General features: G+C 45.3%; 3 protein-coding genes across 5 annotated transcripts; 1 reads left to right on the forward strand and 2 right to left on the reverse strand.

The window, feature by feature from the left end:
• Positions 1-19616: 19616 nt before the first annotated feature.
• LOC130480407 (heme-binding protein 1-like) lies at positions 19617-36567 on the reverse strand. Its single transcript, XM_056852912.1, has 6 exons — positions 36542-36567; positions 26114-26277; positions 24403-24488; positions 20503-20644; positions 20160-20343; positions 19617-19826 (listed from the first exon to the last, which is right to left on the reverse strand). The coding sequence occupies exons 2-6, from the start codon at positions 26259-26261 to the stop codon at positions 19652-19654; spliced, it is 735 nt and encodes a 244-aa protein (XP_056708890.1). The 5' UTR covers positions 26262-26277; positions 36542-36567; the 3' UTR covers positions 19617-19651.
• A 2687-nt stretch (positions 36568-39254) lies between these two features.
• On the reverse strand, positions 39255-108183 carry KLC4 (kinesin light chain 4). 3 transcript variants are annotated; one of them, XM_056852382.1, is made up of 16 exons: positions 108164-108183; positions 70556-70826; positions 69138-69368; positions 68747-68825; positions 68300-68525; positions 67912-67999; positions 66523-66624; positions 66075-66248; positions 65844-65943; positions 65434-65486; positions 58465-58532; positions 57817-57925; positions 55831-55956; positions 41501-41625; positions 40864-40921; positions 39255-39953 (listed from the first exon to the last, which is right to left on the reverse strand). In XM_056852382.1, exons 2-16 carry the CDS (start codon positions 70802-70804, stop codon positions 39864-39866), a joined length of 1878 nt encoding a protein of 625 aa, XP_056708360.1. In that variant the 5' UTR covers positions 70805-70826; positions 108164-108183; the 3' UTR covers positions 39255-39863. The 3 variants fall into 3 exon arrangements, with proteins under 3 accessions (XP_056708360.1, XP_056708358.1, XP_056708359.1); XM_056852380.1 differs by having other exon boundaries at positions 55804-55956; XM_056852381.1 differs by lacking the exon at positions 108164-108183 and adding an exon at positions 72006-72017 and having other exon boundaries at positions 55804-55956.
• Positions 108184-116078: 7895 nt separating this feature from the next.
• Positions 116079-121382, forward strand: MRPL2 (mitochondrial ribosomal protein L2). The gene is made up of 7 exons (XM_056852934.1): positions 116079-116158; positions 116843-117008; positions 118936-119077; positions 119251-119366; positions 119842-119952; positions 120669-120742; positions 121121-121382. The coding sequence occupies exons 1-7, from the start codon at positions 116090-116092 to the stop codon at positions 121331-121333; spliced, it is 891 nt and encodes a 296-aa protein (XP_056708912.1). The 5' UTR covers positions 116079-116089; the 3' UTR covers positions 121334-121382.
• Positions 121383-124683: the final 3301 nt, after the last annotated feature.

Consider the following 124683-nt stretch of genomic DNA (forward strand, 5'->3'; position numbering starts at 1 on the left):
ATTAGGAAAAATCTATAAACTTTTTAAAATACGACACAGAAGAAGAACAAGTAAAAACGAATATGATTAAATGGATGCAAAACTTTGGCGAAATGATCAACATGGAATCTTGGGAAAGACTTTGTACCTCTGAATTAAAGTATACTGTGTGTCAAGAAGTTAAAGAAATCTGGTACAAAACATTTTATAGATGGTATCTGACCCCAAATATGCTTTCCCATATGACATCCTCCGGAAAAAAGGGCGTTTGTTGGAAATATCAAAATACAGACGGGTCTTACTTCCATGTTTGGTGGACATGTCCTAAAATTCAACAGTACTGGAAACAGATTCACAGAGAACTTCAGACGATACTGAAAATGAAGATATCACAAGATCCCAAATATTATTTACTTGGTATCGTGCCACCAAACTTGTCTTTGAAATTTCACGATATTTTTAAATATGCCACAACAGCAGCAAGAACGGTCCTGGCTAGGACCTGGAAACAAATGTCTACTCCCGAAATTGAAGAATGGAAAGAAAAGCTTTTAGACTATGCCAGTATGGCAAAAATGACTTTTATTCTAAATCCAAAGATTAATGAATCCATGGAACAATTTAATGAAAAATGGGAGTTATTTTATACTTATATGTCTTCCAGATAAGCAATTGATCAGTTAATATCTTTTTTTAAAATGATATATTGACAAATGAAAGATAATTATTTTCAAAACACCATTTTATTAGATAAATTGTACAGTTTGTTTGATACTTTGTTGTACTCTATGAGCTTATTTTTCAACAGAAACTGTAACGTTTTTATATACTCATGATTTATCTTTTCCCCTTCCTTTTTTTCCTTTTTGTACCCCTTAAAATATAAAAATAAAAATATTTAAAAAAAAGAGAGAGAGAAAAGGGATAGTAAAATACCCACAAGAAGAGGTACACTGCAAAGAGGGAGTAGGACAAATACTGAAATATACAATAACACACACAAGAAACATTACCAGTGCATTCCTAAGGAGAGTTACTCCAGTCTAAGGCCACTGAAATGAATGGTCTTAGATTGAAGTAACTGTCCTTAGGAATGCACTGTAAGTGTAACAACTCTAGGCTTATCAGCTTTAATCAGGTTTTTTTTAAAGCACTGTTTTTAAGTATTAAGTTGTCAAGGAATTCTGTAATCCATCCTATACACTTCTACACCTGGGAAAAAGCAGCAAACATATTAGTTGTTATGAACATAAATACCTGCAAATGCAAACCACAATAACAAATGGCAGACAGTAGTTACCAGACTGCAAAACCAGACAAAAAGAGTACCCAGTAAAAGACTATTAATATGTACCTCTCAATTCCTGAACCCTGACACAACAAAATAGTGGGCACCAGAGAGCCACAATCAAACTTACAAAGTGTACTAACTAATACGTATGAGGGTCATATGCACATTTTGATGGAAATGATTTAGGGTACAACATTATTTTATATCTAGAGCAAATATTGGAAGATGAACTATTTTGTCAACTATGTTGGGCATTAGGGTTGTCTTTTTTAAGGAGATGGTGCAAAGTTTTATAACACTCCCCAAAATACTGATGCTTAAATGATGGTGTGCCCTTAAGGCAGGGGTCCCCAACATGGTATCCGTGGTTGCCATGGCACCCACAGACAACTTTTCTGGTGCCTACCAATTGTTTTTTAGGAAGTGGGCGAGGCCAGCTAAGGCTTTTGCCCAGCAAGGCTTCTGAGTGGCTATTGGAGATTTGATTGGCTGTGCGGATTTTTAAAACATTGTTTTGGAGGAAGCTCCCACCAGAGCATAAGGACTTGAACTGTGTTACTGAAGATAAGCTGTGGCGATCGTTTTGAGGCTGGCTCCGCAGCAACCATTTTGTGGCATCCATTTTGTTGACCGGACATGTCAGAACTCTAAATGTACCCGCAGGCTTTAAAAGACTGCACTAAGAGAAAGGAATTCCACATTGTAGAACACTGCTCTACATAGCATTGATGTTTATGCTTCATGCTCTGATATTATAAAGGCACAAAGCTTTTAATATTTGGTTGGAAAGTTAATAAAAAGCCTTTCACTAGAACCACTCCTTGAATGAAGAATACTGCAGGCCTTTGGACAGGACAAAGGACTTCTAATCACAGATCAAAAATTGTTCATGGCTTCCCCCTCCCAAAAAAAGATTTGCAAACAGTTGTTAAGAAAATGACCCTCCTGCTTCTGCCTCTGTTAATCTTACTGAGGTACTAACGTGAGAAGGCAATGATGCTTTGATCATCCAAGCACACACAGAATGGAATGGAGTAGGAGTATGAGTGTCAAGAGAGGCAGTACCTGGAAAGCATTGCAGAGAAAAAGCAGGCCTCACAAAAAGGCCAGGAGGGAGAGACAGGGAAGCTCAACACAACTGGGAGGAAACTTAAAAGGCAACATAATTGTTAACTGGATTTTTTACTTTTGCAGAGGAAGCTGCAGACCAATAAGGTAAGGAAAAACTAGAATTTTTAAGTTCAAGATACTTGAATTCAATATTAGTGGTTTCCATGTAGAACTGCTCCCCTCCCCAGAATTTTATATCAGGAAATGTGAGGCAGAAAACATGGAATCATGAATAAGGAGGGCTGGTTTTTATACCCCACTTTTCTCTACTATTAAGGAGTCTCAAAGCAGCTCATAATCACCTTACCTTCCCCCCCCCCACACAACAGACATCGGGCACTTTCACACAGCCCAAATAATGCACTTTCAATCCACTCTGAAGGTGGATTTTACTGTGTGAACTGGCAAAACCCACATGCAAAAGATCATTAAGGTGCAGTGAAAGAGGATTGAAAGTGCATTATTTGGGCTGTATGAAAGTGCCCATCTTGCGAGGTTGGTGAGGCTGAGAGCGCTCTTAGAGAACTGACTAGCCTAGGGTCACCCAGCAGGCTTCATGTGGAAAAGTGGGGAATCAAACCTGGTTCTCCAGATTAGAGTCCACAGCTCTTAACCACTATACCACGCTGGTGGAACAAAACTGTGTTAACCCTTTCCCACCAAGGCCATGGAGAAACGTATTCCCTCTGTACTACAAGAAAGCTGGGGGCAGAAGTGGCGACAATGGAGGGGTTAAAGGGGGCAGGGCCAGAATGCGTGGGGGGGGAGTTCTTAGCCAGTGTGTCCTCATTTAATCCCTGCAGGCGAAGGTAGCAGGAGCCGGCTGCAGAATCCGGCCCCGACCATGCGGAGCAGGAGCAACTTCAGCATGCAGCTGGACAGTTACGCCCGGCTGGTGCAACAGACCATCCTGTGCCACCAGGTGGGCGAGTGTGCCACCGGTTGAATGCCTGCCTGCTTGCCTGCGTTGGGGGGTGGTCACCTGGGGCAGCTGCCTGCTTGGGGCTTGGTCAGCTAATTTTTAAGTTGATAATTTTGTATGGCCCGCGAATGATGTTATAAATATCCAAATAGCCCTTGGCGGAAAAAAGGTTCCCCACCCCTGAAGTAGAGTATTTCATTTCTGTTCTGTTGCTCACAGATACATAATACCTAGACCTACCTCACTGTTGATCACAGATACATAATACATAGACTTACCACACTGTGTAGATGACTGTGTAGTCACATCTCCCTTTTTAAACACCACTTTTGAGCAGCATGGAATGCAGCACTGTGTGACACCATGACACCTCTTTACACAAAGGATCACAAGGAAGAGTTTTGTTTTCAAAATGGCATGAACAAAGCAAGTGAGGTCTCAGCTAATTCTCAGTTTATGGCCTTTTCCGCAAATATCTATAGGACTACCCTAACAGAGCCTGTTTCTCACAAGCCTCCGAACACATACATTGTTTAAAGCCACACAGCAGCTTTGATTGCTTATACTAAAGTGCGCATTTCACTTTCATTTTATTTACTTACCTGCCTTTCTCACTAGACTCAACATGAATTCCAATCATCAAGCTGACAAAGCCTTAATCATCATTTTGTAAATGTTCTTGTACAAACCCACCTTCACAGGCTAGTCATTACTACAAAAACATTGTAAACTAAATTATCTGACCTGAGACCACAATTTCCATATTCTGTACAGCATCTAGAATGCTGTTCATGGTAGACTACTGTAAAGGTGAAAATATTCCATTAATTGACTTGCATTGGAGCTCATCTGGAACACAAAGTTATCTCCCAAAAGCATTAGGAGCCAATGTGTTTATAGTATTAATACAAACTGCAATGCAAAACAGTAAACAATGGGGGGGGGGAGACATACCATTTCCTTATGAAGTCTTTTAAAAAAACTTAAGCGTAAGAGAAGCTGCAATTATTTTACATATCAGAACTGAAGTAAGGGGCCTGAAGAATGCTATTTACTACATTACACTGCTCAAATAAGACAGAAGTTATTCCAGATACTTTTAGAATTTTCACCTATACCAACAAAGAAAATGCTACACAAAGAATCCAATATAACACTACTGCCAAGGAGCCTTAGCCAAGCCACCACCCTGCAGATGTTACCTCCGGTGAAAGGGTAGTATAAGGGGTGCTTTTACAACTTAACTGCTACCTTACTTCAAAGGCTTCTGCCATTCCATCCAGCATGCCCACAGCACTGCCCTATAATTTAACTAATCACATCGGCTTCATTTCCATGCATTTCCACCCTTCTTTCATGGGTTATTCTTGTACCTGTGTCTACTTGCCTTTGGCATCTATTTTGAGGAACAACTTAGCATTTTAAGTTTAAGGGCATTCAGGCATATTTCCTACATTTAGTGGACATAATATAAATATGAACACCTAAAGCAGCATCCCAAACAAGCAGACAGCAACCATCAATAATACATATATATTTTTTCAAGTTTCGAACTCTTGAAGGATTAAAGTGCACTCCTTGGGAAGTGATTGCTACAGGCACTATGCATTGTATATGAATGAGAGTAATCAGTTTCCAATGAACTGCTGTTACATTCAGCTGGATGATCTCTTCTGTTGCATGGGGGAGGGGGCAGAATACATCTCTGCTCCAGTTTATCAGGCCATTCCATACAGATGCTAATTGTCACAGCTCCTCTCTCAAACCCTCATGAAGGCCAAGAATTAAAACCATTCCTTCCAAAGATTGAACTATCTAACTCCATTCTTTAAGCACATTAACCACAATTTTCCCACCAAGCTATAGATGATAAATTATTTAGAATCCCATGTAGATATTACAGTGCATTATACAGATTCACCTAAGTTATTTAATGACACAACGTTTAGCTAAATCAAGCACAGTGCTAGTAATACTGCATATATTATCTACTGATAATATACTGACTGCCCCTTCATTTTCTAACATGGTAAAACTATAATTTTTCATATTGCATCCATGCTGTTCCCTAACAGGGCCTACTGAGGTTGTCTGAGCAACTTAGTCTTTCATTACCAGTTATACACTGTGGTAACAGCAATACATTAAACATTATCACTTCTGATGAACTGATTAACCATTTTGCTCTCAGTATTTTAGAGCAAGAGCCAGTGCGGGGTAGGGGTTAAGGTGTCAGATTAGGATCTGGGAAAACCAGATTTGAATCCCCACTCGCGCCATGGAGGCTTGCTGGGTGACCAAGGGCCAGTCACACACATGCAGCCCTGACCCTGGCTAGTAGTTGGATGGGAGACCTCCAAGGAATACCAGGGATTCTACAAGACTAAACTAATCTTGCATGATTAGTTGACCATACATACTCACTCCATTACCTATACTGCTGAGATGCTCAGCTCCCTGACTCCAGAACAAATAACCTGTTTCTGCCCTAAGCAAGCTGTTCTAGGCATCAAAATGGCAACCCTTTTTATTAAAATTCTTGGTAACCTGAAACCAAGGTTTGCTAGGCATCATTAGCACTTAAAACACTTCTGCATACCCTTTATTATGCAGAAATGTTTTTATGCATTGGATACAGGAAAATATTCCAAAGAAACAAAAATGAAAAGATACCATAATCCAACCACAAGATTTCTGAAGGAAAACTGAATTCTATCTCAGTCTCAGAATTTCCTAGCTCTGGTATTGTATACTTGTTAGAAATGAATCTGAAATAAGCCTGAGGAAACTTAGCATTAAACAGTTATAAGATATATTGAGTATTTAGAGAGCAACAATGCAAAAAGTCAATAGCAGAATAAGAGAACAAGGAGGAACAAAATTATTTAGAGCTTGTTAACTTTTCAGTCCAGAAATTATGTAGTGGATACCTTTGCTCTTAAAAAAATTTTTTATCATCAGTCACAGCTGATTTATGGTGGTTTGCCATTGCCTGCCTCCTGGTCACCCTGGTATTCCTGGAGGTCTCCCATCCAAATACTAGCCAGGGTTAGGGCTGCATGTGTGTGACCGGCCCAAGGTCACCCAGCAAGCTTCCATGGTGCAAGTGGGGATTCAAATCTGGTTTTCCCAGATCCTAGTCTGACACCTGGCTCTTGCTCTAAAACACTGAGAGTAAAATGGTTAATCAATTTATCAGAAGTGATAAGGTGTCTTAGACATTGTAGTTTGTAAAAGGAGTTGCATACAGACATCTAGATTTTACAGACATCTAGATTTTTTTCTATGCACAACAGCAACCCTCATGACAACCTGACAGTAAAGCCAGTGTTTTATGTATGTGGCCATTACAGTCACAAAAAAGAGCAGGAGTCCAGTAGCACCTTAAAGACTAAGAAAATTTCTGGCAGACACTATTCTGATTAAAGTGTGAAGCAGCCCTCTCAGTCAGGGTCACCATCCAATGTTAACACTAGATCAATTACAGTTGGGATCTGCATGGCAACTATTTGGACATTACACTGGCAAACTAGTGATGCAGATGGGCAAGCAATTCTCACATTTGCAGTACTAGCATTAGCTAACGTAACACACAAATAGCTTGATGCATTTCTCCCAGTTAAACACAGGAATGGACCAAATTAAAGCCAGCAACCTCTTCACTGCTGAGGAGTAGACAGAGTAGTCACCTTGCATTTAGGCCAAATGTCACCAACTTCAGGGGAACTAGATTTGCTTCACTAGTAGTTTGATCCGAAACATCAATTCATAGTATATTCCCAAACCTCAACATTTCCAGTTGACTTCAACAGATTTGCCCTTAAAAAGATTATTGAAAATAGATTCCTCAGTTTGTGTCATATTCATTGGAATGAAGTTTATCAAAATGTATCCAATATTTTTAAACGTTGGAACAAGACTTCGGAAAAGCGTTGGCAACCTGCAAACAAGGGGGATTAGCAAAAATTAAAGCAATTACCTTTTCTCTCTCTCTCTCTCTGCGAAAAGTCTATAAAGGCGTAAAACAACTATGACTACTGTCTTCATACGAGTGCCCTTCTTTGGGCTGTAATAAAGAGGCTGGCAAAGAAAAAGAGGTCGTTGACAAGGATAGGAATGTCATTCAAGTTTTCATAAAGACGCCACTAGCGTCTACTTTTCAAAAAACGGAAAAAGAAAGGAAGAGGTGCTGGCGTGTATTCCTGCCCTTCCTGCAGCCACACACACCGCCCTCCTTGGAGCAGTTTCAAACCAACACGTTAGAGGCAACCAGAAGAAATGTTGCCTGGCTCCCGCTGTTCAGTCTGAATGGCACCAAGCAATTGCTGGGCTTCTCTCTAGTGTGTCGGAGGGGGGGGGAGGAGGGGGGCAGTCGTTGCTGCGGCGGGCGCAAAACGAAGGGGCGCGGGGATGAGTCTCCTTTTCGCCTGCAGAAAGCCTCGATGGGCGCTGGGCACCAAATGGCTGGCGAGGACGAGCCTCCGCGCTCCCAACAACTCCGGCGAACACAAAGAAGTTGGTGGCGCCTTCGCCGTGCAAACACCACCACCCCCGCGCCGCACTTCTCTCGCTCACGTCCGCCAGCGCAGCCCGCCTCGTCCCCTGCACAAGTTTTGGAGCGCCTCGATACACACAGCGGGCGCGCACGGGGATGGGCGCGCGTTTCTCAGCACGCGCTCGCCCTCCCGGGCCGGGGCGAAAAGCGCAAAGCGGCGGTTGACAACAGTCCGCTCCTGCCTCCAGCAAAACGAGGCGAAAGAGCCCAGCGCGGGACAACGCGAGGGACCCACGGCCTGCGCCTTGCCTCGGCGAGGAAAGCGGGTGAGAGGCCCCCCCCCACCACACACACACACACACACACACACACACGACTCACCAAGAAGCAGCAGGACCCGGACGGCGCGCGCCATCGCCACGGCCATCCCCGCTTGGCTCGCCGTCTTCCCGCAGCGCCCGGCCGCCTCGGCCGCCCGCTCCTCACTCCATGCTCCCGACGCGAAGCTCTCGCTCCACCCGAGGCAGCCCGGCCACCTAACCCGCCCCGCCCCCTCACACACCCGGGACGAGGAGGAGCTTCCGGCCGAGAGGAACCGCCCTTCGATGTGCGAGGCGAGCCGGAACCGCCTCGTCCCCCTACCTATTTCCCCCTCCCACCCACCCACACGCCGGCCCGGCCCCGTTTTCACTCACAGAACTTTTTTGATTTATGCCACCACGGCTGCTCGATTGATACATGCAGCTACATGGAAGACAGTTGAGATACCAGATAAAAAAGATGCTGGAATTGACCGAGATGGCGAAGCTTCCAGCTTTGATAAGTCCGAATGATAATGAACAGTTTTTTTTGGGGGGGGGGAATGGGAGGCTTGGAGAACGTACTGCGAAAATCATTTTTTAACGGGACCATTTCAAGGATACTCATTGATCTAATCCCTTATTCACACTTTGTATTTACGGCAACAACAGATTAATTAAAATATTACAGGGATTAGTTCCGTTAGCAAAAGATTATACAATTTAATTTTAGACGGGAGAGGGGGAAGTCATTGGACTGTTAAAGAGAAAGACAAATAGTATTTCTAATTTTTTATTATTATTATTATTATTATTATTATTATTATATTGTTTTATGGATATATTAAATGAAGAAAAATTAAAAAAAAAAAACCACCGGCCGGCGAGCGACCCCTCCTGGATGAGGTGGGGCTTCCTGAGCGGGAAGCGGCGTTGGCTTTTTACCTCACGGAGCGCAAAAGAGGATCCGGCTGTTTGGTTCCCGCGCTCTGAAGGTTCTTCCTCAAGCCTCCGTTCCCTTCCCCGTGGAGGGATCCCAGTCAGGGTCTCCTCGCAAGGCTGTTTGGTGGAAATCTTGCTTGCAGCCGCCTCAGACTGCTACAGCCAAGTTGTTGTGAGCATGGACGAGCACCCTAGGCTTGCCAGGCCCCTCTTCGCAACCGGCGGGAGGGTTTGGGGGCGGAGCTTAAGGGGGCGGGGTTTGGGGAGGGGCTTCGATGCCATAGAGTCCAATGGTCCAAGCGGCCGTTGAGTCCAGGTGAACTGGACCCTGTCGGCTGGAGACCAGTTGTAATAGCAGGAGATCTCCAGCTAGTACCTGGAGGTTAACAAATTAAACAAATAAAGGCATCACTATGCTTGTACCTAAATGGGTTTGGAAATCAGCACAGTCAAGGTACAAAATTATTATTAGTGATTAGGACAAATTACAACAAGTGCTATACAACAAATACTTATCCTACTACTATAATACATAAGATTCACTTGATGTCAACCATTCAGCTGCACAATTATTCTTTGTGTTATAGATGCAAATATGCAATTTATCTCTATAGTATGGTTGAGAAAGTCCAATTCAAGTAGGATATCCAATGATTGGTATAATCCAAAAAGAATGAGCTGGGGGACGGCCGTTTCAAGATGTTTTCTTCAGCCCCATGTTCAATCCTATATACAAATATACAATGTAAATATTGCTAATAAATTCTATCACCAAAGTATACTATTTACTTAAAATTTCATACTCACAAATCCAATTATAAAATCCAAAGTCTAGTAATTTGTTGTTAATCATTGATAGGATTTATTAGCAATATTTGCATCTATAACACAAAGAATAATTGTACACCTGAATGGTTGACATCAAGTGAATCTTATGTATTATAGTAGTAGGATAAGTATTTGTTGTGTAGCACTTGTTGTAATTTGGCCTAATCACTAATAATAATTTTGTAATTTTGTACCTTGACTGTGCTGAGTACCTGGAGGTTGGCAACCCTAAAGCACCCGGAGAACTGGCTCTTGGCACAGTCTTCTGAATGCCTACAAAACTGGGTTTGCCCGTGCATGCTGCCCGTAGGGGCTGATTCATAGGACTGGCTCACCTAAAAGTAGAAGCCAACCGGCGTAGGCTTCCTATGCAATCATCCTGCATCTATGTGTTCATGTGTGAATAAAAGATGGTTGTGTTTTGTTTTCATCAAATGCCCAATTCCCAACAGACCTATTTACCATTGTTGTATAGCTGCCGAAAGGAGGGTGTGCAATTTGGGGTAAATGTAGAGTGAGAGAGTTGCAAGCTGGATTGCTGGCTGGTGATGTAAATAACTCGACTGCTTCGCAGTGTGTGAAACATAGTCTCAGATAAATTGAAGGCACATACCTACACCAACCTGGTGATGCAAATTGGCCCAAAAGATGAACAAAACTGGAGGTAGTAGGAATAAAGACTCCTTTAAAATGTATCATACAGCCAGTGAACTAGTTGTTTCAGAGTGAACCCCATTCAACCTCTTGCAAACAAATGTTATCAATCTCCAAAGAGAAATTTGAGGGGGGGGGTGCTTGGTTTCACCAAACATCATCCTCTTGATGGGGGAAAGAAATACCTAACCATCCAAAGCAGATCTTTTCAGAATCTAGATTAGGACTATTCAATGGGGTTTACTCCCAGAAAATGTTTTTAAGATTGCACTCTCCGTTTTCCTTTGTTTGTAGGTACCTTGGATATAACATATCTAGTTTTCCCAGGAAAGAGGTTGAGGAGTCACCCCATTGTATTTTTAAAGCAGACTGGCCCAGACCTTGAAAAGAAGTTTTTCTCAAGTTTGTGGGCAGAATTGACTGAAAGTCACTTCCTTGGGGAAGGAAACCATAAACCCTCAGGGAAGTAATAAAGAGGTTTTCATTTCCTGCCAGTCATAAGTACCTCACCAGATGCCTTGAGACCCAACCCAAATCCTGATAGTAGTAGTTTCCCTGTTCCATACTCTTATTTTAACCAACCAGAAGTAAAAGTTGGAAGTACAAAACATGGTAAGGTGGTATCTTCTGTTGTGCAAACCTCTGTTCAGCTTGAGGAAGAGTTTGGGAAAAGTCAAAATATTGCCATAATTAGATTGTTCTTCGTTATTTATTTTTGTTATTTATAGTCTGCCTTTCTCATTGAGACTCAAGGCAGAATACATAGTGTAAGTCAAATACAATCAACAGCATGGGACATCCAATAAAACAGTGGAATGGGATAATCTTTCACATGCCATAGAGAGCTTGATCAGTTATGGTACCTATGGAAGCTCCAGCCACAGAAAACTTGCTAGTCCCTAAGGTGGCACAGTGGGGCCTGTGGGTGGTTTTTTTCCCACTTCTTGCTTATTTTGCCTCATGTATATTCTTTGAGATTGACTATCTATTAGCAATATACACAACGCATGCTAACATTTCACTTGTGGTTATATTAATGCCATACATGCATGGCTGGATTTTAGCCTGTTAGAGACAAGGTATTGCAGTCTCCTACTTCGGGACATTTTACAAGGGGCTGCTAAAACCATTAAAGAAACAAGTCTCCAGGCCCTGAGAAGTTTTCCTCCCTCTGATCACTCACAGAGAAGATCAAAGGGCTATGAGTCCTATTCCATTTCTTGATTGTCTCAAGCTGGGAACAGCAGGGCTAGTGACAACCCTATTTCCTTTACAGGCTAGCAACTAGGGATGAGGCTATAAAGATTATAACCTTTGTTCATGTTCTCACAAAATCCTTACTGTGTAGTGAATGGCCTTTGTTACCCCAGGGAATTCACATGCTGTTGAGGAAAATTGCAGGATGAAGAGTCATTTGCAGCAGGAATTTGTGAACTGTGGCATATTTCTTTTTCTGATATCAAGTACGTATGAACATGCTTTGAGATTGATTGAGGGGGATTTAATTCCCAGTAAAGGAATAAAACTCATGGGTAAAGATTTTAATTCTAACAGGCCTGTCTAGTAGTTGCTGCTGAACATTAAGAAGGAAGTACTACTGTGTATAAAAATACCCACCCTATGTGCACTAATATTTTAAACAGTTTGGTCTAAATCCTTGTGAATTTATTTATTGATTGATTTCATTTATACCCCACCTATGTCCCCAATAGAGCCCCAAAGCAGCTTACATTGTTCTCTCTTCAATTTTATCTTCACAACTGCCCTGCGAGGTAGGTTAAGCTGAATGTATATGACTGGCCCAAGGTCACTCAACAAGCTTCCATGGCAGAGTGGGGATTTGAACCTGTATCTCTCAGATCCTAGCCTGACACTCTAACCACTATGACACATTGATATTATTACTAGCCAAATAAATTGTCAGACACTGTGTGTAATTTTTTAAAATTCTGCCTTTCTCAAGCTTAAGGGTTGCACATTAGAACAGTCATGTTCTTCCAAAACTGGCTAATTTTGTGCCCCCTAAGTCGGCTACGACTTGAAGGCACTTTACACACACAAGGAAGAGAGGGGAAAGCAACTCCAGATTCCCATGGCTAGAAAGACTTCCTCCACACTGTTCATGTTTTCACTCAGAACACAGGTCTGAAATGCTGTGTGTGGGCAGTGGGGGGGGGGGAGATTCACAGAGAAAAAGGCAGTCTTCAAATATAGAATTCCCAGATTGTTAAAGGTTCTGGAGACAAGTACTAGCCATGGTTAACAACTAACTGAAAAAAGTACCATGTCCCTTTAACATGGGCATAATGCTATACTATTTACCCGCATGCCATGAAAAGCTTCAGCTGCCCATTTCCCCACATTAAGCCTCTATGAAAGGGACAGAACATTTTCTTCCAAGCCTCTTGGCAACCCTAGTACCAGCACTTCAATCATCCTTGGATGATCTGTAGTTCTGTCAAGTAGTCCTTGATCTCATGTTATCTTTGCCCTCAGGTATGCTTCCATGTACTGGAATTGTTACTTTAATTCCGTGAGCCAAACAGTGTAATAACCCCCTTTTTGTCTTGTGATACTTTTTCCCCCAGACAGAAACCAGCACTAGATGCTTTTGCGACTTAGTGCTGCTGTGATGTTATCTCATTCTGAAGGGAGAAAATTGCTTAGGTGGAATTAGGGTCAGTGCCTCACAAGTGGAATTCCTGGTCCCTTTGTCTTTCCAGGAGACAGCAGTTTAGAATCTCACACAACTGTGTTGCCAAACCAGGAAATTAGTGATAAAAATCCCTTCACCACCCTCCCACATAATACAGAAAGTTTAGTGTGACTTTAAAGATACACTCCACAAGAGCTTATAAATCTTACAGTGCAATTCTAAGTAGATTTATACCCTTCTGAGTCCACAGAAGTAACTCTGCTTCTGATTGCACTGTTAGATAGGAGACACTGTCTGTTTGTGAACCAAGCTAGCAGGAATGCTACTGGAAGTTCTTCTAGGTGCAGAAAATAAGGCATTTTTATTAGGAACAGGTAAGACACTGAGAAGTTCCAGTGCTGATGGTGAGGAGTGATAGTTATAAATGTTCCATATATCATTTTCTTTTCTGCATGCTATCTATTAGTCATGCTTGGGAAAGCTATAGTGACTGAGGATCAAGTCGCCCATCCCACACCAGATGCCAAGAGGGACTTGGCAACCCTAATATTTATATTGTATATTATTGTATTTTTAAAATGATGTTACCCGTCCTGAGCTGGCTTGCTGGGGAGGGCGAGTTATAAGTCTAATAAATAAATAATATAAGAAAGGAAGGGATTTAGATTTGGCATGTTAATTAGTGGGAGGGGTGCATGAAATAAGAGAGAATAGACAATACAGTAGACCATAGGGGAGAAATATATATCTCTTTGGATGTGCCTAATATACCAATACAGGTGTGAAGAAAGAAGTCTTCATATACCTTGTGACTATAGTTTTTTGGCTTTGGTCCACCCGACCTATATTTTTGTATGTGATGGTGAAATTAGAACTCATTATTCTTTCACATGCTTCCCTCTAGCCTTTGTAATACCAATCCTCAAAACAATTTATGTGGGAAATTTATTTAAGGGCAAAATCAGCGGGCTAACAGAAAGAACAATAAATCCGTGGCTTTGTAGCACAGAAAAAAAGATCTAAAGGGGGGAAATGATAGAGATCTATACAATTATGCATGGTGTAGAAAAAGCAGACAGAATGTTTCTTCCCTATCCCATAATAGTGGAAAGGTAGACTATAAAGATTGTAAAGAAATAAATAAAATTGATGGGCAAGAGAACAAGGACAGACAGTTAAATTAAACCTCTGTGCTCTGATGTAGTTTGCCACTTTAGCACCAGTTACTGGACAGATCATTCTGGGCACCTTCATGCCCTGCTAGTGAGTTTCTTGGAGGTATCTGTTGGTCTCTGTGGGAAACCAGATACTGTATTAGATGGATCCTTGGTCTTATCCAACACTGTAGGGTTGCCAACAAGCCTGGAGAAAAATGTCCTATCTTGTTAATAGAGGTTTAATGTGTGGAGACGAGGAGCTGAAACTTTTTGTTGTATGGAAACACATAACATCACCTGGTAAATATCATCCTATTAAGCCTCTATTAAAGGGTCAGGACATGTTTTTTCTCTCTCCAGACAGTTGGCAACCCTATCCAACAATCATCTTATTTTCTTATGAAGGATGGGTGTAGTGAGTGGATGCAGAGGTGGGAGATAGGCAAGGGATGGCTTTGAGAAAACTTGAGGATAAACCCTAAGGGGAGGGGTTAGATGGTGGGCAAAATGGGTTTCGGGGAGGAGCACGTATGGGTCTAGACCTGAAGGGATGATGTAATACTAATTCAGAATAATCAGTCAAATCTTGGGCTGCAAGTTTTAAGTTCTTTTCATGGCAGCGTGCACCAACATAGCATAAGACTAATGTATTTTTTTTTCAATTCTGCACCTTTCCTTATTATAATTATTTATTGCTTCAGTGTTAGTGAGATCATTTTTGAATTATGATTCTGTCCTCCAAAGTGTTCTCAGTTCCTCCCAGTTTGGCATCATCTGAAGATTTTGAAAGTGTTGTATGGTATTCTCCAATAAATATGTTAAATAGCAAAGCAACCAAGGCAACATCTTGTTATATCAGTCCAGACAAATGTTGAATTGTTAATTACTATTCTTTCACATTTTTCGCCCACAGGTGCCCAGGGAGATATACATTGGGCTTTTCCCATTTTATTCTCACAACTCTGTGAATTAGACTAGGCTGAGAAAAAGCAATGAGCCCACGATCACCTAGTGAACTTTATGTTCCAAATGGGGCACACAAACCTGCAACTTCTAGTCCAAGTCCAACACTGTACATTACACTGGCTCTCTTTAAGTATGTCTCATTATGCACCATCTTATGGAGAATCTATCCCACATTTTCTTTCTTTAGGAATGAGTGATATGTAGTCAAAAGCCTTATTAAATGGTATGTATACTACATCCACTTTCCCACTTATTGATATCAGTTATTAATGAAGGATATTACTTTTATTTGACATAATTTTCTCCACAAGTCCATGTTGATTTTTCTTGATGTATGTTCTTTATGTAAACACACCCTGTCTGTGAAGCCATGCCAGCATCTTTCTGGCTAATTAAAGGAGCCTGATTTGTTCTCTATAGCAAGATTTATCAGTTGCCACTATCAGGTACATTTATTATGTAATTTAAAAGCCGTTTTATGCAGCCACCGAGTTTTGCTGCATTGGAATTGTATGGAATATAACTGCACCATGACTGCTGAAAGGATATCTAAGTCTTTCATTATAAGATCATGCAGAAAGACTGGTGTTTAAAGACCAGATTGTATGATATTTTTTAACCAGTCTAGTTTTACCAGTAATGTTTTCCAGGACACATTATGAAAAATCACATATGGAACAGTAATATAACTAGACAGATGTGGATGCACATGAAGTAACATGTGGAGTTGTATTATACCTGAAACATGTCAGAATGGAGAAAATATTTCAGACTCCTGAAGGAATGTACTTAAGAAACTGACTCAGATACTATGGAAAAAGACACTTCCTGGACTTGTCAAAAGGCCATGATGAATACAAAAAGAAGGGAAATAATCAAAATTCTGAAATATATTCCATGATGCAATTCTGTGTTAAGGCCTCAGAAGGGCAAAATGTTTAAGATGTAATTATGAGTTTGAGGGGGGAAAGTGATTGCATCAGAAAAAGAAGATATATTTTACAGAACATTACAGACTTTCCAGCCGCTGACAAAAATGGCTTGTGGCTTGAATTAAAACAACTATTGTCACACAGTTTTGACATATGTTTAAAACTCTTGTCTTTTGGGGGGAAGTCATGGTAAATGGTTCCTACATTATCAACATCTGAGAGTGATAGGGTTGCCAGGTGTCCGGTGGTGGTGGGCAAACCGCCGGCAATTCACCCCGCTGCCCGCCGACCAGCTGAGGGTCGGGGGGCAAACGTGCACACGCGCATACACAGCGTGGCACCAGAAGTGCCGCCTCGCGAGGGGCCTTATACCACTCAAACTCCCAGTTTGAGTGGTAAAGGGCCGCTTGCGATGCGGCACTTCCGGGTGTAAACGCATTGCAAGGGGCCAGCTATGGAAACCCTAGGTGGGACAGCTAGCTATTGTTGGAAGATGATTTTGAAAACATATAAATATGGGGAACTGAATTGATCTGGGGCATCTTGAGAATGCTCTGTGCCTGTAACCTGCTTACTTTTGGTAATCCATTTTAATAGGATCAAGTAACTGCTCTCCTTCAATTATATATCAATTATGGTTTTACTTTTTTGTTGCTCTATGTTAAAAGTGTAATTATGTTTTAATAAAAAGATAAATGGAGGCAAGATTCTCTAGTAATATTTTTACTTGTGTACTATACCCAGATGAACCAAAAATGTTGAGGTGTACCCCTTGCCAGGAGATTAATGATTTGATATAGGAAAATTAGTTAGACAGCTAGGGCTTCTTAAGTGCACACCTGCGTCTGAATCAGGCCTGACCAGAGTCATCTGGAAAAATGGCCTGGAATAAGGAGAAGAAGATTGTGTCAGACTATGTGAAAATGCTGACTAGATCCAACCCAATGCCCAATGATATCTCACAATCCAGAAATGGAATCCAATTGGAATCTCCAGTGTGCAGGGAATGGAGAGTCATTGCCCAGCACAGTTTTTTGCCTCTCCCATAACAAGCAGAATCCTGTAAAATACAGAGAAATGAAAACACACAGAATCCCAGTTATTTGCCACCTAGAGTCCTTGGATTTGAAAGTGAGGCATTCAGCCACATAAATCTTTAACTCGATTCCCAGCCTTTTAATCTAGGTGACTGCTTCGTCATTTCAGCCAAGTGCCTTGGCTACCTGCCTGCAATTACTTTGTTCTCAAATATCAAGTTGACAAAAGCATTTTGTGCCTTTGTATCACATGCTGCATATTCCCCTGTCATGTTCAGGATAGGCTTGACCATGTTTTTGGCTGCTCACTCGTTTCTAATGTGCTTGCTAAATGTTTGTCTGTTACTCTGCATATGCCTTAGATTAGTCATCATACCAACAAATTCAGTTGCCAGGTAGCATTAAGCAACTGCAGGTTCTGGAGAGATGGCCAGTTACTTTCAAGAAACTGTCTTTTTTCTGTAAGGTGGGTTAAAAATGGATTATTCGCCTGTGAGGGCTTCTCAGAATGCTTTTCTAAAAGTTGAGATCTTGGCTACTTTATTGCAAACCTCAAGAATATGGGCGCAGCCAGTTGCAGTTCTCCAGCTGCCACCTGATTGTTGTCCCTCTGCTTAGGGTAGCCCACCTGGCATTGACAGTCCATGCTTTTCCCCTTGTAACTCCCACTCTGTGGAATGGGCTCCCTAAGAAGGGGAGGGGAGCTTTATCTCAAGAAATATTTTAGGAGGTGCTGCAAAGCCATTCTTATCTGCCTGGTCTTTTAATGGGGTACAGACTGCAGGTATATTCTGGAGGGAGGTAAGAAGAAGAAGAGTTGGTTTTTATATGCTGACTTCCTCTACCGCTTAAGGAACAATCAAACCGGTTTACAATCACCTACCCCTCCCCACAACAGACACCCTGTGAGGTAGGTGGGACTGAGAGAGTTCCAAGAGAGCTGTGACTAGCCCAAGGTCACCCAGTTGGCTTCATGTGTAGGAGTGGGGAAACCAACCTGGTTCACCAGATTAGTGTCTGCCACTAATGGGGAATGGGGAATCAAACCCGGTTCTCCAGATTAAAGTCCACCGCTCCAAACCACTACACCATGCTGAAATTAGGATTTTAATTTCAGTCTGTTTTCAATTTCTGGCCCAAATAGAACCATACTGTCTTCCTAAACTATAATATTCTACTCCCTTATATTTACAGTTTGCTGATTCTGAGCAAGCAGGTGTTGTCTTTGTAATCTGGATAGTTTTTGGATGTCAGCTGAATCCCCAGTCTGTAACTACTAGTGAAAAAGTCACTCCAAAGGTAGCCTGAAGCTATATAAAGACACCCCTAGCCCCTGGAAATAGATATTGCACTAGTCAATAAAATAAATTCAAAGGACTGGATTTTACTTCAGGGCTAGATTTTATTTCATATTTGCTTTGAACTACTAACCTCTCTTGGAAGAGGACAGCAGCATTTATGAGTGTGAAACCAACCAAGCAATGCACAACACGACACAATGGGATATAATGCTATACGGTCTGCTCAGCTCACATCAAGCCCTTAGGCTGGCCTGGAGGTGGGCACATACTCCAGCTGGCTGACAGGCGGAAGGTGGCCAGTGGGTGACGTACAACTCTTTTAATACTCTTGGGAAAGTAGAGCATGTAAGCCATGGGAGAAGAGATTCCATGGTTTTTACTTCTCAGTTCACTGACAGGTCATAACTGTTTGCAAGTATTTCCCACTGGTTTTGGACATCTGTTTAAATTACTCTAGCCAAGGCAGACTAAAGCTATTTCCATCCCAAGCTTCAGCAATGGCTCTTCACTGCTGAGGGAGAATTAACTATGAGCAAGATTTAGCCTTTCTCACACATGGCTAAAAAGGATGCTCTGTGGCATCAGAAGTTAAGTCCTTCTAAAAGTAACTCAGGTCGCAATCTGTTCCTCAACCATTGCCATCTGTCAGCTGCAGTCACAGCTGTAGGCAATCGTGTTCAGACCTGCTCTGCGAATTCACTTCCAGATACCAAACCCTTGTCATGTGAGCTACTCTTCCCAATACACCTTATTTCAACTCTGGCATGGACATATTTGGGGCCCACGCAAGCAGACACTGATTGCCTTTTCCAAAGGCATCTCCATTAATAAAGGCATATTCCACAATGCCCCCTGCAGTAGTGGGGTGGAAATCTTCTCAGGGACATTTGTGCATACTAGTTTTTCCCTTGGAGGGAACATAACTTGTCGCAGCACCCGTGGGGAAAAGGAGCGGTTCATCTATTCTCTAGGATGACCACTAAGTCAGAATGTGCATCGTTCTCCTTCAGGCTAGAACTGCCATCTAAACCGGTTCACATTACGGAGCGGATTACAGTTTTGTCAGGAATTCATGGGAGCCTTCAGTTTGCTCGCCGGATAACCCAGATCTCATTGCGATGGTTAGGAACACCAGGATTCTCATATGAAGCCACCATGTAGGTTTCATGGAGCACATTATCAGTGGAGCCCAGCAATTCCCAGAGAAGACGGATCTCCCGTAGGATCGTTTCTTCTGTAGTGCTCCCATAAAACACCCTTTACACAAGATCAACAACAAAACAATTGTACAAAAAAGATCAAACTTTGGTACGGCAAATTTGCTTTCCTGCCACCCACCCAACAATGCATGGCTTCAAATCTTGAAAACGTTGGGAACTTTTGGCTTACAGATAATCAGCTTTCCACAAGGTGTTTCCCTTCTCCATTATAGGACCTCAGATCATTTTTTTTCTGTGCTAGTGCATTGTTATTTTTTTAATCACCATCTTCCCTGCCACACATTCCTTTTCTCCCAGCCAGGAGGAGAAAGCATTATTCCTTCTCTCTTCTGCCTAGAAGCAGGACTAATGTGCAAGGAGCAGGGCATACCTTGTAATGACCTGAAGTGGTGCTCTCTCTATGACTTGGATTTCAGGGTCCATAGGGAGAGGGGGGTTAGGCTGAAATTCCTCTGGGAGATAATAGCCAGTAATGACATCTTGCAGCAGTTCAGTGCCTTCCTTATTAAGATGGATCTGAGTGACCACAGGCACCGTCATCCCCAAGTGGCGGCCTAGATAAAGACACACGTAGAGAAACACAACAGTGAGAAAGCTGCGGCCTTGAGAGCCTACCACTTGCTTCTCCAGTCCCATTTAATCCGACTGCTGTAGGGGTCTAGGGCTTTGCAGAGTCCCTTCCCATCCCTCCGTTCGCACTCGCTTGCACATACGTAAAGAGTTCTCCTTGCAGATATACCGCATGAGTTTCATGAAACCCAGGGAGACACTCTGTTCATACTTGGGCTCCCCTCTGGTGATGCATGCCCATTTCCTAGATGGATACAGCCGCTCTTCATAGGCTGTCTCCTCACTCTGAAACAAGAAGGAAGAAGAGTTGATAACAGCACTCAAAGGAGCTAGACTGGACATTATGTATTACAAAAAAACCTGACACTAAACAGAGTATTCTGCAAATTTGGAGGACCCCCAGATGTGCAGAAAAGACTGAAATTAAAAAAACAAAAAACATGGGGAGTTTAGTTTCCCCCAAAATAAAAAAAGCCTTGTCTGAGCAAGCAATGCACCTGCCTTCTCCTCCTCCTGTATCAGGTGGCTGCAGGAAGCCTCAGTGGAGGCCAGGAGCCACATAGGGCTTGCCAGCATTGTGAGGGGAAGCCTTGGTGGACTGACATTGAGAGCTGCAGGGCTTGCTGCCATCATTCGCAATGAAGAGGGGATGCCTCAGCAGAGCTTGCTGATGGTGACGGGGGGGATAAACCCTTGCTGACCCCCCACCAAGCAGTCAATGAGGGAGTCGGGGGCACGGGAATCCTCGCTGCACCGCCAACTGAATTGGCAAGTAGGGAGTTGAAGGGCACAGGAGTCCTTGCTGCCGCCACCTCCCCTAATCAGCAAACAGGGAGTGCGGAGGCATGGCAGTCCTTGCCACCCCTCTAACCAAGCTGGCAAGGAGGGAGTTGGGAATATGGTAAGGGGGGAAGATGGGGGACAGGAGCCCTCGCTACTCCCCCCTTCTGAACTGCTCACCCACTGAACTGGCAATTAGAAAATCATGTTGTAATAGTACCTAGTAGGGTTGCCAACCTCCAGGTGGGGCCTGTAGATCCCCCAGCATTTCAACTGATCTGAAGACCACAGAGATCAGTTCTCCTGGAGAAAAGGGCAGCTTTGGAAGGTAGACTCTATATGGCATCACATCCCTGCTGAGTTCCCTCCTCTCTCCAAACCTCACCTTCCCAAGGGTCTACCCCCAAATCTCTAGGAATTTCCCAGTCTGGAGTTGGCAAGCCTAGTAGCTCGGGAAATGTTGACATCAGCTTTAGTAAGTTATAGTGCAATTCAAAGCAGAGTCATGTCCTAAGCCCGCTGACTGGAACACATGAAATTGCCTTATACCGAGTTAGACCTTTGGACTCTCAAGGTCAGTATTGCCTACTCTGACTGTCAGCAGCTTTCCAGGTTCTCAAGAAGAAGAAGTCTTTCATATACACTATTACTGGATCCTGTTGACTGAAGATGGTGGGGATTGAAGCTGGGACCTTTTGCATGCAAAGCAGATGCTCTACCACTGAGTCACTGCCCCTCCCCAAGGGTGTAACTAGTTTTAGGTTTGCACTGTTGATTAGGTTTTTCCCCCTGTAGTTTTATCATAACCAAAGATCAAAATGCTACTGACTGATTGACAAAAAAAAAAGCAAGAAAGCACCTAACTATGCAGCAAAGACTACAGTTAAGCACTTCCATTTAAAAAAGGACTGATTATAACAATATGCATGTAAGTTGAAGGTTAACTTATCTTACTTACTAGACATCTTACATTTACAGACCATAATTATTTCGCCATTGAGGGTTCAGCTGTACATTACATGAAATGCACAAGACCAACAGCCTGTTTTCTTGCTGCAAAGAAGCGCTGGGAAAGGGCCATTTGGAGGGTAAAGGGGAGTTTGCATGTCGTTTGCTACTTACTGTAGTTTGGCACGTTGATATTCTAATCATATATGCACAATAGTTTGCAATATTGTGTTCTGTTTCTAGTTGTTGGAGCAGGGAGCCTCTTAATCACAATTTCCAAGCCCAGGCAGTTAGTTTCTAGTTGTTTAAGGCTGCAATATTATAAATACATGCTTTGGAGCAAGCCCCATTGAAATGGGTAGGGCTTCCTCTGAGCAACTTAGAATCAGACTGTAAGGCTGCAATCCTAGCCATGCTTCTCTGAGAGTGAATGTCATAGAAAAGTCAGTGGGGTGTATGCCCATGCAGGCACGCACAAAAAAACAGCCCAAATCTTATTTCAGCTAACCATGAGGACCGTCCATGTTCTTCTACAAGCTAGGGGATGGTGTATTTTTTAAAGTACCTACCTGTCAGAGGTTCAAGACACAGACCCACCTTCCCAATACCTGAGCAGGTACAGAACCATATACTACTAAAGGTGCTGCTGGACTTGTTTTATTCTACATGAGAGACCAACGTTCACAGATGCAGGCTGCATCCCTCCGATGCATTTCACTGAGAACAAACCTCAACGACAATAGCAGAATTTCCTATGGAGAACTGATGTTACTACTCAAGCGGACAATTACCATTTATGGGGTATAATTGATAACGTTGCCAAGATTCTACCAGGATTCTACATGGAAAACTAGAAGTCAAGGAGAAGGATTCTAGCTTAGCCTTCATTTGGATGTGCCAATTTTCTTTGTGCAAGGAATGTTAATGATAGGACGTTTTGGAGGACACTGATTCATAGGGTCGCCATGAATTGGAGGCGACTTGATAGCACTTAACACACACACAGCTAGGGAGAAGAATTCCTCATCCCTTTTACCTTTTTCTTCTCATCCTTCCTAGCTGCCAGGAAGATACTTGTGTTATGCTCTGGAAACTATTTGCCTTAAGAACCATCGGCACTGTGTTAGGATTCTGGTAAGTAAGATAGCTACTCAGCTTTATTATTTTGTGCATTCTACTGCCATTGAACTGTATGCCTTGTTTTTAATATCTTCTTAACTTCCTTCATTAAAGCGTTATTTTGCTTTTGTGTGTGTGTTACTCAAGGAGTTACTGGTACCAAACCCAGGTGAGCTTGGTTACAGTGCTGTACCACGGCAGGGCCTGCCATGACACATGCCTACTTGACAGTGTTTCTCTCATGCCATTAAAAACCTGCAGAAGAGGATGAGTATGACAAGTGTGATTTTACCCAAGCAAGACTACTTTACTAAAGACACCCAAAGTCATTGCATGCCTTTCCTTCTGGAGCAGAATTCCAGCTGAACCAAAGTCACACTGGCTAGTCTCATGACATCATGCTTGCAATAGTGCTAACAAAAGGCCCATCATTATGACTGGCAGTGGTGAATGGACCAGAAAGAAGCAGTTTACACTGTAGGAAGCTTGGCAGAGGGAGCAATGTGACAGACAAACCTTCCAGTGTCACAACTGGAGTGTAGGTTTTGCCCTTACCACATTGTCCCCAAGTATAACGCTTTGTTTTCCACAAAATAGGAAATTAGAGCCACATTTGGAAGAAGTACAAGGGTGCAATGTTGGTGTGAGGGCTAAATCTGTGCCATTTCTGACGACGGGCCTGAATTTTGTTCCTCCAGAACTGTGTCCCAGATGTAGCTTTTACTTTGTCCCATAGAATGCAGAGGGACAACCAAGCCAGCCTCTATCTGCAAAATGCCCACCCAGGGTTCTCTTTCTTGGTTACACCAGAGCAGCAATCTCTAATGTGGCACCAATTGCACTCACTAATGAGTTTCTAGTACCCACTTGCTTCTCACGTGCTGCTTTTTCAACCTCCTTCCTTATCCCTTTAAAGTTCCCTTCTTCTGTCCTCCATGCACACTGCCTCCTTTCCTACTCTTTCCATTGTCACTTTTTCATACTACTTCTTTCCCATTCACAGTCACAAGATAAGTCAGCAGAAGTTTAATGACAGTAGTACTGGAGGAGTCATGGACTAGAAAAGATAAGGAGCAGGAGCCTATTAGATGCCTTTATCTTCTTTCCACAAAATTTGGGCAGCCAGAGCTGCCTTTAGGAACAGTATACCACCTCACTCAGGAATGGGAAGTGCGCATATATGCAAGTCTGCTCACCTTCTCAAGCTGGGACAAGGTAGTGTAGGGCACAGACTCTTGTGTCTGGTTATGTTGTGTCATTTGTACTATTGGTCCTGCCATGTCTATAAAAACAGTAAATTGGGAGAACCATTAAACCTGAAAGATGCCGCCAAAAATCTCTAGAGACCCATAATCATTTGGAAAGGCCCACATTTTTCCACAAGCCTTTTCAACAAGATGGGCCTAAAGGAACTGAAAATCATTAATTAAACATTTAAGCTGGAATCAGTGTCTCCTGAAATAGTGAGATGAACAGACGGATGGATGGCAGTGCTTTTTCCTTTGTAAATAAGTAAGTGCCGGCACTCATATACAAGGTTGTGCCAATTTCCAAAAATTCTCCCCTCCCTCTAGAGATCCCTGGTGCATGAGGGTCAGGACTTGGGAGAGCTGGTACTCAGTACCACTGAGTACCATAACACAAAAAAAAGCCCTGATGGATGGTCACATATTTTTAAAAGAATTCCTTCACCCCTGGGGGGGGGGGAACAGACCAAATACTTAACAAGTTTCTTCTTTGTCCATCATTGTCTGTGCAACGTTCTTAACGTTATTTTGCTACTGGGCATGATCCTGTAATCAGCAGCCTTATTTTAACTTTACCAGCAAGAATAGTCTTTTTGTAACTTTACCAGCAACAACAAAGAGACAAAAAAGGATTTCTTACCAGCTGTTAATGGTAATAGATAAAGATTACAGGATATCCAACTTCTAACTCTATATTCAATGCACATTTAACCCATACAAGCAATCAATCTAAACATATAATCCTGACTACATTAGTTGAATGCAAGCACAGGATACTACAAGGTAATTTGATTCTAATAACGTAGCTTAGCATTCGTGTGCTAAGACGGCAGTAACTGTGGAAAGCATGAGCATATTTTCTAGCTAGGGTTCCCATCAGGCCTGGAGAAAAATGTCCTGTCCCCTTAACAGAGGCTTAATGGGACGTTACTTATCAAGAGATGTTCTTTACCTCCATAACCTGAAAAGCTTCTGCTGCTCAAAATCACAAAATCACACAAGGTTGGAAAAGACCACAAGGGCCATCCAGTCCAACCCCCTGCCATGCAGGATCCCAAAATCAAAGCGCTCCCAACAGATGGCCATCCAACCTCTGCTTAAAGACCTCCAAAGACGGGGACTCCACCACCCTCCCAGGTAGAGCATTCCACTGTCGAACCGCCCTCACTGTCAGAAAGTTCTTCCTAATGTTTAGGTGGAATCGCTTTTCTCTTAGTTTAAATCCATTACTCCATGTTCTAGTATCTGAAGCAACAGAGGACAAGCTAGTTCCCTCATTAACATGGCATCCCTTCAAATATTTAAACATGGCTATCATGCCACCCCTTAACCTTCTCTTCTCCAGACTAAACAATTCCAGACCTTTGACCATTCTAGTTGCTCTCCTCTGGACCCGCTCCAACTGGTCAACATCCTGCTCATTTCTACACATTAACCCTCTATTTAAGGAAGAACACTTTTCTACAGGCCTGCTGATAACCTTACATAGGCACAGAAGTTGAAGCACTGAAATAAAATATATCTATACTTGAGAGCAGCCTCAAGAGGATGTGAGGAACTGCAGCAAAAAGGAAGAATCCTGTATAAATGTTCCTTTGAGATTTCCATCTTTGAAACACGATGTCATTGGATTCCTTGTGGGTGGGATGCAAATTCTTACCTTGAGGCAGCGTCACTTGGTGAGTGCTAGCTATTGCCTCCCAGTGAGAAAACAGTCTGTTCTGTTGCTCCCTATCCATGGGTTCCTCATCTTCATCAAGGTCCTCATCATCCATTTCATTCAGTTCCTCAAGGGTAATACGTGCCATCTTAACACAGCAACCCCTGAAGAAAATAGAATAAAATATTCTAGATCCTAAGCATATTAATGGCTCTTTTATCGTTACATGTATGGTTGCCAACAGGCCTGGAGAAAAATCTGTTGTCCCTTTAACAGAAGCTTAATGCTTGGAAATGTGCAGCTGAAGATTTTAATGGCATGGAGGTAAATCACACCACTTGGTAAATAATATTCCATCAATCCTCCACCAACGGGACAAGACATTTTCTTTCTCTAGCCATTTGGCAACCCTACTTTCAGCTTGGACTTGGTGTGGCTCTTCTGGGGAGGGATTGGCTCCATCCATCATCAATGTAGCACCAGCAATGTGCAGCATGGGCCAACATCAGAAGGTACTGGTCGTTTTCTTCTGATGCATGAGTGACAGTCCAATCATAGGCAGCGTTGGCTCAGACTAGAGTATCTTTACATAGGACTGCACTGTGATTCTGTTGTTTTGTTCTCAGGTGGAAGATCTATATGTGGAAGACTCCATCTGTTGACATTGAAAACAACTTTGTTAAAATAACTTGAAGTCCTGTGTGTGCCTGTCTTTTAAATATGTAAATAAAACACAAGGTATTTTCTATTGTCCATTTCATCTGATAAATGTTATTCTGCTAAGGAAAAGCAAGAACAGTTTACTGCCCACTATGTTCCCATATTTTACAAGACATAATATATCATCCTGTCCCACCCTTAAGATCAATATGTTTAAGAATCCTGAAACACATGTAGACAACAAAGACCCAGTAAACATTATATCCTTGGACTTTCAAAAGAATTTTGACAGATACCTCACCAGACTCCGGAGTAAGCTCAGCAGTCATGGGTTAAGAGGGTCTTGTTATGGATTCGAAACTGGTTAAACAACAAGAAGCAGAGAGTGGGAATAAAAGGACAGGTTTTGTAATGGGGGGAAGTAGGCAGTGGGATCCTACACAGAGCAGTGTTGGGGCTGGTGCTATATAAATTGATCATAAATTATCTTGAACTGGGAGTGAGTCATGTAGTGACCAGGTTTGCAGATGATACAAAATCATTCAGGATGGTGAAAACCAAGGCCGACTGTGAAAAGTCCCAGGACCACCTCCACAAATTGGGTGACTGGGCAATAATATGGCAAGCTGATGCATACTGGAACAAAAAATCCCAGCTTTAAATATACGCTAATGAGGTCAGAACTTGCGGAGACTGACAGGGAAAGAGACCTCGAGGTTGTACTGGATAACTCAAAGAAAGGGTCCACCCAGTGTGTTGCAGTGGTGAAAAAGTCAAACTCTATGCTGGGGGTTATAAGAAAAGGTACTGAAAACAAAATGGCCAATATTATAATGCCCCTGTATAGGTCCTCACTTGGAACACTGTGCGCAGTTCTGGTCACCATAGCTCAAAAACGTCATCATCGAACTGGAAAAAGAACAGAAAAAGGCAACCAAGATGACTGAGAGGTTGGATCCCCTTTCCTATGAGGAAGGCTGAAGAATCTAGGACTTTTCAGTTTAGAAAAAAGACAACTAAGGGGGGACATGCTAGTTTATAAAACTGTGCACAGGGTAGAAAGATTCTCCCTCTCCCAAAATACTAGACCTTGAGGGCATTCAGTTAATAAAGTTGCTTTATTCAATGAGAGATTAAAACATGGAATTCACTGCTATAGGATGTAGTGACGCCCACAGGCATATAAAGTTTAAAAGGGGATTACACAGATTTGTGATCTATCAGTGGATACTAGCCATGGTGACTAAGGGGAAGCACCACATTCAGATGCAGTAAACCTCTGAATACCAGTGCCAGGTGGCAACATCAGGGGAGGTCTTGGCCTCTGTGCCCTATTGTTGAACCTCCAGAGGAACTGGTTGAACATAAGGACATAAGAAAAGCCCTGCTGGATCAAACCAAGTCCCATCAAGTCCAGCATTCTGTTAACACAGTGGCCAACCAGGTACCTTTAGGAAGTCCACAAACAAGATGACTACAGCAGCATCCTGCCTATGTTTCACAGCACCTAATATAACAGGCATACTCCTCTGATACTGGAGAGAATAGGTATGTATCATGACTAGTATTCATTTTGACCAGTAGCCATGGATAGCCCTAACCGCCACTCCCCACTTAAAGCCTTCCAAATTGGCAACTCCATATCCTGGGCAGGGAGTTCCACAATTTATTTATGCATTGTGTTAAAGAAATACTTCCTTTTATCTGTGACAAAGAATACTGGACTGAATGGACCACTGATCTGATCCAGTAGGGCTCTTCTTATGTTTTTAATCCTGAATTTGTTCCTAATCTTGTTCACTTGCAAGTGTGCTATTGATTTTAGAGGGGAATTGCTTCCAAGTAAACATGAGGACTCCACTGACAGCTAAACCTATTTATGTAAGAATAGTTACATACCTCTATATTAACTGTGTGTCTCTATATGGTTTCTAGCACCTTTGAAACACTTGTGTTTTTTCATCTATACCCTTCTTTCATACCAATCCCATGCAAGCTAACTTTGAATTGTCCCACTAAATTTATTTGGTCTTAACTCTCAAATAAATCTGCATAGGCAGTGTTCCTAACTTCCCTACCATCATTTGTTTACATTGTGTTAAACCTGCCCTGTAAAATATACTGTGTGTGTTAAGTGCTGTCAAATTGCTTCCAACTTATCGTGACCCTATGAATTAATGACCTCCAAAATGTCCTATCAAATGTACTACAAACTGAAAGTGTAAAGGTGCAGTGGCTGCTGGACCACATTAAGTAGCTAGCTCATGTGGGGCCAAATACTGGAATCGCTCCTTTGGAATCTGGCCATAGTATCGTACTGTACTGATTTCATGATGGACTTCAACAGATGAATAGATGCATTTACTATCTGATGATAACTGGCTAGTGACTTCCAAACAGCTTGATTTCAACACTGTGGGGGACTGTACATTTTGGCAGGTTGACTCTGTCCTTTTCCTTTTTTTTTTTTTAAAGTTTTATTTTTAGAAAGTGCAAAAAACAGCAACACACGAACATCAGAAATTAAGGGAAAAAACACTGCATAGATACAAAGACCGAAATAAAAAAAACGATCACAAAAATTACATAGACCAAAGAAAAAGACCATTCTTGAACTTCATTTGCAAATCCCAATGGGAGCAACAATACATTCCACTAATTCTCTGCTCATTAAGACCAAAATATTGGTTTACCTAATTAAATTACTTATATTACAGTCACAGGTTTTTCCGAAATAAAGTAACAAATTACCCCACACCTTATTAAATTCTCCCCCCACCTTATATCCTTGAATTACTCTGGTATTAAAATTAATTTTTTCCAAAATCATGAACATTTTTATTTTCTGTTGCCAGCTGACCAACGTAATATTTTCTGCCATTTTCCAATTCGTGGCGATTACCAATCTAGCTGCTATAATAAAAAAACTTACTAATGTTTTCTGTGTACAATTCCCGTTTTCGTTCAAAAATACTCTGGTTTCTCTTCAGATCGTATAAATCTTTCGCCTGTCCTTTTCCTTTCTTGCTTCTGTCAGCCAGCAATTGTGCAACGTTAAATTAAAAGGAACTGGCCAACAGTTTTAAGAAAGCAAATAGATGCACAGATGAACGTTTTTGTTCAGAAGCAAGGCTAAGAGGTTTTTTTTTTTTAAAGGAAAACATTTTTTTAGTTTCAGCATTCAAATATACATATAAAAACCAATTAAATAAAGTTACAAAGCACAACGTATTATCTTAATTCTACAAATTGTAACTGAATGATTAATCACTTTTAACCACTTGGACTGTAACTCATCAAACTTCTTATTTCTTTGAAAAGATGTACGTTTCATCATAACATAAACTTCTTTTATTTTATTGTACCACTTGCTGACTTTGGGCATCTTTTTTTACTTCCAGTACTGTGCAAATGTGAAACGTGCGGCTGTAATCATATTCAATACTATAGGTTGTAGTTTCTTTGAAATTTCTGGAACATAATTTAGTAACATGCATTCGGAAGTATTTTCTACCACTTTTTCCTAATCAGTATTCAACAAAACAGCTGCTTTCTTCCAATACAGGATCGCTCTTGAGCAGAAGCACCACATGTGGATAAAATCAGCTGATTCTGCACTGCAAAACCAACATAAACCAAAGGAAGAATTATAAATTTTAGCAATTAATTTTGGGGTTAAATACAACTGATGTATAATTTCTAGGGTTGCCAACTTCCAGGTACTGGCAAATAAATAACCAGCCTGCTGTAATGTTAGTTACAAACTTATAAACACAGCAGCATAAGACAACAAAACACATAAATCATACTATGCAAAGAGTATTATTGGACACAATAATGAATTGGATTTAACATGTTTCATTTGAGGCTTTAAAAGTAAGAATTGAGTGAATATCCCTTTAAGTGTCAGGGAGCAGTCTGCTGTGACAGCTGCTGTTGATTTGGATACGCTGTCTTTTAGCATTCAACTACACAGAGTAATTTGAGAGCTTTGAGTTCCCTCTATTACAAGAGCAGACATATTAACTGCCTTGAAGTGAGTATTATTATAACGGTTTTTATAATATTTGAATGCTTATAACATGACTAATCTGCTTATAGAACCACTAAAAAAATTTTTTAGGGTGGTTCTTGTGGAGTAAGCTACCTTCTCAATATTATATTGATAACAATGAACAACTGATTGACAGAATGTATATGTATATTATAGCATATTTTCTGATGAAGACCTCGGGTCGAAACTGGGCGTTAATCCGGACCCCTGTTATACACCTTGGACTGTGAAATTTGTATGACCCCAACTTCATATCAGTGCAATCAACAGGATACAACTCCGTGATGAACTTCAACAACAAGGCACTCAGATGTGGCAACCTTGAAAGGATTACTTATGGACAATGACTCCAAAGACATTGGTTCTAAAAAAGAACGTTTAACTTTTGTATATAGTTCTATTTGTTTAGCTAACAGCACTGTATATATTTATTCACTGTATTTGACTACTGCACATAGAATATAGCACTCTTTGCATAGTATGATTTATGTGTTTTGTTGTCTTATGCTGCTGTGTTTATAAGTTTGTAACTTCCAGGTACTAGCTGGAGATCTCCTGCTATTACAACTGATCTCCAGCTGATACAGATCCATTCACCTGGAGAAAATGGCTGCTTTGGCAATTGAAGTCCCTCCCCTCCCCAAACCCTGCCCTCCTCAGGCTCCACCCCAAAAAGTTCCCACTGGTGGCAAAGAGGGACCTGGCAACCCTAATAATTTCCCATTAAGTTCTTTCTAATTTCAGGAATATGGTAAACATTGATCCTAGCAATAATGCAAACTCTCAGGCCATTTATGCTTTGAAGGATTTGCCGCTCTGCAGGCGCACAGTTTTGTGATCTGAAGAAGTCCAGGAATAGCAGAAGTTAAAGCAATGAAGAAACCCAGCGAAAATGTGAACTGTCTGTGAACTGTCAGAGTCCCTCTCCCCTATATTGACTGCCAAGGGACGCTGACGGCCATCAGGTCACGAGCTGAGGTGGCAGTCGCCCAGCACCCCTTGTCAGCTCCTGGACAAGAGAGAACGCTTATGAGGTAGTGGTGATGGTGGTGGGGAACAGACAGTGGCAGCGGCCATGGGGTGGGAAGTCTCTGGCGGCAAGCCACAGCGGGTTTTTGTTGTTTTACATTGCTGCTTTAACGATATAATGATTAATTTATTGATATGTTAGCATTTTATTGCTAAAATACTATTAAATTAAGAGTTATATCATTAAAACAGCAATGTAAAACAAAGACGATGTGGCTGGCAAGTACCCTCTCCCCTTAGGATTGGGCTGCCCGAAAAAGACTTCCATCTGCTTCACACATTATAAAGCACGCTGTGGGTACAAGAGGCATAACTTGCTATTTCTGTAACATACAAAAGCAGTTAATAATCCTTAATCTAAAATTAAATGCAATTTTCCATGTAGTGGAGAGTTTGTGCATGAGTGCGCATACTTACCCACACACACACACACACGAAATACATGCAGATTTTACTACAGTATCTACAGTGGGTTAATTCCAACCTGTGAGCGGAGCTCGGCTCTCAAATGGAACTTCCCCACCTTCCTGTTCCTGGTACAGCTCCCCAGGTATTAAGGGACCCACAGAAGCAGTGATGGGTATATGTGGGGGACTGTCTACAGAATTACTGAAAATTACCCCTCTTTTTTTCCACCAGTGAAAGTGCCCTTCCATTGGCAGAATATAAAGTTTGTATCTAACTTAGCGACTTCAGAGTCTCTTTTCTGTAAATTTATAAACCACCAACATCTGCACTATTGGGAGTGGGTTAACATTTTACTTGATACTTGTCAGCATTACAGTATTCTGTAATGCATATGTCTACATATGTTGCCTTCTCATTAGTCACACTCTTTTACAAATAGTTTACTACTACACTATGTCAAATCAGTATTTTTAACATCCAGCTCCAGTACAGATCATAAGAACCCTACCCACCTATCCCATCCTTTACCGACTTCGTATTCCCCAATTGTTCCCTTGCCCTGACCCCTTGTTTGTTCCTTTCCCCTTCCCCTTCTTTAAAGCCTCTTTGATTGATTTCCCGTTACTGTACAAGGTTTTAAGGGCGCTATTTGGTATTTTAACAGAAATAAGGGTTTTAAGCATAATTTATATATGTAGCATACAATTTTAAAAATGTTGAAATCTTGTTAGCCACCCTGAGCCTAACCTCAGTCAGGAAAGGGTGGGATAGAAATCCCTAGATGGATGGATAGATAAAAGAACGGATAAAAGAACTTCTCTGTACAAAAGACTTGTTAAACTACTTTCTGTTTCCTGTCTTTTACTGACCTGAGGTCAGGGGAAGAATGATCTGGATTCTTATCTTTTGACAACTTTCTTAAAATCATTATTACTACTACTTTTGTTAAAATTAGGCTCAGTTTGCCTAGACTCATAGGCTTGCCATTTTTTCAGGGCTATCTCTGGAGCATTCAATGTGTAATTTGAACTGCTCAGCTTCCCTCAGTTCTTGGTAGCAAACTGTCCATCCTTTGTGCACCACAGCCCTCTTATAGTGAAGGCTCTGACTTCACACCATAAAGGGAAGGTAGGAGGGAAGGTATGTATGGATATTGTCTGGAAGAAGCCTGACCTAAGTTTGCCTCTAAAAATGAACTTCCAAAGATAATGGATTAATCCTAGTTTACCATCTGACATCCAATCATAATTTTTAAAAATTTAGTTTTTTTAAGCAACCAGTCTAGGGAAGCTAGATTGCTTTTTTCTAGTGCATTTATTTCCCAAAGGTCCAATGGCAAGATTTTTTGACAATTCTCATCCCATGAAAGGCAGCTCCGGTTATCTCTTTAAGCCAGTGTGGAAAGTTGAAGTTGCACTGGGGAGACCTGGGTTAAAATTCTCAGACTGCTATGAATTACATTGGGTGACCTTGGGCTGGTCACTATCTCTCAGCCTAAACCACCTCACAGTGATGTTGTTAGGATGAAGTTTGCTGTGAAGGATAGACTTATAGTCTTGTGTTCCTTGGAGCGAAGGTGGTACGGTATAGCCCAATCTTGTCAGATCGCAGACGTTTAGCCGGGTCGGTTGGATGGGGGATTACTAAGGAAGGCTCTGCAGAGGAAGGCAATTGCTTCCAACTTGCCTTAAAATCCCATTGCTGGGGTCACTACAATTCTGTTGTGACTGATGACACATACCTATGTGTTCCTTAGGGGATATAAATAAATCAATAAATGTAGGCAAGATGGCTTGCAGTGACATGAAGGGAAACAAACTGAGATAACTAGGAGGGGGTATCATACAGGAAATAAGGCTTCCCCCAGGACCCCAGACAGATAATGGCACATTTCCCCAAAATAAGCTGAATTCTTATGGGGAGAGTGGACTATGGAGATGGAAGTCTGTTTTTAGCTGCAGTGTTACAGAAGATAAGGAGTGGCCTTAGGGGCTGGCAGGAAACACACAGGTGGAAGCAGAAGCATAGCCTTCCAAGATGAGAAGGCAAGAGTCCTCCAGCGGCAGTTAAATGTCTCTCTCAAGACTAGGTGATGAGGTGTCAGAGGAGACTAAGGGGAATATGGGGAGATGGAGTGGAGTTACAAGGAAAGCAGGTATCAGGCAGACATTAGTAGAGTTGCCACCCGCCCCCAGCAGCACAATAGGCAGAAATTCAACACATGAAGCTTCCATCATTTTATTTTAAAAGATTTATAGCCCTCTCATAGGCCCAGGGCAGCTAACATTACAACATTTTCAAAAAGTATCTACAGTGCCAGAAAAGAATACCAAAGGATTAAAATTCACTCCACAATAAAAGCAACCAAAAACCTTTACCCCCACACTGCTTCTGCAATTTACAGTTTTGTCATCCAGCAGGCATAACTAAAAGAACATCAGAGTCTCAAAACCTTGTTCAATTTTGTACTTATCATAATTAATATAGGCCCTCTAGAATCGCCAAATTTTGCTAAAGGAACTGCAGTGATCGGGAAAGCAGCACTGTTGAATTTCTTCCTGCCTGGCTAAGAAAAAAATGAGGCAATCACAGGTAGAAATGAGAGGTGGAAGATTCTCATTGACAGGCACTAGGAAGCAGGCAAGATACAGAACCTCAGTGGAATTTCAGTGGCCACCCAGAAGGCCAGTAATTTGGCCCTTTCGGGACAGGACCTAACAGAACAATGCTGTAAACAGCCAGGCACCCTTGTTTCAACGTACTGTTTGGGCAGCAATAAATTCCACAGGCGAAGCCATGCTAGTTTGCTGCAGCCAAAGCAATGGAGTCTTATGGCACCATCAAGAATAACAAATTAATCTGACAAACTTATTTATTTATATTCTGCTCTTCTTCCCAATGTGCTTTTCTTCTCAAAGTGGCTTACAAAAGCATTCTCTCCTCCTCCATTTTATCCTTCTGTCAACAATCTTGAGGTAGAACATAAGAAAGGCCCTGCTGGATCAGACCGAGGTCCATCAAGTCCAGCAATCTGCTGACACACAGTACCTCTAGGAAGCCACAAACAAGACGACTGCAGCAGCAGCATCCTGCCTGTGGTCCACAGCACCTACTATAGTAGGCATGCTCATTCTCTTAGATGAGTTAGAAAAGAGCAAGAGTCCAGTAGCACCTTAAAGACTAACAAAAATATTTTCTGGCAGGGTATGAGCTTTCGTGAGCCACGAAATACCTGAAGAAGTGAGCTGTGGCTCACGAAAGCTCATACCCTGCCAGAAAATATTCTTCACAGTGGGTAGCCGTGTTAGTCTGTTTGCAGTAGTCAAAAAGGGCAAGAGTCCAGTAGCACCTTAAAGACTAACAAAAATATTTTCTGGTAGGGTATGAGCTTTCGTGAGCCACAGCTCACTTCTTCAGAAGAATGCTATTCACATTTACATACTGTTCCTCTACTTAAAGACCAAGGGATTCACATTCTAGCTGTATCTGAAGAAGTGAGCTGTGGCTCACGAAAGCTCATACCCTACTAGAAAATATTTTTGTTAATCTTTAAGGTGCTACTGGAATCTTGCCCTTTTTGACTTCTTCAGAAGAAAATATTCTTGTTAGTCTTTAAGGTGCTACTGGACTCGTGCTCTTTCCTACTACTGCAGACAGACTAACACGGCGACCCACTGTGAATTATCTTAGATGAGGCTAAAAGAATGACTGCCCCAAAATCACGCAGCTCACTTCCATAGCAGAGAGGAATTTGAACCAGGGTCTTCCAGGTCCCAATCCGACCCCTGTACCACGCAGGCCTTGTGACGCGGATAAAGTAGGAAAGGCGAGGGCACAGGAAACCAGTTGTTCTCAAAAGGCTCCTTGTCGTTTCTGCAGCGCTACTAACGTGAGCGAGCACAAGTCTAACCCCGGTCGCCATTCTGTGCGATTCGTTCATCGGCGCTGTGGGATTATAGTCTCAGGCAGGCCGCCGGGAGCCTCACGGAGTTCCTCCGGGCGACCGACCAGCAGGGGCCCACGCCCCCAGGGTCTCGTCTCCCCAGCGGGGAGAGAGAGGGACTGAGGAGAGGCGAACGGCTACCCGGGCGGGAAAGCTGGCCTCAGCCAGCGCCGAAGCCCCGCCTCGACCCCAACCGCCAATCCCTCAACCTAGCGGCTCGGGGGGGAGGGGGAAGAGAAGCGCGCGCAGCTTCGGCTCCGCTATTAAAGAGAGGAGGGGTCGTCGTCCCCCTCCTCTATTGGCAGTGGGTAGAGGGGTGAGGGGGAAGTATTACCTGGCTCGCCTCGCGCGACCCGGAATGGTTCCAGCCCGTGAGGGGCGGGGGGAAGGAGCCGAGAAGCAAACCCGAGTCACGCGCGCGGGGGGGCGGAGCCTGTCTCGATGACGTCGTCCGCCTGGAGCTGGTGAACTTCCTGCAAAAAAATTTTTTTTAAAGAGGGAAGCTCCATTTCGTATTGAATTTTCATTAATTTTTTTGTTGTTGAAGGAGCTCAAGGAAGGGTATCTGGTTCTGCCCCGTTAGTTTGTCCTTAGAACTCCGTGAAGGGAGTTGGGCCGAGGGGGAGTGTTTGAAGTCACTAGGTAGAATTGTCCATATATGCGGAGTAAATTAAAAGCACTGAGATACATTAAAAAAAATCTCTCTCTCTCTCTCTCGCTCTCTCTCTCTCTCTCTCTGTATATATATATATATTCCGGGTTAGATGCTTTCAAATATGCACTGTCTCTTTCCAGAAGAGAGGCTAGATAAGCTAGATGATGTAGGGGAGAGGTCCGCTTCTCTTGTCAAAGTTTCTGTGCTTTTCAAGTGGCTTACAAGCTAGTAGACATTCAATGTGTGACTTGGAAAAGCTTTGCCACTTGAATTTTTATTTGCTGGCTACGTTTTAAAGTCCCTGAAATATAACTTAAGGGCTCTTTGTTGTAGTCATGTTTGAAAACATTGTGGGGGTAAATGAAGAAAACTAGGTTACATAATTAACAAAAAACGGGGCTTTCGGCTATAAACTGGCGGTTTGACAGGTAATTCCACTGGTACAGCCCTTTCTTCCCTCAATTGGAATGGCTGCTGCTGCTGAATTTCTGCATATCCTGAAGCCTTTTGAAAGCTCAAGGGTTGAGCAAAAGTCTGGGTTGACTTCTGGGGCTTCCCTTCCCCTTTCATCCTGTCCACTTATTTAACATCTATATACACCCCCTGCCAAGCTGGTCTAGAGTTTGGGGAGGGGTGGTCATCAGTATGCAGATGACACCCAGCTGTATCTGTTGATGGGAGGGTGGCCAGAGGCCGCCCCAGATGTATTAACCAGATGTTCGGAAGCTGTGGTGAAATAGTTAAAACAGTCGACTGAAATGGAATCCATCGAAGACGGAGGTTCGGTGGCTGAGCCAGGGAGACCTGGGGTTGGGCTATCAGCTCCCAACTCTTGATGGTGTGCAGTTAACACCAGCAACAACTGTTAGTCTGGAGGTGAGTCTGGATGCCTCCCTTTCAATAGAGGCACAGGTCACAAATGCAGCCAGAGTGGCATTTTTTCCATGTTTGCCAGGTTAGGCAACTGGTGCCCTTCCTAGCTCGCCCTGACCTAGCCACAGTGATCCATGCATCCGTCACCTCCAGATTAGACTACTGTAATTCTCTCTATGCAGGGCTACCCTTGAGGCGGCTCCGGAAGCTTCAGCTGGCCCAGAATGTGGCAGCATGGGGATCCCATGGAGAGTGCATATACAACCGGCGCTGCATCAGCTGCACTGGCTCCAGATCAGGTTCAAGGTTCTGGTCTTGACCTTTAACGCCCTAACTGTCTGGGACCATTGTACCTGCAGGACCGTATCTCCTGGTTAAACCCCCCAAAGAGCTTTACGATCGGCTGGAGACAACTTACTGGTGGTCCCTGGCACAAAAAGCATCCAGCTGTCCTCAATCATAGCCCTTCTCAGCCCTGGCCCTGGCCTGGTGGAACTCTCGCAAGTGAGACCCGGGCCCTGAGGGACTTGATGCAGTTCCGCAGGGCCTGTAAGACCAAGATGTTCCACCAGGCCTATGGTTGAGGACAGTAATGGTTTTCCATCTTAGCTGGCCTCCCCCCTCCCCCCTTCTTCCTGTCCCTTCCCTTGCACATATTTATATTTTACTTATTTTATTCCCATTCTTTCCCTTATTGTGGGTATCCTGTTGTTGTCCCTTCCCTTGTTCTTTCCCCTCAGATTGGTTCCTATATTGTTTTAAAGGTGCCTCTGGAATTTTAAACAGATTTGATGAGTTTTAAATTGAAATTGAAGTGTTTGTAAAGCGCTGTTGAAATTGATGTAGGTCACTTTGAGCCTGCCTGGGTCGGGAAAGGGTGGCATGGAAATCGAAGGAATGAATGAATAAATAAAAACCTTTAATGTTCAGATGATAGATTACCCGGTATCCCATTCAACAGGAATATGAACATATTTAATAAGCTCAATTAGAACTACAGACTTGCCTCAGCAGTATGGGTCTTCCTTTACACTGAAGAAGGGTTGGAACATTTCCTTTGTAACCATCTACCCCATCTTTTGTGTAGCTGATACTGTTTTCATGTTCAGTACTGAGATAAATTGTCCCTTCCCTTGTTTCACTGTCACATTTGTTCCACAATCAAGGAATAAATGTGTGGGAGAAGTAATGTTAACAGCAAGGAAATCTCCTGGCAAAGTAATGTCTGTGATATTTTTTATTTGTTAAATTAAAAACAAAAATCATAAGTGAATCATGGATAACACATGGCTAATGGCAGGTCTTCCTGTGGTTATCTCTGTTGCTCTTCACAACAGTTGTTCATGCTAAAGCAGACACAGGCAGTGAAGCCAGTAAGAACGAGGCTTGTAGAATGGAGTGTATACATACTACAGCACCATGGAGCCAATGCCTATATCCTTGTGCCTGGAGTTGTTGTCTTAGTGAGACAATGTAAACTCCTCGAATTATTTAAGTAGGCAGCATTCCCCTGCCCCTCTCTGTCTGCTTCAGAAGTACATTTCCTAGAAGCAAGGATATTCATTTGGGAAGGACCTCACCACACAAGGCTGCAAGAAGATGGGATGATACAGTGCAAAAAATAGGTGTTACCAGGAAATATACAGGTTTGGGAGCAGGCACTGAAGGAGTGAGTAGGCCAGCTTGAGAGCACAATGGGAGAGGAACTCCAATTCGCAGTGCTGTACTGTGGAAAGGGTCTACACTAGGAAAGAGATAAGACTGTACCTCAGCTCAGAGAGCCAGTGCTTCAAGTGAGAGCTACTGGAGCTCATTCTGTGCAATCAATAATATACAACTTGCAAACATGGTGATAAGTGCATTCATCAGAGCTGCAAATCCACAAGTATAGCAGCAGGGAGCTCCTCTTTCTAATCTGGCAGTGGTCCCATATTGATTCATTTCTCCCATTTACAACATACTCTTCTTTTCCACAAATAGTGATATTAGCATAAGAGACAGCAGAGTTCTAATGTGTGAGGAGATTGCAGCTAAAATATCCAAAATGGTGATCAGTTTGAGATGTAGTAGGAGTATGTGAATCAGTCAGCATCTGAGATGGGTTGAAGAGATGGCTGTAGTGGTAAGTTCAGCTGGTGGTAACCAAAGAGCTGTGAGAGGAAAGATCCACGCTGCTTGCACTGAAGCCTCTGCTTTCAGCCCGAAGACCTTGAGTATTCTGAAAAATAAACCCCCTTTCTCATGAACGTCAATCTTCCCCCAAAAATATACTGTCTCCCCCTCCCCAAGAGCTTTTAGGATAAGTAGACAACCCACAATTATGAGTCAGAAGAGGAAAAATTGCCTAGATCTTAATTTTGCGTTTGTAAAGTGCCGTCAAGTCACAACCGAGTTATGGCTGTGGCTTATGGCAACCCCTTACGGGGTCTTCAAGGCAAGAGACTAACAGAGATGGTTTTGCCAATGCCTTCCTCTGAATAGCAACCCTGGTATTCCTTGGTGGCCTCCCATCCAAATACTATCTAGGGCTGACCCTGCTTAGCTTCTGAGATCGGGCTAGCCTGGGCCATCCAGGTCAGGGCAGATCTTCATTTTACCATGGGGAATTTCTCAGGCTAAGGGAAAACTACAAGATGTATCTTTTGCATAGAGACTCAGTCATTTTGTCTCTGTGCTGCAAATACTACAGACACATGCACTTTTCCTGAACAATATACTTTAGTTCCCACAAAAAAAAGTTTCTGCACACCCCTGAACACAGCCATGTTCAGAATAACAAGTTTTAACACCACTATGATCCCTCTAGCACAGTGGGTTGCACATTAAATACGCTACACAACTGTGTGCCTGGAAATCACCAGACAAAATTTTGCGGAAGAACTTCAGAATTTCTGAGCTGGTTAATCGTATGTTTCCTCCAACACTTAATTTTGCACATCTCAGTTGCCCTTCTGTAGTCTTGGTAATACCCCACCAAGAACTTGCATAGTTCTGGTAAGAAATGGGTTTTTATTTTAGCCTGAGCTGATTGAAGCAACTTTTGGCCTCTTCATTTTATTATTCGTTGCCAATATATAGTGAGAGAAAGTAACATGCTATATATGCCAGAAAGCAAGTGGTGCTCTCACCTGGAAGGAATCCTCACTTGACTTATGTAGGTAGTTCAATGAAGCTGCTCTTTTCATGCTAATAAAAGAAAGACAAAGTTGTTTCCACAGCAATAAGTTTTATTCCTACTCCTTAACCTGAGAAGCACACTGGATACAGGAAAGGGGCATAGCTGAGGATCTTCTGGCCACCTCTATTCTAGCATGTACAGCCCACAAAATAAAAGACTCTAAATGAGACAAATATAATTAGAGATCAATGTGTTCTGCAGTTTTTGAGAAGTGAGGGGTGAGAAGAAGTTGGTTTTTATATGCCAACTTTCTCTACCACTTAAGGAAGAATCAAACCGACTTACAATCACCTTCCCTTCCCCTCCCCACAACATACACCCTGTGGGGGAGGTAGGGCTGAGAGAGCTCTAAGAGAGCTGTGACTAGCCCAGGGTCACCCAGCTGGCTCATGTTTAGGAGTGGGGAAACCAACCCGGTTCACCAGATTAGCGTCCGCCACTCATGTGGAGGAGTGGGGAATCAAACACAGTTCTCCAGATTAGAGTCCACCACTACACCACGGTGGGGGAGGCTTACTAATTTGAGAGGTGGCAACTAAGTAGAAGCAACAGGTACAAGGGTATGTAAATCTCAGGAAGTCTCCTACTTTGTGTTCCTTGGCTCCAGAGGGCCATTCCCTTGCAGCTTCTTGACCAGCAATTCACTACTCCTCCTTATCATATCCCGAATCTTTCCTACTGAACCGCTGCGGCGGAGGGCACCAGTACCATCCTGGACAGGAAAACAATAAACAGCAAGTGGTGGTAAATTGAATACTGACTATCCCACAGAACAGAAGAAATCATTGTCTCGGTATTCAACTTCTTAGAACGGGTAGTAAATCTATTTGGGGGGAGGGGAGTCTGGGGACAATACTGCCTGTTTTACAATGAAGTTCCCCTGGTGTAACCATACCCATATCTTCCCCTTTTCTGGGTCTTACTCACGTAACACTTGTTAATACGCTAAGGAATCAGTTGGTAAAGCTTTTTTTGTTGAATGTATCCACTTCACGATGCAAGTGGACTGCTCATCTGAATGTCCCCGCCCCCCAAATAAACATTCTCCATATAAAATATGTGCAGGAGAAGGGATAGGCCAGCTTTCCCCTCACATTTTATCTTTTTATGAATGGGAAGCCTCCTCTGCCCCTCGTGAGAAGAGTATTTTAAAATATTTTCCCAACTGCAAACTGGAGTAGTACAGTCCAGGAAAATTGTTATCTCTTGATTCTATGGAATGTATGACCTGGCCATCATTCACACAAACAGGAACACTATCATAGCAAACAAGTTTAAGTTCTATCTCTCACCATTCTCTCTCCCACAAGCATCTGCTCTAACCAACATGAATTAGAACTATGGTGGGATAGAACAGTCCAGAAGGGCACCTTCATAGAATCATAGAGTTGGAAGGGACCACCAGGGCCATCAAGTCCAACCCCCTGCACAATGCAGGAAATTCACAACTACCTCCCCCCTCCACACCCCTAGTGACCAGAAGATGGCCAAGATGCCCTCCCTCTCATCATCTGCCTAAGGTCACAGAATCAGCATTGCTGACAGATGGCCATCTAACCTCTTTTTAAAAACCTCCAGGGAAGGAGAGCTTACCACCTCCCAAGGAAGCCTGTTCCACTGAGGAACTGCTCTAACTGTTAGAAAATTCTTCCTAATGTCTAGACGGAAACGCTTTTGATTTAATTTCAACCCGTTGGTTCTGGTCCGACCTTCTTGAGCAACAGAAAACAACTCGGCACCCTTCCTCATATAGGAAGTGGAGTGTGGGTCCTGCAATGCCTTGTAAATTTGTAATCCCACATTGTGCACTGCTCACACTCTGCCAGCCTGGGAAGTATGCTGTTCATACTGACATTCAGTTTTGTATTCCTAGTCCTATGGCATTGTTCATCAGATGTTCTATACCATACAATTACATTTTTTTCTTTCTGTATTCTGTACTTTGTCTTGAGTCTGTGAAAAAGGAGGGCTATACATTTATTTATTTAAAAAATTTCTATGCTGCTCTCCCCCCCAATAGGGTCCCCAAAATGGTGAACATTGAAACATCTCAACATTAAAACAGTATTCAGAAGTATATAAAAATAATTCAATAAAACTTCTAAACACACAAACACACATTACATCACAACCAGGGAGGAGGGCCAATAACAGGTACTGAGGGTATGGCAAGCAAAACAAAGTGTTTCACCTGCTAGCAGAAGACAATGATAAAGGGAGGGAGACAAATCTATCTGGGGGGGGGGAGTTACAAAGTTTTGGCACCACGACCGAAAAGGCCCTTTCTCATAATACCTTGCTATGTGCAAAGATACTTGGCTCAGGGTAATCATTTGTATATTTTCAAACTTATCAATGCATATATAAGTAACAAAAATAAACCACGAGTTTGTGCTTTCCCCATGGCCCTCTGTTCCCCCTTTGATAATTTTTGAAGGTTATTTTAAGAAGTCCTCAGACTTCTTAACAGTCCCTGATTTGAATACACTTTTAAAATGCTATTTCTTCATTCTTAATTACCCCTTGGAATGCCTTGAATTTCACACATTCGTGTCCCTTTTTCATTTGCCTGCACCTTGTGGTTGCTTGAGCATATTTGGTGTCTCCAAACTACTGGTGAAAGACTCTCTGATACTTCAAGTAATGTGTCCTTCTAAAGAAATTCAGAACTGTCCTGAATATTAGAGTGAATGTTAGAGGCCAAAGAATAAGCATTAATTTGGAGAAACAGTGAAAATCCTCTGAGGAAATGTTATCTGTGTATAGTGTAAGGTGTATAAATAACAGTTCTGTATGCAAAAGATCTTTAACATTAAGAAATTGTAAAGTCATGAGGAAAATATGATGTGGTTTACTTTCCTCAAAGAAAAGCTACGAAGTATGTAGGCCTCTGGGCAGCGTGCCAATCTGAGGTGCTGACATGGTTACCAAGTAGGATTGCTATCTCTAGGTTGGGAAATACCAGGAGATTTGGGGGTGGAGCCTGAGGAGGGCAGAGTTTGGAGGGGGAGGGACTTCAATGCCATAGAGTCCAATTGCCAAAGTGGCCATTTTCTCCAGGGAAACTGATCTCTGTCGGCTGGAGATCAATTGTAATAGCAGGAGATCTCCAGCCACCACCTGGAGGTTGGCAACTCTATTACCAAGGAAGCAAATTTTGTGGAGTGTTTCTTATTTTATATAGGGCACAAGGATTCAAAATGTTGACTGATCAAGTGTATGATTGGTCAGTGGACAATTTAACCACTTAAGGACCTTTAGCTGAGAACCATTCAGATGACTGATCAGATGAGGGCCCTAGACACAGACAAAGAAAATTAAAGGCCAGCCTCAGCCTAGTCAGAGCCAGCCACTACAGGTGAAAAGTTAATAGTTTCAGACAAATGTGCAGATGAAGAGCTGTTTGAAGCGAGATAACTGTGATCTGGCAGGGTGAGCTAAGAAAAACCTCAGGGGGTCAGCCCATTAAGTGATGCAGGTGCTTTGGTATCCTTAGTCCAGTGTCTTTAATTAGAAGTCCTACCCAGAGGAAAATCACTAGCTTCATATATGTGCCAGTGTCTTCAAAGATACAGAACAAACCAAGGAAAAGGAAATCAAATTCTTTTAGTGGGGAGAACCAGCACAGGAATTGTTATATATTACCTATGCCTAGTACAGACCAAGCAAAACATAGAAATACAAACTGTGCTTTACCTTTTAGAGTAAATGGGGGAAATGACCCCCACGTTGCAGTGTTCTGTAGGTATTGCTTCACTCTTCACTCGTTTTTTAATTGAGGGCATTTGCCCATTATTTTAAAGCCCAGGGATCAAACGACTTCCGTGGCATTAAAACCAAATGCAGGTGACCATTACATACTGACCCTATCCTGACTGCCTTGGATAAGTTAATTCTTGGTAACTAATATTTATGGCAGTGTAGCTTTCTTTATTCCTCGTTGCCTTGCATCTTAGGGGGGAAAGCATGGTGGCAGCATTCATTTTAATACGAGGTATCAACCTTGACTCTCAGGGAAAGATGCAGTCCTTTCCCAAGTTCAAAGCCCCATTCAAAATTCTCCCTCTTTTCAAATGGAGAAGCTAGCCTAACCCTGCTCCAAGCTTGTCCCTGCCTCTTGTTTTCCCAAACTAAAAGCTGTGTTCGAGATGGAAGGTTTGTCTATCATACCCGATCCCATAAGTGCATGCAGGCTAGCTGTAGTTATTCATACCCGAATCATGTATTTGCAAAAACAGCCATTTCTATGTGGCCAAGGTAGGGTTGCCAGGTCCCTTTTTGCCACTGGTGGGAGGTTTTGGGGTGGAGCCTGAGGAGGGCGGGGTTTGGGGAGGGGATAGAATGCCATAGAATCCAATTGCCAAAGCGGCCATTTTCTCCAGGGGAATTGATCTCTATCGGCAGGAGATCTGTTGTAATAGCAGATCTCCAGCTAGTACCTGGAGGTTGGCAACCCTAGGCCAAGGCTCTATAGGTGCATCCAGCAGCAGTAACCTATGCAGCATTACTTGATTCAGCAAGCAACTCCAAGGAGGTTTGGCACTGATATGGAAATAACAACATAATGTGGCCAGACCACGTTACATAAGCAGCTGTAGTTGTAGCCCCATCTACTTGCACTTTTCCTAATACAATGTTAAGAATTAAACCTTTGTAAGAAAATGCCGTCTGCACGTGCTGCAAGTCTGGTGCATGTGTGGCATGGGGAAGAAATATATAAAGATGCTGCAGCCAATTAGATGTATCCAGTGCAGAGTTATCCAGCACAAAATGACTGTTCCTTCTTCTGGAGGCCCCATGATAGGTGGGGGATTTTGAAATATCAACTACTCTCCAGTACTTCAGAATCATAGCTGAGTTTAATTTTCGATAGTTGTGTGGAGGCTCCCTCCCCTCCTTTCAAAATTTTGGTGGTTCTTGGGGACATCAAAATACATGCCAAGACCAACTATTCTGGCCTCCCTAAGGACTTTGTGGCCTCCCATATCTTGCACTGGTATTTTGCAACTACTAATTGTTCCCCCAGCCCTCCCACACATACAACACGATACTGCTTGGATTTCTTTTGTTGTGGTGGTGGTGGTGTGGGTTAATCCTTTAACAACTAGGATTAAGAGCACATCATTATATTACTGTCTTCTGTGTAGCCAGGCGGGCTACAGTTGCAGATTATCTTGGTTTCCTGCAGACTGAACTCTTGCTCTGATGAATTGAGACTACGAAATAATTAAATCATATCTATCTAGACCAACTTCAGCTTGCAGACGCGCAGCTCTATTAGAACGGGCTGTCGGCGTAAACTGGACGCAAATCTTGCAAGAACCCACCTTGTGACCCTCACCCAAACAGATAACACAGAGGGTATGGTCATCAGTCTTGGACATCTTAGAGTCGCATTGGGCACACCTCTTGAAAAGGGTGTTCTGCGCCATTACTGCAACCGCGGTGAAGAAAATTCTTAAGCAAAAAACTCACGGTAAACTGGATTATGAGACGAGCGAAGCGTAGTAGAACCTTCCTTACAGGCGGCAAAGAAAGAATTGAGGAATAGGGGGCGCTGACCTCCGACGTTGCGTCGCTTTGGCAGGAAAGTGCGCGCATGTGTGGAGGACACAGCGCCCCCTATCTAGTGACTAGAAGCTATAGAAATCTTCCGATGGCTGGCCTGCGCGTGCGCAGTCCCAATGTGGGACTGCACAGAAGACCGAAGACGAAGTAGGCATAATGTTTTAAAAAAGGCCATTTATCAGGATTTACAAAGCATCCTTAAAGGCCTCTGGCTAACCAAAAGTCTGGATCTAAATGCAGTACATAAGATCAGCAATACAATTTGTTAAGGTAGTGGCAACTAAGTATGCTCTCTGAATATGCCTGAGATTTTCTCTACCTTTCCAGGAAATTAAAAACTTGTACTCTACATGTACAGTTGTTTGATAGAAAGAAACTTAGCAGGCGGATTGCTACTACACAGCTATCCTAGGAAAATGTTTCCTGTTAAATTTTCCCACCAATATTATCCCTTTGCATATGCTATCTCTTTGGAGTCTATTGATAATATGATCCAGTCTGGCAATCCCTTTGTCAATGTTATTAAGCAATTTTCAAGTATCTCTCAGACATATTCTTGCTTTCCTTGACAGGCAGCATCAGCTTGGCCATTGGAGAAAGCTGAGCAGTGGAGAAAGCTGAGCAGTATTGTATTGATTTACTCTATTTTCCTTTAGTGGCAAGCAGATAGCTAGCAGTGAAAAAGGGAAGAGGTAAACATCATTTTTTGTAGTCCTGGAGCACGTGGTGCCTTTGGTGTATGCGGTAGCCTAGGATTCTGAACATGAAGGGCTAACGTGGCAAACAAGGAGAAAGACAATATAACACAGTGGAGTAGGGAATAGGACTTCAGTTCAGACCACTATCCCAGCCAAATATTCATATTTTTAATCCTATAATGCTCAAAGCAAATTTTTCTTAAAAGGTGTAGTTTTTCAGATCTATTGCATAAGCAACCATTTTGAAAAGCAGGTCCTCTTGCTGCTTCTGTTTCCCCCTTCAATTTGATGGGCGTTAGCGTGTGCATGTATGTGCCACAGGGGACAGCAGCTTCCTTCCGCAGCCAGGCTCTTCCATGCTCTTTCTCACTCTCTCTGCAGCCACACAGAGGCGGTTCATTCATTCTTTACACACAGACCTTCTTTCTGTTCAGAAAAATATATCATGTGCAGTGCTGGGCATCCAGAGTCAGGTTGCCAACTGGCCTACAAAAACTCGCCCTGTCCCTTTAATGGAGGCTTAATGGCCCATTTCCACACATTGTCTCTATTTATTTATTTACTTACGTCTCACTTTTCTCCCAATAGTCTCCCCTTCTCCCTTTTATCCTCACAACAGTCCTGTGAGGTAGATTAGGCTCAGTGTATGTGACTGGCCCAAAGCCATCCAGAAAGCTTCCATGTCAGAGTGAAGATTCAAACCTGCGTCTCCTAGATCTTAGTATGACACACTAACCATGGTGCCATGCTGGGTCTATTAAAGAGACAGGTCATATTCTCAAGGCCTGTTGGCAACACTTATCCAAAGACTGGTCCACAGGAGAAAAAGATACTTATTTTACCCCAAAAAGAAAAAGAGGCACAGGGAAACAGCAATTTAGAGTCTTCTGCCTTTAATTGGAGGTAAATTAGTTCACAACATAAAAGAAAGCACCATGTATCAAAGGCAGAGAGTACATCATACTTTCAAATCCCCCCCTGCCCCAGTGCTATTAAAAGGCCCGTGGATAGCCCAGTGCAAGGCAGAATGGAGAGCTGGGCAGAGAACTGATGGAGGCAGTGAGAGCAACTTTCCAGGACAAACTCCGGAGATTTCTTCACAGCATCCTGGGATTGGCTCTACCTTGCCACTTGTACAGGACAGAACCCACCTCAGAGGACAAACTACTGGATTCTTGGCAACAACATTCCATATTATCTCCCCCTGCCTGCCTCGCAGCCTCAGGCATGCATGAACAGGCCTTCTGCTAAAGCACACAGGCAAAGCAAAAAGGCCCACTACAGCTGCAGTGGGCCCCTGAAAAGGAACCACAATGGGCATTTAAGCCCAGAACCTTCCAACTGTCTCACCTTACACCTTCATTCTGAACATCTCTTCTGATGTTCAGACCAATGGCCCATCTTGACCTGGTACCTTATCTTCAGCACTGAAGAAACAGCACAAGGTAATAATAAGTACTGTTATTCAGTTCTGATTTCCAGCAGTTTATGGCCACCCTACGTGGAAAGGTGCACACATCCTACCTAACACCTACCCCTAACCCTAAGAGATAAACATACCTTATCTTTCCCCCCCAAAAGCCAGCTATACTAACAAAACACCAACACAGTCACAAAAACACACACACACACACAACTGTGCATGTTACAAGAGGTGGAGGGCAGTTTCCTGCTGGCCCAGGAGGAGGAGGGGAAAGTGCCAGGTCACCCCTCAGAAATTTAAGGAGCCTTACATTGACCACCAGGTTCAACAGCAAGCAAAGAACAAGCTATCCCCCCTTTGGAAACCAGATTCACAGTCCAAAAAATCCCAACATCCAGTTTTCTCCAAGCATCACTATATCTACATACTAGCAGACTTCTACCAACACATTCCTAGACTTCTCCAACTTTGTTTTCCTATTCTGCTGATGCAGACGCAAATCCAACAACTCTCTTTTAATTGGCATCTTGATATCTTGTCTCTCTGTGTACAGTTTCTAGCCTACCAAATCCCATTCATGTTCTAACTTTAAATCCCTACCACATAAATATTTCCACCACACCCTGTAAGACCCACCCTGTGCTCTAAATTCCTGAGGGAATACTCTCTCTTCCCCCTTCCTCAGGGCCCTGCTCTCAGCTCAGTGCAAAGCCAAGCCCTCATGCATTCAATGTCATGGCTCCCCCTGTCCCTCACGACACTCGTTTCCCACTATATTCTTACACATCCTAAATCGTTTATTGGCCTACATGAACACGCACTAAGCTGCCTTACACTGTCAAAGGTCACTATTGTCTACTCTGACTGGCAGTAGCTCTCTGGAGTTTCAAGTGGAAGTATTCTGCCTCACCAACAACCTGATCCTTTTCACTGTGAAGATGGTAGGGACCAAACCTAGGACCTTCTGCATGCAAAGCAGGCGCTCTACTGCTGAGCCGCGCTACCCCCACTGAAATTGCCCAGAGGCCCAGCATTGGACACTGGGGCCTTCTACCACTTCTGGTCTGTGTCCTGCACTCTCTTGCACACGACAATCTTAGTCTTCACCCTCCTTGTGTAGCACGTCTGGTTCCAGCTCACTGGCCATGCTCCCAAATAAGCAGCGACTGCACTTGCAACCTTAACTGGTGAAAACACGCCCATGTTCTGTGTGTTCATGTTGGGGCGTTTAGCTGGGTCCTTGCGATCTCCAGTGTTGAGTAACAGCATGATTTAAAAAACGTACATTCGTGACAATAAATTAAGAGATGTAAATATGCAATTGCTTCCTCCCCCACATTTGAGAGACGAGCAGCAGACAAACCGGTGGCTGTTGAGCCACTTCTGCCTCCAATTACCTGTCCTCTTGTGAAAAAGGAACTGCATGACGATAACGTCCCTGTTCACAGCCAAAGAGATATTTTCTTCTGAAATGAAGGTACCCTGAAGTACTACAGGAAGAGCTGGTCCACAGCGGAGTCTCATCAGCAAGGACAGGATATATTGTATGAAAAACGTACCCACCACGACGGTCCCTATAGCCTATCCCCACCTCTCCTGTCTCCCATTCGGTCCCAGAGGTGGATCATGGTCAGCTCAATAAAAGTAAAAGTCCTAGCTGGGAGACTACAGTTCATTCCTGTTGATTCTTCATCGTTTGGCTCAGCAGCACATTCTTCTGTACTCTTTATTGTTCTTACATTCCCCGCTGTGCTCGTCCTGGGGCAACTGAACAGACTCCAGCTACTCAGAACAGAGCTGCTTCCATCTTCATCTGTACAGATCTCAAGGTCAACCACTCTGACAGGTGGCAAACCAGCCTCAAGTAGCAGCCATGGACACGTGAAATACCATTTTGACATCACACAACAGTGGGAAAGATGGAACAGAGCACAGCTCAACCACCCCTCCTGCCCCTTTCCCCACAATCTGAGGCAATGCACAGAACACACACATACCTCTCAGCTCCCCACCCTCTGCCCTCGCAGCAAGGGAAAGAAAAAAGGAACAGGGGAAGGCCAAGGAGGGATAAGAGAACTCAAAAAGAGGCAGCCAATTCCATAATATTAGAAGGCAACAGGGGAAAAGTGAATGTGTTGCACCCAGGATGAGCAGGGCACAGAACGGAAGAGCAAGGACATTATTAGGCAGGAGGAGCCTTTCATTCATTTCCCCCATTTAAGACACCGGAAAGAGAACTGAAGAGGCCAAGAGGAGTCCTGCAGAGGCCTGGCCCTGACACGGATGGGGGAGGGGGGGAAGACAGCTCCATGGAGATTCTTCTTGTTATCTTGAGGACTGATACAGTAGAGGAGCCGTGGGTTGCGAGCTGGACATTCCTTTGCCGGTGCTGCTCTGCTCATCGGTGCTCATTGAGATGGAAGGCTGGGGGGGACTGGAATCCTTTGCTGAGGAGAGCAGGAACAGCGGAAGGAGGGGGGACGGATCAGAGGAAAGAGTCGGAAGGTACTGGCACAAGCATCCTGGTGATTGTGATGAAGTGGGGGAGAGGGGAAGAGGAGGTCTCAGGAGGCATTTAAGCCTAGTGCACAGAGGAGAAAGACACAATTTACAAGGCCGTAGTGAGGATGCGTGATAATCCTGATGCAGTGCAGGGAGAAAGGGAAGTACAGGCAACAGTTCAGGTGTGGAGGACAATCAACTGCAGAGGGGTAGACACACACACACACACATTTGTCTTTTAACATGAGATGGAGCCTTTTTTCAAACCCAATGAGGGGGAACAGGTGGCTGGATAAAGGATGTTTGGAAACATTTGAGGTAGAGGCTTTGCTCAGTCATGCTGGACTACTAGGAATCTTATGACAGTCGTCAGACCCTGGGGTGCTTTGTTTTGCACAAAGGATTGCCCATCTTCCCTGCTTTCACTAAGCTAGCAGTAGAGTGGTCTAGAATCTGACCGTCTCATTCTAAGTAACGCACAGAATGGCTTCTAGACTGCAGCACAGTACAGGTGGCAGAATGAAAAGATGGAAACCTGCCAGGTGGTAAAGTGTACTGCTTCAGACTGCAAGTGGGAGGAAAATGCCATTTCTGAATGCTTCTCTGTGCTGCTCTAAGTTAAAAGAAAGCAAAACACCCTAACACATCAGTAAGAAAAAACTCTAGTCCAATGTGATTTCTGCTCTGTTAGGTTTTCTACTTGCAGGGTGAATTTTACATAGGAGACTACAGAGGGCATAATCAGAGAAACAATATGGGCCTTTCCACTGTTGAGAATGAATCAACACTCTCAGAATATCACTCTTCCTGGAAGTGAAAAACTCAACCTGGGTCAATGCTGCCTAAACAGAAAGTATTAGGAAGTAGGAAATGGGAGAGAAGAATGAACTCCTCCCTCCCTGGCCAAGATATCAATAGATATAGCAAGACCTTGTACAATGAGTGAAGCCACATGACTGCAACAGTAGACAGGAGCACCTCATTGAAATACGAAGCTACCTTAAGGATAGAGGGAGAGCTCTTGGCCATCTAGCCTGGCATTGTCTTGGCTTTCCTAGTCCTGTTGCCTATGATCTTTTTAATTGCAGCTGCCAGGGATTGAACCTGGGACCCTCAGCAGGCGATGCACACTCTCTGTCTCTGAGTTATTAGTTCTTTCTCAAGGGTTACTTGGGTTATTACAAAAAAAAACCTTGCAGGGATATCTTATTTTCATGCTCTCTCTCTCCCCCCACAATGCTCAGATCAAGTCCAGAACAGTTGTGGAAAGAAAAGCTGGGATGATTCTTCAAGAGCTTTATAACTAAAGAAGTGTATAGGTTTCATGGAAGTTCCAAAAAGCGTAGTGCAAAAGGAGCTTCTGAGCTTTACATCGCATTCAAAGCCTAAGGAACGGCCAAGCTGAACTGCAGCATGGCTTCATGTAGTTAAGCCTTGAACATAATTTTGAGGGGGAAAGTGTTGGTGATGGACCAGCCGTAAAATGAGGTTTAAGAGTGCCTGGGAAGAAGATGGAGCCCTGCAAGGTGTCTGGTGGCTGAGTGTAGCTCTTTCCATTTTTCCAGTTTCAAGGAACCCTTTTAATATTGATTGGCCTGCCAATGGATCTCTGCAATGTTCATTGCACAGAATCCTGGAAAGTATTCTAGGGTTACCTTCAGATCATGAAGGGTGCCTGCCAGGACTCATCACTGTTTATTTTTTATTATATATTGTGCACAATTGTATTTAAAAACATAGGGCCTGAAATACAGGCTTCCTGAAAAGCACAAACATAGTTACAAATATTACCAACACAAATTGTGTATGTATGACCACTGAGGAAGGGCTGTAAAAGGCCAAAACAGGTCTGGTCAGATTTTGGTCATTTTATGTACTAACAACAACTATTATCTGTTGGTAATACTTGTAACTATGTTTGTGCTTTTTAGGAAACCTGTATTTTAGGCCCTGTGTTTCTAAATACAATTATGCACAATATATAACAATAACAGATTTATTGGTTGTTATATTAGATAGCGTTTAGCTCAACCCGTTTGGTTTCCCCTGACTTTTAGGTTGAGTTTCTTTGTTCCCCCTTTTCTTAAGTTAAAAAAAAAATATTTCAGGCAATATCTTTCAGAGTTTAGGTCAGCTACAAACTACAGCTCTCTCTTGGAGCAGTTCCTTTCCTTCTAGAGCTTGCCAAAACAGGATAGTACACCCTTCTTTGAGGCCACAAGGCCACGGCACTGCAAGATAGCTATCCAACATGGATACTGGCTTCCATTCAGCAGGAAGCTGTAGCAGACACATGACTGTGGCATCTTTTAATGCTCAACCAGCTGCCCCACAGCCTTGTTCATCTAGAATGCATGCAAACAAAGAAGGAAAGACTCCTGGTACAAGTGTGTAGCAGAAGGATTCCTGAACGCCCAGGAATTGTACTGCAGACACACTGTACAGGAGTAACCCCACTGGCCCCTACATTGGGTCAAAACCCACCTCATAACTGCGGAGAACATGTTCTGTAGACAGCAATACACACGGGGTTACCGCACTTTGTATTCCCAGCAATGTATTAAGAGTTTGAAAATGTTGTAAAAAACATCGCTTTAAAGGGGTTTTTGGATACCACGGTTTATAAATGGTTGGAAGGCGTCTTCACAGCTAAAGGGGCCAAAGTGCAAACAGTATTTCTTATAACATTTTCAAACTCTTAATACATTGCTGGGAATACAAGTGCGGTAACCCCCACAGACAGGGTAGACAGTGAAGTTGAACAGCTCCAGATGAGGAACTAGGTTCTCTCTCTTATCAGCCAGACACTTGCTGAAGACATGTTTAACACTTGAAAGGAAGGGGAAGGGGCATGATTTGAGATTCACCCCTCCACATAACATGAAATGGTTATATTTTTTTGTCACAGGGCAACCTTTGGAAAAATAGTTCTGAAAGTTTTATAGCTGCTGCGTGGGCCTACTAGGCAGTGCCCATGGCACTTCTCTCCCTATAACCCCTTCAGCAGCTTTGTGGCTGCTTTTAAAATGTTGGCGAATGGTTTTTAAGGTGAAGAATGAATATAGATACACACACACACACACGCACAGAGTTTGATTTTTTTTTTAAAGGTGGGCAGTCCATCTGGAGCATGAGGAACTGGGCAGGGTTGATCCAGCAGGCAACTTGCTAGATTGGATGCGTGTAATGCAAACTGCAAAGCTGGCATTTGCACCATGAGTGAAGGAATCACCATGAGATCAGTTAAAAGATTAATGTTTGTCTTCACTTGGAGAGGGAAGTGTCATCCTTTGGGGAAATACAGACTTTAGGAAATATGCCCCTATTTCCTAGGCCTCCAGGGGGTATGCTCTCCTTTGTAGGTTATTTCACTTGCTGCCTGTTAGGTACAATCCACAATCAAGATTGCAAGACCTCCCGTGGTGCTGATTGGCTGTCATGGCAAGTTACTCAGGGTAGATGGGGTGGGGGGATGGAAGTAGCGCATGCAGGCAAGCGAACAGCAGAACTGAGTGTGAAGAATTAATGAGGGATGGAGCAAGGGCATGTTAATACAACCGAGTCATAGGAACATGTGGCTCATATTCTCCCCCACCCCTAATCTAGGACAGATTCCTTGCCGCTAGCTACATCCTATGAATTATCCCAGAGAAACCTACTTATGTTTATGTCTGCCTCATTTATTGCCCTCTTACACTGCCTCTTCAAGCCAAGATGACATGCACCACCACTCTGAGCTAGGAGGCTGACATTGGAAGGCAGAGAGGAAGGGAAAGTTCTTGCATGATGGAGCAAAGCAGGAGACAGTAAAACTCAGAATCCACCTCCAAGAAATCACAAAGACAAATTCAGCAGGCCATCCCGTCAGAGACATGTTCATTACCACATCACTCACTCATTATCCAGCTGCACTGCGGCCAAAAGAAGCAAGTCAATTGCTTTACCAAGGGCTGAAATTTCTTGGGATTGTTCCTGACCACAGAGAAATTTCTCAGGCCCACCTAGCTCAAAGCTCCCATTCTCTGTCCGAGGCAAGGCAATGCTGTACAGAAACCAAACTGAAAAGGAGCAGCCGGGAACTGGCAAAGGGTAAGAGTGTAGGGAGACGTTATTTCTAACCCGTATGTTGCTTCGCCAGCCCACAAATGCAGAGAAAGCTGTACACATATGTTCTTGCCATCCTAAGATACAGTACTCACACATGAACTCCACCGCCTCCAGACACACCCTTCAGGCACCACACACTCACCAACACACACAGACACTCACCAACACACACAGAGCAGAGCAAAAGCACTTCCAGTGCTTCTCACTAGAGCAAGGCTATCTCCTCCTGGAAGGGGAAGCGACATTCTCCGCCCTCCCCTGCAACAGATGAGGGACAGAAGCACTGTGGCGATATTAGTAGAGAAGTCAAAGGTGGCTGGGATTAGTCAAAGGTGTACTTTCTTTTCCAAAGGCAAGAGCTCGGCTGTTCTGAGTGAATGGGGAGAATTAAAGAGCTCCCCTCCCCCTCTTCCTGGATCTGTCTAGCTGGCAATAAGAAGAGTGGTCAGGGAGCATGCAGAGGATGAATGAAGGTGGGCATGCCACGACAGGCCATCAGTCCCCCGAGTCGGCAGGGGGCAGCGTTTGAAACTGCTGCCCTTTGCCTCTCTAGGCTGGATTAGGCGTCTCTTGATGGTGGACTTGTACTTACCCCATTCCATTCCACGCCCATACTCACTTCCTCGCTACCATATGTGGCGCTCTCGTATTTGACGTTGGCTCCCAGGCTGCTCCTCCTCCTCTCAGAGCTGTCACCCTCTTTCAGAATCTCTACCACCTTGGTCTGGTTAATGGGGTCGATTCCCTGCAAGGGGCCAGAAGCAGGAGAGGAAACTGGTAAGGCTCAACTTCAGCTAGGAATGCTCAGATCCTCTCAGAGTTATCTAGAACTGGAATGTAAAGCAACCAGTCTATTTTAGGACCAGCCACCACAGGACACGTATATTCTCCGCACATAGAAAACTGCATCTAGCCAACCCGAAAATTCTACACAAGAAAATGCTATATTCTGTTGCCTGTATAAATTATGCAGATCAAACAAACCTGACGATGCACTCATGTTTTACTTTGGTCATTTATGGGGAAAGACCAAAATAACAGGATGGGATTAAGAAGAAGAAAAAGAGTTGGTTTTTATACCCTGCTTTTCTCTCCCTTTATGGAGTCTCCAAGCGGCTTACAATCACCTTCCCTTCTCCTCCCCACAACCCTGTGAGGTAGGTGGGGCTGAGAGAGCTGTGACTACCCAAGGTCACCCAGCGGGCTTCATGTGTAGGAGTGGGAAAACCAACCTGGTTCACCAGATTAGAGTCCGCTGCTCATGCGGAGGAGTGGGGAATCAAATCCGATTCTCCAGAGCCTGTTGCTCCTAACCCTACACCACGCTAGCACAGGGCCTTAACCTATCCAGGGTAATAAATCTTCCACTTCTTCCTTTCACAGGCTTTAGACATTTCACCAGAAATTGGCCACACAACTTCATAGCCACAAGGACTTTAAAGAAATCTTTACAAAGGAGTGAAACTCAGCATTTTTAGAATGCTAAATTCTGCAGTTAGTGTCAGATCCTGCACTTGTGTAATGCATTTGAAGTGCACACTCAGTCCTGCTGACCTCCTGGCAACACAAGGAAGAGGCACCAACAGAGCAAGAGTACCCCAAAATAAATGCCAGTCTCCTTCCTCTTCCGTCTCTAAGTGGCTCTGATGACAGCTGGCGTTGGTATAGTGTGGACTAGGATTTAGAAGAATAAAACAAAGTCCAGTGGCACCTTAAAGACTAACATTTATTTCAATACGAGTTTTCATGAGTCACAGCTCACTTCTACAGATACCTGAGGAAAAATCATACTGGGAATTCCTATGGTGAAGATTAGGTGGGGGGAGGAGCCAAGGCAGAGAGGCTTGGTGTAAATTTTACCAAATCTTTTAAGTGCAAATTCTCAATGGAAAGGGGAAAGGGAGGAGCACAGGTAGACAGATTAGGTGTGAATCCTGCCATAAATCAAAATTAAAAACCCGCTCTATCATGGGTGCCTGCTGGGTGACACTGGGCCAGTCACTCTCAGCCTACCTTACCTCACAGGCTATGAGGTTAAACATGGAGGAGGGGAGAACAATATTGTAGGTTGCTTTGGGTCCTCTACTGGGGATAAAAGCAAGGTATAAATGTAAAAATAAATATGTAATAAATAAACATGATGAGTGGCCCTACCAAAATCAGGGCATGGATCTCTGCGTGTTGACTGCCCTCCAACTGGCTAGACACAGAGATGTATAACGTTTTGAATCTTGTTTTCTGACTAATCACAGAACTTTTGACCCTTACATCCTCAACATCACTGTGGACATGTCCCATAGGCCATTTCTGCTCAATTTACCAGTGGTTTTTGTAGGCAAACTAGAAAAAAATAGAGGGATCAGCTTTCCAGCAGGAATTGCTCTATTTCTGATCCCAACTTTATGGTTTTTCCCCCTGGGAAAACAATCGATTAGCTCTGGGAGCCTAAACCCTAGCACTGCCTTACAAAAGCTAATAAAATAAAATCTGAATAACTCCAATAAATAAATGTAAGGAACACATACACCACACACCCCTTTTTTTAATCCTCCTCCCCCAGAGTTCCATTCTACCAACAGGTATACCTGTGTGGTGTGGGGCTAACCTGTCTCCGTGACCTCACAGCACACTCCTCCAAAGTTTCTGCAGCTTCCAGTTTGCCTTGACGCCTGTATAATGCGCCCAGGTTCCGCAGGGTGGTGTTCACAGTGGGGCTGATAGATGCAAAACAGAAAGCACAGAACTGAAGTTACTGTATCCTAGCTGTCCTTGCCTACTCTTGCAGTACCCTGAACATTTGAGTCCAGCTGTCTGCAGCTCTTGCATCCAGTGGCATCAGGGCAACTTAGCCCAGCTACTGCTAACATGCAGAAGGAGCCTGGAATGACATAAGACATTCCATGAGGAAGCGGAACTTGCCCTTTGCTACGACAGCCTTGTTCCCTAGTATCTGTCCATAGCTCAATACACACCACACAACAGCTGCAGTGGTGGTGTTAGCAGAAGCAGGAATCAAACTGGACCTTCTGGTGCACTGCTTCCATCTGCTCTCCAATTCTCTTGTCTCTGTTATGCCTTTAACCTTCCACTTTCATCTCCACTCCTCCTTTCTGTTTTGGCCCCAGCCACACATTAGGATCACCTTCAGAAGTTTGTTTCTTTTGTGTTCAAACAAGGGGAAAATGACACAGCTGAAACGGTTTACAGAAGGTATGAAAGAAGGTTGGGAACTCTGGGAAATTCTAGGTCTTACCTGCTAACTTTACAGGCCTTGTACCAGCCACCATACTCTGCGTAAGGGGTGTTGTCTCTGTGCTTGCCCTGCAGAAGAAGAGAAGAGGGAGAAGATTTGTGAGGATAACCAAAGCATCAGCACATTGCAAGTCCACAGTTAGAAAGTGCCTTTCTGCCCAAACACCCGAATGTAATAGAGATGTAGATCTGTTGCCTTGCAGCCACACCGGCCCCTTTTGAAAAAATACATTTCTTAAAATAATTCTATTCCAGTTTTTCAAAATATGCTCAATTACAGTTTATGAAGTAATCAATGTACAAAATACAATAGTAAAGAAAAAAGCAGTAAAATTAACAAAATAGAATACCACAAGCTCTCAGTGAAAACAAGTCAACTAGTTGCAGGAGGGCTAAAGCAGAATGAAACGAAGAAACCAGCCACAAAAAGCTAGAAAATTTAATGGCCTTTGTCTGGTGCTTGAATGTTAGCAACCAAAGTGCTAGGTGGATCTTTCTAGACTGGAACTTCCAGAATCAATCCACAACCACCCCTATCTGTTCTCATCACCCACCTCATCTCCAATGACAAGGAGACCTAAAGAAAGACCCCCAAGTCATTCAGCAGGTTCACATGGGAATAGGGGATCTTTCTGATACCCTGGCCTCAAGCTATTCAAGGTTTTATAAGATAAAATCAAGCCTTTTAATTGAACTCATAAACAAAACCAGAAGCCAATGCAGATCTTCCAACAATCTTCCAAAGACAGCCCCATAAGCAATACATTAGAGGACTGTTAACGTTGACATGACCAGATCATGTTTAACTGTGGCAAGGTCTTTCCTTTCCAAGAAAGGGTGCAACTGGTTCACCATAAAAGTGTTTACAGCCAAAGATAAAGCTGGTTCTAAAAGCATTCCCAATCTGCATATCTGATTCTTCAGGGGGAGTGCAACACTGTCAGCCCTGTTTTATCTCAAATTTGAAAACACAGGCAAAACATGGGGAAATGCAGGGGGAAATGCAGGGGGAGAGCAAGGCGACCCCTGATGGTTGGCAATGGCATGCATAATCAACATAAAGACCCAAAGTCGTCAGTGGGGTGACGGCGAGTGAAACAGACATGTGTAAGAGATAACTGAGGCATGCAGGGCTCTAGAGAGTGCAAAAAAAAATACAGGCTATCGTGCCACCATTGGGCAAAGCCTGGAAATGACTCCCCAGAGAGCAGGAGAGTGGGGTAAAACAAAATGATCCCCAATGAAGATTCCCATCAGCTTGGAACTGACACAGAAAAGGCCTCTTTTCTCACCTGAGGAGGACCTGTAGGGCAGGTTCTACCCCTGCCCTCCCAAACACATCCACACCAATTAATCGTAAGCATAGGACAGGCAAAGGATTCAGGAGAGTGACATACTGATATTGGGCAAATTAATTTGCTCTCAAGGTGATTAAGGAGACAGAGCTGCAAAGATACCAGAAGGTGATGCAACTACCAGCCCCAAGTACATAGTCATCCCATTTGTTTATTACAGGCTTTCAACCCAAGAGCACGGTGACTGCAGAATGGGACCTCTGCTCACATTACCGTTTGGGCTTTTAAAATAAAACTGCAAATTGCAGCATAAATGGATGATTGCCCTGGTTTCAGCATTTTTAAAAAAGGATCATGTCTGTCTGGTTCAGACACAGAAGCTGCTTGTGCCATTGCTGAGATTTTGGAATTCTAGGGCCGGAGGGTGAATGAGACACACACATAAAACACACTTGCAAATGAACTTGGGCAAAAGCATAAACATCCCATGCCTACAAAATGTAGTGCTCGAAGAGGCTGTACAAAAAGCTTCAGTGTTAAATTAGAGATAATTAATGGGGTCTAAAACCCTCAAGGGAAAAACCAATTAGGCTCCTCAGTGTGTTTATGTGCTGAAACAAGACTAGCAACTGAAAGTTATGCTCCAGCATTTTATCCTGTGCGTGCCACCCCATTCCTGAAGCAAATTCCTCTTTGGCAGTAGCTTCCACTTGGAATTGTGCCCAATTGCTGGCAGGTTATTGTTCCCTCAATATTCTCTGGGGCAGCCAGCCAACATACAGGAATCTGATTCAGTCATTAGCTCCCGAGGCTTCAAATAACTTCCTGATTAAAATTCTTTCATAGGTGTTCCTCTGCCAGCCACTTTCCTGACATCCCTGAAATCTGGGGGTTCTAAGTTGGGAGAGACCCAAGGGAAGTACTGAATGAGTGGAAGTATATTAATTCATATACGATACTACCAATGAGGTAGGAGTGACAATCAAACCCCAGGTTGCCATACTGTGCTTGAAGACCAAGGGGATTCTGGGTTGGTAATCCAGAATGGGCTCATTCAGATAGAGTCTGCTTCATTTATAAAGCAGGTTGCTTAGAGTGAAGGTTTTAACCATGCTGTATTTTATCTATATTTCAGTTATTGTCATCTTCCCTGAAGATTATTTATCAGTTATTGTCATCTTCCCTGAAGAGCCCCGTGGCGCAGAGTGGTAAACTGCAGTACTACAGTCCAAGCTCTGCTCACGACCTAACTTTGATCCCAACGGAAGTTGGTTTCAGGTAGCAGGCTCAAGGTTGACTCAGCCTTCCATCCTTCCAAGGTCAGTAAAATGAGTACCCAGCTAGCTGGGGGTAAAGGGAAGATGACTGGGGAAGGCACTGTCAAACCACCCCATGAACAAAGTCTGCCTAGTAAACATCGGGATGTGACATCACCCCATGGGTCAGGAATGACCCGGTGCTTGCACAGGGGACCTTTACCTTTTTACATCTTCCCTGAGACTTCAATTTGGACAAGAAACTCAGTTTCTGCCCAGCATAAAATACTTAGTCCAGTTTTAGTACAACTGCCAAGGATATTCTGCACAATTACAGTAAGAATACAATAACCTAGTGGAACACTAGACTGCCAAGTGCTAGTGCAGCCATACAGTGCCTTCGGGCTTCTTACAGAGCCCATAGCCTTGTCACAAAACTCTACTGGATCTCAAGCGTATGGAATGTATTGCATGTGTACCCTGTCTTTCCTCCCAAGAGATCAAGAAAACACACAGGATTCTTCCTTCCTCCTTTTTCTCACAAATATGAAGCTACCTTACATATGGGCTTGGGGGATATGGGTCTGTTTCCTTATCCAGCTGAAGCACCGCACTTTAAAGGAAGACTATTGTCTTACCCTGTGGCAGATGCCTCGCAAAGGGCCTACAGAGCTGGACTCTCAGCTAAACATAAACCTGCCAGGGTATTTCCCAGCTAAAATGATGAAAAAAGGACTACTGCTCAAGCTGTTCTTCAAACTAAACAGTGTCAGGGTTGACAAGTGTGCAGGGGCTCAGGCTTACTTAGTGCTCCATTCACTGTACAATCCCTTATAAATCAGGAAGGCCTCCAGTAACCGCATGTTCCCAGTCTAGCTGCAAGCTGAGCTCTAGGCAAAATTATTCATAAACTGCAGGCTTAGCCATACTTCCTTGAGAGTAAATGCCTTTAATTTCAGTGGGACTTCTCAAAAGTTCAGGCACAAGCCTGTTTTATGGTATGTCATGCGTTAGAGAGGGTTTTTTGTTTGCATTGTTTCCTACTGCATTGTTAGTGGATGTCTTGTGCTGTCTGACTTTAGTTCTTTTTCTTTATTTTGCCATCCGCCTTGAGTCTCAGTGAAAAAGGCAGGCTGTAAATGAAGTAAATAGGACTAAAACCGAAACCTTCTCTTCTCTTGCCGAACAGTTCTGCTGTGGACTTTGGACTATAATCTTAGACAGCTGACATCTAGATGCTTTTTGGATGATGAACACCATCTTTCAGCCCTGTAAAATTCTGTTCCCATGGATCACTCACCAATTTTGAGCTCCCAGAGTTTCTACTCAGCAGAACCTAACACAGCTATCCAGCTCTCATTCTCCTCCCTTCTGTTTTGATGACAAAGAGGATGTCAGCCATCCTATCCTATTTATTCACCTTCTGCTATCCAGCGTCCACCACAAACCATGAACAGAAGTTACCCAACTCCATTTCCAAGCCCATTCACAGGAAGGTGACCTGATGCCAACTCTCTTTCTGACGCTACGATGTACAAAGAATATGCCAAGAAAACAAAAACAGCTCTCTAGCAAGGTGGGTTTTATGCCTTTTAATAGCACAAGAGAGAAACGAGAAACCAAGAATGTCGGTTGAAGACAACATGGTAAGGAATGGAAGCCTGGCCTCTGGAATCAGAATACATTACAAGTCAGAGAGTAGACAGGAGATGAGTTGCTTATTCCAACAACACATGGACTCACTATTCTCCATTAATTGAAAAAGTCCCTGTTTTTTCAGTCTGGAAAGCTCCGTCTCACTTCTATATTTAAAATGCTGATATAGCTTATCAGTCAAGAACAGGTTCCCCGTTCACATTTTAGTTCAACCCTTAACTCATAGAGTGGCTTTAGCCAAGGTCCTCTTCTTTCAACTGCTTCTCCACCTCTGATAAAGCAATAAAGGGTTGTTGTTATTAATTCCAGCAATGGTATCTGCAACTCTGAGCTCTCAGTCTGCCTGTAGCATTTTTCCCAAGTATTATTTAGCAGGAAGCCTTGCACAATCAAAATGAATGCTTGCAACGGATACTCTAACTGGCTAAAATATTTCCCCACAGCTGCAGAACTTTGAAAGTTCACAGGCGTATGGAGGGACAAAATACAATTTCAGCCTCAAGTGCAGGTTGGATCTTGGTGATGGACTTAAATCTTGAAGTAGCAGAAGTAAAGAGGAGAACTAATGGTAGATGGGGAAGGATTGAAGTCTTATGCTCCACTTTCTTCCGGTCACTCTTCTCATTGTCCATGGGTACAACCCTATTAGATGCAGAGTCACTAGGAAAGACAGGGCAGGCACCATCCAGCAAAGGAAGATACTTCTACTAGTAGACAATTGCAGGAAACTGGTGGGAGCAGGTTGTTGCAGTCTCAAGTTCAGGAACAAAAGCTCTTCCTAGTGGCTTTCTGGATGAAGCTCATTTCCAGAATGCAGGTCAGGCATTATGCAAGATTTAAACGTTAATTAGTATCTGTGAAAGAGATGCAGGGTTCCTTGCAGGGTTCCCCCCCCCTCCCGCAAACAACATGAGAAGAAATGAGGGCAGTGGGGGGGGGAAACTTGGTAAAAACAAAAACATCTGAGATGATCAAGCTGAAGAATGCTGATGCCTTCTAGTGAAACCCCCCCCCCAAAAAATACTACATCTCAGAAGGGAAGGGACCCCACTCACTCCTATAGCACTAGCATAAGTACTCTGGTCTAGGGAACAGCCAATTTCAGCTCAGGGCTCATAGAAACACTCTCATTCAAGCCAGGTGGTAACCAGCTGGCTTCTTGTAGCCCATGGTCCAGGTGGGAACAGAGCAAGAATCAGTGTCCAACAGCTTGGTGGTCACATACAAGGGAGACCTGCTCCCATTTAGTTTTTCTATATAGATGCCAAATTATTTCCTGACTGCAGGGTTGGATTCTTCAGTTCAACAGCTCCAAGGCAGCAGATAGAAACATCCATCTCTGACATGGCTTCCAGAATATGCAGCAAGAGATTCTATGTGCTGCCCTGACAGGCATGAATGAAAGCAGGTTGGCTGGAGGGCCCTACGCATCACCAGCTCCATCTGACACACACTCCTAAGCAATCTGTCCCACAGGAGGCAGTTTAGGAAGCCTGGCCACGATCCAATAAAGAAGGAACTGTCAGTCTGTACTTTTAAGATACAATGTGGTCCATTTTAGATGTCTGGGAAGCTAACAGAGATACTCATCAAACAGGTGTCAGATGTTCGATCAGATTTCTAAATATGGCACTGAGACAGAGAGGGCAAATAGCTTCTGCCAGAGAGAAGCCTTTATATGCCCTATCTGGGAACTGCTCTGCAAGAGAGAGAATCAAGCGAAGTCCATCAGCTCAGCCCAAAATAGCTCAAAAGCACATCAAGTCCCTGCCCTATGTCTTGCATTGTAGGTTTTTGGAAGAGCCAGGGACCATTGCTCACTGTGATAGAAGGGGGAACCCTTCTCCTAATGGTCTTGTGCTTTCTGGAGCTCTAACAGAGATTTTGAACATACCCTGTTCTCCTCCCAGTGTTGTTGTGTGTGTTTTTTGCTGTCAAGTCACATTTGATTTATGGTGACCCTTGGTGGGGTTTTCAAGGCAAGAGGCATTCAGAGGTGGTTTGCCATTGCCTGCCTCTGTATCATGACCCTGGACTTCCTTTGTGGTCCTGCCTCCAAGTACTAACCAGGGCCAACCCTGCTTAGCTTCTGAGATCTGACGAGATCAGGCATGCCTGAGCTAACCAGGTCAGGGCAGTGTAGGGCCCTAATCATTGGCTTTTCTAGAATTGAGAGGCCTGAAACAGAAGAGATGCTCGGGGAAGAGATGATGGTGCAGAAGACTGCGACTTCTTCCCATTCTGCTTAACTAATTTTCCTGATCTGCCGAACAGATTTCCAAATGAGCAAGCAATGAGGCTTGGGATATCTTTTTTTTTTTAAGTCTCCCTGATTCTGGAAGTGGCTGTGGCTCAGAAACCTGCTGCGATTCCTCCATCTTCCACTGTCCAGTACGTCCTAAGGAGCACACTATAAGCAAAGAGAAAACATGCAGGCACTGGAAAAAACACACAAACTCCTTCCAAAGAAAACTACTCCAGAATTTGATTCCTACACCCACCCACCCCAGTGAACAGTGGCTCTCTCCACCCCCTTACAAAATGCTGCTGCATTAAGTATTCAGTGCTCCTCTGCAACTGTCAGCAGATAGAAGCAGTACCCTCAGATGCCCTGCGGCAAAGAAAGGATGCTGCAGTTTCTGGAGCTCTTCCCAGTATCGTATATGTCAACTGTATAAGCTCAAGCACACAGCACATCCTTGCTGTTTGTACAGTAGGAATGCCATGTAAAAGTACCCTTCAGAACCAACTTGTTGTGCTCACCTTGCTCATCTCTTCTCTTTCTTCTGCATGCATCCATATAGGTTTGTGTTCATCTGCAGGCAAAAAAGACCCCAAAAAAAGGGAAAAAAGAAAAATACCAATCATTCCAGAGTAATAATTTATCTGTGCTACATCTGTTTGAGCAGGCCATGAAGAAAGTATGCAGTACTTGTGGTGTGTACAACTTGTGGCTTTTTTCTTGCTTGGACAGGCAGAGAAATCAGACCAAAAGCCACCATGCAACCTGATGGCTTTGTACGCTAATGGCAGGACAGAGGAGCGAGATCCAGTTTTCCATGTGCATCAATTTCAGGGTTCTGAAATCCAGCCTTCCCTCTAGCCAGATGCCTTGTATCCCCCTCCCCCTTTTAAACATACTTCCTCTTTGCCTTTTCTTTTTTTGTACATACCATCTACAGAGCCAAACTCCTTCACATGGGCTCGGGTGAGAATCTCTTTGTAGAGGACCTCTGCATCCTTGTATTTGCCTTGTTTCAGATAGCAGGAGGCCTGGGACAAGGAGTGTGGAAAGAGCATCTTAAAAATGTAGCACTGACTGTGCCTCCACCACCAATCCTGAGACACATTGCTCTTTTCTCAAGATACCTCCACAGGACCCTGCCATCACCGAGTGGACATACCAGGTTGTTCTTCGTTTTGGCAACATTTGGATCATCAGGACCCAGGCGGGACTCGTAGATCTCCAACGCCCGGCGATAGTAATATTCCACCTCTTCATACTTGCCCTGATTCTGGCACAGTAGTGCCAGATTATTCAACTGTTTGGCCACATCTGGGTGATCTTTGCCTAGAACCTAAAACAGCAGCAGAAGACAAAGAAAACCAGCTATAAAGAAAGAGACTACACCCGATTCCTCTTTTACTGGTGGGGACAATGGACTTTAGAATGTCATTAGAACTCAGATATATAAACTCCCCCCCTCTGCATAAATTCTACATCAGCCTCTCCATAGGCATTCCCCTGTATTCTGGAAGTAGGTGACTGGTTAAGATTGACAGTGGTAGGAGGTGCCATAGAGGCCTGCTCCTCAGTGTCCTAGTGTCTGGGCCCTTCCTCCTCCAAGATACCTTTTCACGGATCTCCAGCGCTCGCTTGCATAATGGTTCTGCCTCCTTGTATTTTCCCCTTTTGCCATAGAGAACAGCCAGGTTGTTCAGGGTTGCTGCCACCTGCAGAATACAAGAACTCCGATATTACAGCCAAGAAAGAACAAGGGGGAGCAGAAAAGAAAGCAGGACAGGTGGGCTAGACTGGGTATCTTAACAACATTCACTGAAACCCCACTATGTTACAATCTCTGCTAGAGAAAGCCGCAAAGAGTTTCGGAAGGTAGTTGTGTTGGCCTGCAGTAGAACAGCTAGACTTCTGCCCAGTAGCACCTTAGAGGCCAACTGTCACCTGACAAAGGGAGCTTTGACTCTCAAAAGCTCACACCCCAAAGAATCTGGTTGGTTTCTAAGGTGCTCCTGGACTCAAATCTAGCTGCACCATAGAGTTTGTTTGCTGACACACCAGATCACACTATCAACATCAGCTGTGGAATGTACAGGAAGGCAGTACTAGGTGCATTAGGAACATTTACAAAAGATGACAAGAGTATGGACGTGTGCCCTTTGATTATGCTAGTCTACGAGGTGTTGTGACACAACCACCACCACATCATGCTTGTGCTTCCTTGTAGCCCGGTTGTCCAAGTGACTGCCTGTGAAGGAGGGCGGGAGAGAAATATCCATTTATTCACATTATTCATAGTCTGCCTTTCTCGCCAGGACTCAAGGAAGATTACACAGAACAGGTTAATGCCATCAGCAGGATGGGACAAAGCAATAGGATTTGGCTTGTAGAAATCTGGAACCAACCAGAGATCAGAAGCAATGGTGAATCAAAGTATAAATATTAGCACAACACATTACACAATGCCAATAATTACACAGTAGGAACTTACTTACAGCAACAGATGGTATGAACTATACACAGTGGTATAGTCTACAGTCCCTAACCCTTTAGGGCCCTGTTCCTATTCACTCTGTCATAGGGAGACCTCAGAAAATCTCTTCACTCTTTCTTTCCCTTGTGCATTTCACTTCACGTTTTCCTCTTAGAAGTATCACCTTTTTAATTTGCAGCTGTGCAGCAGGAGAATCTCGAAATGGGAGCCTGTTTATTTCACTGTATCTCCCTCCTTGACTGACAGCTAAGCAGCCAGAGCTGAAACTCCTTCCTGTCCTGACAACTTTACCAACACATATTTCTCCTTTCTGCTGTCTTCTTCCCAGCCACGATTCAACCCATCATTACCCTCAATGGTGCTTCTGTAGGTCAACTGACAGGGTCATGTGGCACTCTTTTAGATCAGTTCACCCCTGGCTGTTGTACTTTGTGACTGTGTAATACGCCAGCTGCCCATGTGACTGCTTTATGATTCCCACCTATTCAGAAGGAGAACAGATACTTACCGCAGGGTGATCCTTGCCAAGCGTCTTCTCCCTAATAGATAGTGCATCATTCAGCAGGTGAGCTGCCTCTTTGTATTTGTTCTGATCCCTGCAGCATAAAATACAACACAGACCATATGCAATAATGGAATGACTACAAGGGACCAAAAAAAGAGAGAACACATGCTGCGCCTCACGTTTTCCTATTCCTCACCACTCTCCTATTCCTCACCACTGAATAAAGTTCAGCACGTTGGGGTCTCTCAGTACAACTCCCTCCCATTCCATTTCCCTACTCAAAACCGGACCTTTATCTTTACACAGTGAGAAAAGCCAAGGCAGCCTGGTTTCAGCACCCTTCATATTAATTACCTGCCACGCCACTAAGCAGCAAGGTCCCTGCTCTCACCTATATACTAAAGCCAGAATGTTCAGCATTGTGGCCACATCAGGGTGGTCGTGGCCCGAAGTCTTCTCCAGATCTTCTAGCGCCTGCTTGCAGAGAGGCACAGCTACCTCATAGCGCCCTTGTGAAGCGTACTGGATCACCAAGTTATGGAGCGTCCGCAGGCGTGCAGGGATCTCATAGCCACCTTGCTGGGCAGCCGCTGCTGCACTGCTGTGCTGATGCGGCACTGCAAAGATACGTCACATCAACAAAGAAAGAAGAGGTAGCCTGCGATTCCACGCTGTGGCTCCTTCATATAGAATGAGCTGGGGGGATTTCTTCTCCCAATTGCAAACCAGCTAGAGCACTTTCTAAAAACGGCGCTCAGCTAATAACGGTGACCCAGGCAGCTTGTGGACCTCTGCCCTCCCCATCACCCAAGTTCCCAAGGAGAGGAATGCAACCTACAGCCTTGGCCATGATCTTCTTCTTCATTTGGAAACAAATCGTCCAGGGAATCCTTTGTGGAGTCGCCTTCCTTCTCCTCCTAACACACAGATGGAAAGACAACCACTACTTAAAATATTTAAAAGGAGAACAAAGTTGTTGGTACTTATTTAGGCAGGGAGAGCTGTGATTCCCCCACCAAGCCCATTCAATGCTCTCCTTAGCCACAAGGTAACTACCAACTCAGCTCTAGAGGCAGGCCACAGCCACTGTAGCTGGAGGGATCTGTACCATCCAGTTCCACATCAGACAAGCTCAAATGGGTGGAGCCCTCTTAGAAAGCTCACTTCCCCTAGTGTTCCTTGAGTGCAGCAAGGCACAGATACAAGCAACCCTGAACCTAGATCCTCACCGAAGGGGACACATCCTCATCATATTTCTTTAGCTGGTTCATGAACTCCAGGTGCTTTTTTTCTTCCTCGAGCTGCGCCACTGTCTGTTCGCTGCGCTGCAGCTTCTGCTGGGTGTTCGCCAGCTCGTCCCGAAGCCACTGGTTCTCCTGGCACAGCCTCCGCACTTGAGCCCGCAGTTTCTGCTTCTCTGACTCCACTGCATTCAGGTGGTTTGACAGGGCCATCATCACCTAACACAAGAGAACCAGTAAGGGCCGGTCACCCTGGTCCAGTCTATGCTTGGTGCCCTCAGATCCGTTTCCTTGCCACTGTGTGCAGGAAGTTTTACCCCGACCAGACTGAAGCCCTCCAATACCAGTTAGGAAATGAGCACAAGGAATTCAGAAGCCTACAGGAAGAGCGGTCATTATGTGAAGTCAGAGCAGACAGCACCTGACCAATTTATCTATTCCAATACCCTGTCTCAAGCTAGAAGATAAAATGCTAGAGTTCAGCAAAGTGGCCCATATCTACCTCGCCAAACCTGAGCTGCAGCATGAATTCACCTCCTTCCTCGCCAAGGGGAAGTAGGGCTGTGGCTCCTGTGATCTCTGAAGGAGAGGGAAGTGGGACAGGGCAGGAGGCACTAAGTTGGAAATCATTTTGTCTTATTGTGGGGCCGCCACATCAGGCAAGATACGAACTGAAAATGTGTCTCATAAATTACAAAGGGCTCTGGATCACCCTGTTACACACAATATCTCCTTTTAGTCATCTCAGTTACTGTGTGACCAGAAAGCTGGGGGTGGGGGGGGAGAAAAAGACAATATTGACCTGGCCTTTTTCTTCACAACCATACCAAACAACATAAAGCTGGAATTAGTTGCCCAGTGGGGTTGTATGCTCACAACTGCGTACACTGTGCTTGAATGCATTAAAATTCTGCACCAGAGTTACTTACCCAATGCATATGGAGAAACTGATTATTCAAATTAAATCTATTTACATAGATTTGTTTAGTCTGCATAATGCATTTCACTGTTGCTAATCATGGGGATGAGCAAGGAGCTAATGCAGGGCTTAAAAGCCCCATCCACTCAAGAGCTCCTCTCTGTTTTTAGAGATTTTATCAGACACTGCACATTTTCAAGCCTGTCCGTGCAGCTATAAGGGCTAGAAACTTGTCTACCAGGAAAAAAAGGGAAAGCAATGATATACTGAGTGCTATCTTCTGTGCAGCACCAAATCTGCAATTTGCTCTGTGCCTGTCAGACTACACAAAGCCTGCCTATACCAAAAGCAAGTGTATCAGATCTGCATGCTGAAACTCCTTTTGAAACTGTCACCAAGGGATACAGTCATCCTAGGCATCCTATTGCTTATCTATGAGAGTTCTATATTTATTAAAAAAGACACACCCCAAAGGACTGCAGCTCACCTGAGCCTCACCAAGCCCCAGCTCAATCATCTCCACTGACTTGCGTAGCAGGTTGGCTTTCTCGTGCACTAGGTTGGCTTCCTCATCCTTCTTCAGACACTTGATGGTTTCCAGCAGGCTGTGCAAGATCGAATTGTGTTCATTCTTCAGGGCCTCTAGCCCCTGCATCACGAGTTTGGTGTTAGAGATTATCTCCTCCTGGCTCAGTTTATCCATCTTCTCCTCCCTGGGGTAGACCATTGTGGACATAGTCTTTCAGCTACACCCTCACCTAAAGCAGGACAGGGAAAGGGCAGAGTTTTACTGGAGAGCACAATTTCACTATTTGCACAGGGAAGATCGCAAGTCGCCACAACTATGGACCATCAGCTTCCGAAGGCGCAGAGGAGATCCTTTACCTCTTCTTCACCCCATTTCCTGAAGAGAGGGAGAAAATTCCCACAGTGCTCCAGGGAAACAGAAAGAGATAATGTGGCACCTAACCCAGCAGCAGCAAAAGCACACATGGGCAAAAGACAGTTAAGTCAAAGCCGCCATTCTCCCACCGCCCCCACGGCCTTGGGAATCAAGAAAGCCGATTTAGCTGTCATTTAAGAGCATGAGAGAAACTGAAGCGGGCGCACCTCCTGCTTGGGAGGTCACAGAGATCCAGCTAGGAATAGAGACACATAATTCCCGTATAGTCACGGAAAGGAAGGATTTATGTTACTTTTTTCTCTCGTCTATTGAAAGTCTCTCTCTAGACTGCTATAATGGAAATGCAACCTTGATGGTCCAATCCTAGGTCCAGCACCACAGGTGAAAACAGGGATACCACTTCTCTAAAACCAAGAGGAGCGTCTGGAACAAAGCCAGACAAATGGAGAAAGGAAGGAGCCAAAGAATTGTTTAGAGCTATCAAGCATGTTCTGTAGCAACATTATCCTAACTTCCAATTCAAGACTCTTAAGACAAGTATCGTGTCCCTTTTTCTGTGCCAGAATTTGCATGTGATATAACACCTGGAATGCACTACATAAATGCTAAGTAATCCTAAACAATGCACATACAGCGAGGATTAGAGCTCGCAAAGCCTGCCAGGCTGGCAAGGGGAGAGAAGAAACCACCACTGTACACAGGAACCTGAAGCAAAAGTGGGAGTGGAGCATGTTACAGCTGGACAGCCAAAAAGAGGAGTGAAAACCTGTCTGCAGAAACGGAAAGAGGGAGAGGGAGCTACAGATTCTGCCACAGACATCTTAATTTAGCAAAACCTTTCTTGATTTCTCATTAAAACCGCAGGATCCAATTTCTGCTGCTTCGCTGCGCTGGCTCAACCTTTTTGAAGAGGCACAGCGGCAATACAGCTAATTTTTTTTTACTACTGCAGGCAGCTCTGCAAAACACTCCCCAAAGCCCCCTAGATCCACGGCTCAACCCACCCCCACAGACTTCAGCAAGAGGCGCTTACCTCATAACAGCAGCCAAAGCCGTCTGCTCAGGGGCACCCAACGCTGCCGCTACAAAAGCAAGCAAGGCAGCCCTTGCTCACGTGATCCCACTGGCAAGAGATCAAGTGATCACACTAGCCAGATGAGAAGGGGATGGAGAAAGGGAAGGAGGAAGCTGTCAGAAGAACTGCCTTTGTTCTCGGATAGTCCCACCTCTGTGTGCTCTGGACTCTTTGCTAGGCAACCGCCGGCCTCCCCGTGTTTACCACGTCCAACAGAAAGTCCCACTCGGAAATCTCCAAACAATGGAAGTCCCCCAGCACTTCAGCTCACTGGCCTCAAGGTGGCATCTCTGCCCCCCTCCCCCCAAGCTCAAGGCAGAGCATTCATTGCTTCAGACAATTAGGGAGCAGGCTGCAGGCAGAAGAACAGAAATTAGGTAGGGTAGCTGCAAGGGGTGGAGGATATCTCCGGTTCCTTTCCGTCTTCTCTTCAAAAGACAGAAGGGAAGAGAGATGATCTGGCTCCATTTGAGGGAGGGAGGAGAGCTTAAGTTATATCAGCAGAATGATCCAGCGGTGCAAGGCGGAATGGATTGTTGCAGAATGGGGGGGGGGCAGAGAGGAAAACTCTACTTGAACTAAGGTGAGGAAACCTTGTAATCAGATCAGCCAAATCTCACTTATATTTTAAGGGGGGGGGAGTTCCTTTATCTCAAAATTTAACCCCCCCCCTATGGCCTTCCTTATTTCAGGGCTCTACAACAGCACTGCAGGAAAGGAGAGTTTAAATATCTAAATCAGTGGTTCCCAAACTGGGCAGTACCTCCCCCTGGGGGGCGATGGGATTACCCAGAGGGGCACTAAGAGGCAAGGGGGCAGCAGGGGGGCACTAGAGGTGGGCCCCTTCAATTGTGTTGTTGGGATAGGGTAGGGGGAGCTGGGGTTGAATTTGTGGAACCAAGGGGGCAGTGGCCCGAAAAGTTTGGGAACCACTGATCTAAGTAAATAAATACAGCCACAGTTATATTAAAGAAGTCAACATGATTTTAACTGGGATGCTGGCAACGTCTTCTTCACTATGTGTAGTGATAAAAAGAGCCTCCTTCCCCTGCACGCTAGTGATAACAATATCTAAATCAAAAATTACATGTGTGTGGTGTTTCTTATTTATGAGCTTCTTTATGAGGGATATTCATGGCTACTAGCAAAAATGGATGGTAGTCATGATGCATACCTATTCTCTCCAGGATCAGATGAGCATGCTGAATATATTAGGTGCTTTGGAACACAGGCAGGACAATGCTGCAGCCGTTGTCTTGTTTGTGGGCTTCCTAGAGGCACCTGGTTAGCCACAGTGTGAACAGACTGCTGGACTTGATGGGCCTCGGTCTGATCCAGCATGGCCTTTCTTATGTTCATAAAGAGGGTCAAGGCAGGTCACAAGAAACATGGCTCATACAGCTGATGGATAAACAATTTTTAAGAGGAATAAATACCATCAAATAATTAAATCAGTGGTTCCCAAACTTTTCGGGCCACCACCCCCTCGGTCCCACAAACTCAACCCCAGCACCCACTACCCTATCCTATCCAACAACACAGTTGAAGGGGCCCACCTCTAGCGCCCCCTGCTGCCCCCTTGCTTCTTAGTGCCCCCCTAGGTAATCCCACCGCCCCCCAGGGGGTGATACTGCCCACTTTGGGAACCGCTGAATTAAATGGAATGAGCTCTTCCTAAAAGTCTGCAAGATTAGACTCTTGCCAGTTTTCTTTGGGAGGATGTACCCAAGTCATGGGCCACAAACCAAGGTGGTTCTGCTCGGTTGTTTTCACTTCTCAATTAGAGGATTTTTAGGCATAAATCAACAGGGATGGCATCTACTCTTTTCCCTTTACTGAGGTATCAGTAAAATAAGACAAATGGGCCTTGCCAGCTCCAGTCCTTAATCTTGTTTAACTGTTGGTATCTCAGCCATCTCCTTCAAAATTCCTGTATTCCAAAGAGAAAGGGTTCTTTCTGTATGTAGAGTAGATCAGAAAGGTCATTCTCACAGCACAAAATGAGGTGATAAGGCAAAATACAAAGCACAAATCAATTCATAGTTAAATAGCCCTGTGTGGGGAGGGCCTGCACTCCGAGATTCAGGGAGGTCTACCTTGACAACCAATTTTATTTTTAAAGTGCTCTATTACTAGGAGGCCCAAGGAATACTAAGGTCCGCATGTGGAGGCGAGCGATGGCAAACCACCTCCGAACTCTCTTGCCTTGAAAACTGTATGGGGTCACCATAAGTCAGCTGTGACTAGGGTTGCCAACCTCCACGTACTGAGCAAGGAAGAGTAATTGTAACAAGCACACAAGCCACAAAATTCTGTGATTCAAAGCTGAGTATATTCAAGGTAATGATGCTAAAGTAACATATGTAACTTAAACATGCATAATTGCATCAATATGTATGCACCAAGCAGTACATAAATTCTCTACAACAATATAACAAGACAGGAAAACAGTATCCAAAAGCTAAGCTGGAAAGCTTCCAAGAGCGGGGTTGAAAAAAAGTCCTGCAATAGCAATGAGGAGCACGCACACTGTAAGTGGCGAAAGGATGAGGCAGGTTGCGATCCTGCGTCTTGGCTGGAGGCTTGATAAGTATAGTTATACACAGCAATTCTTGTGCAGACAAAAGTAGAGAAATGGTGAAAACCATCCTTACACCCCACAACAGGCTGGGTGTCCAAGGCTGAAATGAGGCCTGGAATGTATGAGCCTTGGACTGGATCGGTAATGTTGGTCCATATGCATGTGAAATGACAAGCACCGGTTATACTTGTGTTATCATGATGACACATGAGTCCTTCGGTGAACTGCAAATGCTGCAGTCTGATGCAATTTATGTGTTACATGTTTCTGAAGGATATGACATAGGTAGCTTTAAAAGGAGATTAAACACATTCCTGGAGGATAGGTCTATCAGTAGCTACTAGCCATGGTGACTAAAGGGAACCTCCATGTCCAGAGGCAGTCAACCTCTGAATCCCAGTGCCAGGAGGCAACATCAAGGTAAGGCTTCGGCCTCTATGCCCTGTTGCTGGACCTACAGAGGAACTGGGCTCTTCTAATGTTTTTACGTTCTCAGAGGCAGAGTATCTGATTTGCATGCAAAACACCCCAGGTTCAACCCCCAGAATCTCCGGTGAAAGAACCTGTCAGTTGTGAAAGACCTCTGCCTGAGACCCTGGAGAGCTGTTGCCAGTCTGAGTAGAGAATACTAACTCTGATGGACCAATGATTTGGTTCAGTGTAAGGCAGCTTCACGTGTCTTCACGCGTGTCCTTAAGACTGCAGCCTATGGATTGAACCATGCCTACAAAATGCTGGCTCATATCCTGTTTGGATAAGATCAATACTTTTTATAATGAGATAGGAAACAAGTTTCCACACAATTAACTTTTTACCTTGAGGCAAGGAACTGCCATAACTGAGCAATGCCTTTTCTCCCTTTCATCACAGACTTCACTGTATGACTCAAAGCTGCTAAGGCAACTTGAAGAAGCAGATGCATGTTAACAACTCAAATTATCCCCCCCCCCTTTCTACAGGCCTTGTATGTGATTTAGAGATATACAGGTATTGTTGAAAGGGGGAGAATCATCAAAGTAATTGTACATATTACCCATGATGAAGAGAGCTTTGACTTTGGAAATGTTTGTTGGTCTTCACGGTGCGACTCGACTCTAATCTCGCTCTACATATTACCCAGTTCCTGACACTGGAAGGCTAATTGGGTACGGACCTCTTGAGATTCCCCTTGCTATACAGCATGGGAGGGAGAGCGTGTGACAAGCAGGAGAAACGAGAAAGCGGGGGGCATTATATGTGGGTGGGCGAATTAGAATGCTCTTAATATGATCGATTACTCTGCTCTTCCTTGAATCCTTCTAATCATACACAGACAGGAGGGGCTGTGGCTCAGCAGCAGAACATCTGCCTCACAAGAAGCAGGTCCCAGCTTCAATCTCCAGCATCTCCAGTTAAAAGGAGCAGGTAGCAGGCGATGTGAAAGACCTCTGCCTGACAGCCTGGAGAGCCACTCCCAGCAGCACTGATCTTGACAGGCCAAAGGTCTGATTCAGAATAAAGCAGCTTCATGTGTTCATGAGCAGGTTCCTCCGAGGCCAAAAGGCTGTTATTCTTCAACATTTGTCTCCAAGTGTGCTCTTGTTTTTAAATTCAGGAAAAAAAAGTGTGCCTCAGCTGCAAGGTTTAAGCAATGCCTTTCAGTTAATGGATGGGAAAATATGCAGAGGATATTCTATTGTATTGCTCAATAAGGAACCAATCATAGTATATAATAAAATAAAAAAAGAACAGTCCTAAGCAGAGTTACACCATTTACCCCGATTAAGTGAGCTTAGAAGGATGTGAACTGCACAGTATTTAAAACCCAAAAACTACTTAAGGGAAGGCAAGACGGCAGGATGCCTGAACCATCAATTCATCTCTGGCAAAAGACTTGCAGGCTCACCTGAGCAACCAGATGGTTAAACTGAGGTACTTATTCATTTAGCCCAAATGAAGCCAGAACTTCATTCTAGTTTGATTGCGCTCTGGATCACGGTCTGGGCCTGCATGCCCATGTTATCTTAAAGGGCTGAAACAGCAAATAGTTCTTGCTGCTGGAGAAAAGGTGGGCCAGATGAAAGAAATGAAAATTCTTCTGTTTTACAGTTCAAGGACTTCTCTCTCCCTTCACTTATCTACCCACTCTGACAAAGTAACTGTAGAGTTCAGAAAGCCTGAACCAGTGTCTTTATTCAGAGACCTTGGCAAGACAGGCTGTTTACATTGCCCATGTGGGAATTAATGCTGCTTCAGCCCTTTGGCTACTCAGCCATTCTTAGAGCAGTAGATCACGCTTCCACACCAAGATCAACAAATACTCAAAAGGGCTTTGTGCACAGCAACATGGAGGGGTCCTTTCTAAAGAAGACAACTAAAAATATGTTTGTGTGGCTTCAAAACATGTTGCACTTGGGCATATGGGAAACGCATTTTAATTTCCTATGTCAGACACAGATCAGAGTATGCAAGGTGAAGTGTACCATATTCCCAATTCACAGCCTCTCAACCTGTGAGGCTGCACCTGTCACAGTCTGGCCACAATAGTCTGACAAGGTTGCCAACTCTTGGTTGGGAAATGCCTGAAGAACTCAGTGGGTTACAATGCCATAGAGTTCAGCCTCCAGAGCAGCCATTTTCTCCAGGAGAACTGATCTCTATCATCAGGAGAGCAGTTGTAATCCTGGGAGATCTCCAGGCCCCAACTGGAGGTTGGCAGTCCTCCACGTTCCCACAGCACTATAGTAAAGCACATGCTCTGCAGGGAAGCAGATTAGGGAAGATCCTGCTAGTTAGCAGCAGCTGAATATCACCTCCCTGAGGCCAGGAAATACCCAGAGTTATAAACCAAAGGGCTCTTAGCTGGAAGGCCATGCCTAGAGCTGGGTAGAAGATCAACCAGTGGAGAGGGAAGACCAGTGTAAATACTGGGACCCTTCCTTCCCCGTCCTTTCTTTTGTTTTTCCTCTGTTTATTGTTAGCTACTTTGGGTCTCTCCCCCTGGGGAAAAAAGCAGAAGTAAACTCAATAAATGGTCTCAGGTTCAGTCCCTGGCATCACCAGATATAATCTCAGCTACCAGATGTTGGGAAAGACCTTTCTCTGCCAGACAGCCATTGCCCATCAAAGTAAATAAATACTGAACTAGGTCAAACTATGATCTGATTCAGTGATATGTTTCTCCTGGTCACTGTAGATCACTCTATGATTCAGAGCAGGGTGGCTTGGAAAGGATTCCTTCAGCATACTTCATCCCCCATAAAGCAGTAGGATTCCACTCACCCCAGCATCACATCTTCATGCAGGCACTGTATTTTAAAACTAAGCCACATCCTCTCCCTACAACAGTGGTAAATTATTTTCTCTGCATACTGTACTGACAGTCCCAAGTTCAACTTCTGGTACCTCCAGTTACAAGGATTGGGTGGTGTGCAGAAGGGTAGAAGGTTTCCAATTGGCAAAGGTGTCAGACAACGATCTACTTTCTCTCCGTATCTCTTCAATCTATGTGCAGAACACATCATAAGGAAATCTGGATTGGCTTGAGGTGAAATTGGAGTGAAAATTGGTGGAAGGCACATTAACAATTTGAGATATGCAAATAACAACACATTATTGGGAGAAAATAGCAAAGACTTGAAATGACTACTGTTGAAGGGTTAAAGCAGAAAGTGCCAAAGGAGAATTACAGTTGAACATCAAGAGAATAAAAGGAATGACTGCTGGGGGATTACACAACATCAAGGTTGACAATGAAGAAACTGACACTGTTCAAGATTTTCTGTTCCTTGGCTCCATCACCAACTAAAAGAGAGACTGCAACCAAGAAATCAGGAGATTGAGACTGGGAAGGGCAGCAGTGAAGGAACTAGAAAAATATAAGGATGTGTCACTGGCAACCAAGATCAAGTTAATTCATGCCAAACTGGACATTGAAGAAAGCTGGCAGGAAGAAAGTTGATTCATTTGAAATGTGTTGGAGGAGACTTTTACAATTACTGTGGAACACCAAAAAGACAAAGAAGTGGGTCCTGGATCAAATCTAACCTGTACTCTCCCTAAAAGCTAAAATAATTAAACTGAGGTTAATGTGCTTTGGTCACATTCTTAGAAGGCAAGAGTCACTGGAAAAGACAATAACGCACAGAAAAATTGAAGGCAGCAGGAAAAGAGGAAGATCCAACATGAGATGGATTGACTCAATTATGGAAGCCATGGCCCTCAGTTTGCAAGACCTGATGAGCAAGGCTGTTAACGATAGGACGTTTTGAAGGATATTAGCTCATAGGGTCACCATAAGTCAGAAGCAACGTGGCAGCATTTATCACACACAAACACAGTACATGATGTGAAAGACCCCTGCCTGAGACCCTGTAGAACTGCTGCCAGTCAGAGCATACCGGTGTCTGACAGTTTCCTGTGTTCATGTACCATCGCTACGACAGATCTGAGCTGGGTCGCTGGGTATTTGCAGGAACCTGCACCAGAGCTACCCTCTCTTGCCAGAGTCTGAGATCCAGCTTATACAACTAGCACAAACAAGAGGGGAAACTTCTTTGTTTCCTGGCGAGACTGCACGCATGAGTGGGCCCACTGGGAAAAGGAACAGCTTGCATTTAGAAAACTAGCATGCCGGGGGGAGAGTTCATTCCTGACTTCTCCCTGACATGAGCGCATAAACTGGCATTTGTGAGCCTGTTGATTAGACATGGAAATTACCAGGAGGCTTTGTAGTTTCTAAACCATTCTAGAAAGCATTTGGTCTGAGAATCATGAAGAGCCAGCAAAACAGAAGAAAACCTCCCAAGTAGAGCTTCTACAGTGACAAGAGTATAGTTTGAGGAATATGTAAAACACCATGTTTTGTCTACGTCTCCCTGTACAGCTACTGCTAGCAAAGTGGATGGATTTCTGCTTCATACAGTGAACGTGATTAGTCTATATGAGATTTCGTATGATTTCTGCTCGATTTGTGCCCTGGGGAAGCAAGGTTGTGCCTATGAAAGCTTATGACATCATGAATTAGCATCTCAGTACTTTGTTGTTTCAGCTCTATTTGTCACAGCACTTCAAATCTGCAACCTGCCTAGAGGTTGCCATTTGCCAACCCACCTACAGAAAAATGTCCTGTCCCTTTAATAGAGGTTTCATGTGTGGAAAAAGGCGGTTAGTGCTGTTTGTGGCACAAAGATAACTAGCAACCCCAGGTAAACAATATCCCATTAAAAAAACAGGGCATTTCCCCCTCCAGGCAGTTTTTTTTTGGGGGGGGGGGTCTGCCTCACAGAAGCTGGCCTGGCTCACAGAAGATCACTTTGACTTCCATTTTACAAATGGGAAATTGAGGATGAGAAACTTATCCAAGACCTCACGGTGTCTGTGGTAGGTGTGGGACCTGAACTATTCTTCCAGACCAAAATTAAACCTTTATTGACCCAGAAGAAGAAGAGGAGTTGGTTTTTATACCTCGCTTTTCTGTACCTTTAAGGGGTCTCAAAGCAGCTTAAAATTGCCTTCCCTTCCACTCCCCACAACAGACACCTTGTGAGATAGGTGAGGCTGACAGAGTTCAGAGAAAACTGTGACTAGACCAAGGTCATCCAAGCAGGCTTCATTTGAAGGAGGGGAAGTCAAACTTGGCTCTCCAGATTAGAGCCCACCGCTCTTCATCACTGTGCCACGCTGCCGCTTGAGCTCTACAGTGCCTGCTACTTCACATTAGTACCATCCTTTGGGCTACCACTTCTCTTTGCATCCTCTGCTGCTGATGTAGCCATGAAAAGCCTCTCCGCATCTCAGTAACTCTATTGTACTGGAAGGTCAAACTTTTATCTTTCAAAGAACAGCAGCTAGTTTAAGCAAGACAGCAACCATAAACGGAGATATTTTTTAAACCAAACAGAAGGATGTAATTTTGTTGCCGTGCCTGGTTGGTGTTGTTCATTTTACTGATGCATCAGGCAGGCTTTGAGCATCACCAGACTCCAGCTCTGCCAGGTTACCTCTATACTTCACTTGAACTTCAAAACACACCACACAAAGGGAGCTTTAGGAGCAGGTAGGTTTTCAGTCCTCAGGAGAGAAGCCAGCCAGCTGCTCCCCTCTGCTTTGTCTTGGAAAGCCCCACCCTGACATGCTCCAATGAAGCTATCGGAAGAATACTGAGTTCCATTTAATCCCATCCAGTGAGCTGACAGAGTGATGGTCCCTGCTACACACAGGCCTTTGCTGCCTGATCTTCCTTGCACTCTCCCAAGACGGGCTTGCAGCTGAATGCAACAGTAAATAGAAGCACAGCATGAACCTTGTCCTTCGGCTCTCCGAGAGTGGAACTCCCCCACCCTGACCCAGAGCAACTTACACTATGAAGACGAAGCGGCTGGCTTTCCATGGTATCCTTCCCAGACCAAGGGATGCAAGATGATGTGTGTCAGCCGCACAACAGAGGAGAGCAGCGTCTGCTCATCTCAGCTCCCTCGCCCCACTGGAGGCAGCCTCACGATGCAGCTCGGTGACCCACCCACTGCAGCAGCAGATGCAGCCAGACTACTGAGAGACAGCGAATGCTCTCCTGCAAGAACAGGCATGCATCAGCACAAGCCACTGGTCTCTGAGAAGGGACTGAGAAGGGCTAAGGGGCCGCAAGTCAGAAATCGCCCCTCCTGCAGCAGGCTGGGCTTTTCAAGATGCCCCACCCTAAGCGTCCATAGCAGGAGTCTGCAACCTATGGCACTAGAGAATGGGTTCTCAACAAGGGGGGAATCCCCCCCTGGGGGGGTTTTAGGGTTCGGGGGGGGAATTGGGACCACTGTTCAGCAAAGTGTGATGTCCTGTAGAGTATGTACAATCTGTAAAATTGTAGTTTGATTTTTAATAACTGTTAGACTATCTTGGGAAGGGGAGAATTCTGAACAATGGTGAAAGGGGGGAATGGAGCAATAAAAAGGTTGAGAACCACTGCTAGAGCCAAATGTGGCTCAGTATAGAGCCAAATACAGCTCTTTAAAAAAATCAAATATTTCAATGAAGGGGTTGGTCTTTTAAAATTATTTATAGCATACTTTTAGTCTGAAAATGGCTACATTCATTTTAATTGTTTTTAAATTCTCTGGGTTTTAATTGATACCTCTTAATGTTTGGTTTTATTATGTTATTTTGTAAGCAGCCTCAGGCAGGTTTGTCAGGAGACATAGTACAAAAATTCCCTAAATAAATAAATAAAAATTTTAGGTTAAGGTATATTAAATGAGTAGGTGGGATGCTAGAGTAACCTGTATGTGAAGGGAATGGCAGGCAAAGATTTTTACTGGACTAAAGGGCTTCTTTAATAAGCTTTACAGAAAGGGAAATGGTAGAGGTGAACAGTTGCTAGTAATCCAATTGTGAACAATGCACAGGTTTATGCCAGTGCACTAGAACAACTAACTGCACAGGGTGTTTCTGTGTATATTTATTATGGTTTGTGAGATCTCATGGGTGCCACTTCCTAATAAAGTTCTCACAGCAACCAGTGTTTGGGCTGCAGAAACTTTAAGGATTGTTAATCAACATGTCAATTATCACTAATGGTTTGCTGTATATTTTCAGTTATACAAATAGGCTTTTATATTCCTTTCCTTTCCCCCTTAGAAGCTCCTTGATTCATAAATCTGGAGCAGCATAATTCTAAATTTTGTTTAGGGGATATAGGGACTGAGATAAATTTTGCCACTGCCAATGTAACCTTTGGATCGCTGTTACTAAATAAATAAACTCAGACAAAGAGGTATTAGTCCAATCTGTTAGAAGAGTAGGGTTGCCAGGTCCCTCTTCACCATCGGCGGGAGATTTTTGGGGCAGAGCCTGAGGAGGGCAGGGTTTGGAGAGGGGAGGGACTTCAATGCCATAGAGTCCAATGGCTAAAACAGCCATTTTCTCCAGGTGTACTGATCTCTTAGGAGCCCCGTGGCGCAGAGTGGTAAGCTGCAGTACTGCAGTCAAAAGCTCTGCTCACGACCTGAGTTCGATCCCGATGGAAATAGGTTTCAGGTAGCCAGCTCAAGGTTGACTCAGCCTTCCATCCTTCCGAGGTCAGTAAAATGAGTACCCAGCTTTCTGGGGGTAAAGGGAAGATGACTGGGGAAGGCACTGGCAAACCACCCCGTAAATACAGTCTGCCTCGTAAATGTAGGGATGTGACGTCACCCCATGGGTCAGGAATGACCTGGTGCTTGCACAGCGGACCTTTACTTTACTTTTTACTGATCTCTATCGGCTGGAGATCAGTTGTAATAGCAGGAGATCTCCAGCTAGTACCTGGAGATTGGCAACCCTATAGAAGAGGAATAATATAACTCGATCTTAGATCCTCATAAAAATGACATTTCAGGAGCACGTGTGCTAGAGAATCAATCTAACCAGAAGAAAACGGGCAGGTCCTCTGTGGATCTCTTGCTCTGGCTGTTTGGTTCTAATTATAAAAGGCTGCAGCCCCCCCCCCCCCCAGTAAATAGCCTTTGCTCTAGCAAACCAATTGTCCTTCTACAAGTCACACTTCAGCAAGACATTCAGTCACAATATACAGTCCATTTGTTAAAAGATTCAGCACAACAGCCTTGTAGTGAGTGAGCAGGTTTCTAGAGCAAAAGACGGCCCTTCAGGTGGCCCAACCCTATCTGCATGGAACTGTTACCAGCTTTTTTCTATAGCAATATCAAAGTTTGAGCCCTGCCCGACAGTAGCCTTACTCAATTTGTACATGGATGAGGGAGGGATGACTCCGAACAAGAGTAGATTCTTCTCAGTGCTAAGAAAATAAATGAGGTTTGGATTAGGGTTTCTGGTTGTGAGGGAATGATACGACTCTATATGAGCATTCCCATGCACACCTTGGTCTTCAAATAAGACCTTACTTACTGTGGATGCCTTGGACTACTGAACAAAATTTGAGTCCAGTACTACCTTAAAGACCAAGAGAATTTTTCAGGGAATAAGCTTTTGTGAGTAAAATAAGCACCGGATAAGCACTCGGACCACTGAGTTCAGCAAAGTGGCTACAGGAATAAGAACCTTTTGAATGGTCACACCCTCATTGTGGAAGCCAAAGCTTCTTTCCTGAGAGCCTTTCAGATAACTAGCAAAAATGCTTTGTTTTCTACGGTGTCTTTGGTGGATTACTGGTTGTTGCTTTGTGTCTGGAGTTCAGCTTGTCCTTTAGGCATTCTTCAGTGGTTTTATGATGGCTCTGGAAGGCAGGTCATGCGTTTAAAAACAATAGTGTCTCTCTGACTAGTCCAGCTTCTAGTCCTTCCCACGCCCATCTTTCAGCCTCAACAGTCCTCCTGCCTTCATTTCACACAAGTTGTGGCCTCTCTTTTTACTATTTCCCCCTTCAAAATCATGAGCCAGCCTCCAGCTCACACAATGAAGCATTTGCTTCTCCTTTTAATAGCCTGCCAGAACACATACCCTCCTCTACTGCTGCCTTAAACATGTAAATATACCTTACCTTCCTCAAAAGGCCAACAGGTATGCATTCGCTAATACACGTTTAGCCCTCCTGAGCTAAAAACAGGTTCAGATCTTTACACAAGAAGAGGGTGGGGCTAGGCTCTGCTTCTTGAGCAGGATACACAGTACAAGGCAGCCTTGTCTCCTACTTATATCAAGAGAGGAGAAAACAAGGCTCCTACTCTGCATCTGGGTAAATATTAACTCAGGTCTACTATTTCCCAGCTGGCTTGATTCCAGCCTCACCCAATGGGCTCTGTGGTTGCTAGTGCAGTTGGACTCTAGACCGCAGTATGTCAAGACACATACGCGCACATCAAGGGGATGCTGAATGTTAAACCTGCTGGCTCAATGAGTGGAATCAGTCAACATGGAAAGATGAGTTAATAAATATAGAGTTAGAAAAAACTATATTAAGATTGGAGAGCTTCTAGAAACTTTAATTGGGACATTATTTTTGTTGCTGCATCATAAGTTACAGAAGAATGATCAAAGTCTTGGTATCTGAAGAAGTGAGCTATGGCCCAGGAAAGTTCATACCCTGCCAGAAATGTTGTTAGTCTTTAAGGTGCTACTGGACTCCTGCTCTTTTCAAAGTCTCAGACATTTCTCCTCCACTCTACTCATCATCCAAGCAGACACCAAAAATGTGCCTATAAATGAACCAGAAGCTGAGCTATCACTACATCCCCTTTACATATGGATATGACAGGGGCCAGCAACAATTCAAACCTATCACAATTCATTCTACAGTGCTACACAGGATTAGGGTAAGCACACTGGTTGAGGGTTCTAACATTCATTTATTTATTAAAACATTTGGATCTCGCCTTTTGTTGTGGTTCAAGGCAGCTTACAATATTAGCTGAAGCTAAGAATTATACTGTGTAAGTTTCAGTTTTCCTTTGAAAATTTCATTATGCTAGAGAACCAGTGTGGTGTAATGGTTAGGAGCTGTGGACTCTAATCTGGAGAACTGGGTTTGATTCCCCATTCACATGAAGCCTGCTGGGGTGACCTTGGGCTAGTCACAGTTCTCTCAGAACTCTCTCAGCCCCACCTCCCTCACAGATGTCTGTTGTGGGGAGGGGAAGGGGATTGTAAACCGCTTTGAGACTCCTTAAAAGCAGAGAAAAAGCAGGGCATAAAACCCAACTCTTTTTCATTTGTGAGCATGGGCATGAGTGAAGGCAGCTTGTCACCTAGCCCTACAGCTATCAGGGGGCAAACCTAACCGCATAGCAAAGATTCTCCTACTGACCTCTTGCTATCACTCCAAGCATCTCCAGGCACACAGGACTGGCATACAGCCTACCTAGCCCAGTTGGCTTTTACTTTTTATTCCTTGTTGTTACTTTGCTTTGTTTGAATTTGTAACGGTAGATTGACCCTGCTTGTTTCAGGATAAAAGCCAAAGTGAATCATTCACATTTAAAGAAACTCTACCCAATGAGGCTAAAATGTATAATAATTCATTAACTTCCAATACATTGTAATTTCATTGTTTCACAATAGCAATTAACTAATTTGTTTCTGGTAATTTAGCATGTTGGTATATAAAATACCAACTTCTGTTGTTCTTATAAAGTCAATGCTGCATTCCTTGTTTAGCTGTGACTTGCTCAATGAGGCTAGAGACAGATGGATAAAGCCTTTTATTCAGGAATCTGTCTCTGAAATGGATAATCTGAGGGTTCTTTTAGCAGGGGTGGATTTTAATACTACATTGGCAGTCACTTTCCCAGTCAATTAAAATTTAAAAATTACTAATAACTTATGGGTTATTTAGATAGTTCCTCTCCCCCCCCCCTTTTTATTCTGGTCTCAGTGTGACATTGTTCAGGGCCAAACTGGCCATATGAACAGTATAATTAAAGTAATAAAGTCAATGCTTTAAAAATGCATTGTCAATATATAATTGGTCAATTGATCAAAGCTTTCTTGGCTGGCCAAACAGTCAACCCCATACAGGTCTATTTGCCACTCTCATAACCCACAAAAGTTTACTGGAGTGATATTTATTCCTTTAATAAGAAATGTGGGATCAATAGGATTAAGAGGCCCATCTTAAAGAGGTCTAGTTCAAACCCCTATTCAGGCCTACTCCATGGGGCTTACTAGTATGACAGTGTTCTTAGGATTGCACAGTAAAGCCTTGACATCTCAAACCCATAGTGCCACCAAGACACCTCCTCACATAGCTGAAGGGCTGCTCTGAGATGCAAAACCACAGCAATCAACTCAGGCCATTGCTCAAGGATGGGATACTATACCCTTCTTCCTCCCTTCTATCATCCAGTTCCTGAATCAAAAAAAGCCGGGGAGGGGAGGAGATGCTTGGATAGAAGAGCTGCCTTATTTATTTATCTCAATTTATACCCCACCCTCAACTCCCTGCAAAACCAGGCTCAGGGCGGGTAACAACACGTAAAACCATACAAATTCATCTGAATACAATAAAAACTATCTCAATAAAATCACATACAGATTCAAAAAGATTAAAAGCAGTAATTTAACAATCGATGGCTCTAAATCTTAAGATTGCTGCGGCCCTCAGGCAGCCAGGGCCCCAGTTCCATCAATGGTACTGCCACACAGACCTCTGGAAGCCAAGAAACGTACTGGGTAAGTCACCCAACATCCTTTTTTTACCGGACTCAGCAATGAGAGTTTAAAACAAGGGCTAATGTAGTCAGACAGCTTGGGCAGACACAGGGAGTTCTCTAGTAGCACAAACAGAACATTTTGTTGGCAGTGTCCCTACTACACATTTTCCACACATCAATACCCCTGCTGACAGTGCAGATTTCATAGACTAGACACACATAATATGTACCTACTCCATACAGAACTACAAGCATTTGTTATGTTTGAGGCAGGAATAAACATGAGCCTGCAGCCAGCACCAAGTAAGCCTACTCCAAGTTATACTTTTATCCAAATGGGGCAAATGTTTCAAATTGCATCAGGAGCAATGGCTATGAAGTGCTCTATGAAAATCCAACGAGAAAAACTGTCAGGAATATATCCTCATATATTGTGATGACTGCCTGCTTCTGGGGTAATCGATAAATGTTGTTTAAATAAGACCATGAACAACAAGCAAGGTTAAAGAACAGATTTACAGGAGGATTGTTATGCGATGGTCCATAGCCGCCTGCAGCACCTGGCAACAGCCAACACCATCCAAAGGAGGAGCAGCTTTTTAACTGCCGTGAAAACATACCCTCTGAGATGCGTCCCATTTCAGTTGCTCGCCTCTGTCCAACATGAGTTAAGGCATAAGAAGTTCGTTATGCAAAATAAGAAGATCCGTTGTATAAATACAAAATAAAAGCTGCTGAGAGGGGATAGCGATATGGGGATCCAAAAAACCCTCCCAAGAGAATCAGCTCGATTTAGCTACCACTGCTGAGCATCGACTGCAGGAAAGGGGCCTACCAAGCAAATACTGGCATTAAGAGCACTGTGCAACTGTACTCCTGATCAGGCCAACAGTGCCTGAGTGGATACATCTGATTCTAGCCATTCACCAGTGCAGCTAAGGGCACGGTGACCACCTTCCTTTTCAATTGCTACCAGCCATCTAGTGGCCTCCTCTTAACTTCCCCAGCTATCACTAATATGTTGTACCTGCGATGGCATCTAAATTACACCATACACTAATGTGGTTGTGTTATACTATATAATGAAACTCCTCAAACTGGCAGAGTTCTGGGTGGAATAGCTGGAGTAACATCTTCAGTTCACAAAGCTCTTATTATAATGTCTAGAAACTGCACATCCTTTTCCGCTCCTGCAGTGATCCATAAAGCTGTTTGACAAACAGTGCACCTCCACTTTACCAGCGTTCAAGAGAGACTTCAGGTAACTCATATACAAAACATGCCTGTTTTTAAAAACACCAAGGAAGTGATCCCCACCTTGCTTGACTAATATAGACACACACATACACACTCTTCTCAGAGACACCACAGAGGAGCAGGGGATGGAGTTGGCTGCGACTTGACGGCACTTTACACACACACACAAACTTTATTTTGCCAAGGAGCTTATTGAGTGGTTTTGGTCAAGCCGTTTGATCTCCACCTAACAAACCCCCACAAAGCTGTTGCAAGGATAAACGGAATACCCCCATATATACTATCCTGAGTTCCTTGGAAGAAAAATGTCAACATCATTTTGTTTGCTACACAGAAAATAGGGGGGATTAGGTAAAATTAGAGGGCTACTGGATTTTCAGGCAGCATATTTTCTCTCAATTCCAGCAGTGCCATCCTAACCAGCATTACATCCTTCTAAGCTCATTGACTTCAATGGCATTAAAATCCTGGTATACCCCCCGAAGGAAATTATGATCGTCTAATGAGAACTTACTGGTGGTCCCTGGCCCCAAGAGTGTGTGGCTGTCCTCAACTCAGCCTGGTGGAACGCTCTGCCTGGTAACATCAGGGCCCTGCGGGACCTTAAGGAGTTCCGTAGGGCCTGTAAGACAGATCTTTTCCACCAGGACTATATCTGAGGACAGCTGCGGTATCATCTTTTCTGGCCTCCCTACCCTTCCCCCTTTCTCATATGCATAACATCATGACCTTGAAGGGGTGGCCTCCTGTATGGCTCTCACAGTATAATTGGGATTTTGGGCCCCACCTTATTGTTTTGGGGTTTTACGTATTTTATTATTGATTTTATTGTTACTAATTGTTACTGTATGATTTTTACATGATGTTACATGCCCTGAGCCGGCTTGCTGGGGAGGACAGGCTACAAATTCAAAGCAAACAAACAAATAAATAAAAGGGTACAAGTGGTGACCTGCAATACTCATGATAGGGGATCCCTCTCTCTCTCTTAACTTACCAGCCTTGCTGGGGCCAATGGGTAGGGTTGCCAACCTCCAGGTACTAGCTAGAGATCTCCTACGATTACAACTGATCTCCAGCCAATCGAGATCAGTTTACCTGGAGAAAATGGTTGCTTTGGCCATTGGACTCCATGTCACTGAAGTCCCTCCACAAACCCCGCCCTCCTCAGGCTCCGCCACCAAAAAACACCCGCCGGTGGTGAAGCTAGACCTGACAACCCTACCAATGGCGCTCCCAGTCAGACACCCCAATAGCCTACAGGTCGAACATAGCTCCTGGCTTCCACTGCCAGGCCTGAGGCAACTTCTCCCCACATCATCGCTGCTGTCCCTGGAGCCACTGCAGCTCCTTCTCCCCCATCACTGACAACGACGACAGGCCCGGTGCACCTTCTGGCTTTGCCACCGGGCCAGCTGCAGCTTCTTCTCCTCCCCCACCATTGCTGCTTTTGTCCTCAGGTCCGCCATTACTCCTGTCCTCCCTACTAGGGTTGCCAGGTCCATCTTCACCACCGGTAGGAGGTTTTTGGGGTGGAGCCTGAGGAGGCCGGGGTTGGGGAGGGACTTCAGTGCCATAGAGTCCAATTGCCAAAGCAGCCAATTTCTCCAGGTGAACTGATTTCTATCAGCTGGAGATCAGTTGTAATAGCAGGAGATCTCTAGCTAGTACCTGGAGGTTGAGGAATCAAAGTTATGCACTTGTTGAAAGCTCAATAAAGCACATAAGAGCAATATGCAAACAATTGTATTCAGAGAAAAAAGAACCTCACTGCAAAGGTATCCAAAGGATATAAATACTGAGCAAGGTAAGTTAATACACAATAAGAATACAAAAAATGTGTACAAGAATAAGTCAGGTATACAATAATAGACTATCCAGAATGGTAAAGTCCAAAAGAGCACGGAATAAATATCAGACGCAATGGGCTTCCGGTAAAATCCCCATTTCTATTCTGCCATTCTATGTAAGAGGCTTACATAGAATGGCAGAATAGACGTCTCTCTCCAATTTTGGTGATATTGGCACGTGGTACTTCTTGAAGCTTGAGGAAAGCTCTGAAATGGGGATTTTACCGGAAGCCCATTGCGTCTGATATTTATTCCGTGCTCTTTTGGACTTTACCATTCTGGATAGTCTATTATTGTATACCTGACTTATTCTTGTACACATTTTTTGTATTCTTACTGTGTATTGACTTACCTTGCTCAGTATTTATATCCTTTGGATATCCTTTGCCCACGCCGCCAGGAATTATTTCGTCCCAGCACGACAACCCGCGCCCGAGGTCGTCCACCACGCAGAGGCACCGCGGCCACCCGCAGCGCAGCTCCGGGAAGGCCCACACCCTCTGCACTCCATGCCGGGGACCCAGCCTCCCTGCCTGCTTCCAACGACCCCGCCGGGTCTCGGATTACAAGTGCCCCATTGGGGGACAGCTTTCCCTCTTCGGATGAGGAAAACCCTTGGATTTCTCCAGCCTTAAACCTGGAATCTCCCCTCGACTTGTCAAAAAACGGCTCCGGTCTGTGGTGAATGGAGCATCTCCACAGACCTCTCAGGATCTTCCTATCAAACCGAATGCTCCTACCAAAATCAAAGAAGTGGACTCCACCGTCTACGTAGATGCAGTTTTACAACAACTTAACGGAGGTCCACAAATCCCCGTCAAAGCACTAATTGACTCCGGTTGCTGTCGCACTCTCATAAGCGAAGCCACGTTTGCTGCACTCAGAGCCGACTCAGAGGCTTTACCCGCCCCCGTCCAATTTGCTCAAATGGACGGGAGCCAATTCCAGGGGGGTCCAGTTGATCATCGCACCATAGGGGTGGCAATGGGAATTGGTTCCCACTGGGAACAAATAGACTTCACTATAGCCCCTATCTGATTTGAAGTGGTCTTGGGAATTAACTGGATTAAAGGACATAGTCCCAGTATTGATTGGGAAACAAACACTATCTCTTTCGCTAGTCCCACCTGCGACCAACATCGGCAAAACTTTGCTCTGCCATTTCCGCCCGTTCCAGCGTTAACCTCTACTGCCCCAGTACCACCGGCTCTACCCGCTGTATACCGGGACTTTGAAGATGTCTTCGACCTTAGGGAATGTGATGCCTTACCCCCCCACCGGGCCTCAGACTGTGCGATTGAAGTAGTAAAGGACTGCACATTAACCAAAAGTAAAATTTACCCTATGAGCGCTTCCGAGCGCACTGTCCTCCGGGACTTTTTGGACAAAAACCTCGCCAGAGGGTTCATTCGCCCTTCGAATGCCCCAAACTCGGCCCCCGCGTTTTTCGTCCGGAAAAAAGAGGGCGACCTTCGCCTGTGCATTGACTTCAGAAAGCTCAATGCGGTTACCCAGACCAACGCCTATCCTATCCCATTAATATCGGATATTTTGGGACAATTACAGGAAGGCCGTGTGTTCTCTAAATTAGACTTGGTGGAAGCCTACTACCGAGTCCGTATCCGCGAAGGAGATGAACACCTCACTGCCTTCTCTAGCTGTTTCGGAATGTATGAATTCCTTGTAATGCCGTTCGGATTAAAAGGGGCCCCGGGGGTCTTCATGCAACTCATCAATGAAATCCTACATGACCTTCTATATCGTGGGGTGGTGGTCTACTTAGATGACATTCTCATTTATTCGAAAACTATGGACGAGCATGTGACTCTGGTCAGGGAAGTTCTACAACGCCTGCGTAACCATCAACTGTTCGCTAAACTAGCTAAGTGTGAATTTCACCAAAGCAAACTCACGTTTTTGGGATACATCATCTCCCACCAAGGTCTTCGCATGGACCCCGCCAAAGTCCAAGCCGTCCTCGATTGGACTCCCCCCACCAACCGTAAGCAAGTACAGCAATTTCTGGGATTTGCAAACTTCTATCGGGGATTCATCCCTAACTTCGCCCAAGTGGCTCTACCCATTACGGACCTGCTGAAAACTAAGGGAAAAGTAAGCTCGGCTGCCTTGCCCTCCGCAAAAATCCTATGGACTGAACAATGCCAAGCCGCCTTTCTGGCCCTCAAACGCCTCTTCACTTCGGAGCCGGTGCTACGGCACCCAGACCCAAATCAAATGTTCATTGTGCAAGTCGATGCTTCCGATGTAGCCATGGGAGGGGCTCTCCTCCAGCAAGGACCGGACGGTCTTCTTCACCCTTGCGCTTACTTTTCAAAAAAATTTGCGCACGCTCAATTAAACTGGCCCATCTGGGAGAAAGAGGCCTCTGCAGTTCATCATGCACTGACTTTATGGCGACAATTCTTGGAAGGGTCTAAAGTACCCTTTGAAGTTTGGACCGATCACAAAAATCTAGCTGCCCTCACGGGGTCCCATAAGCTATCGGCGAAACAACAACGGTGGGCGGAGTTCTTTGCTCAGTTCCGTTTCACCCTGAAGCACGTCCCTGGGAAGCAGAACGTTCTCGCGGATGCCCTCTCCCGTTTACCACAATATCCGGTAAAACTCGAAAGACCCACCAACTCTCTGTTCACCCCTATGCAACGTGGGGCCCTACCTATGCTGGCTGTGCAAACCCGATCCCAGCATCAACACACCTTCCCTAACTCGCAAGCTCCGCCAGCCCAACCGGCTGCCCAGCCGCCACCGCAACAGACCAGAGTTCCCGCCCCTCCTACCCCTCCGACCGCTCAGCCGCCTGCAGTCTGCGCGCCGCCGCACGTAAGCACTAGCCCTATAACTATTTCTCAGATCTCCAGGACCGACGGGGGGGCTCCCTCCAAAATCCCCATCTCCGAATCCTTTTTAACTGTCCTTCGGGACCAGTGCCTTTTAGAACGTTCCGCTCATACCCTACCTCCTGGTGTTTTGGAACAAGGGGGGTCCTGGTACAAGGACTCAAAATTGTATGTACCCAAAGCTCTCCGGAAGGACGTTTTACATTTAGCTCATGGAGCCAAAACAGCTGGGCACTTTGGGTTTCTGAAGACCCTTCACTTATTGCGCAGACAGTTCTGGTGGGGGGGAATGCGTTCCGACATTGACTCCTTCATCCGCAGCTGTCCCGTTTGTGCCGCTGCGAAACGATCGCAGGGCAAACCCCCGGGACTGCTACAACCTCTTGAAACGCCCAGCAGACCTTGGGAAGTGATTGCTATGGACTTCATGACTGATCTCCCTCTCAGTGGGGGTAAAACTGTGTTGTGGGTTGTTACTGATTTGTTTTCTAAGCAAATACATTTGATTCCATGTGCAGGGATCCCCTCTGCTCAGAAACTGGCCCGCCTCTTCGTGACGCATATATTTCGTTTACATTCGTTTCCGCGTAAAATAATTTGTGACCGCGGAAGTGGTTTCGTTTCTAAGTTTTGGAAAGCTTTCCTCAAGTTGGTGGGGGTGGAACAGGGATTGTCTAGTGCATACCATCCTCAAACGGATGGTCAAACTGAACGTGTCAATGCTGTCCTTGAATGTTATTTGCGTTGTTATGTTAACTACCACCAGGATAACTGGGTGGAACTGTTACCTTTAGCAGAATATGCCTACAATAATGCCATGCATCAATCCACAGGTTTTAGCCCGTTTTTTGCTGTGTATGGACAAGATTTCAGTCCCATCGTTCCTACAGATGATGTAGAGGGGGAGGGGAACCCCGACATTGCCTCCTGGGCACACGCCCTCCGTACCACTTGGCCCTGGCTCGTTAGCAACCTCGACCGGGCCAAACGTAAATACAAAGCGCAAGCTGACAAACATCGCTCCCCCGGGGGTGATCTGCAAGTGGGTGCTTTGGTTTACCTTTCCACCAAAAACCTCCGTTCCACCCAACCGTGCCATAAACTCAGCGCCAAATTCATTGGCCCTTTCCCCATTACTCGGGTCATAAACCCTGTCACAGTGGAACTGGCTCTCCCCAAATCCTTGAGGCGTGTGCATCCTGTTTTCCACATAAGCCTCCTCAAACCCCATGTTGCTTCTCCACGGTGGCATCCGGACCCACCGCCTGCGCAACCCATCATGGTGGGGGGGGAAGAACACTTCGAAGTCTCCAAGATCCTTGACTCCCGTATTCACCATGGCACTCTCCAATATCTAGTTCGTTGGAAACATTTCCCCCCTGCCTATGACGAATGGGTGCGCGCACGGGATGTCTCCGCCCCCGACCTCGTCGACGCCTTTCACATTGCTTACCCGGACAGGCCAGCCCCCTTGCGAACTGGGAGGGGGCCTTGAGGGGAGCAGAATGTCAGGCTGCTATCTCGGTTTCGTTATTGCCTCTGTCTCTGTGCTGTATTGTCTGCCCCCCAAGGTCGCATGCCTAAGCCTGGGAACTCAGCTCCTGGGAAACTGTATTCCTGCGTGTAATCTCCCGCCTTTCCTGCCTTATAATATCTCCCAGCTAGTGAGCCTCTCATAGCTGTCATTTTATTCGTTTGCACTGTATGCCTATTTGATCAGTAAAAGCCATCTGTTTGGACTCTATATGACTTTGTGGTGATTTCTGGTTCTGTGGGCCAAGGGCTGACACCTTTGCAGTGAGGTTCTTTTTTCTCTGAATACAATTGTTTGCATATTGCTCTTATGTGCTTTATTGAGCTTTCAACAAGTGCATAACTTTGATTCCTCATTCTCCTATTTTGTACTTGGAGCCCGATTTTGAATACTAAAGTACCTGGAGGTTGGCAACCCTACCAACAACACTGGCAGGCCCAGCACAGCTCCTGGCTTTGCTGCTCGGCCCACTGCAGTTTCCCCCCCCCCCTTGACTGCTGCTGGGACTCCCATCCATCCACCCATCATCAAAACTCTTGCCAGGCCTGGTACATCTCCCAGCCTCCACTGCTGAGCCTGTCACAGTTCGCCCACATTGCTGCAGCCATCGTTGGGTTCCGAGCAAAACCCCCCCCCATTACTGTCACTGCTGTAGACACCTTGAGGAGGTAAGGGTATCGTCTGCACATTTGCAGATAACTCTTTTTTATTTGGGGGGAATTTTAACCTCCCCCAATGTATTTTTTTTAAGATTTCAGTTGTGGTTTGTTTGTTTTTTTGCAAACCTGGAGGGTCTCCCAAATTTGCAGGAAATTAGTGTCAGTGTGGCCCTGATCTGCAGATTTAGATATCCGTAGATGGGAGCCAGACTTCACTATTAGATATATAGATAATTCTCCTTATGATGGCACAGCAAAGGAACACCTGTGGCAGTTACTTGCTGTTCAGGAAGAATTCTACCCTTTTTGTAGACTGAAAAGCAAGTTTTTGTACCTTATATCAACACATTTGCAGAGTCTGTAGTCTTATGAAAGCCTGAAAGGTGTCCCATGATACCACATCTACAAACAACCTGGAAAGTTTTCCCCTTCCTTGGTTTGTTATTGTTATTATTTATTGTGGCACCACCTGAAATTTAATCTTAGCCTGGCCAGGATTTTAAATGTTTTAATTTGCATGCTCGAAGAGTGTATTTTATCTAAATTGTATATCATTTTATTTGTTGTCAGTCTGACTTTCGTCAGGAAAGGGTGGAGTAAAAATCAAATAAATAAATCAAATAAAGCCCAGTAACAAGAGTGTCTCGAAGCTGTACAGCACACCTACCATGAAGCTAGGAGCATGAGGCTGGGCGCTTCCTCCCTCATTAGCCCTCCCATTTAGCTTCCATTTACACTAAAAGGCAAGGGTCATACGACTGTGGTTCTCTCATCTTATCATTTGGCCACCGGACAAGGTACCTTTCCTCTGGAACCCTGTTGCTAAAACACTATGAGTGAAATCCCCTCCTCCCACTGCCCGGTATGAACCTTAATCACAGCCCAGTTTTGTGAGTGTATCCCACTACTCTGTTTTACCAACAGTCAATTCTAGTTTTATCTTTTCAATCACCTCAACACAGAAATGTGTGAAAGTTTCAAAATCCACCTGGAAATCTATGTTCAGAGTAAAATACTCCACCAGTTTCTTCAGTCTGTTCGTTCTGTGCAACACTGAAGACAATACTTGAAAATTATTCTAGCTACATTATAAAAGGGCAAGTGCCCCCCCTCCACTTCAGAGTAAATCATACTTACACCCTGTTGGGATTAATGATAAATTAGTTCCGTCTAGCTTGTCCCATAGTTCCCAAGTGGGATTTTAGGGGAAGAAATTTCCTCTGATTTGGTGCTTTTGTTGTTCTGTTGATCACAGCAATTCTCGTGTTTAAAAGAAAGCCATTTTGCCTACACAAAGCTAAGAAGAAATAATGATATAAGGCAGGCATTTTATGTACTTAGCTGTCCAGTGTTAAAGAAGGGAATCTAAACATTACATTTCCCCTCTTAAATAAATGAGAAGCCTCTATGTTAAGGTGGTGAACACAGTTATGTTTTTTGCAAATCATTTTGCAGTTTTATATGATGAAACTCTGGTGCCTCTAAGACTTTTCTTTGTGTGTCTTTCTCCTCTTTTCTTCTGGCTCAATTTTCTATCGCATGACTACTTCTTATTCAGTTTCTTTTTATACTTCCCATAGCAACTACCCAAACCTTCTTAGGAAAGCCTGCCTCAACTCTGGACACATTAATTTATGGCGGTCTGCTTTGTGCTCATTGAATGGCTTAAAGGGGAAATTGAAATTGCCTCCTATAATGAAGCCATATATCAAAGTTGCCACAATGTATTTCCAACTTCCCAATAGCTGGGACACTGTTGCTTCTAGTTGCCACTGTATATTTGAAAGATGGCCAAGATCTCTTTCACAGTACACGTGAAAGAGATCTGGGAGTCTTAGTGGACCACAAACTGAACATGAGTCAACAGTAGTAGAAAAAAGCAAGAGTCCAGTAGCACCTTAAAGACTAACAAAAATATTTTCTGGCAGGGTATGAGCTTTTGTGAGCCACAGCTCACTTCACTTCAGAAAGCTCATACCCTGCCAGAAAATATTTTTGTTAGTCTTTAAGGTGCTACTGGACTCTTGCTCTTTTCTACTACTGCAGACAGACTAACACGGCTACCCACTGTGAATTATGAGTCAACAGTGTGATACAGCGGCTAAGAAGGCCAATGCAATTCTGGGCTGAATCAATAGGAGCATTGTGTCTAGATCAAGGAAAGTAATACTACCACTGTATTCTGCATTGGTCAGACCTCACTTGGAATACTGTGTCCAGTTTTGGGCTCCACAATTTAAGAAGGATGTTAACAAGTTGGAGTGTGGCCAGAGGAGGGCGACCAGAATGGTCAAAGGTCTGGAATCCATGCCCTATGAGGAGAGACTTAGGGAGTTGGGTTTTTTTAGTTTGGAGAAGAGAAGGTTGAGGGGAGACATGATAGCCATGTTTAAATATGTGAAGGGATGTCATGTTGATGAGGGAACTAGCTTGTCCTCTGTTGTTCCAGAGACTAGGACACGGAGTAATGGATTTAAACTAATAGAAAAGTGATTCCACCTAAACATTAGGAAGAACTTTCTGACGGTGAGGGCTGTTCGACGGTGGAATGTGCTGCCTTGGAGGGTGGTGGAGTCCCTGTCTTTGGAGGTCTTTAGGCAGAGGCTAGATGGCCATCTGTCGGGAATGCTTTGATTGTGGGATCCTGCATGGCGGGGGGAGGGTTGGGGTCACTGGGGAGGTAGGTGGAAGGTAGTTGTTAATTTCCTGCATTGTGCAGGGGGTTGGACTAGATGACCCTGGTGGTCCCTTCCAACTCTATGATTTCTGAGTTTTCAACAGCTGATGTACTTTTTTGTATTAAAATTGGAGGCTCACTTTGCTTATACAGCCAAAAAGCTTTTTTTTTTTTTTTTTTTAGCAAAGATGACCCCACCTCCAGAGGGGAAAGTACCTACTGGGTTTTGGCTCAGTTCACTGATCGGGGTCTGTTTCATGAGTGGAAGGAGGCAAACACGAAATGGCAACTAATATAACTTTTTAGGTCATTTATACTCCTCCTCTTCAGATATCTGCTCATGTCAGGCAGCTTCTTCGGAGGGCAAGTAACTCTGATTACATCAAGAACATCTGGATCACTGAATAAAGGCAGGATTTACAGAATCATACAGTTGGAAGGGACCACCAGGGTCATCTAGTCTAACCCCCTGCACAATGCAGGAAATTCACAACTACTTCCCCACCCCACCCCCAGTGACCCCTACTCCATGCCCAGAAGATGGCCAAGATGCCCTCCTTCTTGTAATTTGCCTAAGGTCATAGAATCAGCATTTCTGACAGATGGCCATCTAGCCTCTGCTTAAAAACCTCCAGAGAAGGAGAGCTTACCACCTCCTGAGGAAGCCTGTTCCACTGAGGAACCACTCTGTTAGAAAATTTTTCCTAATGTCTAGATGGAAATTCTTTTGATTTAATTTCAACCTGTTGGTTCTGGTCTAACCTTCTGGGGCAACAGAAAACAACTCATCATCATCATCTATATGACAGCCCTCAACTACTTGAAGATACTACACTCATTACAGGCTGATTGGAAGGAGGCAGATCCAGAGCTGCAATTCAGGCAGAGACACAGCAGGCAAGCTCCACCACTGGTGGGTACTTTAGGATACAATCCTAAGAATACTTCCTTGAGTACAATGGTTTATTTCTGAGTAAACCGTCTTAGGATTTCTCTCTTAGGCCATCAGAGCCTTTGGTTTACTTCTTACACTACAAACAATGTGCACAATTGGGAATTTATTAATGTATTATGAGACATGTTCTCATAGTTTGCACTACGCACCAGTCCAAATCAGCACAGTTCCAACCTTTAGATTTTTGTTGAGGCAGCTACTGCCAGAGTTTTCTTAACATCCTTCCTGAAACTGTTGTGGAAATAAGACGTACTCCCCCAGAAAGCTTAGAGTTCTTACCCCTCCCTCACCAAATAATAGCTATCCACAGGTCAAGATAACATTGTATAAGCACTTGTACATGGCTCTGACATTTCCCCCCAGGGATAGGCAAACACTAGCTATGACCTGCAAGGTCCAAAGGCAGGATCCATAACATAAACCGTAGGTAAACATCCTGAGTCTACCTGTGTATGTGTTAAGTGCTGTCAAGTCACTTAGGACTCACAGTGACCCTATGAATTAATGACCTCAAAAATGTCCTATTTACAGCCTTGCTTGCAAACCGAGAGCCATAGCTTCCTTTACTGAATCCATGTTGGCTCTTCCTCTATTCCTGCTACCTTCAACTTTTCCTAGTATTATTGTCTTTCCCATTGAGTCTAACTGCTTCTGTACAATATACTTTTAGCTACCATTTTTTCTGCACTCTTCTGAGCATTGCAACATCCTTTTGAGAGATAAGGCAACCAGAACCAAATGCAATATTTGAAATGTGGGCATGCCATATCAAAGCCAGTATGGTGCAATGGCAGAGTGTCCAACTACTACTGGGAGGACCCAGGTTCAAACTGCAGCTAGTCATGAAACTCACTAGTTGACTTTGGACAAGTCATTCTGTCAGTCTAATCTACCTCTCAGGGTTGTTGTGAGGATAAAATGGAGGCTGGGAGAACCTCATATGCTACCACAAACTCCTTGAAGAAAAGACAGAATAAAGATGTAACACTCACATTCAAACCAGCCAGCTTGTGTTGATCTCCAGGTGGCTGCTGCAGCAGCGCAAGAACAAGACAATGCCAGCAGGTCTGAGCAGGAATGACTTCTGTTTTCCCACATGTGCTGGGCATCTTGTTCTCCCTGGCTGCAGCAGCATCACTCGGGAAGGGGGCAGGCTAGGGGTGGGAAGAGGGGTTTTTCTCTGCCTTCCCACTCAGGCTTGCCAGCTTAATTTTCTCCGGGGCTGGATTAGCAATGCTTCTGGCAGGTTTGGGTGGACTTCCCCCCCCCCTTCTCCCATTCAGACCAGCTGGCTTTTTCTGCTGCTGGGACCCCTGCCCCAGGCAGAATGGGTGGAAAGGGAGGATAACGGTCCAGGCCTGGGGCAGCTTACATTCAGAAGTGAAGATCCATGTGCCATGGCTGCTGCGGCCGCTGAAGCAATGTTTTTTTTCCTCATCTGTCATCTGTAGAGCCAATCAGAACTTTCCTGGCCAATCCGAAGCCCTGCTGGGCACAACCTGCTCCTGACCTCACCCACTTCCTGAACATGCTTGGTGGGCACCAGAAAAGGTGTTGTGGGTGCCCTGGCACCCTCTGGGGACCTCTGGTATAAGGTATGTATTCAAGACAATTTAGCCATGAATAATCATAAAACATAGCCCTATTGTGGCTTGTTAGTGTAGAAACATTAATACCAGGACATATTAGTTACTTCCAAAGAAAAACCCAGAAGTCTCCTTAGGGAAAATATTTCTAGGAAGTGACCAGCCATTTAGGGAAAAGAAGGATTACTCTTTTCTGGAAGAGGTACTGCAACCAGACACTCCCAAGGGGACCTTCAGTTTGGAGATGCTCCTAAACCAAGTGTTCAATTTACAGCCAAAAAGTATTATTTATAAATGTACTCTTAACAATATTGTCGAAGGCTTTCACGGTCAGAGTTCATTGGTTCTTGTAGGTTATCCGGGCTGTGTGACCGTGGTCTTGGTATTTTCTTTCCTGACTTTTCGCCAGCAGCTGTGGCAGGCATCTTCAGAGGAGTAAAAGAAAATACCAAGACCACGGTCACACAGCCCGGATAACCTACAAGAACCAATGTACTCTTAACAGTTACCACATTGCAGTAACTTTTTAATGGGGGCTTTGATACGGTATGCTGGGTTTTAATCTTGTTCTTGGTCTGGCAAGTTTCAAAGCTACCACTCCGCTGATTAGCTTGCAGTGTTGCTGTAGCACGTATCTTTACTATGCAAGGTATTTAACTGGAAGATGTATTCATTTACACTGTTTTGTAATTATAAAACAAGCATGTACGCTGATGGGGAATCCATAATCAACATTACACAGGCTCTGATCACCAGTCTCACTGGAGGAAAGTGCCATGACTCTGTGACAGTGCTTCTGCTTTCTATGCAAAAGGTCTCAGGTTCAATCCCTGGCATCTCCAGTTGCAAGAATCAGATAGCAGGTGACGTGAAAGACCATTACCTGAAACCTCGGAGAGGTGATGCTGGTCAGAGTAGACAATATTGATCAATGGTCTGGTGCACTTTAAGGCAGTTTTACAGGTTTTCAAGGGCTTCCCATTGTATTTTACAAGAAGGGTCTGTCCTGCATACACTAATTCCACTGCATGCACCCACATGCACTGCATGCGCCCACAGACTCTCAAAAGAGAAGGGGAAATACCTGCTCATGCTAGCTGTTTGCGCAAGGTGGAGGGTTGAAGGCCCTGTCGCGTCCCCTCCTGTAGGAAGGCCAGTAGTGTGGCCATGGCAGGATTCAGTGGGTCGAGTCCCTTGCGTCTGCACCAGCGTACAAACGCCTTCCATGCGGAGTTATATATGTGCTGGGTGGAAGGCCGTCTGGCTGCCAGCATGGTGTTAAGCACATCAGGGGCGTAGCCTAGACCAAGTAGCCGCTGCCTCTCAATACCCAGATGGTCAAGCAGAACCAGGCTGGATCCGGGTGTAGGATCGGCCCCTGATGTAGCAAGTCCTTGGATACTGGTATCCTCCACGGCGGCTGAATGGACAGCTCCTGGAGAGTGGGGTACCAGGGTCTGCGCGGCCAGTCGGGAGCTACGAACAGGACTGTTGCTCTCTCCTGCCGCAGCTTCTGCAGAGCCCTCGGGATGACTGGGAGCGGAGGGAAGGCGTAGAGTAGACCCGGAGGCCAAGGGGCCAACAAGGCGTCCGAGGATGTGAGTAATGTGAGAAGAATCGAGGTAGTTGACTGTTTGATGGGGACGCGAAGAGGTCCACTGTCGGCCGGCCAAAGTGAGTGGAGAGCGTGCGGAATACTCGGGGTTGTAGCGACCACTCTCCCTTGTCCACCTTCGTTCTGCTCAACTAGTCTGCCTGTATGTTCAGCTCGCCCCGGATGTGTTCTGCCTTGATGGATAGTAGGTGCCTCTCTGCCCACTAGAGGATCCAGCTGGCTTCCCGGTGGAGAGTCAATGATCTGGATCCACCTTGTTTGTTTAGGTGGGCCTTCACCACTACGTTGTCCATCCAGATGAGGACATGGTGTGCGGAGACCGTCTGCTGGAAGGATTTTAGTGCCCGGTAGATGGCTCGGAGCTCGAGCTGGTTGATGTGGAGAGATCGCTCCTCCTCCGTCCAGGTGCCCTGTGCCACCTGATGGTTCACTGTGGCACCCCAGCCCTCTAGGCTGGCATCGGTGAAGAGCTTTATCGTCGTCTGGTGCCAATACTGACGACCCTTCTGCAGGTTGGTGGGGTTCAGCCACCAGCGGAGGCTGTGCTTTACCTCATGAGGAAGGGTCAGGCAAATGTTCCTCCTCTTCAGGATGAGCTGCTGGTACGGTTTGAGGAACCATTGGAGCGGATGAGCGTGGAAGTGAGACCAGGTGACGGAGTCTATGCACGCGATCATGTGGCCCTGAAGCCAAGCCAGCGCAGACAGGCCGGTTGTTCTGGAGTTGAGCGCTCCCCGGGCCAAGGCAGATATTTTGGTGGCCTTGTCCTTCGGGAGGAAGAGGGTGTTGCAGGTGGTATCTATAACCACTCCTAGGTGCTGTAGGCGCCGGGTTGGGGATACATGGCTCTTGTTGAAGTTGATGAGAAAGCCGTGGTTTTCTAGAGACTGCATGACTCTCCGAGTGTGCTGGATTGCCTGATGGTTGGATGGAGCGGCGATGAGCAGGTCGTCTAGACAGGGGTAGACGTGTATTCCCTCCTTCCGGAGCAGAGCTACCAGGGTGACCAGGATCTTGGTGAACACCCTGGGGGCAGAGGAAAGGCCGAAGGGGAGAGCCCTGAATTGGCGACCCATGTAGTTGAAGTGCAGGAAGCGACGATGGTCGATGCAAATGGGGATGTGTAGGTACGCTTCTGTCAGATCTATGGAGGACATGAAGTTGTCTGGCCGGAGTGCCTCCACGATGGAACGAAGAGTTTCCATCCGGAAGCGTTTGGCTCGGATGAATCTGTTTACGTGTTTTAAGTCCAGAATGGCCCGCCAGTCTCCATTCCTTTTGCGAACGGTGAAGAAGATAGAATAGACTCCAGAGGATCTCTCTGGTGCCAGGATGGCTTCGATGGCCTTGATGTGGAGCAGGTGATTGATGGCCGCCCAGGTCCTCAAATGCTTGTTGGGGTTGGATGACTTCGGTGATTGAATGAACCGGTCGGGAGGGAGGAGTCGGAATTCGATCAGATAACCCTTGCGGATTATCTGCTCCACCCAGCGGTCGGGAGAGGCCTGAGCCCACTGGTGGCTGAAGCGGCTCAGCCTTCCCCCCACTGGGGTGGACCCGGAGTCACTGCCTTTTTGGTTTGTTGAAGCGCCCCATCCTGTCGCCTCTGTAGGACTGGGAACCTCTGCTGGATCTGCCGCCCCCCCACCCCCACTGGGCCCCGGTTGTTAGACCATGTTGGGTGTCCACCGTCGGATCGTGGACGTGGTAGGGAGTGAAAGGAACGAAAGGAGGAGTAGGATGAAGAGGGGCGTCCCCTGTTGTCCCTCCTGAGGTTGTGCGGCAGCGCTTTCTTTTTGTCCTTTGTCTCCACGAGGATCTGGTCCAGCTTTTCCCCGAAGAGAAGGCCTCCCTGGCAGGGGTAGGCTAGAAGCATGGCCTTGGAGGAGAAATCTGCAGCCCATGGTCTGATCCACAGTGCCCGTCTGGTAATCGTGTTGGCCGCCGCTGCTCTGGCGCTGAGGGTCAGGGAGTCCAGGGTAGCGTCTGCCAGGAAGGTAATGGCCTTTTGGACCCTGTTCATGCCCTCCGTGGCTTGCTTATTATCAGGAGGGATGAAGGTTGCCAGCTTCCTAGGCCAGACTATGGCCGCTCTGGCGATGAGGGATGCAGTGGCGGAAGCTTGTATGGCCATAGTGAGGTTCTCGTGCGCCTTCCTGGCGGTTTGGTCCTTCAGCGAGCCCACACCGTCCTCGAACAGGAGTCCCAAGGAGTGCAGGGCTCCCACTGGCGCATCTACCAGTGGGGGTTTGAGAGTGTCCATGGCGTGGGGAGCCAGATTGTACAATGCTCGCACGTTCCTGGGAAGCTGTTTGTGTGAGGTCGGCCTTTCCCATTCTCGTTTGACTATGTCCTCGAAGAACTCGGGGAATGGGACAGTCTTGGTGGATGGTTGGGACCTGGGAAAGAGGTCTTGGGGCCCCCTGAGTCAAGCGTTGGGCTTGTTGCCTTCGCCTGGCTCGTTGGTATCGGTAAGGTCCAGAGCCAAGATGGCCTTGGAGAGGAGGTGCTGGAAGTCCTCTCCTGCAAAGAGCCTGTTGTGATGCTCAGTGGGGGCTTGGGGCTCTTCCTCGTTGGAGAGCTCCCCCTCCTCCCTTCCCTCTGAGTCTGAATCTGAGTCTGCAGAGGTATCTGGGGTTCCCTCCCTGCGGCTAGGGCTCTGAGGGGGCCAGGCCTTCCTAGCAGCCTTGGTGGGCCAGGGGGGTGGGACTTCCCTGGGGCGGCGGGCATGGTTCTTGTTCCCAGAGGTCTCGGGTTCTGGGGAGGACTCACGGTAACAGGCCTCAGAACCTCCCCTGTGTGAGGAGGAGAGGGAGGCTGCCTGCAGAAAAGGGAACTCCTCCCGGAGAACCTGCCTCATGACGGCCATTAGGCCTTCCGCCCTCTGCCCCCCTCCGGCAAACAGGGCCCCTGTAGCTCACCCGGCTGCCGAGAGGTCTGTTGTTAGTGTGTGGTGTTGCCGCCGCTTGTCTCGTGTTGCTGATGCTCCGGGGAACGCTGCAGGTCCTCATCGGCTGTGCGGGCCGAGCGGGCCTTGGGCGCTTGTGGGCTGTTTGGCGGGACTTTTTTCCTTCCCGTCCTTGTCCGCACGTTTTCTTTTGCGCCTGCTGCCAGAGCTGGTGTTTTGCAGCTCAGCGGCAGGCCGGGTGCGCGCCCCTTCGTTTCTGAGCTCGGCCGCTCCTGCGGGAGCTCTGCCGGCTGACGAGCTGGTCCCAGCCGCCGCCGCCTCATGTCCCCATTCTCCAGGCGGTTCAGAACTCCCGGCATCCGCTGCTTCCGTGGGGAGTTGTTTGGGTGCCATGCCGCCGCTGGAGTCCACCGCCGCCGTGGGGAGCCAGCCGGAGTTCTTGGCTGTGGTCTGCGCCGCCTCCGCGGAAGCCCTGCCGGCCGCCTTGCAGCTGCCCCTCTCAACCGCGGGAGCTCAGGCACCCAAAGTCCCCTGCCTGGTGCTCGGCAGGAGACCAGCCACATGGTCCTCCGGCCGGAGGAACCCATCCGAGGTAGAGCCGGGTGACGAAGACATCCTCCGGGCGTTGGAAAAACCGGGGATGTCAGAGAAATCCAAAAAGAGTGCCTTGGAAGCCTGGATCGAAAAAAGTCGATGGTGCTGGTTGCGATCGGAGCAACCAGAAGGAGCTGCCTATCTACGTGAGGCAGGAAGAAAAAGTGGAGACGAAGGGGCCTTTCCGGCCAGGGGACAGGAACTGAGGTTAATTTCTGTGTACTTCGTGCCTATCTATGACCCAGGAACGGAAACACCCGTCTATCTGCAAGATGCCCTTCACCTCAGGGAGAACATGGGATCTGATGCATTCCAAACATGTGCTCGAAGACCCCTGTTCAAAAACTGTGTGCTAGAGAATGCAGCAAATGGTCTTAACTATCTTTCTTCATGTTGAGCAAGATGTAAAAATATTTCCCTTAACATTGCTAGGTTTAAAATTAAAGAAACCGTTTATCTTTTATTTGCACTCTCCCAAGCAAGCTTTTAATATTCCTGAATAATCCAAGTGCAAACAATTTCCAAATAATATTGTTGCAGGCTTTCACGGTCAGAGTTCATTGGTTCTTGTAGGTTATCCGGGCTGTGTAACCGTGGTCTTGGAATTTTCTTTCCTGACGTTTCGCCAGCAACTGTGGCAGGCATCTTCAGAGTAGTAACACTGAAGGACAGTGTCTCTCAGTGTCAAGTGTGACACACTTGACACTGAGAGACACTGTCCTTCAGTGTTACTACTCTGAAGATGCCTGCCACAGTTGCTGGCGAAACGTCAGGAAAGAAAATTCCAAGACCACGGTTACACAGCCCGGATAACCTACAAGAACCAATTTCCAAAGATTTTGCTAACATACTGTACAGCACATTCCCTAGTAAAGATACTAACTAAAGCAGTGCTTTGAAAAATACCCTCCTCCTTCCACCCACGCCATATCTCAGTTCAGTGTCACCTTCAAGAACAGTGACACTTTAAAAAGTTTAACAATCTCAAGTACTAGTGCAAGGCGTGCTGGACTAAAAGGCCTTTGAGCAATTGAACATGGAGCATGCCCAATATTTTCTATCTGTGCAATATGTGAATGCAGCAGCTATTGAGGTATAAATAGAATGTCAGACTTGGATCTGGGAAGCCCAGGTTCAAATCCCCACGCTGCCATGGTGAGTGACCTTGGGCCAGCCACTTTCTCTCAGCCTAGCTTACCTCACAGGGCTGTTATGGGGGTAAAATAAAGAATGGGAGAATGCTGCAAGTTGTTTTGGGATGCCATTAGGGAGAAAAGCCATGTATTAGTACAACTAATCTCTTGTTTTGACAGATCAGACCTCATAGTTTAGTGAAAGGATTAGCTCCAGTGTAACAAGAGCAAACCTTTGACTTGTGTGCAGCCCAATCCTATGCGGAGCTAGGTATACCTATGCCCAATAAAACCAAAGGACAAACACACCTAGCTCTGTAAAGAATCGTACCAATAACAGCTTAATCCTTAGAAAACAGGGCGTGCCCAAGGTTATAGTCTCAAAGAAATCCATTAAATTCCCTGTTCCAGAAGGCCTCAGCCTACAGTCCCAGGGGTGAGATAGCATCATGGTTATAAATAGCAGGATGGTGCCACATACACAGCAGACCTTGTAGCTGGGCACATCTATGCCAACCCCTTTCCTAGGACAGCAAAGCTGGCTTCAGAGATCAAAACTTCCTCAGACTTCTGAATGATTAACAAGGTGGTGTAATCCAACAGCTTCTAACTTTTAGACTGGGGTTGAAAAAAGGAGCACAGGGAAATAGCTCAACAGCCCTAACATTCTTTGTAAAGTGGGGGGGATCAGAAATACTAACACAGTTGCAGAATGTTGCATCAGAAAATTTTTACCACCTCCAAGTTAAGAAAAAATATGCCAGACGTAAAAGATTTTCCTGGCATCAGAGAAGTGAATTGGGAAGGGATGAATTGGATACACAGGACACATCCCTGAAGTCTTAATTCTCAAAGCAAGAAAGAACAGCAGCTGAGGCCAACTCAGAGACCCCAAACTAAGAATGCTGTACCCTAAACCACAGATCGAGGAGCAGACAAGGTAATAAACAGCCAGAGCGAATCTGAGCACATACAACCCAAAATAATATAGGCAGCCCTGGATCTGCAAGAAGGAAGTGATACCACTGCAGAAAAATAAGGGAAAGTAGTATTGGAAAGGAGTCTTTTATGGCACCACTGTGGCTTACCTGGAAAGCCGACTTGGCAGTACCCTAGCAACAAGCGTACAGCCCCAGCCAACTTAGGACCCAGTCCGTGAGTACAATCCCCCCCCCAAGCAGCTTGCAAATAAACCTTGACAGTCTATCAAGCTATATCACTGCTGCTAGAGCAGAAGTGCCAAGACTCCAGGACTCCTGCCCTTCTATCTGTTGTCAGCGCTGAGCCCACAGTCATTTGCTTCGCCCGTAGGGCAGACGCAGCCATTCAGAGGCAAAAATCTGCAGCTGAGTCAGGGATGAGCAATCAGCCACCAGCGGGATGATGGCTAAGATAAAGTGGATCTGGCTCGTGGGCACACTATTTGTCATCAGCCTGAAATCGGGCTTTCACTTATGCCAGAAGCATGTGAAGAATAGACAGCAGTGCTCCTGAGCATCGGAAGAGTGCCCTTTGATCCTTGCCAGACCCTGCATGTGTGAGGGGGTGATTTTCAGATGATGCGTTTTTGTTTCCACCTAGTCTGATGGACCATTCTCGTTCCCCGCACCGGGGGGAATAAAAAACATTACGCACCAACCATCACCACACAGATCCCAAAGGCCTATCCTTCTGTCAGCAACACCCTAATAGGCGTTATGCCCTCTTGCCAAGACGGCAGCCTCCTCAGTCTAACGGTTTCCTGGGCAAAGAGATAACAGTTTCACCCAGCATACCCTCTCCCATCTGGGCGTTATTTATTTTTTTGAAGCAGGGGTTTAAAAAAGGACTCCTACCTGCTGCTTTGCCTGCCTCCTTCGGATCACAGGATGAGGCGCGCGCATGCGCTTAAGGCTCGCTCCCCCCCCCCAAAGACCCCCGATCCCGGAGACCCGAGGGAAGAGAAAAGAGAGCGGCTCAGTCCGGCTCCTCCCAATGTGGCCGCAGCCCCTTTAAATCCAACATGGCGACTAGCTTCGGAATACGCCCGAGCAGACAGCGAGAGGGGAGGAGAGCGGTCCCTCGGTCACGTGACGCGGAAGCTGGACTCCGCCTCTGCCGCTCTGGGCGCGCTCTCTGGCGGTTCTCTGCGGTGTCGTGACGCGGAAATAGTCCTTGCTAATTCTGCGTGGAGAAAAGGGAAACAGGTTGTATATCGACCATGCTTTTTTTTTTTTAACAGCCAATCTATAGATACTGATAATTCATAGTGGGTCGCCGTGTTAGTCTGTCTGCAGTCGTAGAAAAGGGCAAGAGTCCAGGAGCACCTGAAACACTAACAAGAATATTTTCTGGCAGGGTAGGAGCTTTCGTGAGCCTGTGGCTCACGAAAGCTCCTACCCTACCAGAAAATATTTTTGTTAGTCTTTAAGGTGCTCCTGGACTCTTGCCCTTTTCAACTACTATAGATACTGATGTTTCTTCTGATGCTCCTCCCAGGGGTGTGACGCGCATGCCTCGTAGACTTTAGTCGGAAGAGAAGACTCATGGGTGCAGTGTCGTGAGCCATTATTTAGGGTGAGTATAAAAACAAAAAAAGTATCCGCTTTTTCCTTGGGTTTTATGGGTTGCCGCTTGTAGAGCCAGCTTGTGTGACCGAGAGGTTGGCCCTCTCACAGAGACTTGATCTTCAGTAGTAAGTAGCAAAGGTCCATGGAAAGCTTCGGCTGCTGATGTCTGCGGCACAAATCTCTTAAAGCACAAGTGAGGCCTATACTGTTTTCTGCCAAAGGGCACCTATAATCTCATCTAACTGCTATACTGTGGTCTATGTGTGTGTGTAAAGTGCCTTCAAGTCGCCGCAGACTTATGGTGACCCCTTTTTGGGGGGTTTTCATGGCAAGAGACTAACAGAGGTGGTTTGCCAGTGCCTTCCTCTGCACAGCAACCCCGGTATTCTTTGGTGGTCTCCCATCCAAACTCTAACCAGGGCTGACCCTGCTTAGCTTCTGAGATCTGACGAGATCAGGCTAGCCTGGGCCATCCAGGTCAGGGCACTGTAGTCTATACTGCTGTGTATAAACTTATTGTAAATAGGGTCCTATTTATGTAATTTCTGTACCGCCTATGTGTCATATTAATACTAATGCTATGCTTTGGTTCTTTTGGGTGGTTCCAGACTTCTAAAATGCGAATACATTGGTTATTGAATGTCCCATTTTGTTGATTGCACTGACTCACTATGCATAATTTGTCTTGAGTCCCTGTGAGAAAAGTGGACTATACATAATGCAAATAAATAAATTTAGCGGGGGTAATGGATATAATGTCTTGAAATTCCTCTTCAGTAGTTTTCTTGAAATTATCTAGTACACTGAAGTAATTTACCCATGGGTTGTTTGCTCTGGTTCAGGTGCTGTTGGGAAATGTGTTTTTTTTCTGCATTTCTCAACAGCATTATGGTGCTTCCATGCATTTCCTGTCTTTCCCCCATCTTTCTTATGATCATTCCAAAGCCTGCCTTGGTGAGCTGTTTTGGGAAAGATCATAGCAAAGCTGGGGCCATACCCATGTGGATGGAAAAGTCTGGATCTTCCTAGTCCTGCCCACATCCGTACCATTTTGCCTGGCCCAGTCTCCCACAGTGGCCATTCTCTCACCAGAGGGCTTTAAAAAAAAAGCTGCAGTTCCCACATCATTATGGTTTTGTAACATTTTGTCAAGTTCTCTGAATTCCCAGCTTGCATTAAAAAAACAAGTCTTTAGTACCTTTTTTGCAGAGACTTTTTAAAATAAATGAAAACTGGCAATTAAGAGAACCTTACAGATTGTTATGATATTGTAATGCTACAATGATGCACCAATTGCAGATTTAAAATTAAGAAAAACAAACAAGAAAGCCCCCTGGTATGGGGAGGGGAAGGAATTATTGCTGCAGGGAATTGGGCAGGGAAAATTCAGGAAAACCTGCCATGTGGCAGCCCCGTGCCTGCTGAACTGTAACAGCAACTGCTGCAGCAATGGGGAACCACACAGATCTGTCCCCGTATCGAACACCTCAGTCCCCAGCAGTAGGGAAGAATATTAAATGTGTATGCTGTTCCACATTCTTCTTTCCTTCCTTGGTACTGGGTGTGAGGGTCTCTGTCTTTGTGTCTCTGCTTTCCATCACCTGCGGTATTATCAGTGAACTCGTAAAAGCAGTTCACACCTTCTGGTCTCAGGCGCCAGGCCTGATGGCCCATGTATCTTCCCCCCCCGCTGTTTTCCTGCCAGTACTCCCTCAGGCCGGTGCGGCCTTGGAAGTGTGATAGCCGCACCAGACTTCCTGGGATCCGTCTGATGTTTTGTATTATGCCAAGCTTGTAACTTCCCATAACAATAAGTGTGAACCCCAGTGCCCCAGTGCCCTGGAGTCAATATATTCTGTAAACCCGTATAGCCCCTCACTTGCAACTTTCTACCTGTGCCTGTCTCATCTCCTGAAGGCTTCAATAAATCTATTGTTTCTGTATCAACGTCTGAGCAACTGATTTGGAGAAGCAAACTCAGAGAGGGGGATCTCTCACATTAAGTTGCAAGTCGTTGCCTCTCGGACTGCAGCTGTACCGCTTTGGACAGAATGTCAGCCGACGAGGACACCACCCCTATCCCCGATGCCCCCAAGGCTCCGGACGAGCCGGAGAAGCCGGACCCGAAGGAGGAGGGAGCCAAGCCAAAGAAACCGAAGGGTCGCGCCCCCGACCAAGATCGGGACGAACGTCCCCGGGGGCTTACTTATTGGCTGGACTCTCCCAAGGGCTGGTCGCTCTCGCGGACTGCGGCGAAGGATCGCCGGTTGGCCTTCCCCAGCACGGGACTCGAAGGGGACCCGGCCCGCAAAGAGGCCCTCATGGAGGAAGAACGAAAGCAGTGGCAGGAAGACCGCCGGGCTATGCAGGAGCAGATGGAGACCATGCAACGCGTAATGGGTGAGATGGCCACGGCCCTAGATGCGCTGAAGTTGCAACCTCCAGCCGGTGCTCCCCCAGACGGGGCGCCGGTAGTTCCGCCCGCAACCCCTGCCCCCCCGGCCCGTCGGGACCTGAAAGTCACGTATGACGGGTCGGGAGACCAATTGACCTTTTTTATGGTCCAAGTGGACATTTTTATGCGGGAACAAGGCCGAACCTTCGTTTCTGAGGAGTCCCGGGTGCAGTACGTGGCTTCCTTACTGCAAGGGGAGGCGGCTGCCTGGATGGTGTTGCAGTATGAACTCCGCTCGCCGGTACTGCGAACCCTGGACGAGTTCATGGTAGCACTCCGAAACCGTTTTGAGGACCCGACTCTGGGTGAGCGGGCTAAAGCCTCCCTGATGCAACTGCGCCAAGGGACTAAGTCGGTGGCGCAGTATGCAAGTGAGTTCCAGTCACTGGCTAGCCGAATTCTGGACTGGAGTGAAGCTACCTTGGTACAATGTTTCAGGGAGGGTCTCAACCCAGACCTCCAACATTGGGCCTTCATGCAAGGGAACCCCCCGGATGTGGAAGGTTGGGTTCGCCATGCTGCTGACATCGAGAATCGCAAGCAACTCCTGAACTTGTCCAAGCAACGGCTTGGGCGAGACCCCAGGCCCCGAGGTGACCGTGGCCGGGAACTCCGGCAAGGGGGTGGCGGGGGTCTCTCGGCCGCGGAACGCCGCAAGCGGTTCGAGGCCGGCGTCTGCCTGATCTGCGGGGGAAAGGGTCACTTTGCATCGCAATGCCCCTCTCGCTCAGGCCGTCCGACCCCCCCCCGCCAAACCCAGGCCGAGCCGACGAAACCGGCCGCCGACAGCCAGCCTCGCCGCAGAAGTGGACCACTGAGCCGGCGCTCCGGCGCACCCTCCGCTCTCCACGCGCGCCCCCAGGATGGGGCATCCGACTCTACGGTCCCATCGGGGTCCCGGATTACAAATACCGTCTTTGATTCGGACGGCTCCCCGGAAGCCACCACCCCGTCCCCCTCTTCCAGCGAGGAGGAAGAGTGGGAACAGCCGGCAAAAAACGCCGTCGGTCTGCTGTAGAGGGGGCTCCGCAGCAGACCGTCCCTATCGTTGTGCAAGGAGCTCCACCGATGGTAAGCGCCCAAGAGGACAATGTATTTGTGCGTGTTCATCTGTCCCTACCCAAAGGGGGTCCCCCATTAGAGGTTCCCGCGTTGGTCGACTCGGGGTGTGCCCGCACCATGATAAATGAGGAAACTGCCAAGAAGTTGGGGGTCCGGCGCAAGCGGCTTCCGGGACCCCTCCGTTTTTCCCAAATGGACGGGAGTGACTTTAAACGGGGCCCTGTGACCCACAGAACTGCAGCCGTGATTATGTCCGTGGGGGAACATTGGGAACGGTTGTATTTCACCATCGCCCCTATTGTAACCCCTGTGGTGTTAGGGATGAACTGGTTAAGGGGACACAATCCCTCCATTGATTGGGTTAAACGGGTGCTTTCTTTCCCCGAAAACCCCTGTGGGTTGCATGACAAGGAACGGGTACTCAGAACTCCAGCCGCCGCACTGGTAGGGTCCCCCGCCCCAGTCTCTCCTCAATTACCCTCTGAGTACTCGCAGTTTACTGATGTTTTCGATGTTAGAGAGTGCGACGAACTGCCTCCCCACAGAGAAACGGACTGTGCCATCGAGATCGTAGGGGAAGGCAAACTGTCTAAGGGAAAGGTTTACCCCATGAGCCCCAGTGAAAAGACTGTATTGCGGGACTATCTGGATGTCAATCTGGCGAGGGGTTTCATACGCCCCTCCAAGGCTCCTTATTCAGCCCCAGCTTTCTTTGTAAAGAAAAAGACGGGAGATTTAAGACTGTGTATTGACTTTCGCAGACTGAACGCAGTCACCCAGTCTAATGCTTACCCCCTCCCTCTTATTCCTGACCTTCTAGCACAATTAAAGGAGGGCCGAATCTTCACCAAACTGGACTTGGTAGAAGCCTACCACCGCATTCGCATCAAAGAAGGAGACGAACCCAAAACGGCCTTTTCCAGTTGTTTTGGGATGTTTGAGTACCTGGTCATGCCGTTCGGACTTTCGGGGGCTCCGAGTGTCTTTATGCAATTAATTAATGAAGTTTTGCATGATTTACTGTTTCGGGGGGTGGTGGTATTTCTCGATGATATTCTTATTTACTCTGAGACCATGGAAGAACATGTGCGCCTAGTGCGAGAAGTGCTCCAGCGGCTGCGGGAGCACAAACTGTATGCTAAGGTGTCCAAGTGTGAATTCCACCAACCTTCTATTACATTTTTGGGGTATGTAATTTCCCACCAAGGGTTGGAAATGGACCCCGCCAAGGTCCAGGCGGTGCGGGACTGGGAAACCCCCACTACCCGCCGCCAACTTCAACAGTTGTTGGGGTTTGCCAACTTTTACCGGAATTTCATTCCCAACTTTGCCCAAGTTGCGCTTCCCCTCACTGCCCTGTTGCGTACCAAGGACAGGGGGGCTAGCGCCGCACTCCCCTCAGCCCGTCTGCAATGGTCTCCCCAGTGCCAGCAAGCTTTTGAACGTTTAAAGCTACTTTTTTCATCCGAACCCGTTTTGGCTCACCCGGATTGCACCAAGCCCTTCGTGGTGCAGGTGGATGCCTCGGATGTAGCAATGGGCGGGGCCCTATTGCAGAGGGATGAGGGGGGACGGTTAAGGCCATGCGCCTACTTCTCCAAGAAGTTTTCCCAGTCCGAAATCAACTGGGCCATTTGGGAGAAGGAGGCAGCAGCAGTCAAACATGCCCTTACCATATGGAGACACTTCTTGGAGGGGGCCGAGCTGCCGTTCGAAGTGTGCACCGATCACAAGAATCTTGAGGCTCTCAAGGGAGCTAGAAAACTCAATGCCAAACAAATTCGGTGGGCCCAATTTTTTGCAAAATTCCGGTTCACCCTCAAACATGTCCCTGGCAAAGAAAATGCCCTAGCTGATGCTTTGTCACGACTTCCCCAGTATCGCAACGATCTCGATCGCCCCGTCGACTCCCTGTTCACTCCCGAACAGCGAGGGGAAGTCCCTGGCTTAGCCGTCACCACCCGATCCCAAGCCCGCCAACCGGAGACCCCCCCTACGCTCAAAGGTATCCCGGAAGTGTTCCAACAGCGACTCCGGGACGCCTCCTTGCAGGAGGAGGAGCACAATCTCCTCCCCCCTGGCTTGGAACGAACCAACACTTGGTGGGTGCAAGGGGGGAAACTATATGTCCCATCTTCCCTTCGCAAAGAAGTATTGGGACTTGTACATGGGGCCAGGCTAGCAGGTCATTTTGGTTTCGTAAAAACGCTTCACCTGGTTCGAAGGCAATTCTGGTGGCCCGGTATGAGATCTGATGTGGAGTTGTATGTGCGCAGCTGCCCCACCTGCGCCACAGCCAAGAAACGGATGGGAAAACCCCCGGGGCTTCTCAAACCGCTTGAGAACCCCTCCCGTCCCTGGGAAGTCATCGCCATGGATTTTATCACCGACCTACCTCCAAGTCGGGGGAAAACGGTTCTCTGGGTTATCACAGACCTCTTTTCCAAACAGGTTCATTTCGTTCCATGTGCAGGTCTTCCTTCAGCCCAGGGCTTAGCTAAACTGTTCATCACGCACGTCCTCAGGCTACACTCGATCCCGAGGAAGGTCCTCTCCGACCGGGGGGTCCAGTTTGTTGCCAAATTCTGGCGGGCTTTCCTAAAGTTAATGGGAGTGGAGGAACAGGGCCTTTCTTCCGCCTATCACCCCCAAACGGATGGTCAAACAGAACGAGTAAATGCGGTAGTAGAATGTTATTTGCGCTGCTATGTAAATTTCCACCAGGATGACTGGGTTGACCTGCTGCCATTTGCCGAATATGCGTACAACAATGCGCCTCATTCCTCTACCGGCTTTAGTCCCTTCCAAGTTATATACGGGACGGATTTTGGCCCTTTCGGTTCTGCCCCCGTCTCGCCAGAGCTCCAGTCTACCCCTGATCTTCAGGAGTGGATTCAGGTGGTTAAATCCACCCGGCCATGGTTGCTCAAAAATCTGGAAAGGGCAAAAAGCAAGTACAAGGAACAAGCGGACAAACACCGGTCTCCGGGACGGGAACTCAAGGTGGGGGAGCAAGTCTATCTGTCCACCAAAAACCTCCGCTCTCTTCGCCCCTGCAAAAAACTGAGCGACCGTTATGTAGGACCTTTCCCCATTACCAGAATAATCAACGAGGTTACCGTGGAACTGAGTCTCCCTAAGACACTCAAGGGGGTTCATCCAGTCTTCCATATAAGCCTCCTCAAACCTTATGTAGCAGCTCCCCAGCTCTCACACTGGGGTTACTTGTCTTGCAGCATATCATAACCTTCCCATTTACTTACAAGAGAGCAGCCTCTGTGATACCTTCCCGCTGTTCCTGTGAATAAGAGATCTGTGGGTCAGGGCAACTTTACATATTATGGATTTCCTGTGCATGAGCTTCATGCAATTTGTAAACAGGAATACTTTCCTTGTAATAAGTCTAGCATGTAAAGCTGCCCTCACAAGTTGTCCATATAAGAAACAAGGGCAACAACTCCAAGAATATGCCCTAGAACAGGATGGTAACTGCCCCATTCCATCTCTCTCACTGATTTGTACATTGACTTAATCTGTCCCCTGGGGAAGGGAGCAGTTCTTGCAGATTCCCTAGATAGGCGGCACATGTCCCTAGCAATGCTGGTGTATCTTGGTGTCCTTTAATTTTTTCTCTCTCTCTGGGAGTAAATCAATACCATGCTATTGCTCTTTGGCAGGAGAAAGAATCACACATCATGGCTGTACATAGCTTGATCCGGAGTTTTGGGTCCCTGCTGCTTTCTTCCAGCCCTCGTGTCTCACAGGTATGGGGACCTCATCCCTTTGATGGTCATACCCTCTTTCTTTTTTCTTGTGTGGTTGTATCTCATGCATTGTATATACTAGGGTACCTTAACTTAAGATAAGGGTTTTTGGTGGACTCTTATTAACTAAATTAGTGTATTTTTTTTCTGTTTGAGGCTTAAATTAAACTTGGGTCTGCCAGGGCTCAGCTCTGCAATCTGTTTTAGGATTTGGCCAATGGCACATGCAGCTGTTATAAGCAAGAGTGCCTTTAAGTATGGACCAAATGCCTTTCCCTAACTGAATACTCACAACTATGCCCCCACAAATCTGGAATTAGAAGACAAAAAAGTTCAGCTTGGAGACTGGCTTCTGCAAAGACATTGGCCCCAGCAACTTTCATTTAATGGTTAAGCACTTGCCTGTGACTGCCTCTCAAGGAGGCGGCTTCCCATTAATCTGTGGTAAAACAGCTTCTTCTAGTGTGTGTCTCAGACTTTCCAGAAGTCTACCAGAAACATGTTCTTGTTTGAGAAAGGAATGGATGAAAGATAATAATTACATGTGGTGAGCCAGGGTATGTCTGTTCCTAATTTTGGCTGCTGCAGTTGGCATTGCCTGGTTATAGAATGTGGTGGGTTTGGCAGTGCTGGAGCAGTAACTGGAACTGAGTGGTAAAACATGGGAGTTTTTGCTTTTCCTAGATTACCGTATCTCCCAAGCCCGTCTGTCTTGCTTGGCAATTCCATGCATACCGGGAAATCGGCACATCTCCTGTATTATCCACTTCCAATCCGATGTGGAAATGCCGGATCAAGTACACCACCAGACCCATTGGCATGAAAAAAACAGGAGGCCGAGATCACACAGGTATGTTTTCTTAGCAGTGGCTCCCAAAGGACTGCAGTGAGGTGGCCTCAGAACATTAAAGAAAACTTACTAAATGAGGTCAGAAAACTTACTAAATGAAGTCAGTTTAGTGAGACCAGAGACTCTTGTTGTGTTCTTTTTTCAGAGCAAGGGAATTTTTTTAAAAACATTCCACTTTAACATTTTTGTAGAAATTATAAGGCTTTCCTTGTTCATGAATGTTCAAGTTTTTACCATGTGGCTCTGTTACCTGTTCACACAGCCATGATGAGTATTGGGATAAGGGAATCAATGTCCTCTGTATTTCCAAGTCCTAGCAAATCAATATGTGACAGGAGTGAGGTCCGAGGGTGGGTGAGATGGGACAGACATGAGGTATTGGGCAGAAGCTGGTTGTGATGAGGCTAAAAACACACAAGTGGACCTGGGGTATGATTGTAGGGCACATAATGCAGCAGCCTTGGAACAGCAAAGATCTGGGTTTAGTCTGTGGTTTGGATCTCACTGAATAACTCCAGTGACAGATTTCCATCAGTGAAGTGTGACTTGTTCACCTGTCCCCATTCCTGTGGCAGCCCAAAATGCCACCTGCAGTTCTGCTACTGGGGTTCAGAGGACCCCTAGGAATAATATGTCGATGGAGTTGGCGGCCTGCTGTGAAGGGAGGGAAATCAGTGGAAATGTTCAGTGGATCCAACCCACTGTTGAGATAGGAGACCTCCTGACAATCCAATATAAGCTGCCTTGTGTTCCATGATGGAAGAAATATAATAAGCACAATCTTTGGAAATTTTGAAGCTGTGAAGGCCAAGGTCTTTTTCTAGGTTTTTTTGGAGGAACAGATTGGAGGCAAACGGACATTTTAAAAAATATATACAGTACTTTTCACATCTACATTTTATTTCCTACTTTAAAGACTTGTTATAGAAGCTGGCCTAATCGCAAATCATTTAGCAGGGAGGTAGGCAGTAGTGCGTTCATTCTGGAAGTTAAACTTGAAATATCTTCACAAGGCATAGAACTACAGCTGGCTTACATATTTAGTTCCAGCTAATTAACCCAGTTTGTAAATCTGTTTTTATGATGATGTTTTATATTGAGTCACACCATTAGTCCATCTTGTCCAGTATTATCTACTTTGATTGGCAGCAGCTCTTCAAAGCCTCAAGCAGGCCTTGATACCTGAGATCCTTTTCAGCTGAAATTGTCAAAAACTGAAACTGAACTTTCTGCATATGATGCCTGTGCTCTATCACTGATTTGTGACCTCTCTCATTTAAAAATGGGATTCATGAAAATAGTGGATGCAAATTCCTGAAGGTGGACATGTTCTACAGAATAATACTTAGTATATAGTGCATTTCAAATGCTGAGAAACTTATACCTACAGTAATTCTTACAACAGCCCTATAAGATTGGCCAGTGTTATCCCCATAGAACTGATGGTAGACTGAAGCTGAGAAAATGGAGGTTTGCTTATGGGCATGTAGTGAGAACTTGCTGATTTCACAGGTCACACTTGTAGCTGCACCCATGTTCCTTTGCTCAATAATTATTTATCTTTTGTGATTGGCATTCTCTATTTTTAAAGACTTTGAATCACCTCATGCTGCATATATATTAAGTATTGCATCTATTTTCCATAATTATGTGTAACTACAAATAAGTTCCTTTTGTCCAAACTGCCCCAAAAGCATTCCAGAATAATTTCGTTTGACTTCTTCTGGGAGGTTATTCTGCAAGCATGGTGTAGCCACTGAAAAAGCCTGGACCATTGCAGAATGATCCCTAGACAAAGGGGGCACTGATAACAGACCTTGCTGGGCAGTATTTGTCAGAGAACCTTATAGGATGTTATTTCTGTTATAGTTCTTTGATTTTAGAGTCTTTTGTATTAGAAAACTAATAAGTACTATGCCCACTCAAGGTCGTATCCGTGTGCATGGAATTGGAGGGGGCCATAAGCAGCGCTACCGGATGATTGATTTCCGAAGGATGCACTATCAAGAAGGGAAAGAGCCTAATTCATTTGAGGAGAAAGTGATACAGGTCCGGTATGATCCATGCAGGTGAGCTGTAGTCAGATTTTTCAAAGACTGCTGGGGGTGGTGGTGAGCAGTATAACTAGAGCAGCTTGGGCTCAGGGGATCTGTACCACTTACTTTTCTTCTTTGTAACTGGGAGTGAAGCTTGTAGCATGAGCAGACCTCTCTTCACTGGGCTGTCTTGTTGCCCATGGCAGATCAGCTGACATAGCTTTGGTGGCTGGAGAGAATCGGAGACGCTGGATCATTGCAACAGAAAACATGAAGGCTGGTGACATCCTCAAAACTTCAAAGCACATAGGCAGGATGGCAGGTAAAAAAAACACCTTTATCTGCCACAGAGAAGGGAAGGGCAGTGAATAGCTTGGGTATAGGATGGATTTTTCAGTTTCCTCAGAGTTGTTGTGGAAGTGGTCACTACTTGAGTATGGCACAGCCTATGGGATGGATCTCAGCTAAAGAGTTGACATTTTCTCTCTTGGGGAGGTTCAGCAGAGCCTGTGGACATCACACTCAAGATGGAACTGAGCAGTGCCTTGTCCCTTGGAAGACCTTGTGGAGAGTCAGGAAGAGCAGGATCTGCTAGAAAACTCCCTTCTATTGAGGATAAAGACCAGCGAGGCACTCTCTGGGAAGAGAGGGTTGTACTTGAACCCATTTTACCAACCAACTCTGCCCAACCTTAGCCCAGGCTAAGATAGTGGTGTGCAGTCAGGATGTTAATTTAGTTCTGCTTTGAGTTTCTAAACTTTGTTGGGAGTTAACACGGTGGGATTTTTGTCTTCCAGTCTTGGCTAAGGAGGGGGATGCATATCCAGTTGGGGCTCTGCCAATAGGAACCCTGGTCAACAACTTGGAGAGCCATCCTGGAAAAGGAGCACAATACATTCGAGCTGCAGGTCAGTATTGGACTGAGGTCAGAAACAGGTTGTTGGGGTCAAACCTGGGCAGATAGTCAGAATCCACAACAATGGGAGACCTTTCCCCCTCCTCTTTTTTACAATTTAGGGGCAAACTTTTTTAATGTTCATGGCTGTTCAATTAACTTAAAACTAAACATTTCTGGATTATGGTTGAGAACTAAGTGGCAAAGTGTGCTGTGGTATTCTGAAGGACAGTGTTTCTTATGGGCTGTAGCCCCTTTTTTATGGGGATGTTGTTATACAGAGCCTTGATGTCTGGTTAAAACTCTTTCTCTTGGCCATTGGATTGGGAAGCATTAAAACTTTGAAACTTAGGTTTTAGCCAAGTAAAGAGTGAATGAAACTGGGCCATTACAAGTCACACAAGAGGTGTTTGTACTGATCCTGACCATGAAGTCCTGCTCTGCTTAAGGTGGAATGAAGAAAAAGAGGATGGTCCTGAGCTACAGGTTAACTCTGGAAGGCTTTCAGGAATGTGGGTGACATTGTGGTGGAGTAGGCCCATTTCACTGGCTGAGCAATAGACTGGGAAAGAAAGTAATGATTTTCTCTTCCTATGTAATTTCTGGATTGAAGTAGCAACTGCAGTCCTTTGGTTTCTCCCATACTGCTACCAGTAAGTGTGAATTAAGCCGTAGTTGGAATTAAAGATGTAGAAACCCAGCTGATGTTCTCTTTCAATGCTGTCACAGGAACCTGTGGTATATTACTAAGGAAGGTGAATGGAACAGCCATAATACAGTTGCCCTCCAAGAGACAAATGCAGGTACACCATTATGATAGAAGATGTTGTGAAACCTCAGCCGGGGGGTGGGTGTTGAAGCCTTTTTCTGGCATATGGCAGCAGCTGATTTTGTTGGGGCGGGAGCATGCCTGCATGAGAAGCCTCTAGGCTCCTAATTTGGTGGTGTGGAGGGAGTTTATGCAAAATTGTTTCAAAACTGCAAGAAAGGGCAGCCTTAAAAATAAGCGTATAATGTATAATAAAGAGTGTGAACCATGTGGATTAGGCACAGATCGACTTATAGTATAGACTTATAGTCTATACTGTACTATACCTATAGTATAGACTTATAGTATACCTAGCAGAATAGACTATATATTGCAGTATATCCTGCTTTCCTCACCCTTTTTACCCTTATAGGTGCTGGAGACTTGCATGGCTACAGTGGGACGCGTGTCCAACGTTGACCACAATAAGAGGATCATTGGGAAAGCTGGACGGAACCGGTGGTTAGGAAAGCGTCCACGAAGTGGCCGGTGGCACCGCAAAGGGGGCTGGGCAGGACGGAAGATCAGACCACTCCCACCCATGAAGAGCTATGTGAACTTGCCAACAGCAGCTGCCCGCAGTTGATTTGGGGCCGTCATCCCTCTTGTGTCAGTGGCATCCTAGGATACTGTTAATAAAAGTGACACTTGTTGGCAACGCAGCTAGTGTGTGTTCTTTATATAAGGGCTGAATCCCACTAGAAACAGAACAAACTTTGTAATGGTCTTGGAAAACTAAAAAGGAATCCTATGCAGAGGTGTGTGTGTAAAGTGCCATCAAGTTGCAGCCAGCTTATGGGACCCCTTACAAGGTTTTCAAGGCAAGAGATGAACTGAGGTGGTTTGCCATTGCCTGCCTGTGCATAGTGGCCCTGGACTTCCTTGGTAGTCTCTCATCCAGGTACTAACCAGGGCTGCCCTTGTTTAACTTTGGCTATCTGACAAGATGGGCTAGACTGGGCCACACAGATCAAGGCATGCAGACTTATGGAAGCTTAAGACCATTAAAATAGTAGGCTTAGCCATGCTTAGATCTGCATAGAATTGCAATGCTGATGAATGTTTCTCTTAGTCTGATCTGTAGCTGTAATTTAGAGTCACACCACATATTTCCAGTATGATTAATTGGACTCCTTTAATGCTACTGGCGTTGGGATCATGTCTATTATTGTGGTCTCAACTAGTTAGTTGTTTCTGAATGATGGAAACAGCCGAACAGTGCCTCCTATAACAAAAAAAGTTATTTGTAAATTATTTGTGCGTATGGACGTTCTCTTTATTTTGTTTTATTGTTTTAAAAATCAAGATGCATTGTGCTAAAGTCTCTTATATTTTTTTCTTAGTATACTTATAACAAGCTGCCTTGTTTTGTAAATTTGTAAAAGAAAAAAATGTTGTGAATAAGTAAATATTTATTACACAACAATAGTTTTTATATAAATAAATAGACTCCACTATTATTGGCAACTGAGTTGGCTGGTAGGCGACTCTACAATCAATGGATAAGCTCATTTGGTGGGGTGGTTCTTGCTGCTCTATGCTCAGCAGTCCATGTTTTCCTTGAGCGCACCCTCTTGTGTATGCAATACATCCACCCACCATGGATTTGAGGTTATGGAGCAGAATTTCCAGAAGAGAGGTCTGCGCTTCTAGTCATGGCTGAGTACTGACATTTCTCATTTTGGAAAATAATGATGCAGGATGCTGCATGTTCTTGTCTAACAGTGCATAAAATAGTATTACAAAAGTAGAAAAAAATGCCATAAGAATAGGATAATACATACAATGAACAGATACACAGTGGCAGTCTACAGTCCTTTATAAGAGTGCCTAGCTAAAGAGTTGTTATTTCATAAAAGCTCATATTAAGTAACGTTTGACTATATGAAGCTAATGCTAGTTATGAAAATAATATTTTTTTTAAAATAAAGTACCCTTAGTACCCGTGGCGCAGAGTGGTAAGCTGCAGTACTGCAGTCAAAAGCTCTGCTCATGACCTGAGTTCGATCCCGACGGAAGTCGGTTTCAGGTAGCCGGCTCAAGGTTGACTCAGCCTTCCATCCTTCCGAGGTCGGTAAAATGAGTACCCAGCTTGCTGGGGGTAAAGGGAAGATGACTGGGGAAGGCACTGGCAAACCACCCCATAAATACAGTCTGCCTAGTAAACGTCGGGATGTGACGTCTCCCTATGGGTCAGGAATGACCCGGTGCTTGCACAGGGGACCTTTACCTTTACTTACCTTAGTACACTATGTAATCCGCCATAAATCTCAGTGAGAAAGGGGGACTATAAATTAGCAAATAATAAATAATTTGAAGTAGCAAATGATGCAAAGCAGAATGCACCGGTTTTAATAATGCAGACGTCTGAATGATGGTCCCACGTTCAAGTATACAAACAAGTTTTTGCGAACAGCTGAAGCCCCCCCCCCTTCCCCCGGATCAGAAAAGAGGCTTCGTTCTGTTCCCTGGAGGGAACAAAAACCCACCGATCAGCCAGTCGCGGGGACATTTTTTAAATCTCCCGCGTTTGGGAGGGGGGGAGAGAGAGAGAGAGCAGCCGCGAGGGTAAGTTTGCCTTAAGCGGGGACCTGTACTACGTCACAGGGAGGGACATGCGCAGAAAACCCGGAAGAGGCGAAGCCATGGCTGGGCAGAACAAATAAGGGACGTTGCAGAAGGGCGGCGGTTGTTTTTTTGGCCGAGCCTTTGAGCCGCAACGAAGGTAGGCCTGAGCCTTGTCCCGCAGTCTTCGGCACCCCCTGCTCTTCGCCTGCGGCGTGGTAAGGCGGGCTCGCTGTTCGAGGCGGGACGCCTGCTTTCCTCTTGCTCTGGGTCTCGTAAAGCCCGCCCCTTCCGCAGGCCCCGCCTCTGGCAGCTGGGTTGCTAGTCTTGTTTCCAAAGCTCTGCCCTGGTTAAGGGTTGCGGCTGGGTGGAGGACCTGTGACTTCGGAAAAGCCTGTCCAGGAGTCGATGCTTGTAGTCTCGCAATCAGTTAATTTTATAGTAAAAAGTACTGAAAGAGGCTTTATAACTTAAAGGGAAAGGTCCCCTGTGCAAGCACCGGGTCACTCCTGACCCATGGGGTGACGTCACATCCCGACGTTTCCAAGGCAGACTTTGTTTTCAGGGTGGTTTGCCAGTGCCTTCCCCAGTCATCTTCCCTTTACCCCCGGCAAGCTAGGTACTCATTTTACTGACCTCGGAAGGATGGAAGGCTGAGTCAACCTTGAGCCGGCTACCTGAAACCAACTTCCGTTGGGATCGAACTCAAGTCGTGAGCAGAGCTTTGGACTGCAGTACTGCAGCTTACCACTCTGTGCCACGGGGCTCCTATAACTTTATAACTTTAAAGTTTATAACTTTAAAACATCCCAAAAAAGAAAGTGTGGGGGTGGTGGGGGGAAGGAGTAATATTACTTTTATATAACATTTAGATGCCCCTTTTCAATACCCAGAGCACGACCAATAAACTGCTGGTTGACTGTGACCAGTAATGCAATTTTACAGTTACCCTGTAATGTAGTTCATTATTATCCCCTTATTTCATGTTTATGTGTGGGGGTGAGAGTAGCTTGCTTAAAGCTTCATGGATCCTTCCTTCTGCAGGTAGAAGAAGAGAATGAGATCCCTGTAGTTTCTGCTGGAACAACAGGAGAGCTGAGGTGATATACAGCGTTCAAAAACCCCTGCATTGCACCACACTGATTCAGTTCACAGCTCACGCTTGCTACTACCTTGTATTGACTCTGGGAAGGCAGGAAGAAAGGCTAAGAATTTAGGACCATGTGACACCCTTAAAGGATCTGGATTTGGCCTTTGGGCTACCTGTTTCAGGCTACCGTAGCATTAAACTCTAGCTTTGATGCTGAATTTAATGCTTGTAGTATATCCTTACTACAAGCATCAAATGTAGCAGCCGAGTGTATATTGGTA

This window comes from Euleptes europaea, chromosome 7 (assembly GCF_029931775.1).
Source record: "Euleptes europaea isolate rEulEur1 chromosome 7, rEulEur1.hap1, whole genome shotgun sequence".
In the NCBI taxonomy this organism is placed as follows: domain Eukaryota; kingdom Metazoa; phylum Chordata; class Lepidosauria; order Squamata; family Sphaerodactylidae; genus Euleptes; species Euleptes europaea.

Excerpts from the sequence above, each read along its gene's own strand:
- LOC130480407 (XM_056852912.1), bottom strand. The coding sequence starts at position 26,261 with ATGGCACGTATTACCCTTGAGGAACTGAATGAAATGGATGATGAGGAC. Across the intron at positions 20,344-20,502 it reads CTGCAAGGAGAACTCTTTAC|GCCGCCACTTGGGGATGACG; the intron begins GTATGTGCAAGC and ends GTCTTTATCTAG. Across the intron at positions 19,827-20,159 it reads CCACTTCAGGTCATTACAAG|GGTGTTTTATGGGAGCACTA; the intron begins GTATGCCCTGCT and ends TCTTGTGTAAAG.
- KLC4 (XM_056852380.1), bottom strand. The coding sequence starts at position 70,804 with ATGTCCACAATGGTCTACCCCAGGGAGGAGAAGATGGATAAACTGAGC. Across the intron at positions 68,526-68,746 it reads AGAAGATCATGGCCAAGGCT|TGCCGCATCAGCACAGCAGT; the intron begins GTAGGTTGCATT and ends GTATCTTTGCAG. Across the intron at positions 65,944-66,074 it reads CCAAAACGAAGAACAACCTG|GCCTCCTGCTATCTGAAACA; the intron begins GTATGTCCACTC and ends TCCTTGTCCCAG.
- MRPL2 (XM_056852934.1), top strand. The coding sequence starts at position 116,090 with ATGGCTGTACATAGCTTGATCCGGAGTTTTGGGTCCCTGCTGCTTTCT. Across the intron at positions 117,009-118,935 it reads AGGAGGCCGAGATCACACAG|GTCGTATCCGTGTGCATGGA; the intron begins GTATGTTTTCTT and ends TGCCCACTCAAG. Across the intron at positions 120,743-121,120 it reads CCTCCAAGAGACAAATGCAG|GTGCTGGAGACTTGCATGGC; the intron begins GTACACCATTAT and ends TTACCCTTATAG.